Source organism: Astatotilapia calliptera, chromosome 12 (assembly GCF_900246225.1).
Source record: "Astatotilapia calliptera chromosome 12, fAstCal1.2, whole genome shotgun sequence".
Classification (NCBI taxonomy): domain Eukaryota; kingdom Metazoa; phylum Chordata; class Actinopteri; order Cichliformes; family Cichlidae; genus Astatotilapia; species Astatotilapia calliptera.
The window spans coordinates 29,477,915-29,622,093 of NC_039313.1; the positions used below are offsets into that span (position 1 = coordinate 29,477,915).

Sequence of the window (144,179 nt, forward strand, 5' to 3'; positions counted from 1 at the left end):
GGCAGGATCTCTGAAAAAAAAGAAAAGGAAAATTCACAAAAGGTAGGCGAAAATGTAAAAACTGAACAAAATCAAAAATCAAAAAAAAATAAAGATGGATAAAAAATACCACATATCTTAAGACCACAACATCGCAAAAGCCTGCTAACCTTTGTTTGTTATTAGCCGAGAACTCGGAATAAAAAGTCACTGATGACAGTAAACACCCAGGCACGCAGGGGTGTCCTTCATGGACTCTTGAGCAAAGTCATTTAATGTTTTAACAGTGATTACCAAAATTTTGAAATCAATATGGAACTTAACAGGCAGCCAGTGTCAGTTTGCCAGTACTGCAGTAATGTGCTCATATTTCTTGGTGCCAGTTAAAATCCGGGCAGCAGGGCTGTGAAGCGAGCTCTAAATGATGCCTGTATAAAAAGCACTGAGACAGTCGAAGTGAGAAAAAAGACCTATAAATTACGTCCATCTTTCATATACAGTTTGTCTAAAGACAAAATAAAGCTCTGAAGCTCGTTCTGTAAAACGCTTTATTCTCTTACACAAAAGCTGAATTGCAAAAACAGCAAACTGGCAGATCTGTTGCACTTAAATAGACATGTTACCTGGTTTATATTTTAATGCTAAGCTGAGCTAAAAAGTAACCATCTGCTTCTTCTTCTTCTCATTTAACTCTTGGCAAGAAGATAAACAGGCATGCATCTAAGAACCCCTTGGCAGTTCCTGGGCAACAATTTGAGAATCACTTGCATAGGCTGCTGCAATAATCATTACAAACCCCATGAAACTTTACACTCCAGATTGAAGATCTTCCCCTAGGCTCTTCCACAGGACATAGCTCTCCTTGTCTGTAAACTAAAACGTGTGGTAACAAAAGCTCACATCCGGCGATGCTGAGACAGGTACATGGGAAGTGCTCTTTCAAGGTGGTGAGCTCCCTTCCTTCCTGGTCATGAGAGGATGAACTGTGTGGGGACTCTGTGCGAGGAGAAGAGATCCAGTTGCAGACGGCTGAATTGGTGCTCTGTTGGGTCTCCCCTGGACACTGTCATAGCGTGTTTGTTGAAGGCGGGTCAATGAGGACTTTATTTGGCAGAGGAATTTCGCAGCACACGACAGTACGCATGCACATACACACATACATGCACAAATTGGAATCAGTGCAGCCCTGCAACCCTGTTATAATGGTGAGAACGGAAGTAAACAGTGAAGAGGCAGGGGGTTAAAGGGGGCTGTCACAAAAAGCTGGTTTAATGGTTTAAATTTCACTTGATTAAATTAATTGTTCATTTGTCAAAGCGGAAATGTGTTCCTCGCTTTTGCTGGGGTTCGGTTGGAGTTTGATGGAACTTGACACAGACAGAGTAGTTGTGAAGCACAAACAGCAGGAGTGTTTACACTGCAAATTTTCAAATGTCAGACAGATTACTCTGAAAAAGTTCAGTCACACGTTTCACAAGAAGTTAAATATTTTCATAGAGCGCAAGTGGATTGGGGGTGAGTCCACAAAAGTACTTTCATGTGGTTTTGCTTCACCTCAACTGATTATGTAGATGGAAAAAACCCTAATTCAAATTCCTGGGGGTTTCTGACTCTAAAAATGTGTAAATTGCAACAGTTTCAGGTTTTTGTGACATGCAGGTTTGGCCAATAATATTATTTGCTGACATAAATGAACAGAGGTATACTTTCAATATCAGCAGAAGTGCAGAACAACTGAGAACGCACACACAGAAAGGTGCAGAGCAGTTTTAGTAGTTTTTGCAGTTCATCAGTGTTGCTTTTGCTGGAATTTGGCAAATTAATAACTAGAAAGTAGCTGGAGGACCTGTTGTCATGTTGGCATTTTTGAAGCAAAGACTGACCCAACATGGTAGAGTTCTGGGTTATCACTAAATGCTTGAAAGCACGACTAGTAAGTTGCACAGATGTTTGCTATTTAGTAGGCTAGCAGTAACAGACTAATAAAAAACTGAAATTCACTGATAGCAAGCATTGTCATTTGTGAGATCAAAACCTGTGTGCCTGTGTTGGCACACTTATAACATGGCCACACCCTGCACATCTGGTAGAAACTACCTACAGAGACAATTCTGCTATAAAGTTGGACATTTTAACATGAGAATCTGTGGAGATTGCTGAGCCAACCTTAACCACAAGAGGAAGTGCAGTAGTTGAACTTCTGCTTGTTCTTCATTTCTCAGCCCCACAGTTGCCATGAAGTAGTAAAGCGGTGAGGTCGCTATGCCAAAACTGCAAAAACAGTTTAGAAGTAGATCAAGTTCTGGAGGGGTGAATGCACATCCACCACCTTTAGCATGCAGCTGACTTGTTGTGGATGCTATGTGATTAGTTAGATTTCTAAACAAAAATACTCCAGGTTGTTAGTTGCTTTATATCCCTGTACTCTTAGCAGATTTGTGGCAAACTGATGTTGTAGGAGCATGGTGAGTATAACTGGAGCTTCCAGGTGCTAAAAAAAACCCTTTACTAATCAAATCTTTCTGATAATAAACCCACAGAATCTTTTCGCTAAGTAACAGTGCTTAGATCAGAATGAATTAACCTTTATTATTAACATTTACAACGCTCCTTTAACTCCAGCAAGATATGACAGTGAGCACCATTATCCACGTCATAAGTGGAAACATCTCAATCATCAATTATCCTTAACTGATCAAAGCCAAAACTAACAAGCAGGATCTGTTTTAGAGCTTTGTTTTTATGTCTGGTCACCATATTTCTACAGAGGGCTGACCATCTGTTTCTAAAATGGTTGCTATGGCCCAGCAGATGCTGCAGATGTGATTGTTTCTAGCACATCCTGAAAACTACACGATTTTCAGTGATTTGATCGGCAGTACACAGACACACGTGCACACTGACAGGCTGCTGCTTTCTGAAATGACACACCTTTTGCTGAAGGAGCGCCTGAAAACCGCGTGTAGCTCCAGATTTGCTTCTCTTGGATTTCAGCTGAGGGCGACAGAGGGAGGTGTTGTCCCCCCTCTCCCGCTTCTCAAGATTTCCCTCAGTCCACAATAAACTTTCATTTTGGGAAGTCGACACACACATACACACACCGCTGGGCTTCTACATCTTGTCCTGCATTGATTCCCCGGAAAAGCTGGACGAGACTCTAACGGAAAGACGGAAAGAAATATCGGAAGCGCACAGGTGAAGCTCTGTGGAGCGTCTTTTCTTTTCCTTAAAAAAATCACATTGCTGTTATCTTCTGGAAGGAGACTCAAAGAATTAGAGGCAAGACAATGGCAAAAAGAAGCTTTTTCACTGCTGGTTAATCCCGCATCGTTTCACTGTTTTATTTTTGCTGTCTTGCACTTTTTTACTCTACGCGCGACTCTTCAAGGAACACCTGGGATGGAAAAACTTTATCTGCCTCCTCTGGACTGTAGAAAAAACCCCCAAGAAAGAATGAAGTAACCGCTATGGAGCCGGATAATGCCCCGTACTCCAAACTGAAAACCACTGGAGTCGGGGGGTGAGTCGACATATTCAGAAGTGCATAAATGAGCACTTTTCTTTCTCACTTTTCTGAATTAAAGAGGGATTTCTTTTTTTTTTTTCGGGTTCCCCCGAATCCATGTCCTTTCGAGAAAGATGTTGATGTCTAGCAGCACTGATACAAGCAGTATGTTTTACAGTAGTTGTTTGAAAAAACTTGTGACAGCATTTCTTGGGTTACTAAGACAAATGACTTGAGCTTTTAGAGGTATTTGTTTAAGAAATCGTGCAGAACAGGTGGTGTAATTAATGGCTTGCAGAGATAAGCATGTGGAAACTATTTTCTCTGCTCTTAAAATCAGTTCAGTGAAAGCCAGTGTAGTCTGCTGTGCTGTTCTACAAGTTCTGCCTTTGCAGCTTGTATCTGAATGAGCTGCCAAACGATCTGGGACTGATTTAAGGGAAATGTATGAGAGGAGGAGACACTCCTCCTCTTCCTCCTCCTCCTTTTCTCTCCTCCCTGCTGTGCATCTTACTCAGCTGGTTGGCCTGGCTGACACAATGGGAGGAGATGTCCTATAAAAGTCCAGATGTTGCATCACATAAAATCTGCAGGACATACAGGAGGCTTGGTCACAAGTGGCACATACAGTTTCTGCTGCTGCTGTCAGTTTAGTGAGATTACAGTGAAGGTGGAAGGACTAAAACTTTCTGAAGCTCAAACCAGCATTCATTGTGCCAGTGGCTGACCAGTGGTTTTGTGGATCTTTGGAGAAGAACCGCAAATGTAAGAATTCCTGAAAATGCTTTAATTATAGCACTTGTCACTAAGTGTGTGCCACTTCAAGCAGCACTTGTACCACATTCACCCAGATTCGTCTGCTGCATTTAAAGCCCAAATGATGTGATGCGTGAAAACCTGATATTATCATAGAGACAGCTGAAATTCACACCCATTTGAGATAATTCAGCACCTTTAGAGCAGCTCCATATGAGTAATCAGCATCTCTTTTATCACTTGTCTTGACATATAAATGTCACAGAAAAATCAATGGTGTAAAATTTGCCGTGTGCTGCTTGATGTTGGATATTAAGTGGCACTGTTGGCCTGTGAAAACAGAATTGATCTAAATCTAGTTGAATGATTACACGTCCCTGTGTAGGCTGAGAAAAGCAGCTTTTTCTCACTGCTGGGTTTAGATGAAACCCCTTTTAAAACCCACAGTCCAAAAGTGCTCGGCTAGGCTGCAGTTTGCCTCAGATAAAAGTCAGATGTTAGCGATAAAACACTGACATGTGAAACACTTTTTTTCCCCAAAGCATTTGTCTATCTTTCGCTTGGCATTGTGGGTTTTAAGGTGATGTGGTGCATCTTTTTTAAAGATTGTCAGAGGTGGCCTTATGGGAGCACTTACCTGCCTCTGCTGGGCAGTAGCTTATCTGGTCAGGCAGCAAGATAAGCCAGAGCTTGCTCTCTTGAAGCAGATGTTAGACTGTTTGAAAAAGCAAGGGCTGCTGCTGCTGATGCTGCAGCAGCACCTAACATGACTGTGCCAGATGGCTCTCCAGCTAACTTAGTATGTCACTTTGCTTACTTAAACTGGTAATGTATCCTGCAAATTATTTCACATAACATTTTGCATTAAATTGGACTAAGCAAGAATGTGAAAGAGATACATTAAGGGCTCAGATGACATTTTTAAGGAATTTATAAGTTTTTTTTATGAAATGTGATTGAAGTGCACCTGAAAGCTGAGTTAATTGTAAAGCACAAAAATTACACAAACCTCTAACATCTGACATGTTTCCTTTTGTCTTTGTATTTAGGAGAGTTCTGATTCTTTGGACTTTACTCTGTTGTACCTGCTCTCTAAGGCTAACACAAGCACAAGGTAAGAAACTTTAAAGCAAAGGTGGGTAAATGTCTGTTATACATTTTCATTCAATGTATTTCTGAGCATGTGGTGTCACAAATATGCCATAAAACCACTGAGAAAAAGAAAATTGAAATAAACTAATGAGCTGTAGAAGGCTGGGTAAGTATGTGGCCCTAACATGGACTTGTTATTGTGCAAACATTTGTCAGTTTACCACTGTTTATTTGTGAATAGCATAAATCCTGCTCAGCTTTACCTTTATGAGCAGTGCAGTCTGCCAACTACACAGACTGATTCATTGTGTTTACTCTTCGCTGGAAACCATATTAAGTTGTGGTCGAATGTGGGACAGCCACATCTTCTAATATATGTTCATAGAAGCAGGAGGTTTAAATACTTATAACTTGCTGAATTTACTAAACCAATTTTAAAGTGGTTTGGTTTCATTGCTAACGTCTCTGTTACAGCGAAAACTGAACTGGTAACTCAAATGTCGCACACAAAAACAGGTATTCTAATAATGTGCAATCAGATGTGGTTCAGACATTTATTTTGTTGGAAAAAAGATGAACCTGTGGACCTCTTTCATTCTGCAGGAGTTCATTTTTTTGTTTCTAAGCCTCTAAAGCTCAGCAAACCTCATACCCCCTCTTTGATAACTTAATTAAAGTGTTACCTGACCTATCAGCCACACTTTGCAGAGTCTTGTCTGCTTGAAGTACTTTCGCACTTTCATATTGTGACTCACACTCAGCTGTGCATCGATGTCTGCTGCAGTTAGCTTGCTGTTACACATCTGAGAGGCCATTATCAGCTTGTTGTCTGAGTCTGCTGTCAATCAAAAATCCGCCAGATTTTTATTCAATCGGCACTCTTCCCAGTTTCTCGATGTCATTTGATAACGTAAGCCACTGTGTTCCCTGATAGCAGTTTCTGGCAGTTTTATCTGAAACTCTGCATGCATCAGATGATATTTCCCTCCTGTGATGACTGAGTGTCTAGAGACCTAGTATTTTATATGTGTTAATTTGCACACTGTCAGATCCTAACAAAGCACAATTTTGTGCTTGCAAAAGGCTAAAATAGAAAAATAGTTTTGCTGTTACACAACCCGGCAGATTGTTTGGATCATTTGCAAATAGATCACATGGAGCAGTCCTGCAGATATGAAATGTCTATGCATGTTTGGATGTTGTTGCCTGTACTTCACAGTCCAGATTTTGTTATTCTACAGCTTTTAGTCTGCATTGTTTTCTACATTTTGACATCAAACACCAGAAGAAATCTTCACTGTCAGTGTGCACAGGCCTTGAAGTTTAGTTCCTACAGTTACACATATATCAGCAGCCTGTGTGTTTTTTTCAGAAGTGTTCCCGATTGAGGTCAGCCAGAGTGCAGTAATCCCAGAGTAGATATGGGAGTTCGTTATGTATGTGTTGATGTAATACCAACCATCTTCTAGATGACAGCCAATCTGTCAGTGCCAGACACTGAACCAGCAAACCTTAGTGAAACTGACTGAGCAACTACATGTACTTCTGTTATGAAGTCAGTTAGGAAAGAAGCCTAAGACTGTTTTCAATAATAATCATGATAGTAAATAAAAAAGCATACATTCTGGGTGCAGAACCTCCCACAGTTTTTAATATGGAATAGTAAAAGTTTAGCCATGGCCAGCTAAACCACTGGTAATATACACTGCCCAGTAGATGGATTATTGTGCCTCATCAAAGGCCAACAAGCTTCTCTCAGATGAGAAATTTAGTGAAAACAAAACCCTTCTTGTACTTGAAGTTCTTAAAACACATTAATTTTTAGCTCATATGACCAAAAGGATTGTTGGCCTCATGCGTTAACGAGGCATCCATGCCCATCTGACCATTCACGCACAAATTAGTCCTCTTACAGTACTGCATGGCAATAGACATATTTGTCTTTAAGGATACTTTACCATTTTTGCAAGGATCACTTTTTCTCTTACTAAGCATCAGATTTTAGTGAGACTTCCACAAATCGTCTTGCACGTATTCACCAAAACTGTACCCAAGGTTGTGGTCGTGGTCACATGCGTCAATTTCTGAACAATGACCTGTGAACTGTGATGGATTGTAAGCATGTTGAGCTACTACGTCACTGACGTTCTGGTTCTTCAAAAACAGGCTATGGTTTTTGTTTTTTTTGTAGTCATCCTACAAGTTTTGACCAAAAGGTTCTGAGAACTGTCTTACCATATTTGTGTTTGGTAATTCTCACATCAAAAGACATCTTCTCTTGCACACATGGACAGTTTTTAGTGACTGCTGTGTTTAGCCACCAGCCAGAAAGAGCCTTTCTGTGAGGAGTTTTTAAAGCTTGCATGGGTTCTCCAGGTATTCCGGCCTCTTCCCACTGTCCAAAGACATGTGTGGGTTAGGTAATTAGAAATTCTAAACTGGCTATAAGTATGAATATGAATGGTTGTCTGTTTCCGTACAGCCTGTGCAGTGTACCCTGTCTGTCACGCGATGACAGCTGGGATAGGCTCCAACCCCCAATGGATCTCCTCCAGTGTGTCGAAATGGCAAACCACTAGCCTGACTGTTATTTTTAGAAAATGGACAAAGATCCATGAAGGGAAATCTGGTGAGTGGTTGAGGACTTGAGCAAAGATTGTTTATGTCACGAAAAAACTCCTCCGTTTTCAAAGTGCTCTGAGCAGGCGCCAGATGCTACACTGGCATGTGTCACAATTAGGACGGTTTCCTATAAACGCTCCCTCGGATGCCTCAGGATGTTACTGTAGCACTCCCTGTTGACACTCTCACCCCGAGTAATTAATTTTCTGTGCGTAAACTGAAAAATGTTGAGAGAAATGCAGAACATTTCACACATGACACGCTACCTCTGGGCTTGGAAACTGTGGACTCTTCAATGGAAAACTGCTCGTAGCTGGAGACCCAGATCTCATCACAAACAATAGTCATGTGAAATTTAGGTAAGGTTTAAACAGAAGTTGATGTTGCCTCTCAATGCAGGCTTTAGGTCTTTGGTGAAAACGTACAGCACACAGTATAAGTGGTCAGAGCACCACTTCCTGAGAATGATCTAAAAATAGCAGTCGTGGTGAAAACCATCTGGTGATGGCAGAGAAGATGACCTTGAGCTGGAGATTGTCTAAATTGAAATAATGTAAGGATTTTTACGTACCTGTTCTCAGAACTTCTTGATCACATCACATAAATGTAAAGAGACATGATTTGTTATTCAGTGTTGTTGCTTTTCTTGATGGTATCTATAAAATAGACATTTTTTGTCTCTGCTAGAATATTTTTGCTGTCAAGCTGTTGCAGAAAATACAGAATCTACATTAGCAGCATACTAATAGTGGAAACGTATTAATCTTCCCCTGCTTTCTGTGAAAAGTTTTTGTTGTCTGATACACTTGTACTTTAACTATGCGTGTCTCCAGGATGTGTCAGACTCAGTTCTCAGTTATTATTTTTTCAGCTCATCAGGAGGCCACAAAAAGCCAGAGGCAGCCCGCCTACCCGCTTAGATTTAAATATGCAGTGTAAGCCCTGAAAGTACATCACACAATGAAAGAACAATTTTGCTTTCCTCATACCATATTAACAATTCAAATCAGTTCTATATAAGAAATTTGACTGAAGAAGGCTTTTGTTCTTGTTTCACTTACTGTTTGATGTGTCTTTTCCATGTGTGAATTTTTCAGTCGAGCTGACCTCCCGCTGCCTGCACATACTGAGCTGGATTTCCCACCTCCTAGCGGGACTCGTGTCTATACTTGTTTTTCTTCTGCTGAGCCAGAATTGATCACTTAGCGATTTATATTTGCTAAGTGAAAAAGAATGGGTATTTACAATTTCTATGTGAGCTTTTAGTCTAAGAAGATGGGGAAACGTACAGAGAAGATTAATACATAATATATATTTAGCATGCGCTGATTGGTTTGAGATTTTTCAGCCCTACTAATTTAAACAGAAAAAAAAAACCTATATTTAGAATCACTGATTACCTAAATTTATGGCTAATAATAGAAAATAATATAATAATGTGAAGTGAGTCTGTTTTGATTTGAAGAGTTCAGTCCATTATATTTATAGTCAAAAGAAAAGGCTAATCCATGAAGTCAGGCCTGGCATGAAACAGGTAAGTTGGGATTGACATAGTTTAAATAGTGTAGCTGAGATTTGCCAGTTTAATGTGTAGAATGGTGTGAGCTGAGCTATAATGTGGGTATTGAGATCCAAATCTACTCAGTTTTGTTCATCACACCCTGGTTTATATCATAAAGATCCTGCAGTATTATGGTCTGATCATATAAACAAGCACTTGATGATAATGGGGAGGAAGAACTAATGATAAGAGACCCGTTGATGTGCTGAGATTGTGAGCTGACTTTAATGTCTTGACCTGACTGCCCGAAGTAACGATGTGCTTGATGTTTGACTTCTAAAGATGAGTAAATGTTATTTTTTCAAATGCAACATCGAAGTTAAAAGAATAAATAACTGAGACAACCTTGATGCTGTTACTTTAATGGGTCTCGGTTTGTGGTTTGGGACAAGCAGTGTTACTAAATGTATAATATTTCAGCTTTTTCTCTATTTAAATTTTGGTTAAATATAGGTTATAATGGTATTGGTTCATTGAAAGAATGTTTCTGACTCGATATTCTATTCTAATAGGTGGTAAATGGACTGGTTTTTATGTAGCGCTTTTCTACTTGAGCACTCAAAGTGCTTTGTACTGGTTGCATCATTCACACATCTAACACAGTCTTCTAACACTCCAATACATTGGCGTTAGTTTCTTGCCCAGGGATATTTGGGATGCAGACAGGAGCAGCCATCGATTGAACCACCAACCTTCCGATCAGTAGATGAGGTCATCTAGTAATCGGAAGGTTGGTAGCTCTGCCTCCTGGTCACAAGAGAAATGGGACACTTTCCCAAGAGTGTACGTTTATCGCAAAGAGTTCTTTAGAAAAAAAGCACCCGTCTCTTGCTACAATGAAATGTGGATTTAATTAAACTTTAGCACAAAGGTGTGGATCCAATTAGGTGCAATATACAGAATACACAGTGCTGTAATGGATCACTGTTACCCACATTTTCCTCCCTTGAGAAGCAAGTAGCAATTAAAACCCGCAGAAAATACAGCAGTGTGTTTTCATGAGCTTGGGCCCCTGTCAGAGCGATCATCTTTAATCAGCAGACATTTCCAGATAAAGCGAGATAGCATTTCCGTTTCTAATGCACCTCTTAAAAACCCACCACTTTCCTTTCCAGGGACTCGTTCAGCCTCCTTACCCTGAAATTGTTCCAATTAAGCCTGATGTAACGATCACACAATTTCCAGCAATCCCCAAAAGCAAATATGGAAGTGTGACCATATATTGGAAATTTTATGCAGTCTTTTAAAATTGTCTTTGCCTCAGGTTTTTCCATTAGTTGGACTTTAAACTTACGATGCCATGACGGGAATTCACATCTTAATAGATGATCATTTATATTATTGCACTTTTGTTTTTACTTGAATACAGATTGCATTTGAGTAGGATGCTAATAATCAGATTCTTGTGTAAATTTAATTAGCTTATTAATTGCACACAGAATTAGCTGTCCGCTAATGTTTCTTTCTTGTTTCCTTAAAGATGTAGATGTCTTGCAGCAGCTTGGACTTACTGGGCGAAGGACTGGCAGCTCCCCATCTTCAAGCTCTCGATCCATCCATCATGGCATCATCCCCTTCAAGTCAGGCGTTATCCTCACTGAGAGGGCACGCATCCAGGCACCTCTGCACACTGTTATACCCTCTTCTTACAACCCCTCCAATCTCTCCCTTATCCTTAGCCTATCTGTTCATCGCATCAACAACGCTTTCCTTTTCTCAGCTCTGTCAAAGAAAAGAAAAGTTCAGCTCGGAGTGCAGTTTGTACCAGGGAAGATCCTTGTACACGTAGGACAGCAGAGCTCTGTAAGTTTTGACTACGATGTCTACAATGGCCAGTGGCACAGTCTGGCTTTGGATATTCGAGGCCAACAAGTGTTCTTACACACATCTTGTGGTAAGAAAAGCATACATGCAGATTTGCATACTAGAAAACAGGAGACTCTGGATCCAGAGGGCTCCTTCCTGCTGGGCAGAATGGACCACAGCTCGGTGCCATTTGAAGGTGCCATCTGTCAGTTTGACATTTATCCCTCAGCCGAGGCAGCTCATAACTATTGTGATTACATTAAGAAACAATGCAGAGAAGCTGACACTTATCGGCCTGTATTTCCACCACTGCTACCTCTATTTTCCACAGACCCAAACGTTACTGTCACTCACATAACTCCTCTCTCTTTGACGGAGATATCCAAAAAGGCTCGGACACCTAATTTGGCCTTCACTGAGGAAAACATGAGGACTACAGTTCTTCCTTCAACCAACTCCGTGATGTCTGTGTATATGGCAATGAGTACTCCAAAACCTGGTGCTGTGTCCGTTTCTCCAACAGTTCACCCAGGGCTTGAAAGCCCATCTAGATTTCCAACTCAGTCTGTTACAACATCTCCTGGGATCAACATGACTCCACCGAACCCCAAACCAACCTCACACGCCATAAAAAACACAAAGCAGGCAGATACCAACTCACCGCAACCTTCTGGAAAAAGTATACACTTACCTGTTTTTACCAGATCATCAGAGATGAAGCCGGCTCTCCAAAGTACAGCTGCTTCCACGCAGGGGTCTCCTTCAAACGCCTACTTTTATAATAAAAAGCAGCTAACCACAGTAGCTCCAAAGAAACCCGAGCCAAAGGTGACCAGCGTGCTGGATGTCAAGCCCACCTCGCTCACTCCAGTCACTCCAGCTGCAACAGATGGCTTTCAAACATTTGACCTGGAACCGACCCAATTCTCTGCACTTGCTGGATCACCTGGACTAAAGGGCGAACCAGGACCGCCGGTAAGTGTGTCAGCTCTAAACAAACACAACACAAACATTTTGCTGAAATCCGTGAATGTCTGTGTTGAAATAACTGTAAAACGATTAGATGAGTACATTTCTGGTGTTGCTGTGTTTGAATTCAAGCATTATTTTTTTATCTTTGTATTGTTATATTTTAGCTTAGTCTATTAACCCTTTGTTGAACCACAGTGACACATAAGTTCAACAGGTTGTTGCTTCAATAATGGCTTATTTGCTGGTTCACTCTGTGATCTCCAGACCTGCTCTGATGTAAAAACTGATGCTGCTCTTTATTGTGTGGTTTTGTGAATCAGGCAGTGACCCAGCGTGTACTGTTCTGATTGTAGAAGTGCTGGTTGTGTTAATGATGGGGAGTTTTTAAAAATCCACTAAATCGTTTTATTTCATGACTTTGATAAAGTACTTGCAAGCAGTGCTAATAATTTTCAAACCTCATTTTTATTTTCAAAGCTATGGTGAAAACAGTCAGGTTCACAGTCGGCATTTGCCAGTCAGTGTTTGTCTTGGTGGAAGGGCCGGCAGTGAGGTGTTAGATTCCTTTGGGAGGGAGTGGGACTGCTCAGAGAACGAATACTTTTAAAGCAGGGTCAAAGGTAAAAAGGGATAAAGCACTTGTGCCCAGTTACCTATTGGGACTAAATATTTGAAGGCCTTATAATATAATATAAATGTTACACTTGCATACAGGGCAATAATAAATACAATTGTATTGTTGTGTTTCTTACTAGTTATGTTGTCTGAACAAGTTGCTGAGTTTGGCTTATAGTCCAATTTAACTTATCTTATGTGCCATTTATTATTATTTTTAAATTCTGATGCCACTCTGCTGGGATACAGCTGACGTAAGTGGGCTGCTCACAAGAGTTTCACGAACTTTGTTTTGAAAATGTGGTTATGATAGGCTCAAATATAAAGTATAAATCTAATCTGAAGTGATGATTAGATGATAAAAGAAGGTTTTAATTTTGAAGAACCAGAGTCTATTTGGATCTTGAAGCTTTTGGAGCATTGAGATACATATTGTTTGTTCACATGAATCAGATAAATATACATATATTTCAGAAAAAAATAGACAATACAGAGAATACCGATGTCATTGTAAAGTTCAGTGTTTCAGTTAGATAAGTGATCTTTTTTTCATGTTACCCTGTATGAAATTATTTCAACACCGATGTATACAATAATATCATAATTTATTTCATCGTGTAATATTCTCAGGTAAAGACATCCATCCATCGATCTAACGAAAAGTTCTTGATGCCTAACCAAACCAGTGGTTGTAAGCAAAATAAAAAAATTAAGTGCAAACGAAATTAATCGGCTAATGAAAACAAAGCCCTGGATTGATAACAGAGTCGGATCTCCTGGCTGGAAAACTTGTCATCTACACTCCTCCGACCTAAATATGTAGACTTTGTCTCTCTAAAATATAACAGTAGTATAACTCTTGAAGTCTGCTATTGCCTCATCAGCGCACTGATGGCAAGGGTTTCACTCTGGTATGACAGCGCTATCTGATGGAATGGCAGTATCTGTCACCCTGGGAGCACATTAAGAATGGCTATCAATTAATATTCTAATTATATAACGGAATATAAATTAGATTGGATATTCAATTGTCAAATGATTAATTGATTGTGAGGGGGAAAAAAATTCTACAGCGCCAGCAGCAGTCTCTCTCTCGAGTGGCATAGAATGCGAGGGTGGCCGGGGGAGTTAATGACATGCGCTGCTCCAAGTGTAAGAGATAAATAATTTTGCTTAATCGAGGAACATATGATAGCGATTAGGGAACGTGAGTGAATGGGTCATAATATTTGTCTGATGTTGTAAATAACGATTCAGTTGCTAGCCATGAGCTAAGCTGGATGTTTAGGAGGAAGTTGGAGACATTTGGATAGTTTATTATTGTTTGGTATTGTTTGTTTTGTTTTGGGGGTTTTTAAACAAATTATTATGTGGTTTTTGGAGAATGCTGACACCACTTTTAAGATACATACACTAATGGTGACAAATGTTACATGATGTAATTTTGTTCTCAGAAGGTCAAATTGGTGGTGACTGTTTGGCCCTTCTGTGCTGCCATGTTTTAGGATTTTTTGCTTCTTTGCGGTGATATTATACTTGAAGCACTGCTTACTGTCATATTTGCTGCTTACCTTTCTACACCAATCAGCTTTTTGACAGATTGAATTAATGTGATACTTTATCAAATTCCCCCCTTTCTGCAAACTGCAGTTTGACTGGTTGGTGGAGCTGTACAACTAAAATTTTAGTCATGTTTCAATCTAATGACCTCTGAAAACATGAGCTCCAGTACTGCCTTGGCACTGACCCTAGCAGCGACTACAGCTGAGTCTACTTATCATGTGTGGACAGCCTGATGGTTGCAATCTAAAGAATCTAAAAGTTGTTGAAAGACATTTGGATTTCCAGAGTGTACGGAGGCTGAAATAGTATAATTATAGCTTGTGGTCTTGGCTGAGACAGACCAAAGTGCTCCATACATCTGACATTATTACAGTAGCCCAATTTCAGCAGGACTGCCTCGGGCTGTTTTAGGTCTATTTTTTCTTTTCCACTTTAAACTGCTTGAACAATGGGAAAATAAGTAACAATCCTAACATTTCAAGCAAACTCAGGTTCCTCAGATTGACCCCTCATTAAGTTTGACCTTTCAGGACTTTGCTAATCCATGTATGAAATTGTTTCAAAGCTAGCTGATGCTTATAATTAATGTGATCGGCTGTGACTGGAACCAGCGCCGACCTCCCAACCAGTGCAATGACTCAGAGTTACAGTGTATGCACTTTAGTGGTTTTGGGCTGAAATAACATTGGCTGCTGAGGGAGAGTGCGACATTAGTTTCTAACAAGATATCCTCATGCCTGCCAGCGTCTCAGTGCCCGAGTGCTTTGCAACTTATAGCTAACTTCACCAAGGGACAAAAAAACTCAACATGTTTTTACGAATTGACTCTTGAGCTTGAGTGGCTTTTAAAGGTTTTTCTTTACTTTGAAAACTCCAAACTTGCTGTCTTTTATTATTCAAGAGTATTCAAGACTCTCTTAAAATAACACAAAAAAGGCAGCAGCTTCTATTTCCTCCTCTGTATTTCACTCGGACACTGACAACTTCTATATTTTGCTTTTAGGGTCTTCCAGGACTTCCAGGGTTGCCAGGAAAGCCGGGCAAGAGGGGCCCACGGGTGAGCGTTTCCCAGTCAATCCAACCAGTGACAAGTTTAACCACAAATACCCACAATTCTTCTTTCTTCCCCCTCTGTGCAAAAATGAAGGTTGCAGCACATTAACAGTACTTAAATTAGGCATGGGTCCTAAGTTAATGTCAGTGAATAGTTCTATTGTATTCCAATGAGTATAAGTCTTCTGGTGCCATGTCTTTAATTTCTAGACTCAGTGTAGCTCGAGAACTGATGGAATCAAATAGAGAAGGTGGAGATGTTATTTTAAGCTCATGTTTTCAGAAGAAATTTAAGAAGTGAAAGAACACCGGGGCATAATTTGTCCTAAGGGAAGGTTTATTGTTATAATTTCTCTCAAAGACATTGTCATTGATGGGTGTTTGTGTAGTTTCTGACCTGTGAACTACTTCTTCACCACCCATGGATAGAATGAAAGAGGAAACATTTTCAGTGGTGTGATACTGGTCTTTTTGTTGACCTGCCACTAAAGTGTACCTGCAGAGCACTTGTGCATCTAAAGACTTTGCATATCAGCTACCTACTGGAGCCTATGAGACTGCACCCTGCAGTTGGGCCTCAGGGGTGGGTTGTGGAACCCAATCTCTTTAAACAAGGAAGAAAGAGGGCTTTGTCCCCATCTTATTAAAGGCATTTAAGACCCTGTCTGGAGCTCAGTAGCTCTCTCCAGTTGTACTCCATACCCTCTATAGAGCTCATTCATCATCAAGCTCTCGAGACCCAACTATAGGCCACGCTGACTCAGATTGCGAGGGTGCAGTTCAGGTTTTTCAACGTTTCCATGAACCGTCCTGGTTTACACGATTAGAGAGGGAATACCAAACGGCTACACGCATGACCTGCAGAAAGCTAACAAGTGGACTCTGATCTAGTAAATCCGTTATAAACATTTGGATTAAAACTGACGTTTGCTGTATTTTTTATTTGGTGTTCATTTCCATGTAATTCAAAACGTAGTTGCTTTTTTTGGCCCCATTTTGTGCCCATTTGTCAAAAAAGTTTAAACTTAAAACAACAATGTTTAGTAGAAAAACGAATGACTCAGTGTGGAAACAAGGCCAAGTGTGACTGGGAAGCCTAGTGACTTTGTTTTGGTTGAATTCAAACTCACCAGAGCAGAATCCAATTTAAACGAATGAGTCTCTACACTGTGTACGGCTAAATTTACAGAATTATCATACAGTTGCCACAGTTAGTCCATTTTTCAAGAATTTTCTGTCTGAAACATTTTCATCACTAATTCAAGAGTTATATCTTTCATGCAAGAGATATTTGGAAAAGGCAGGATGTAAGCAACTGCAGATTCAGTTGGCTGTATAAGATGCTGGTCACCTATGGGAAATTAAAAGGCATGGGGAAATAGAGAATGTGTAAAAGTATTTTCTCAAGTTAAAAGAGCAATCCAATCTTTTGCAGATCAAATTTCACCTTCTTTCTGGTCAGATATAAACCAAATGTTCCAGGGAGACACAATATTAAAGAAGCTGCTCTGCTATTGCAGAAAATATGTGAACAGTGTAGCATTTCCGGGAAAGTGTAGTTCTTTTTCCCATCATAAACTTTACAACGTTTGGAATATCCCTGCACTATTAAGGCTTTACCTCTCTGACATCGAGGTGCCATGTCTGACCGAGCAGACAGTCTCACCGCTGCTACCACCTTAAAGCACCTCTTGACACGTGAAAACATCCATGTTCCTTGACACAGCCGTAAACCTGGCAGGGTGCCGAAGATCACCTGGCACTGAATGTGAGGCTTGAGAGAAGATCAAAGAGGGCTTTGTGCAAACAAACTGACCTGCCAGCGTATAATCAGTATGCAATGCTGGGTTATTGTGAAACTGAGAATATTTGCACAATTGCCTGAAGAATGCTTGATACATTCTGACACAAATTGCAGGGTCAGCAATGGAACTGATTAATTCAATTCAATTCAATTTTATTTATATAGCGCCAAATCACAACAAAATCGACTATGATTATGCAGGGTACATGCTCCGTATGTAGCCATGACTAAGAGCTAGATTACATTTGCTATTTTTCACACATTCAAGTTAAGAGACACTGACATTCTGAACAGTTTGTTGATCACCAATGAAATGATCCTGAACATCAACAGAAACACTGACCATATGCCAGTGTCACATCAAGAGAATTCAGTCCTAACCACAGACATGTCAAGAAAATGCCAACTCCACACAGACAGGCTCAGTCGGTCACCATTGTTTTCAATGTGAAACAAGAACCCTGTTTGATGATTGCAAATTAAGTTGTTGGGGCCAGATTAGTCATTGCACAACACCAGCTGTACTGATGACCGTGCCACTGATCTTGGGGAAACAATTAGTGCTCAGTTAGGACCCGAGCTCATAGCTCAATAAAATTAATAAGCTAAGATCTTTTAATGTACATTATATTGCATAAGCATCATATAAAAGCTAGTAATTCCGTCCCTGTGCTCCAGAGAAGGCGTTAGCAGGTCTGTTCTGGGTTAATGGCCTATAAAACTGCAGCACTCCACGCGCCACTCCTGTAAAAACCTTGCCCCACATCATAAACCTGGTCACAGTGCTGGCACATAGGTACCCTTCATCTGCAGACCTCAGGTGTGTTTGTGTGCTTCTATATCTTATTAGTATTCATTATCTTGCGGTTATGTGCTGGTGGTCTCTAAATGACCACTTGTCAGGGCTCATTTTAATAATTAATAATGTGAAGGCACTTTGACAAATGTATGCATTCTACTTATTATTCTTTTCCCTGCTGGGATATCACCCAAACAGCTTGTCATCATTATTAGGCCTCCTTACCTTATGTACTGTGAGAATGTAATTTGTAATACACTATCCTGACCTCTCTTTTTCTCAGTTTCTCTTTCGTCCTTGCTTCCTATCTGAAGCTAATGACTTCCATACGTTTTCATATTGAGCTGAAAGGCAGAATGGTCTGACTAGAAGAGGAGAAGGAAATCTGTAGATGAGCTTCTGTTAAGTGTCTCCATATGTCCAGCAGCAAGCGTCTGCTTGGGGAGAGGTCTGGCCAGTTTGAGGGGAACTGTCCAGGCTGTGGACTCTCCACAGTGTGATAATACAGCACGATAAATAACAGAGACAGAAACTGGCTGGATCACCCAACCGTACACTTACACCTTTTGGCCCCTGTCTATTTTACTCAGAGTAATTCAATCCCTCACTTTCACCTCCAGCTTGGGGGGGAATGTGTCTCTTCACAACTCATGGAAACTCTTTGCAACTCAAAGAACTGGTTGAAGTTACAGTAGCTTCCCGTTCAGGGCCTTTTCAACATGTTTCATTGCTTTCAACTTTGCTGGAGAAGATTTTCCAATGCTCAGCATTTCATCCCCACCGCACAAGGTGTGGTGCAGATGAACTGAAGACTCTTCACTTGAAAGCCTCAGGAAGTCGTGGCTTTAATTTTCCAAACATTCTCTTTTTGCAGACTGCTTGAATTTTTAATAAGTTCAACTTGAAAAATAAAACTTGTATCCTCGTTCTTTTTTCCTTTACCATCCCCTGCTTTGTAGGAGATGGCGCATTTGATAAAATATTTGGCAGAGATAGGTCTTAATACTCCTACAGTTTGTGGCACAAAGTTACCACGCAATATGATGTGGGACTGCAGAAAACAGCGGAAAAGTGTAAAGGTGAGGAAAATCACAATCATATCTGGACAAGCAGGCACAGGGCACCCATACTCAAGCAGAGAGGACCTCATGTCTCACAACACATTGAAATTGTGAACTGCACATCTGTGAATAGCACACATGTAGGACTTCTTTCTTTTGCTGCTTCTTTAATGACTACATTTCCTCTGTGTCCTCTTTCATCACACGAATCTCTGATTTTTAGGGTCCTCCTGGCCCCCATGGAAATCCGGGTCGTCCTGGACTGCCTGGAATGAAGGTACATCTACATTTTAAATAGTAGTGACTGCCATGACTTATGCTAGAAGATTATTCATGTTAGTCTATCTAATAAAACAACATTAAAAGAGTAAGACTTTTTTATTTAATTCCTCTGCTCTGGGTGTCATGTTTCCATCCACCACATTGAACATTGGCACTGTTGTTTCATTTTTATACAAGCTACACTTTTGGCACCAACAATTACATTGTTAATAGCTAATAAACAATACTGGAATGAAATAGAAGGTTTTACAAAAAAATGATATTTACAACTATTGAAGTGTACCGTGCTATATTAGTCGGATGAGAAACTTGAGTGTTTTTGAGTATTTGGTGTGACCATCAGTTGGCCTTGCTAGCGCTGAATAAAGTATAATTATCCTTCGGCAAAACTGTAACGAGAACCCCTCATCGATACAAGTACTTGCAGTCAGGCAGGATAGTATAATATAACTGAAATGAAATGAATGGCAAAACTTTTTATGTGGCATAAAACATTTCCTTCATTCTCCATATTCTAACTGAGGACATTTCTTTCTTTTTTTTCCTTGTCATCCAATGCTTGTTTGGGATTTTACTTAGTTTGCATGTCGGAGGTCAGATCCTTTTGGCTCCTTCTACCACTTTGAAAAGCCATTTGTTTCCCTTCAAAAGAGAACAGCAGTTTTAAGCTTCTCTGTCTCAATCATTTGCATGTACTTGACACCAGCCTGCTCTTCAGCTGATTTCAATTGTCAGGCTGCTATCATAAAAGGATCTCCTTGTTTAACTTTGTTGGAATAAAACGGAAATTGCCCATACTTCACGTCCGTACCTAATCCATTTGAATGCATCCAATTACAGCGTTTTCCAAAACTCATATCTTGGTTTGGCCTGCTATAACTGTGAGAAAAAAAAGTCCTATTATATTTTTGTTAGGTCTTATTTAGTAAATATGCGTTATCTGGAACAGAAAACCTGAGCTGGTTCATTTTGACTCATTTGCACTTAACCGTCAAACTGCAGACTGTCTGATTTGGCCCCGTTCGCTGCACTTAGAAAAACCGAGCCAGTCAAATGAAAGCACGCTATGCTGTTTTTTTGTTTGTTTGTATATTTAGATGTAATTATGATAAATTGAATCAAAAATATTTTCACTTACTCGCTACTGTAAGTACCTGACCATTAGGCTTAAAAAATGAAAAGGAAGGAATAGAAAATGGATAAATCAGCAGAAGGTAAAAGTGCTTATTAAGGTCTTGAGCTTGCAGAAGTTATTAACTAATTCCACATCTTTTTCCAACCCTTAAACCCTTCAGATAATCTAGTTCAAGGAGAGTGAAAAGACAGTGTTTGTATATGCGTGTTGCTCCCTGCACTATAAAGAAATCAGTCTGGAGAAACTGCAAGAGGTTATTCAGTGCCAAGTGGTAACTGACACAAACATGCAAGTTTAAATGGGCCGATATGCTGTGAAGGGGGGAATTATCCAGTACAAAAATGAAAAGTGTTCTTTTAAAACTATGCATGACTTTCCATCTATGCTCATATGCTAATGTGCTGTTGCTATTTGCTATAAGAAGTTTACTTTCTTTGAAAACAGGCTTTGGTTGCAAGCTGCAATGTGCGTCATAAAAGAGGATGATTTATTTCCACACTTTCCACACTTGGAGTCAAATGTAATGTGTTACAGCATTTTCAATCACCTCGTTGATTATAGCTGTACCGTTTGGGTGCTTTATCACATCACCTGATTACCACTATGATAACCACTAACACAGGAAATGCTATACTGTGCTTCCACTTGGACATGGTTGCACAAATTACATGGCAGTTCTTTCACTATTAAAATTGAACACTGAATGCTGACCCAGGCCGCACTGACAGGATTCCCACTGCCCGAAAAGGGAGAAGAATGTACACAGTCACTCCCCATTGCTTCTCCCTAGCTTGATGTAAACTGAGTCACAGGAGGGCATAAATGGACTGCACAGTTGCGTAAATACAACCACCAATAATTTAATGAACTTGTTACTCTTTGATTATATAAACCAAAAAATAAAATTCAAAGTTCTCTGCACCTTGTGAGGATCAGTGTTGAAATTTGTGCAATAAAAAGCTCTGGCAGACTAGAACATGTTGTACTCGTCATGAAAAATTAATGCTTTCTCTTTTTTATGTTCTAGGGACAAAAAGGAGATCCTGGACTGTCCCCTGGTCAATCCCCAAAAGGACAAAAAGTATACACATTATCACATTTCCTTCCTTAAATCTGTTGGATTATCCGCAGACATAGGCATGTAAATATGTCGATAAACTGAATGTGTCCTCATTTGCCATTTTAGGGAGAACCTGGTGTCACGGGCCCCCCTGGGCTGCCTGGCCAAGACGGACGAAAGGTAAAACGGCTGCTTTGGCTCACAAACTGAAACTGTGTATGTATTTGTTTGTAAATCTGCCAGGAAGTAATTAATTGCCATCACAGTTTGCTGATTCTCTTCCATGAAAGTTCAAATTCTTGGTTTCTGTCCATTCTTTCTCCTTTCTGACAGTGTTTTCACACATAAATCAGACACATCAAGAATGAAGGACTGACTCAGTCCTGTATAACGAGGATCCGTAAATCAAATGAACGCTCTTTAGCTCTCTTGCCTTTGAAGGTGGAATCTGTCGGTCTGTGTGGGGCTTTCAGCCAAACATGAATGTTTGAGTTCTTGTTTGGAAAACAGCCTAACATAATGCAGAAGTCAAGGAGCACACCTGTGTTCTAGCTCCCCACTGGTTTGGAAAATGAAATATTTGAATACCAGGCCTGTTACATCATCTGTGTCGCAGGCCTAAAATATAATGAAGGCATCTGAGGGGAAAATAAAGATTGCCGGGTGAAAAGTTTTACATGGTTTCCTCGGTTGTTATGTCATTCACTCTGGAGAGCAGTACTTCTAAAAAAGTAGGACAACTTATGAATGTGGGTTAGCGCTGTGATCTGGTCTTGTTCGCAATCAGCATTATTTAACGTTCTTTGGATACCACTGCGCTGGGTTATCCTGACAGAGAGTGACGGTTAGCAGAGTGTTTTCTCAGTGGCCTTGTTCATTTTATCTTTGGCCTTTTCCCAAGCCCCTCACAGTAATTGCACATCTCAAGTGGTCTGGCACTTGTCTGGATTTCTTACTATGCACAGTGTACAAATAAAATGGTAAATCTGATCGTACTTTTGCATAGAATTTGTTTTACAATAATAGTTTTACATAACTGCAGCACTGTAGGAATGAAGCCTGTCTACGCGACTTCTAGCTAAGTCTTTTCATTGAGTTTCTTAATATTAAGAAAAACGTAGAATGTCACTAGCCTCGCTCTTTAATGATTAAAGAGCCTGAAATCTTTGGAAATGTGTCAATGAGAAATGTTGATTAGGTTTGGAGGTTGTCCTTGCCAGGGTTTCACCTAATTCTTCATTCCTAACAACAGCAGCTAATGTTAGAAAAATGTTTACTTGCCTTCTCCAGCTATGGCTCATTCCAGTAACCAGCAGACCTCACAGACACTTCTTCCCTCTAATTTCCAAAGCTTCCTCCAGATTCAGTAAGAATAAATCTCAGAAACACTGTAGGATCCACAGACTGAAATCCAGATGTATTATATTCATATGGAATTTTTCAATGAGGCGACCTGCACTGCCTACTTAGCAGCAGTGAATCTAAATAAAGAATTGAATTAATATGGTGTTGAAATAGTTTGAAGTGTTTACAGGTTACACACAGCTTTCAGTCTGGATAAAATGAGACAGAAGAAAGGAAACTTGGCAGAGAGCGTTAGAGATGAGTTACCCGATGGGCTGCTGCAGCAGTAAACAAAGTCATAAAAGCTTATGGAAGAAAATCCACAGACAAAGCTTCTTTTAAATTGCACTTGACAGTATATGATCACACTGCTCCTCTTGTGGGCAGCTCTCAAATTTATACTCTGGTGAAGATAGAAAGAAGTAAAAGCTACATCGGTACAGTAAAAGGTCAGAGAAAGGTCAGGAATCGGATGCCTGAAGAATGCTAATTAAAAATGGCTGTTACACAATCTGAGAAACCCCTTATAAGCAACTTTTGTTCTCATTGAGACGCATGCACATACACACAGCCGTGTTCTCACTTGGGACCCAATAATATGAGTGCAATAATGCTTTGGCGGGAGCGCCAGCAGTTTGTTATGCAATCAGACAGGGCTGACTGTGAAAAACCATCTGGTGTGCTCAGTTTCCCTCAATTCAGTTTAGTAGTGGGGAAGGCTCCAACTGGAAAAAAAAAGGAAGGCCTCTCCTCGTCTTCTGAGTCATGGAACATGGAGTCATGGGAAAAGCTGATATTCTTTCAGCTGAGTTATGGTAATTGTGGATCTTTGGTAGGCTGAAAGCAGCATCCTTGCGGAGGTTAAATAGCTGTAACAGATCCTCTGTTCTTGTTCTGGTTATAAGGTCAGGTGAGATTCCGGTAACACAAGTTCACGTTAAACTTAAAAGGCCCGTGTCTGTGCAAGAAACTGCTGACAGCCCTAAAAAGTATTAAAATGCAGTTTGTATCCAGCTAATAAAAACAAAGCAATCAGCTTGGCTCCTCTGAAAGCCACGAGACACCTCATTGCTTGCAGCTGTTCTTGACTTAGACTTTTTTTTTGATTGTACTAAGTAAGGCAAAACTCCCTATAGTGCACTTTTGTATTACAATTACGCTGAAATTCCATCACCTGCCTCTGATGAACCTCGAGGGTTGTTCCTTTGTCTGTCTAACCAGCCTGCAAAGCTATGACCTGTCACCGCTTCATGGACGGTTTTCGCTGAGTTTTCTTCTCAGTCCCTTGGCTTTCTGCCAGAAACAGCCTTTCTCGCTGTGGGAAATGTGTAAAGATGTAATGGGAAGGTTGCCTGGGAGTCAATCAGTGGTTTGCGCTGTAAAATAAGAAGAGACTCATGCATGTGTGTGTGTCAAACCAAAACTCTGCAAAGAGTACTACCGGTTCTGAACCTGTGTTCCATTTACACAGCCAGCTCTGATGATGGCACACTGCAACAACACTCAAATTTTTTATTAGGTGTGCACTCCTCCACATTTTTTACTTCCTGCTCTGCAGCTCCGTATAAAAATATTCTCTTACCTTTATTTGCTGATTTGTCCAAGAAAGAAGCCCAAGGCTTGCCAGGTGGGATTAGGTTTTTGTTATAATAAAATTAAAAATCTATGGAAAGAACAATGTATTTTTTGTCTGCCAAGTACAATCTGTTACTTATTCTTCACGCAGCGGAGACGGTGCTGCTGCTTCGCTTCGCCTGTTGGCTGTAGGGTTGATCTGGTGTGAGTTACACTAATTAAAACTGTTTGCTCTTCATGAACAAGAAGAACTAATGAAGATAATGATACCTTGCCATCTTTTTTTCTCGCACAATGGATTCTGCCATTTTGTGTCACACAATGGATTTACAGAGCCGTGAAAGTGGTCCGATTTTTGTTTAGCCCACATACGACACGCATGCACAGATTTCTTTTCCCTATTTTTACTGTACTCGGCTGTATTGGCTGTGCTGGAAAGCCCAGACACATTCTTTTGTTCTTTTGTGGCTGCATTGCTTTGGCTCCAGCAGGAGACTCATCTACCCTCGAAAATCCTATCAATTATTTCCATCTCTCAGCACTGTGTGGCTTGTCTGCAGATAAATAGACAAATAATCAGGAGTTTCACAAAACGTGAATATAACAGTGTCTGAGAGAATTACTGTGGCCGATCGGCTGACATCTGGCTTTGATCTGTGCAGAAAATATGAATCTCAGAAAGACAGTTGTCCTTGAAAGCGTGCTTATTTCTTTGTGAGGACCTTTTGAACTAAGACACAATCACAGAGTGTTGGTAAAAGTCAGCTCATGAATGTTCATGAACCAAACTTCAATGAATGCATTACTTTGTCTGCTTGTTTAAAGGATGAGTTCTTACGCCACGATGACATAATAAACTTTAGTTTTGTTTAATTGGTTTGTGGGATAGCTCACATTTCTAAGATGTTGCACAAGGCTTTTCTTTTTTTTTTTTTCTTTTTTTATCAGTTCAAGATGTCAACCTGCCAGCCAGATTTTACTTATCGGCTCTGTGGCTGTCAGTGTCAATCTTTCTCAGACTTTCAACCCAGACTCATGCTGTCCATTAATACTTACTATCTTTGGACAGCCAATCATTATGGGAAAAAAAAACAGCCAACCAAACAAATAATTTAAAAAAAAACACACACTTTACTTTAAATTCTAATGAAGACTCTTTCTCCAAAAACACAGAAGACAGCAGAAAACAGAATGTCAGCTCAAAAAAGTCAAATTACAACTTTAAAATGTGCCCAGCTGCATTATTTTTTTATCGAGTGGCATTTTCCTTCACCGAGCCAGCATGAACTAAGTAAAGAAACCTTTAAAGTTGACCCTTTACATCGATACTACCATATACCTCAGAGGATGTTTGTGTAAGGAGAATTTTGATGTCCCTTTTTACACTCTGGTGTTTGGTTCGGGAGTGCTTTGCATTGATCTCTTGATGTCGACTTTATTTACTGTACACACAGTTACTAATTTTTTCAGCCTCTGTCTGACTGTGGTTTATTTGTGCTGCTGCTGTCAGGCCAAAACAGCTTGTGGCTAATGACTTTACACTTCAGATAATCAACTTTTTCTCCCCCCAGAGATGACTTCATGTCTTTATTTATTGCCACAGATCTTGACTGTGAAAAGATTAATACATTTTGTAGCCAGCTGGCAAGCTCATTTGAGATCACAGGGCATGAAGGTGACCATTAATTACCCTTTTGGGTTTTGCGCATTACTGCCTAATTGGTTTATTGGCTTAATTAATGCAAGATGATACTGAATTGTTTTGTCAGGGTGCGGCGGTGGCAATGATTAGACTAACCCAAAGCCAAGTAGCTGTGCCACAACAATAAATAAAATGTCATTGTTCTTGTGTAGAAATGGTAAAGAAATGCCTTATTCAGGGTTCACCAGGCAGTAAGTGGTTTATTAGTTTCACATTTATTACGTTTGCTTGTGCTGTGGAGCCTTTTAAGCTAAGCCTTCCAGGTTTTTATGAAGTCATTTTATTGAACTTTTTTATAGGAAAACAAAGTCAAATTTTCTCTAAGGCAGCTGGAAACTACTAGCATAATTTAAACCCCTGCAATCTTAACTGAGGCACTCTTGAACGCAAGGTGATAAAAAGAAAAGAAAAAATTAATTGAATTTGACGAGTGACCATTTAACTTTTTTCCCTTCCAAGATAAACCGTCTTTTTGCTCCAAGGCACTTAACACTGAACTTCCTTGTGGAATTGTGACTGGAATATTATATGGCACAATCATTTTACTTAGTATTAATTATTAGTATTAACTTTTAACTTGTTGCTTTTTTTGTGTTTTTTTGTCAACAGGGACAAAAAGGATATCCTGGTCCTGCTGGTCTCCCGGGTGAACCTGTGAGTATTTTTTACAGGAGCATGGTAACAGTTTAATGTCATGTACTGAGAAAAGGTTCGGTTTTCTTAGCCTTCACACAGTGTTTACATGGAGGAGCCCGTTTGATCCTTCAGAATGAAACAGGCGCCTCGTTTGATCATAGTGTCAATATCCAAATAAAGGAGATTGTGTCTGTTATTGTGATGTGAAAAAAGAAAGATTTTCACAGGACAGCATAGCATCCTGTGAAAAACTAAATACAAACCATGACCCAGTAGCCTGTAGAAGCACCTTAAGCTGCAATATTTTGAAGCAATGATCTTCTATATCACTTAATCAGTCACTTATTTTCTTGTGGAGGAATTTTGGCCAAGCTTGGCTGTCAGATAGCTGTCTCAGTTTTGACTCATGAATGTTTTGGTATACAGAGGAGTTCATAGTTGACTTAAACACTGCAAAGCGCCCAGGTCCTGTGGCTGTAAAACAGAACCAAACCATTACTCCTCCTCCACTATGTTTGACAGCTGGGGTGAGGCATTTGTGCTGATTTACTGTGTTTGATTTTCACCATATATGACGCTCTGCATTGACACATCTCCACTTTGGTTTCATCTGCCTAAAAGTCTTTGTTCTAGACGTCTTGATTTAGATTTGACATTGCATTTTTGTGATCATTTATATCACTTTTATAAAAAATATGCTTTTATTAAAATATATAATTTTCTAGTAGGAATGTACTGTACTTATTTTTTTATAGAGGTCCATAGAGCCTGTTAAAGGGAGACACAGAGGCTTAACCTATTAACTTAGTACTGGTTTAAATTCAAAGTCCATTTTTTCAAATATTGAGTTTAGTTAAACTGATATATAAATATTTTTCAGAGCCTAGTCCGTTTACTTTTATACTTGTGACATTTATCATAGCATTTCTATAATATATTTTTTGTCATGTATAATATAAAAAATGTTTCTGTCTGATGGCTGCAGCGTGTGTTAGCTGTTTGTCACAGTATGTTTACTTACCAAGTAAAAGAGCCAAGAGTCTACAGAGACAGTTCCCATAACGCTTAAGCATTTCTTTCCATTTATAGTAACAAAACAGGAGAAAGGGAGAGTGACAGAGGAAAAATACTAGTAAAAGAGGCACACCCGGGTTCATTAAAAAAAAAAATAGCAGTGATTATGTCTTTACACATGGTGACTAGAGATGTTAGATATTAGTCATTTGGGAATCTTGGCGGGAAAATAGTGGGAGTTTTTTGGCAGAGGTGCAAGTAGGCTAAATAGTTTGAAGACTCTAGATCATTCCCCTCCCTAGTCCTTTCCCATCTTCATGAATCTAAAACCTGTGAAATATCTCTTAGAAGATTGCATCGTGTCACAATAAAGGAGAAAAAGGTTTAAAGTTCATTTTTTTTCGAGCACTTTTTTCAGATAATGTAAACTGTGTCAAACGTTAAGCTGATAGTGAAATAGTTAACTATATATTTTTCTTAAAACACTTATAAATGATATGTTTTCATAAATGCAACACGTGAATGTGTTTACATGCATATTTTTATTAGCTAGAAACTGCTTATTGACTTATTACTTCCACCTGTGGACAATGGGAAGAGTGAGGATTGTAAGAACGAAATATTTTTTTATGTATTGCCCTCTGGAGTTAAGAATGTGTGTAACATCACTTCTATGGCTGTGTACATGTGCTGTGTGTGTGTGTGTGTGTGTGTGCTGGTGCAATATTTGTAAATAAATTGTAATTAAATATGCCATTTGATAAAGCTTAGTAATTCTGGAAAAATGTCTTGCTCTTCCTTAGCTCAACACTTATTATTTTATCTTAACCCTCTGTTGTGCAATATTTCTTACTTACCAATGGTGTCTGCTTTATTTTGCACCTGCACAGTCTAATGCAAACCAATTAACGGTTAAGCTTTAAAGGGCACCTTTTGAATCTCTGTAATGCACTTTTTGCAGTTTCTGCCATCGAGGAGTTAATTATAGCTTTAGCTCTGATGTTCTGGTTAGTGGTGGCATTTTACTGGACTGCAGTATATTCTAGAGTGTGTGTAATATTAAGGGGAGCTGCAACAATGACTGCTGTTTCTCTGATTATGGTTTTTAATGACATTATCCTTCTAGCCTGTCTTAACATGTTAATCCAGTTTTCCCAGGAATCTGAAAATGCAGAAACCTCAGTTTTAAATGAATATAGTGTATGAAGGGCCTGTAATTTGCATTCCTTCATTAAGTAATTTAGTAATTTTCTTTTCCCATATTTACAGAATTAAATGTTACTCTCTGATTGATGCATTTCATTTGGTCTCACCACAATGAAGGGATGACGCATGCATTATACAGTGTGTCGATAAGGATAAACATACCAATGCAGAGCTGTGCTCACAGTAGTCTTAACAGCATGCAAGCTTGACCACATTATAAAAGCACTTACTGTTGGATTAATTGAGTGGTTAGAGTGGCAATGTCTGTAGTGGCGCCTCTTTCCTTAGGCAACTCGACTAAACAATAGGACTCTATTGAAAAGCTTGGAGGTTTTGAATTCCTCTATAGGACCAACTGACTGTTGTTTATTACGGCATAAATATGTCTGCTTACAGTTTTAATTATTCTGTTTCCTAAGTTTCTAGGACGGCAATCAGCGAGGCTGCAGCAGAAATCATTTGTGCACAAAAGAGGCCCTTATTCTAGGAATATTTCCTTTCCTCATCCTCTTTTCCTTCCTTTTCCTGCTTTTTAGTCTCTCGCATTCTTCTAGCACGTATTTCTCTACTGTCTCTGTCTCCACAGGGTGAGCGGGGAGATGATGGAAGCCCTGGGGCAAAAGGCTATCCTGGCAGGCAGGTGCAGTAAATCTAGAGTTGTGGCACTGGTTGAGCAGGGATACACACACACACACACACACACACACACACACACACACACACACACACACACACAGACACACAGACACACGTGTGGAAATAAAACAATAAATGGAGGCCGGCACATTTTTTCTATTGTGACTTCAACTTTTTGAAAAATTAGGGCTGATTTGGGACTTTTGAACAAATCAGATTCTATCTTGTAATTTTTACTTGCTGTCAGAATGATGAACATACTGAGAACTACAGTGGAGCATTGAATTCTTATGTTTTCTTAAGCAAGGAAATAATTACATGTAATAATCCTGGATGGTAGCAAAACTATAAAAAATCTCTGAAACCGGCGCCTCAACAAAAAAACCTAATTTGATAACTCAGAATGAAAAGTGTGTAGCTGCTGATTGAAAAGAAAAATTACCTGTGGTGGAATTTCAGCGATGGATGCCCCTGGTCTTGTGAGAAAATAAAATGTCAAAAGGGTTTCTATCGTAAGCGATACCCTGAAGAAAGAAAAGGTAATAAAAGTGTGACTAATGCCACATGTCCCCAGGTACACGCACACACACACGCACACACGCACACACACACACACACACACACACACACACACACACACACACACACACACACAATAAAAGCTTCTTCTGTCCTTTAAAACTCTGAGCATTATCCCTTGCTTCACTTCTAGGAGTAGTCTAACTGAAGAAGTCAAAGCTGGGAAGTATTAGAGTTTCTCCACATTAGAAATCTATTTTATCTCAGCTTTAAACTCCAAAAACAACTGGTTGGCTATTCCCTCATTTACAACCCTTGAATGTTTAAGATAACTTAGTGTTCAGGCACAGGTCTCTGTGTTTGCCTCTGTGCTTTACTGCACTGACTATGCCAAAACTCCCTGATCCCCTATATGAACTTAGAGATGTGTGGTGGATTAGGTTTTAGCACCCCCTACCATCTGTAGGCTGGGAATCAGGAGGGCTATATGTTTATGTCAAGACTTTACAATTTGCTGTTGGGAGCTCTCCTGAGCAGAAAGTTGATCTTTATAGTTGCAGAGTCATGTTTTGTGCCGGTGCATTAAACGACAGTTTTTCTGGGAAACAGATGTGAATGCTGCTGAAGCATTAATGTTGCAAATGTCAGGGTTTATGCTAAACAGAATTTTAAAGAGGATACAAAATTTAATATCCAAAAGGTGGATGCTAATTGTTAAGTAGACTAGTCAGCCGATTTAAATATATAAATTTACTTGTATGGCATCTCAGATGAATGCAGCTGTTTGTAACTACTGAAATATGTTTTTTTTTATCTATTACAATTAGGGCTTTCCTGGGCCTGCAGGAAAAATGGGGATAAAAGGGGTGAGGGTAAGTAGATGTTGCAGTTCTTCTTGGTGGTGGTGTTGGGATGTGTGTTTTTGTAAGACTCTCTATGGTACTTTGCAAGTCTTTTGCCATTTCTTAATGTTTCCTGTTTTTGTCATGCTCCCTCATGTAGCAGCTACTGATGGCCACAGGGGAGAGCAGCATGTTTCTTCTCTGTTGGACCTTCGCTTTCCTTAAATGAGCTGTGAAAATCATGCTAATTTAATTACCTAACCAGTGTGGTTGTATAAAACAGCCAGTGTCATAAACACCGCTCATCTTTCCCCGTTAACGCGACGATAATGGTAACAGATGGTTTTCTTCATATAGTTAAAGTATGTTAGAGTCAATACAGTTTTTAGTAATGCTAGCCAGAGATCATAAAACTTTATAGCTGTGCTGCATAATGCATCCAGATGTAAGCTTCTCATTTCATGTCATTGTTATTTCTACTTTTCCACTGAGCAGGTTTGGCACGAAGATCTCCAGAGATCCCTGATGTGAGGGTATGTGCCCTTGGACTACATCGTGGAAGCCAGCACCATGCAGTCCATGGGCATATACACTTGCTTCAAGGTTTGGCTCTTCGAGACCACTCAACTGTAACATAAACCTTGCAGAGCACTGTTGCAGATGGACCCATCACAGCTGAAGGCTTTATAAAGATTTTTAGACACGTGTTAGTGTTATTGACAGTCCTACACAATGCCCAGCATCTTTGCTCAGTCTCATTATGTCCCCTTATCCACCTTTTGCTTTTCCATCTATCTTCGCCTTATCTGTTCCTTTACTCCATCTTTTATTTATCTCTCCAGGGTCACATTGGCATCCCTGGGCTTTTTGGCTTTCCTGGTCCTGATGGCGAGAGAGTGAGTATTAGTGGCTTTGAGAGAGAATACCCACTGGGCTGCATTATGTCCCAAAAATTATGAAATGGAAATGAGACCCAGATTAGATTTACTTGAATAAAACAAGGGCATTAGATCAAAACACTAAGACCACACTAGGCAAACCTATCCATTACTCTTGAGTAAAAACAATGAATGCACAATTTTGTATCCAATAAGTTGAGCTTCAAATGTCTTATCTGATGAAATAACCTCACCTCATGATCCATTTTATAGCTCTTCTGTTTATCAGAAGTTCAGATTTCAACTTTCTCCTGAACACTTCTGAGGATCATGATGTAATAATATAGCAAACTACAGATCAGCTGTTAAATGGACCCTTTGAGATTGTTTTGTCATCTGCTGATACCAAGCTGAAGGATGGAATTTGAATATTTTATCCCCTACCCCCCCCACAGTTGGTAAAGTTTCAAGAAATGGTGTTCTCTGCTTTCAGTCAATAATTTTGTTCTTGTGAGGAGCATCAAAACTACACACCGCCCAATAGATTGAGTCTTATTGCTGAATGTTGTCCAGGTTTTGAAATGATGTACTCTTCTTCTTATCCATTTCTTTCCTGTTCGTAGGGAATTCCTGGTGTTCATGGGAAGAAGGGCAAGATGGGTAGGCCGGTAAAGTTTTCTCTCAACATACTTCTCAGTTATTAATGTAGCCTTATGGCAATGACAGTGTTTGTGATCTATGGGACCTTACTGCAGTGCAGAGCTACTATAAAGCCCATTAAATGACCATTACTCTGACAGAGACTTCAGTTCAGTGTGAAACCCCTCCTGGCCTTACTCGTAAATACATATATGAGGCACAAAAAGCTCAGCCTACTACAGTCTAAGAGGAAGCATAGATTCCTTTAGTACATATCAGAAGATTATAATCATATTCCCACTAAGCTTATTGCTAGTTTAATGTTAAAAAATGCTATCTGTCTATAAATCTCATGATCAGTGCAATTAATTTTCTCTGACTGAAGTTGATTTGGAAACTTTATGTGTTAAACAGTGTGCTTATTACTGTTCTTGTGTTGCGTTAGACTGATAGGCTAATATAATGTGTCAGTTGTGGGTTTGGCCCTCTGGAAGCTCTACCCACAGACGAGAGAGGTCTATTGTCATTGGCGCCTGGAAGCAAATTTCCCGTCCTTCCAAGCTTACATGGAAAATACTAATACTGCACATAACCACTTGTATGAATCACATATTTTTCCCAGGCTTAGTCCGGTTGAACACGATTTTTCAGTCTTATTATGCTGCAATGGTCAGTGACACATGCCAAGGTCTAAGAGTAAGCCCTTCATTGCCAAGTCATGAGCAAGCCATTTCTCTTCCTCTGTGGTGAAAAGTGAGATCAGTTTGTGTAAGAAGTTGGGTTTTTTTTGTTTTCCATCCTGACTCAGCAGCAGTGCAAGAGAACCAGACAAGCAAAAGAGCTGGCACATTCTATCAAATGGGAATATGTGTGATGAAAATTGTCTTTTTGAATTCAGATTTTGAATGACATCAAACTGCTCCCATTTTCTTGTGTCACCCATACAGATAGAATGACTGGCTAGAATTTGCACATAGCTTTGAGAAGAGACTTTCATTGGACAGATCCTATAATTAAATCCTCACTGAGATTTACTGTCGGCACGAGAAAAAAAGAGTTGCATGTGTTTCTGATCAAAACTGAGAGAGTTATTGACAGTTTGGGAGCAGCAAATTTTTCCGTGTTTCTTGTTTTTGCACCAATTACTGTTTATTTCTTGATCCACTTTTGCCTAATTTTCTAAAAAAGGAATGATTGTTTGCCACACAAGCAGCCCCTATCTTTGCCATCTGTTTAAGACTCAAGCCCTTTTTGATCTTTCCCTCTGTAGACACGATAAAAGAGACCTCACCGCAGTTCTGCCATTTATCATTCCCCTAACCCTAACACTTACCTTCTATAGGCAAGTACTGAGGTGTAATGTGCAGTGGGTTGCATGTTGACCTTGGCATACTGACAAGCACACGATGAGCGTGTGGCCTCTTGGCTGCATCACTCCTCTTGTTCTGCCTCTATAATGGAATTACGAGCGCCAAGCAAAAAAAAGAGCACAGTCAGCAATTCCTGGGCCAAGCAGCTTTATTCAGCCATTTAGGCGCGTCCTGGGGGTTTGGTTCGCGGGCTGCTGAGCAATCCCTGCCAGTGCGTGCACACACAGACACTCGTCGCTTGGAAACAATCAGCCATGGAATTTCCTGCCGGTCTCTGGGGAATGAAAATGCTGGGAGCACATCTGATAACTTGGCCTTACTCTGGAAACTTCCGTTTTGGAAAAACACTTTGTTTATCCCCTGTGTTTGCTGTAATAACTTAACTGACATCCCGTGTGATATCTAAATGCATTCAACATCAAAATGGGCATTTTGAGAGAATGAATATAATAAAGACTCTCTCTCTATGGTTACATGACGATGCTGTCTCTTTGTGTGCTCAGGGCTTTCTTGGTGACGTTGGAGAGAGGGGACCACCTGGCCCTGATGGGAACCCAGTAAGTGAAAAGATGTGGATTCCTGCACGATTTACTCATGATTGGTGGAATCCATTTCCTCCCATTTGTCCCTGAAGTCCACAATGTTACACCTGACACAGATTTAATCTGATTTCACATAACGATCACACTGCAGTGTCATTTAGAAGATTACATACAAAATGCTGTAGTGCAACAAACAGGTGCACTTCATACAAATTTTAATGTAGCACTTAAATTTATTTAGTCTACATCAAGTAACCTAGAGGGATAATTCTGAAAAAGTTTTTAACACAGTCAAAACTTAAAGCAGGAACATTTTATACTTACTCAGGACTAACCACGAGTCAGATCTTGGCATTCTCCCTCACTCATCATTATCCATACTGATATGAGGGCACCATCAGCAGTTTCATTCGCCACTCATCTTTCTTTAGCTTGACACTCACCACTTGTGATTGACTGGGTCAGTGTTAGATTGTGATTGGCTGACCTCTGAGAGCATCCCCCTGGCTTCATTTCCTCTCTCTCCAGAGAGAAGAGGGGATGTTCCATTTGGCTAAATCCACCTCCTTTCATTCATAGAGAAAGAAAGGAAGCGACAGGAAGGCCACACTGGGCTGTGTGTCATCCATCTCTGTATTGGATGCGTGGCTTGGAGAGGATGTAGGCATAGCATGTGGCTGTGGGGTAGATCATTTGGGCAACAATCTGCTCTGTGTGTTAAGTGCCAAGTCGCTTACTCAGTGCTAAACTGAGATAGAGTAGAGGAAAACATTTTCTCAGGATAAGGAAAATACTAATCAACAAAACAAATATAGAAACATGCCGCATTCAATCGCATCTCGTACTGACAGCTCTATGCTCCTGAGTGTGCACATGTATCTCTTCTTTCTCTTCTTCTTTCCCATTCCTCCTAGGGTGAGCTGGGAGCTCCTGGCCCATGTGGAGTCCCTGGTCTTATTGTGAGTGTTGCGCAGTCCTTGTAACTGATTTCATAAAGTTATATTTGTGGTTTATGCACTTTGATTCGTTGTCTGTTGCTCTCTGCTTTTTCATTTTTCTTCCTTCTAAAATTAGTTCGAAACAACTTTTTTGTGGAGTATTATTTATTTTCTTTCTTTATGAGCATCTGCTATGAATTTAAAACAACACTTGTTTTGCTATTGAACAAAATTCCTCCAAAGGACATTGTTTTAAGGCTGTTGGTGTGATTGTTTGCAGGGAGACATGGGCCCTGTTGGCATTATGGGATTACCTGGACCACCAGGACTCAAGGTAAATGTTCCAGTTTCACTGTTTTGCCTCTGTCTGTTTTTGAGGATTTTTAACTGTAAGTTGTATGCATTTTGGTATTTTAGCGATTGGCCTTCAAAACTTCCTCCAATAGAGGCTAAGCTTGCATTGGTCAGACATGGTTAGTCTTGGGATTAATTATGCTACAGAATAGATGTTCCTCAAGCGGCAATCGCTGGGCTGAAAATGATGCCAAGTGGAAGTGCCAAAAATCTCCATTTCTACTAACAGCCAAAAGGGAGTCATGTAAAGATGTATGTAAATGATGGACTGAGCCACCATAACGCCAGTTGGTTTTGGATTGTATTTTGAATCCTCAGTGTTAGTGTTTTGGTCATTACTGTTTTATCTTTGTGGAGGCAGAAACAACCCTGTTTAGTCAAGGGTATCAGGTTGTTTTAAGTTAGCTGACACTAGCAATCTAGGTTAGCAAGTTGCATGCATAAGCTCTACCAGTTCAAGACACAGACGCCCATTAATACAGACTAATAAAATAGCAGACTTAGTGTTGGGGGAAGCCTCGAGTGACCATTAAAGGAACTGGTGGTCAATCCCGATACACTACCATATTAGAAAGGCAAACTAAACTGCATTGGAAAGCATACAGCCTCAAACCAAAACAGTTTTCCCTGTGTAGCTGTGTATGTGTCTGTTTGTTGCACTTGTGCCGTTTATGAATACAGCTTGCTAACTACGTTTGCTTGCTTTTACTTACTTAGCATTTTGCACTCTTAGCAAATGCAGTAACGTTTAGCACCAAAAAAATCACTTGGTGACTGTTGTTGAGGCTTCAGAGCACAGAGATCATGACTTATCTTTCAGGTCTGGCTGTGTCCATCTTTAATACACCCTTGTGAACAGGGAAACATGACAGCGCTTTTTTTCTTTGCTTCTAAGGGAGTACCTGGAAATACAGGGGAACAAGGACTGAAAGGTGATAAGGTGATCTGCATATGTCTTTCTCAAACTACTACCTTTCTCTACAAAAGAATGGTTAATGTGACAAATCACAAAATTGTATCTCTCTCCTGAGAAAGCTAACATTTAAGGCAAAGCTATAAAGCATGTGCTAATCATAGCTCCTTGTTGATAGAATTTTTCTCTTATTAGCATTCACACTATTTTCTATGTTTATTTCTGTTTCCAGGGGGATGTTGGCCTGCCAGGAGAGCCGGGAGAATGTGGATTCCAAGGGGACAAGGTAGGTGTATTTTTGTATGTGCTCAGGTGATGGCGCAGATCATCCATTAATAAGATTATGGATTTAATGGCTGGCTTCTCGTAAATGCATCTGTTTGGGTCCGTGTCAGATTCCCCTCAGCAAGATGATTCACTCCAGATTGCTACCAATTAGACCAGCACAGAGTGTGTCATCTTTGCAACCATCTGTGTGTGCATGGATTAATGGGACTTGTTGTAAAGTCTCTTGTACTGCTCTCTTAAAGGGAAGTACAAACCATTTACTATAGCCGTGTACCAGGTTTAGGCACTAAAAGGTAAACAGTCTTTCACAAATGCCTCCAATGTATCAAATAGGCTTTGCACAGTACTTTTTGTTTTGATGCATTTGATGCCCCTTTTTGTCTTGTTAACTGGCATTTATGTTACAGGGCAGCCGTGGCTCACGTGGGTTGCCCGGTCCTTGTGGAAAACCTGGACAACAGGTATTTTACCTTCCACATGCTTACTGATTTACAATTATCCATTGTGGATAGTTTCATGCAGGAAAACTCCATTCAGTATAGTTGAAACCTCATTTAGTTAACATCTAACTGGATTGCAGTAATGGCTCCCCCAGAGCCAGTGCAGTGAATTGGAATTTATTTGATTAAAATTATTTAATTAGTGATGTTGCAGTGATCTCTAGACTGAACATTATAACCTTATTTAGAAATAACAGATATTTCTTTTCTCAAGCAAGAAAACATTTGCTTTGCCTGCTTTGCAATTAAATTATGATGTGAAGGCAGTTTCTCCTTTTTAAACTCCGGATGAGAATTTTGTTCTGAAAGCATAGTGGTGCACTCAAAGGATCCAGTGAGTCTTAAGATGCTCTCAAGAAAAAAAGGCTGGTCTTCTTGAAGAAAGATGAGCAGAAATCTTCAAACGTATACAAAAGCAAACTTTATGCCCTTATGTGTGTGTGAGAATTTTGGTCTAATCAGGCACATATAGCTCAACTCTTCAAAGAGTAGGGCACAGGCAAATTCCCAGTGTGAACGCTCTCCGAGCTTTGGCACTTATGCAATCTAAAAGTTTCCTTAATGTTTTCAGTGCTCTCTGATCTGATTTGAGGTTCTTGCATAGAAAACTAAGCCTCATGCTTGCTTGATCTGCTATGTGATTTATGCATCTTTCAGCAATGATAACAGCCATTCCAAGGAGCTAAACTCATTCTTCATATCAGGATCTTATCTGATTTTCCCTTGTTTGAGGGATTTGTTGTCTGGTGCAATGAAAATTAAATTTCCTTTATTCTGCATTGACGTAACCTTGAATTGCATAACATGTTTACAGGTGCTAAAGGGCAGGTTTATTATAACTGAAAAAAATGAAGATGTATTGGATTGTTTCATTAAAATGCCACATTATGTTGGTTCCACAATCTAGTAAATGTGCAAATTTTAGCTTTGTTGTTGTTGTTTTTACATTTTTAATTCTAATCTTGGTGATAATTGTGTGACATTTTTAAGGGCAAACCTGGTGAGAAGGGTCCTGTTGGTTTACCTGGTCCTCCTGGCCTAGAGGTAGGAATTATAGATACATATAGATTATAGTCACATACAAACATTTTATCTAAATACAGGAATTTGAAATGGTCCTGAGCCAAACCTCATTTCTTTATATTTGCTAGGAAAAGGGGTGCAGTGATTTACCGAAACCTGCAAACATAGAAATACACTCAAAAATGGTGTTGAAAGTCAATGTTTTGTATGACCACCTACTCTTTAACACAGCCTGAACTCTCTTGGGCAAGCTTTCTTTTAAATCCTTTAAGTAGCCTTCGGGGATAGTTCTTCAGGCTTCTTGAAGGACATTCAAAGCTCTTCTTTGAATGTTGGCTGCCTTTTGTTCCATTCTCAAGTTTTCATCTAGTAGCTCTTTGGGAATCAACTTTTTGGCTTTTTCTTGTAGATTCAACTACAGAAACGGGTGTGAATTATGTATTTTTGCAACAGACTGCTGGCAACAAAGTGCCTGAAGATAAAATTTAGAATTGATTCTTGCTAAGTTGCTAAACACAACAATGGTTCATCTCTTGAGTTAGGTGTTTCATAGGTCAGTGTTAAGTCACTTAACAAATAAAAACATTCCTCTGAAAATGGTCAGGTATAAGAATTGGACTGAAAATGAGCAAAAAAGTAGCCAATGTCCACAGAAAACTCTAAAAAGTCTTCAGAAAGCCTGGCTAACTATTGATAAATGGACTGGTTCTTGTGGAGTGTTTTTCCACACAAGCACTCAAAGTGCTTTACACAATATGCTTCATTCACACACATTGATATAAGCTTTTTCTTTCTATGTATAAGTGCTTTCAATCTAACATTCACACTTGGAGAGAAACTTGGGGTTCAGGATCTTGCCCGAGGATATTTTAGCCTGCAGACAAGAGCAACCAGGGGTCAAATCACTAACCTTCCAATTAGTAGATGACCTGCTCTACCTCCCGAGTTTTAGCTTTCTCATGACAACTCAGGAATTGCACAATGCTTCCTGGAAACAAAATCTGAAGAAATGAGGAGTTGCTCAAGACTTTTGCTCAGTGCTGTTTATCATTTTAACAGTTTAGAGTAGCATAAACCATTCTACCATATGGTGATATAACTGGGGTTCATTTCTTGTTATTTCTGCAGGGCTTTCCAGGTGACATTGGCCCACCAGGACAAAATGGCCCTGAAGGTCCCAAGGTTAGTAGAACCACATCAGCTCAATTAGAACCACAGAAATTAACTGAACCCTGAACCTCAATGTCTCATTAATAGGGAAAACAAGGAGCAAGAGGTTTGCCAGGTCCAAGTGGAACTTCAGGACTTCAGGTGTGGTTACATTTAAAAGTTCATTTAAGCTGAAATAAATGTTTCTTTATGTAATGTTGACTTTTTTTTATTTGTTTTTTTTGGTCAGGGTGATGAGGGGCCAGTTGGGCCAGCTGGACCCGCTGGACCCGAGGTGAGTACAACCTAAGACCAGACACAACAATAACAAAGTTGTCATTTAAAACCTCAGCACTTACTACGCTCATGTGTCTCTGCCTAAATTAGCATTGGAGGAGTAACTTTGACCAATTATGGATAGTAAGTCCTTTGGCTGACTGATCTCCTATTGTTTTCCAGATGTTTTCAAAGACTTCCTATTGGACACTCTGTACTCATATTACCAGATTGGTCAGCAAATTGCTGCCTCCTGTCTATCATAAAAAGAACGTGAAAGCAAACAAGAGTGTTGTAAACAAAAGAAATTCTTTAAAAAGTATCTAATGATTGAGTTATTTTTTAAGATAAATGCACAAGAAAGATAATTATAAAGATAATTAGATAATTTATTAAATCTATTTAAGAGTGGAGTCAAACAAGTTCCCGTTATTGTTTGTTTATCAATTGACTTCAACAGATGTAGATTTTTTATATCTGAATTGTGACCATTGTTGATAAAGATGCTATTCAAGCCAAATGTGACTTTATAAAAGACGAATAGGATGACTTTGAACTGCTCCACAGTATAAAAAAGTCCACAGTGACCGTCTCTGTCCAAAAATGTGTTTGTTTGGAGTCATCCCAGGCTAAACAATAGAGAAGCCTTTTCCAATAAAACAATCTATTTTTGCAGTGGTAGACTTCAGTCTGCCATCTCCCAAAAGTAAAACCCACAAGTGAATATGAAAATACAAACACAAATGACCCAAAGAGTTTTGTGAGTAATAATAAGCCTTTGATGCTAGAAATACCTCTTTATTTTTTGAATCATTAGCTGTCTTAAAGGGGTGCCTTTGTTTTGGCATCAAATGTTGGTTTGTTTTGTGTCGCAGCCTCTTGAGGGAAGCAACACCTTTTTACTGGAGATACAGAGTTTATTGTTTGTTGTGTGGAGCTTCAGTACACTTCTCTCTGTCATTTCTGCTTTCTGTTCAGGGCAGGCCGGGGAGGCAGGGATTCCCTGGACTGACGGGCACAGATGGACTCAAGGTCAGACTTAATTGTCATACGTTCACAGACGAACCGTTGTCACCGTAACTGAACACTCTCTCCCTGGTTTTCTTTTATGATAATGTATCATCTGAATATGTATAAATTAGATGTTAATTCCCTGCTACCACAGGGGAACTGGCCTCTAAGCACATTTCAACTGAATTGCACTAAAAACGAAAGGCATGAATAAGTTTGTGATATGCTAATTGGCTGCTTTGCTGTAGGGTGAGACCGGGATAACTGGCGAGGTCGGAAAGCTTGGCGAGAGGGTAAAGACTTTTCTCCCTCTTTTTTGCTCGTTTCTGTTTGATGCTCACAGTGTGTGTCTGTTTTGTCAGTGCCCCAGAGCTGTGCAGCCTATTATGAGAATTACAAGTTCATAAGACTAAGAGAAATAAGACACAGTTAAGACAGCATTTTTTCTCTCCCTCAGGGACTGCCTGGTTTTATTGGGCCTGTCGGAGAGATGGGTATCGCGGGAGAAAAGGTTAGCGCGGTCTAAATGTGTCATTCTTTGCTACTGTCACAATTTGTAGTCTCGTTTTGACCTTTTGAAATCTTTTCTGTAGTGCTGTATGGAGTGGGCCAGCAAATGCACAAAAATATATTGAACACAGTTTTTCAAATAAGTTGTCATGCAAGTAAAATTGCTGTCTTGTGGTTGTACGCGTGCACCAGCCGATCACCAGTTATAGTTTGAGTAAGATTTGTAATATTTTTCATGTTTCTGTATAAATATGACCTAATTCATCATCAGATATTAACACAAGTCCCAAAAGTAGATGAATTCAACTGAGATAAACATATACAATTTAATTATTATCAATTTATTTTTTGATGGAAATGATCCAATCATACATTGACCTTTGACTAGCCACATCTAATCAGTTCTCACTGAGTCCAACTGAACTTGGAATAAATAGTAATGAAATTCTAGATCACAGTAAGCTTGACCAAAATTTAATCTGCTCAACTGAATGATAGTTTTAAAGATGTTCCAGAAATATTGCACTCATAAGAACTGGATGTACAACCTAAAAAAGTGATCCCACCTGCAATGACCGTTGCCCACATGGAGACATTAAAATTTGCATATTTGCTAACTTTCTCCATATAATGTAATTGTACATTTCTGATAAAACAAAAGCAACAATTTGAGAGCATTACTTTATTATGTTGTTACTGGGTATAATTAAATGTTTTGACATATATTTGACTGTTGGATCGGTTGCAATCCTACTTCCGTTTCCCTAATCGTGGCTTTTGGTACTTCAGGGTGATCGAGGGAACACAGGCGTCCCCGGGCCACCAGGTGAACAGGGGCCGATGGTAAGGAGTAAGTCTGGACCCCATCTCTCATACCAGGGGGCATTCTGTTGTAAAGGGTTGGGGTGTGATAACAGATTTGATTTATCATGTCACATCTGAGGACTTATTTATGCTTTCTTTGAAAGATTGTATAGATATCATTCAAGTAACGTTGTTTCATCAGGGTCACCCTGGAATACCTGGTGAGATGGGGCCACCTGGACTGCAAGGGATTCCAGTAAGTTTACCATTATTACTATCTGTATCATAGCTGTAGAGAAGGTAAACTGTCTTGGTGTGTGTGCATGTGTATGGTGTGGCTATACTAACCTATTGTGCCATCTACACTAACAGACCTTATCTAATCCATGAAAACGGTGCCTGTATGCAGTCTCAGATTGCACTTCTCACCGCACCCAACTACACTGGTGCTATGTTGCATTTCTCTTGCTTCTGTAGAGATACTTTCAATTTAGTTTTATTTATAAACTGAGATTTCCTAGAAGATGAAAAAACAAACCCTACAATATTAGAGAGAGAGAACTCCAACGATCAGACGATCTTATACGAATAAGCGCCTGGCAACAGTGGGAAGGAAAAACTCCCGTACAACAGGAAGACATCTCTGGTAGAACCAGGCTCAGGGAGGTACAGTACTGTACTGCAACCGTTTGGGGGGTAAGGAGAAAGTGAAGATCAAAATAGAGAGTTTAGGCCTAAACACAAATTACAGGAGAGAGCAGACAAAAGCTAGTTTCATGCAGCAGTGGCATGCAAATGCATCAAGAGTAAAAAGAGGGGAGTGGAGAAAGAAATGCTCAGTGCATTATGGAAAGTCCCCCAACAGCCTGATCTGATAGCATCTTCACAAGATGGTTTAGAGTGACCTGATCTAGCACTAATTCTAAGCTTTATTGAAAATAAAGTTCTTAAGCAAAATTTTAAATGTAGGTTCCAAACTCGGAGCTGGTTCCACAGGAAAGAGGCCCAATAGCTGAAGACTCTGCCTCCTGTAGTGGCTACTTTCGGCTGCTGCCATGTCACAAAGGGTTGCCACAGAAGGTATTTCCACATGTTTGATTTGGCAGTTTTACACCGGATGCCCTTCCCGACACAACCCCAAAGGGCAGCTAAAGTTTCTGCCTCTTATTCTTTTTTTTGCGTTATTTTTTTTTATAGATTGATTTTCAAAAAGACAAAATGCTGATGGACACTTTGGGACAAACTACAAAACAAGACAACACAGAGTTGATACAGAGATTAGAAGAGATGTGTGTGGTTAAGTGTGAGAATGTGCTTTTCGGTTTAGCTTGACATCAATGTGATAGAAAGGGAGCAGAAAAAAAGTCACACAGTAATAGTTCAATATGATTATATGGTGTTGTGTTTTTTTAGCAGCCTTTGATGGTTGACAACATATCAAAAAAAGTGAGGTAGTTGCATCTAAGTCTCCATTTTCAAACTCAAAGAATATTTTTTCATACACATGCAGGGGCCTCCAGGTTCCCGGGGATCTGTTGGTATCAGAGGACCCAAAGGCAGGAGGGTAAGCAAATGGAAGCTATAGTAAACGATGATATCTCCATTATGTGACTCTTAATTACTGTCTGTTAATAAATAATACACCATAATTATGTTTGCACCCAGCAAATGAAATTAGCATCATGATCCATGTCCAGTAACCTGCTAAAAGGCACCATGGCTGCTAAACACTAGTGTCACTATTTCTGTTGAAATGCTAGCTTACACTTCTACAGTCTTACTCAGCCTCTGCCATTACTGTGACTGCTTAAAGCCCTGATTTATTGTAATTGTAATTTTACATCCCCAGTTGCAGTAACAATAGTTGTTTTTTCTTTTTTTTCCACAATAATGAGAAGATGAACTGTGTAACATTACCTCAGCTCTAATTGTCTCCAAAAGATCCAGACATAATGACGTCTCTTAAAGTACTTTTCTATAATGCAAAACCACAGATCATTTTAGAAGATAACCTCAGTGAGCCTCCATCTGTATATCTTTCTATATAGAAGATGTAGCAGCTTATCTCAGAATCTTGCTGCATCTGCAGGTTTAAATCTGTCACTGGTGCTTCATTGTTTTCCAGCTTTGCATAATATAATTAAGGAGTTATAGACTTTAATGGAAGAGTGCAAAATTTTGGACAAAATAAATAATTGATCTAATATGTCATTTTAGCCACATTTTTACCCCTCAGCCGTTAAAGGCTAATGGGGTATAGTTGTCACCCAGGTGGGCATGGTGGGCGCGTGATGTGGACACCCAAGTTTGTGAATGCAGTAACTTGAGAATAAGGTAATGTAAGATTTTGAATTTGATACCAAAGGCGTAGCTACTAAAAATCTCAGTTGAGTTTGAATCTCAGTGACCTCAACCTCAAGATCAAGGGTCAGAGGTCAAGCTTGCTGAAAAACCTTTGACTATGATAACTCGCGAATGAAGCGGTGTAGGAGTTTTAAATGGATACCATAGGTGTATCATAGTTTGAATCTGTGACCTTGACCTCTTGGTTGAGGTCAAGGGGTCAAATTTTCTGAAAATCCTGTATATGCGAATAACTTGGCTAACTTTGAAATAACTTTGAAACCGATACCTCAGGTGCATACATAGGAGGCTGAGGGCTACCACGGGTCGCTGCCAGTATTTTTGTTTTGTTTTTTCCAGGTACTCACCCACTTGGTGGAAAGACTTAATTTGTCCCTAATGATTCATCTCACATGCAAAATATATCCATATGTGACTGCTATACATTTGTGTCTGTTATAGAAATAATTTTTATAAGTACCTACACACATACAAACATTAAAGTTTTCACAAGCCTGCAGCATCCTGTGAAAACCTGCATATATATCATATCATATATCATGATTCAGTAGCTTGTAGAAAAGCTTTTAGCATCAGTAAACTGAAGTAATCTTTTTCTATATTATTTTATCAGACTGTCAGTTTTTGAGGGACTTTTGTTACGGAAGCGTTTATGGTCTGAAAAGTTTCCTCGTCCTGTGACTATAAAATAAGTCCAAGCCATCATCCTTCCACCACCATTCTCGATAATTCGTATGAGATGTTGACACGTTGTATTTGACTTTCACCAGAAGTGACGCTGGCATTACGACCAAACATCTCCCACAAGGTCTTGTCTGACCAAAGTATATTGTTCCAAAGGTCTTGTGGATTGTTCAGATGCAACTTTGTAGACCTAAGCTGTGCTGCCATGTTCTTTTTACAGAGAAGAGGCTTTCTCTTGGCAGCTCTTCCAAATAAGCCAAAATTCTGTCTTTATGTATTGGTACTGTCGTGAACTTTAACTTTTGTTGTGCTGACTGAGGCCTGTTCAGTTTGACATGTAGGGTTTTTTTGGGTTTTTTTTGCAATTTCTATAAGAATTAGACAGTCTGAATCAGATATGAGTTTGCTGAAATGTCCACTCCTGGGAATATTGTGGCATTATGTCAACATGTGGTCACTTGCTGATCATTTAGTGAAGGGTAATTTGCAGCACCTGGTGGATACTTTCCTTCTTAATTCCTATGGAAGCAGTAAAGGTGTACCTAGTGTTTCATAGGGCTCTGAAAGAGTGCAGTGAAAACTTCCTTTTTTACATGACTGTAATAAACAGGACTTTTATATGTTTTTGTTTGCCCTTGTTATGTTGTACTTCTACAGGGTCACAGAGCTCAATGCTTTTATCCTGCCTAATTACTATAAATAGAACTAAATTTTCAGTCATCACATTAGGCATTTTAGGTATTTGCAGGTTATTCATTAAAATAATTTTCTTTCTAGTGATTTGACTGCACCATTCATTTCTTTTTTCTTTTTTTTAAGAAATAAAGAAAGACTGAGTGCGAGTGAACTTCAAACTAATGTTCCTGTCCCAGTTAAAAGGATGTGAAAAATGATTATCAGTGGAAGGATGGATGGATGCTAAATGTTTGCACTTTAGATGTTCAGTCTGAATAAATAACATAGTCAACCTTGTCTTTTGTGCTAAATAAGTGAAAAAAAATGATTGTAGGTGAAGTTAGATTAGAAATCTAATGAAATTGTATGAATCTGTTTAAAGATTTGTTGGAAACAAGTCAGAGTATCTTGAATTATGATCACTTACTCTCCTATTATGCATCAAGAAAGTGAGACGTGATTTAAAAAATTATTTAAACAGGAAACAGTTAAAATGATCCTACTGACGTGTAAATATTTCTCATTATCAGACAAAACATTATATTTAAGGAAACAGACTTTTTGAGTGAATCTATTAATCTCAATTTCAGTTTCTTATTAAATTAAATGTATATTTTACAACCTGTTTAACACAAGTTTTGAACACAAGCTGAACACAGTTACTACCTCAAAAGGTTTCTCACTCCTAACACTGCTGAGTTTCTGAACAACAGAAAGCATAATTTTATTCTGACAGCTTAATGGAAATAGCATTAAATTAGCGCTCTGTATATATTCTACTCTGTCTGTTTGCATTATTTAGGATACTTAGAAAAGGAAAAAGAACTAGAATCACACAGAATCAGTTCTTAAGTATTGACTAAACAGTTTTGTTCATTTTAAAAGCAAGTATGAATCAGCTAAAGGATTTTTAGCCTTTCCCAAGGCTTCTTCAAAATTACTTTAGTGTGAAGGCAGCACTGCTGTGCGTAGTCTTGGAAAAATGAGGACAAAGTGTTCACAGTGTGGGCACTGTGTGGAGCTAATATCCAGATGCAAACTATTTGCTAAATAGCCACAATCTTTGATGATGTCTCTCCAGTGTGGGCTAAACCATAGTATGCAATCAAACCAGAAGCACTGCCTCCCAGGCTCTGCTAAATGGGAATGACAAAAATGGAGATTAATTGCCCAAAATCATTAACTTTATTTGTTAAACAACATCCCCTTTAGGTCTGTTAAAGGCCAGTGTTTCTCAAACTATTCCTCAGCTTTTATTTCTTTGCATAGGGTCCAAGAGGTCCAGATGGCCCAGTGGGGGAGAAAGGATCTACAGGAATAAAGGTGAGCACATGGTCAAAAAAATCAAAGGTGATGTTAGTTACAAGATACGCAGAGTGTGATGTTCAGTTAACGCGCAGGGATTCATTGCTGGTCATATTATTCTGCAGCTGCCTTTGAGGAATGTTTGTCATTAGGTTTCCTGATTACGCACATCAAATATGCTCCATGAAAAACAAATGGCTCAAATTTCTGCAGAGAAAACGACAAATCATGAGAATCTTTACAAGAGACTTTGTTCTGAAGACTGTGGTTATTAACTGTTTTTAGCATCTGAAGAATCTTTAGAGGGCACTCTTGTTAAAAACAAATTTAACAACTGAGTCTTAAATCAAAGAGCATTAAAATATTGATGGTGCTGGTAGTGCTTGTCAGTGAGAAACACTTAAACTCTGGGGGATTTGAAAAAGCTCAGTTAACCGATGGTTTTTTTTTTTTCTTTGCAGGGCCCTGATGGTCCACGAGGAAAATTGGGCCTCCCTGGAGACATGGTGACGAAATTTCTTCTAACAGTAATTTTTTGCATTAGCACAAATCCTGGTTGCATTTGATCATTTAGCCTTCCAGCTTTCTCAGAAATAGCATTTCAGATAAACGGGCACTGTTGATACTGTAGAAGTTCAGTATTTAATGTTGCATGTATATGATGATCATCAGGTTTGGTTCCACTGTGATGGAAGCATTACTCCAGCTGTAATGTCCTCAGCTGGTTCACAGTGTTCTGCAGATTCTTAAATGAACAAATAATTCATTTTATTACACTTTTGTAATGTATTAACCATTATTAGTTGAGCAGTGAGCGTTGCAAAAGTTACATAAATAACCTTCCTGTCATTTTCGGGTCAAATCGCCTCAATTTACAACTTAAAACACTCAGAAATATTGTGTTTTACATCTGATTGCCTCAAGGCCTTATGGCATCCTCCACACTATGCACTTGAAAATATAAAAGTGATGACCCTGGCCCCTGACCCCCTGAATGGCCCACTGAACGACTCATTGAACTGAATTTGGTGGTGAAAAATGTCTGTTATGCTAATTTAAGAGCTGCTAAAACTGACTAGTCAATTTTGACCAGAAACGCTAAAGTAAGAGGGTGGGTGTGCACAAAACTGGAGGGATAAAAGTAAAAATACAGTAATGTAAAAATGGTCAATTAAAGGTAAACACATTTCTTCAAATATAAATCTAAAGTAACTGACAGCAAAGATCGTTTACACTTGCAGCAATTTATTTTAGTACATGCAGCAACAGGTAGGTCCAGCAGTTCAGCGGTGCAAAATCACAATTTGATCTTATCGTGTTAAAAGCATTGGCACTGTGATGGGAGAAATGCATTTTTTTCTTACTGAGGCACCCCCACTCTGGTGGTAGAGACTAAGATAAGAGGAAAAGGAATTGAGGATGTGCGGTTTGGAAAATGAGAAAGGGGCCAAGTTTGGTGTGAATATATACAACAGTTGGTGAGATATGATCTCAGGTTCTGTTTAATATCAGTTGGCTGTAACAGTCTTAAAGCTCCATTAGATCATTTTTGTTCTGGGTTTGAACACAATCAGGTCTGAATTAGGTTAATTTTTTTTAAACTTATTGATACATTTCAAAATGACTGTCACTTCAATTATTTGACATGAACGCTTGGCAGTTCTTACTCTTGGCACCTCCTGGTTATTTGGCAAATACATCAGCAGTTATTAGGCATAAGAAAATAATGAAAGCAAAATGCACTCACACAAATTTGGGTCCAGATTCCATTTACCAAACTTGACTTTGATGGATAGAAACTTTACCAAGATAATTTCCTGTTTGTCAGGAAATGGTTGTGGTTCTAGTGGCTATCAGAGATTTCAATGCAAAACGTAGCTGTAACGTTAAACCTAATCGAGGATAGAGAGAAAGTGAACCAAGCCCTATCCAAATTTTAACACATGGAAACAACACAATTATATCTAACTGGCTACTCACATTTCAAAACCTATTTTTCTGTGTGTGTCATTGTCTGCAGGGAAGACTTGGTGAGCCAGGTGAATCTGGGCCTAAAGGATTTCAAGTAAGTTATTGGGGCTAACAAAGCTTTCTTTTAGGTCAGTGTTGAATTTGTTGTAAGCAATAGTAGTGGATAAGACATAGGTGTGCGTTGTTTATGTTTATCTCGTGGGGGTTATAGCATTTCAAAATATTTATGAGTACCTGGAGTGTGGGTGTAACAAATGGCTATTATTTTCAGGGTATCCAAGGCCACTCTGGACCTCCAGGAGCCAAAGGACTTGCAGGAGAGCCAGTGAGTTTTAGTACTTTTTTGAAGCTTTAACAATAGCTGCTTTTGTTGGTCACATTTTTTCTCTGGTGTTCACTCCATGTGGTTTAGTTATGCAAAATCTAGCTGTTGCAGAATTTCTTAGAAGATACGTCATAAATCAGTATCTCATTGTCTACTATAACTCAGAGCTCTGTAGCAGCTACTATGCACCCTACGTGCCCCTGCATATTTAGACTGATTTTCTTCATTTTTGACCCTACTTAGGAACTTCTATCCTGTTTGAAAAAGCCTTAGACAGCCTAATCCTCTTTCTCTCATGCTTCCCAAATCTCACAAACACAAGCAGAAAAGTAGTGAGTTGGAGACAAGTTGATTTACACCATCTCCTTCCTCCTTCCCTGGCAGCCTTATTGTAGCCTCACTGTGTCTCTATGACAGCAGCCCAGTTTTTACATCTTTTAGGAGTTTTGGCTCTGTGTTGTGATGGCTGCAGATTAACTTATATTCACAAATCCAAACTTTCTGCCTATTACTTGTTTCTTTTCACCTGTTCTTTTTACTCTTTTAATGTCACTTTCAGAGGTTTGTCCAAGATTAGAAAATGCTCTTAACCTTTTTATTGAGGCTCCTGTTTTATTGCCACAGGGACCAGCAGGGCCACCAGGAACGACTGGGCCACTTGGGGAGATTGGGCCGAGTGTAAGTTGATCACACAGTCTGTGTAAAGCCTCCAACTGACTTTTACATTTGGATAGAATAATAAAGCTGTGACTGTTCCTAACAGGGGCTACCAGGGAAGACCGGAGAGAGAGGACCGCCTGGTGATCTTGGAGAGAAGGTGACGAGGATGATATGTTGTCAGAATTGCACTTTTTTTTTTATTGAATTATAATATCAAAACTGCCTTTGATGATTTAATCATGTCATTTGTGTCTCCAGAAAGGTCACATTGTTTTAGGTCTACTCTGGGATCATTGAGAAATTGTGATTTATTTGCTTTATGCTTTACAGAAATATATAGTACTGAATACATTCAGACTCATTTTCCCCAAATTATCGGTAGCATAAAATGTAAAGAAAATCAGAATACAGTACAGCAATGGTACAAGACTATTTATTATTATTATTTTAAAGCCTGTATGTATCGATCAGCATTAATGGCACCTATGTGTCCATATTACTTGCGCTAAAGCAGCCCAATACAATCAGGGATGTCAGACGATTCCGCTCCTCTTTAAACCAGAGGATGCGGTTTCCAGGATTTCCAAAAAGAATTTCAAATCAGGCCACAGGATTTTCCTGTCTTTTTTCCATGCATAGTGAGCTCAAGCCCAGGAGGCAGCAGCAGTGTTTCTGGATCTCGTTTATATGGTTATTCTTTTGCCTAATACTTTTAATTTGCATTTGTACATGTAGAGATGAACAGGGCTCAATGGCAGCGGGTTTCAAAAGTGTTCCTGAGCCCATGCAGGGCTCTGCGCTACAAAATCATGCCTGCTTTTATTGCTGTGCCGCCTGAGAGTCTGAGGCCTTTCATTTCGGAGGCCTTTCAATTCTGGCTTGTTCCTTGCATGCATAGATTTCCATTCATTCTTTGAATATTTTAATGATACTATATATAATAGATCAATTCAGTTTTAGTTATACGGTGCCAATTCACAACAACAGTTGCTTTATATTGTATTCCAACAATATTGGAGAGAAAATCTCCACAATCAGATGGTTTAGTGAAATCAACAAACACACTAAATCAAGTTTAGTGTGTTTGTTCTATACACGGCAATTTCTTAAACACGCAAAACAGATCTCAAACTTGTAGTAAAGATAAAACTTGTATAACAAAAAATAGTTCTCCAGTTTCCACAGGGTCTCATTTTTCTTGAAAATAGTTTTGTACACAGCCAGAAAACACTGTAGATACTTTAGAAAGGAAATGTCATGTGAAATTATATGTCATATAGTCGAGGTGCAATGCTGAAGTTAAGAGGGCATCATCATAGTTGAGGGCATACCCAACTATGATGGGTAAGGCTGTGTCTGTCTGTTTAGACTTCTGCTACAGGTCATTCTGTGATGCTATGGATATATATAGCTGAGATTATTTGACCCTGTAGTGCTTCTATGACAAATGTTTTTCCATACATCATATGAGTTCAGAAGGTCTACAACAATTTTTATTTGAGAGGTATCTGTCAGACTAAACTCCACATGAAATCCGAGACTCAAGGTTTTTCATTACAATATTGCACTGTAATGGGATAGGTGTTACTCCCTTGACCCGTCAGTGGGTTTAATATTGATGCACAGGAATAACCTACTGGATTTGGACTTATCTACTAAGATAGGTATCGACCTGTGAATACAGTGTAACTGCTCAAAGTTCAAGTTTTAAAAAAGTAACATTAATTCCAAAGCTGTATGAACTGCTTTTTATATATATGTGACTGTTGTGTTCCTGTATGCTTTTTATCCACTCAGGTTGCTGTCTTTGTCTTTGCTGCCATTGTTAATAATTTCATTACTTTTCAGCACAAAAAGTACCGGTAGTAGTTTTGTGCTGGCAGATTAAGTTAAGCTATTAGTTAGTTAAGCTTTTGTAAAAAGTCAGTTTTTACTCCCATGATTTACATCGTAGTACCCTTCATAACAGGTGGCACTGATTAAATTTATCCTGTTGATATCAAAGATTGCATGTTAGACATTTAACACATTGATGGTAGCTTAACGGTCACGCTTCACTGTTTGACAGGGTGACATTGGTCTACCTGGTAGCATCGGCGAACAAGGCTTGATTGGCGAGAGAGTGAGTTTCCCAAGTTTTCTTTCTGTGATGTCTTAATGATTATGATGTACTTGATTTATTTAGTCTGCACCAAAATCGACACAAAGTGCTAAATGTTTGAGTGTGCAATTACATCTGTTTTTGCTTCCATTTCATTACCGTCTTTGTCATCAGGAAGAAATACAACTATAATGTTTTTGTGATTTGTCTGTCAGGGTGAGCCAGGCATTGATGCGGAGGCTGGGCCAAGTGGACCTGATGGTGCCAAGGCAAGTTTTAAAATACTTTAAAAATATAAAAAAAGAGATGTGTATTAACTGTTTTTAATTGTACAGTCCCGGAGTGATTATAAAAACATTTATCAATTATTCAGCTAGTAGTTAAATAATTGTTATTAACTTCGACGCTGATTAATTTTATCCTGAAGCTGTCGGTGAACTTTGCAAACTTTCCTGTTTACGGTAGCAGCTTACTGTAATTAGAACAAGTCAAGTATTGTTTGTGAGATATTGGCCTTTGTACAATTGGAGTACATTGTGTTGATGCTCAGTGAAAACAGATAGCAAGCTATTTTAGGAGCTCTGCTGTCTGGCAGATAGTGTGACAGAAAAAAGAGGAAAAGCATAAAAAGTGTGCCTATTCAGCAAAGCCAAAATGTTGGAAGTACGGCTGATGGACCCACAAAGCGCTTTTTGCTCTGTCAACGTGCTAAAATGTGAGCTGAGAACACTGAGGATTAGAAGAATCAACCTGAGATTCTTTTCAGCTTCATGCTGTACAGGACTTTTTCTTCTGTTCAGCGGAGTAAACTACTTTGAGAGGTTTCTGGCCACAGTGCAGCTACCAGAAGAGATTAGCAGCTTTTGCTGTTGTTTGAGGAATGAAAGGGGAGTGAAAATCGGTGCATTGTAGTGGTTTATTGCACAAATATTATGTAAACCATCAGCAGAAAATCACAAGATTAAACTTTTAGAAACAATGTTTACCAAACTATGTAATTACGATACTTTGACATGGTATGAACCCCATTATATTTGTTTTCACTGAAATGTCTTGCAGTCTTGTCTCGTCAGAGCTACCAGCCAGTATTCTATTTGAGAAGGTGGCAAAATGTCCCTGACTTTGCCAAATAAATGCTTCTCCTGTATTAAAGTGTTATTAGCTCATTTGGCTAAAGTAACAAACTACCAGTCAGAAACTAATCAAACTTACGGACGATGATTGCTGAATGTGTCTTCACCCAAAATCGTTCTCAAGGTTCTGGTCATGCTGTACAGGCAGTAACCTGTGAATTGTGATGGATCATGGGCCGATGACTTACACATAAAAATCCTGTAACAGATAACGGAAATACTAAACAGCCTGCATTTAGATTAAAAATAAGGATCACAGCATTTGATTGTTGTTTCACCATTAGTCAGCATTAGTTCACAATTACATCTTAGAATATGAACATGGTTGTCCTGTGATAAACGAGGAGCAATATATTGGGGAGTCAGACCATACTCTGTAAGTAATTTAAATAATCTTAAAATTGATTCTAAAATGTCCTGGAACCTAATGTAAAAGGGCTAGATCAGGAGTAATGAAGGTCACTCTTCATTCCCTGCTAATAAATGTTGACTGATGACTTAATAACAAAGTGTTAATTAAGGGTAAGGGGTAGTGGGGTTGGAGATTTAAACATGTGTTGATGTTTTAGATGAAGAACATTTTTTGAATTGTTCTAATTTTATTTTTAAAGAACTTCATGATGTCAGTGCTAGTTAGCACTAATGCAGCCACTCTGGATCAACAGGGGTTGAAGATCGTGGCACGGCTAAGATTATAGTGACTATGATCGTGTTGCCTTTGAAATGGTTGCTTTGAAGGCAGGGACCAGATCTGTGACTACACACAGTTAACTTAATTACATTCATAGCACAGCCAGAACCTCGTAGATTTGAAACAGTAATTGAAAAATGTCTCCAAGAATACAGCGAGTGCAACACAGTTGGTGCAAAACAATGACATAGATGCTCTGCATCCTTGATTTTATATAGAAATAGAACCAGAATAGAACCAGTTAAGTCATGCAAACAACATGACATGCATGCACTGAGTTGCAGTAATTGTTCCAGGCTGCCTCAGATTGATTGCAAAATTGAAACTGTGTCTACATTTATAGACAACAATTAATGCAAACCTTTACCAATTTCTCTCAGTCTCTTTTTCCTAGTCACAAGGAGGTTGCATTTTATTTTTGCTCTGTGACTGAACCACAAAGGACCATGAAACCTGACAGAACTGTCAGCCTGACTACAGTGCTGGAAAAAAAACTGAAGTTGTTCTCATTTTCCTCTGTTAATAATGGCATAATAATAATATGCCGTGTTCTCTAAAGTCTAAGTGCGTTTCTTGGGACACCTCAGTTCAGTCTTGCATTCTAATGAGATACTCATTTGGGATAGTCTGTTTTATTTCTCGTTACTTTACATGAAGAAGGTCCACTATGCCTTTTCCTAAAAAGTACTGTCAGACAGCAAGACGGGTAGACTTTCTTAGAAGACGACATTTCGGCTGTAAAAAGTTAGACGGCCAAGAAATTGTCAGTGAAACAAATCTGTCCTCATGATAATTTCTGATGATGTAACATCATATTTACAGCCAAACTTTGCCCTACTTTCTTATGATACTTGATACTCTGGGAGCACAAACACCTTAAAGAATATGTCAAGTCAAAATGACACTTTTATTTATTTATTTTTTATCTCTGAAATATTTCCAGTACGGTGCCTGTTTGGTCTAATAAATTAGTCATGCTTTTGTGTCATCCTGGCTTAACGGCTGTAGCTCTATTTACAAGCTTGGAAACTGCAGCTAGCTCAGAGTGCTGGAGTAAGACTTTTAGATACAGTTAGCTGTACCGCTTGCCTTTTCTGCGCTTAGACGTCTGTTACTGTACAGAAATGCTGAATACCATTAAAGATTTTATATATAACCTGAAGCTCTCCTCGGAATCAAACTCCTCCGGCTGGTAGATATTAACTCCTTACACTACCAGCAGGCATCTCCATCCGCTGTTGTGCAGGCCTCTCAGTGGGCAGTATCATTAATGGCTTATAAAACACTGTAACATATTTATTTTGGGCTTGTAAAATACTTTATTGGATATAAATAATGATACTTTGTTCAAATATAGGAAGCTATGAATGTTTGTAATTATTGTTACAGTAATCCAGTTTATTCTCACTCAACTGTTAGATCATGGTTTTCTTCTTTTTATTTGACTCGTTCCACTCTTCCCAGGGTGAAAAGGGGGATGCTGGTCCTGAGGGCACCACAGGAGACAGGGGTGAATTTGGCCTGAAAGGAAAGGAAGGACCCCCTGGGCCTCCTGGGCTTGTGGGCGTGAGGGTGAGTGTTTTGGTAGCCAGCTCCAAATTTCATTCAGTTCCAATAAAAAGACAGCTCTTTTGGTCCACTAGAACCCTGTTTGATTTTCTGTTATCAGGGTCAGGAGGGTAAACCTGGCAAAATTGGGGAAAGAGGAAGGCCAGGAGAAAAGGTTTGTCAGTTCACTTGCTTGAAGCTAAATACATCTTTCAATCTTGGATGTCTGTCAATTTACTCTCTTGCACTGGGAGTTAAAACGTTCTCTGCTGTAGTAGTAAACAAACAGAAAGGTCTGTAACCTCAATAAGCACAACACTGAAGGTGCTTGTCAAGTAGAGTTTTAGCATTAGATGTTTGATTTTGACAAACTAACTGCACAACTACTTAGGGCTATTTGTATGCTCAGTGAATAGCTGCTCATTGATGGCCTTTCTCCAGGGGAGCAAAGGTCAACAAGGTCATCTGGGTGAGACTGGGCCAGCCGGTGTGCCGGGAGAGCTAGGATTTTTTGGGCAGAAGGGAGCAAGAGGAACCATCGGACCAGTGGTAAATTCTTTACAGTAGGACTAAAAGACTTCATTAGTGTGTTTGTATATATGGGCTAAATATATATATTTCCCTAGGGTGCTCCAGGGAGAATGGGCCAACAAGGAGACCCGGGCATATCAGGTTACCAGGTAAGCCTTTGTTTAATACAAGCATCTAATTGTGGGGTGTTATGAAAAATGAGAGACCCGAGGGGAATATTCAAACAGCCAGGTTTTCATCTTCAGGCTCTGTACAGACTCACATAAAAAGGGATGTTTTTTCACGGGTCATTGCGATGATTCTTGCGTACAAAACGATCCCTATGAGTGGCACCTACTCCAGTCAGAGAATATATGAGACGACGATCTATAAAAAATATAACAGTAAAATGCAACACTATTACTGCATATAAGACGGAATAATATCATTAACCTGGGGATTCATCTTATCAAGTAGTAAAATAAACATTTTCATTCAAGTTAATTATTTTATGACTGTATGCACGCTATTGAAGTAAAGGCCAGTGACACTATTGGATGCAGTCGGATGTTTTTTCTGCTCTTCTTCTGTCTTACAAACACGTCACACTGTGAAGCTTAAGCTCAGAGCTTGCTGTTCTGAAATGAGGTTGGGTCATAATCGTATTTTCTTGTCATAGGGTCACGCTGGACCACCAGGCCCACTGGGACCACCTGGGCCAAAAGGTGAAAAGGTACATTCCCAGTCTTATTTACTGCCTCTAATAGGCAGTTGCTCTTTGTGTCTAATGAGCTCTTCCTAACAATGTATGTAGCACATTGTCTTTGAGTGCATGGTCAGGAGTGTTTTTTGGGGATACACTTGAACTTCAGTTGTGTCTCTAATTAGTGCTTCCTGTGTCTATCTTGTTGTCCTTGCAATATCCCCAAAGTCATCTCTAATTTGATCAGTGATATGAACTAGGACACACCCAATTAACTCAGTGTATCAAGTGTATATAATTAGCCAAGCACCTGGACTCTTCTGCACATGATTTTGGCGAGATTAGCCACATAATTTGTGTTTATTTGACAGGAGCAGCATAGAATGTAACTCACTGCACCACAGTTTTAGTGAGATGCTAATTTGCAATTTTTTTAGTCCCTTGGCAGAAGCCATCTGGATGTGGATATTTGTCATTTTCCCTTTGCCAATATCCTAGATATGATGGCTATGCTTGTGCTCTAATTAAATCAATATCATCCAATCACATGGATGATTGCAAAATTTATGACTGTCAATAAAAAATAGTGCAGATAAATACAGATCTGTCACAGTTCTGTTTTTATCATTTTTGCTACAGTACATTTTCGTTCATTTACTTGGCCCCTGCTCAGCCCTAATTATACTTCAGCTTTTTATTTTCCTTTCTGGGCTCTTCAATTATTTATTTCACTTGATACATGCACAGCACATACCTATTAAAATTATACACATATCTGTGGCTATTGTTTAATGAATCTCATAAAGACCCTGGAACAAATATTGGCTCCATTTATGTAAAATGAAATCATTGTGGGTAATAGTGCATGTAATGATTTGCCATCCATATAAAGAGAGCAAGCCATGTGTTTCAAACAAAGCATGCATTGATTTTGCAAAGACTGCTGGATTTAAGGGAAAATCTACTGATTGCAGTTGTTTTTTTTCTATGTTGCTCAATTAGGGTGAACAGGGGGATGACAGCAAATTAGAAGGTCTCCCAGGTCCTGAAGGTGACAGAGTGAGTTTCCGAGATTTAGCAGTTTTTCAAGTGCTGGTTCTCTGTGTGCTCTTCCTGATTGTTTATTATGTTTTCCAATCTTAATCCAGGGCCGTCCTGGAGACAGAGGAGAGAGAGGAGAACCAGGTGACCCAGGGCAGACTGTAAGTAAAGTTTTAAAAAAAAGTGATATGCTCCTCTTTTTACATTATTTTTGGTGCAAACGGGGTTAAAATCAGCATTGAAATGAAGAAAATAAACATTTTCAGGGTCAAATAGGTTTTGATGGAGCAAGAGGGGATCCTGGTGCCCCTGGCCTTCCTGTAAGTATACTTTTTCTTGTAAACTGTAAAACTCAGTTGTATGAATATTGTGTAAAATTGTCCATAAAAAAAACTGCAATCTTTAAATCAAACACTAATAATCATTTCAGGGGAAACCTGGACCAAAGGGACAACCAGGACTGAAAGGATCCAAAGGTGACCAAGTAAGGACATAAATAGTTGCAAGATTTTACATTTATGAGTAACTTAATCACCTCTTCCAATATTACTGGGATATTATTATTACTGTATTTTCTTTTATGTACCCATGTCTGAACCTTGACATGAATTCTTTGTGTTTCAGGGTCAGAAAGGAAAATCAGGGGCAAGAGGTGCATCTGGTACCAAAGGGCCACCAGTGAGTTGGACAAACTCCTTGTCTGCTTATATAATGAAACCTTAACTTAAACATTAACATAAAGTTTTCTGATCGTCCAAGGGTCCCGAGGGCTCCACTGGTCCACGTGGGGTTGTTGGGAGGGAGGGATTTGAGGGTCCACCTGGTATGGATGGCCAGCCTGGCATAGATGGAAGTAAAGGCGTTAAGGTGAAGACACTGTCAGTGGTGCCTGTTTCATTGAATGAAAAGAAAATATTGCTCATTGATTGCCTCCTGTATTTAGGGGGAGCAAGGAGAAGATGGAAACGTGGGCTTTCCTGGAAAACCTGGGCAGCAGGGTGAAAAGGGTGTAACAGGGCTTCCTGGAAATCAAGGATCCTTTGGTCCAAAGGTGATGATGATGAAATGATGCTTGACAGCTTGCCTGGCTTTGATCATATTCATAAGGAACATGTTAACAGCATAAGAATCTTTATAGACTGCAGTGCAGGCAAAATTGTTGCTGATATTACTCGTAATTGCCAGAAAGCTTTTAATCTGCTATAAATGCCTCCCTCAGCAACATAATGCTGCCTTTATATGTGGAGCCTTATGTAATTTCAAAGGCTGAATGCTGCATAAAGTCTTTATACTGTTTCTCAGAAGACCTACTATGCATTGCAATAATGTCGGGAAGTTTGTGTTGGAAAGTATCAATGAATTGCCACAGTTTTTGTTTGCATGTCCTTGCAAATATTATATAAGATGCAAATATGCAAGACAAACAGAGAGGCTGTATTTATGAGATCTGAAGCATTGGACAGTTTTCACCTCGCTGCCCCACTCAGGGCATCAAGTTGCATTCTAATTTTGTTATATGTGATGATCTAAACATAAACATGCCAAGTTTTGATGAACTGTAGCTTGGTTCTTCTGCATCTAAATCTAAACCGATTTAAGGGGCACCCAAATGAGAAAGCAACAGGCCAGCACAACTGTATTTTAGGTTAAGTTTTGCTACTGATACTTGCTACATGATTAGGGACCACACTAAATGCAATTAGCAGTGCCTTATCACAGAAAACATGAAGTAGGTGCTCGCTGAACTATAGTGACTTCTTCACCTCTATATATAACACCTCGTTGTCCTGTTCACTGGTACCATCCTGTTTCAAAGCAGCAACCATCGTTCCCATCCCAAAACAGTCAAATGTCACATGCCTGAACGATTTCAGACCTGTGGCACTCACCCCCATTCCCGCCAAATGCCTGGAGAGACTGGTCATTAAACACATCAGAGCTGCTTTTCCACCATCCCTGGACTCGCACCAGTTTGCATACAGGGAGAACCGGTCAACCGAGGATGCGATCGCCACAGTGCTGCACACATTACTGAAGCACTTGGAACACAGGAACACCTATGCACGGCTCCTCTTTGTAGACTACAGCTCGGCTTTTAATACCATCCGGCCATACAAACTCCGTCCCAAACTCCACCAACTGGGACTTAACTCCTCTCTGTGCAACTGGATTGTGGACTTCCTCACTAACCGTAGACAGAGTGTCAGAGTGGGTAAGAACACCTCTTCCACCCTTGTGGTCAACACCGGTGCCCCTCAGGGGTGTGTTCTGAGCCCTCTGCTATACACTCTCTTCACCCATGACTGTATTTCCTCCTGCGCGTCCAATCTCATTGTTAAGTTTGCAGATGACACTACAGTGCTCGGACTTATATCCAACAATGATGAGACAAACTATAGGACAGAGGTGCAACAACTAGAGTCATGGTGCCACGACAATAACTTGGTCTTAAACACCAAAAAGACCAAGGAGATCATTGTAGATTTCCGGAAGAGGGGTCATAACAACCATCTGCCTCTCTTCATTGGCAGTGAGGCGGTGGAGAGGGTGAGCAGTTTTAAATTCTTGGGGGTAACTGTGACCGAGGACCTGTCCTGGGGCAACCATATCACCTCAGTTGTACGGAAGGCCCAACAGCGCCTCTACTACCTGAGGAGACTGCGGAGCGCACACATTCCCAGATCTCTGATGTTGAACTTCTACAACTGTGCCATCAGCAGCGTTCTGACGTATGGATTTCTAGTGTGGTTCCCCAGCTGCACCAAGGCCGATCAGCAAGCACTCCAGCGGGTGGTGAAAGAAGCTGGCAGAATTATTGGAACAAGTCTGCCAGAGATCAGTAATATCTTCCCCACTCGCTGTCTGAGGAGGGTGCACAGTATCCTGCGGGACCAACATCACCCTGCGCGCCACCTTTTCCATCTGCTGCCCTCAGGGAGAAGGTACAGGTCTATACAGGCCAGAACATCCAGACTGGCCAACAGCCTGTATCCACAGGCTGTGAGGCTCCTGAACTCTCTGCCCCCCTCTCACGGACAATAACCATATCCAACTTCTTAATAGCAATGAACTGGTCTGCATTGGTGCATCATATCTTTGCCCCCCCCCCCCCCTCTTTCTTAAATAGATAACTATCATATCTGATATCATATCTCACAGTACAATAATATTGAATGGGTTGCATTGTTGTATTTTGTCATGTTTCTCAGGTCTTTGTCTGAATTTCTACGAACATTATTGCTAAGGATTGTCTTATTGCATTGGAGTCACACTGGGTTAAATATGTACACTTGGGTTTTAAGGGGTATTTATTATTTTCTTCTTTTTTGGGGGTTGTATGGAAGCCCCAAACGCAATTTCATTGTTCTTGACAATGACAATAAATAAATAAATACTAAATACTAAATACTACTAAATACTTCTGTATTTTTGTTAAAGTATCTATATAGAGGTTATGGCATGGATGTAAAAACGATTCTCGTGTGATTGCATTTCTTCTATAGGGCGAGAAGGGGCTCCCAGGACAAATTGGTCCAGCAGGGAAGAGAGGATCCATTGGCGGGATGGGATTACCAGGAAAACAAGGAGATCAGGGAGTTAAAGGGCAACTGGTGAGGGCTGACAACTCAAATTCCTTTATAGGACAGCATTCTTTTGCTAGGGAATAAAATCCATACTTTCCCTTCCTTCTTTTTTATTAGGGGGATACTGGTGAACAAGGATTTCCGGGGGTGTTTGGTCTCTTTGGACCAAAGGTAAGCTTCTACGCATTCTCCATTTAGAAGTGATGACCTCAGGCCAACATTTTTAGACTGAATAAAGTTTTTAACCTTTAGAATAGGCTTATTAAAGTAATTTGTGGGTTTAAGTCACCTTAAGGCTGAAAAACTTTTTTAGTCTTAAGTTGTCGAGAGCTGCATAATATTATATGATTTTTGGAAATATTAGACATGAAAGCTGTTTGGTATTACTGTAACATGCCTCAGGATGACATCTGCTACACCATAAGTTTTACTTACAGCATTGCTGAAGTATATATCATTACAAGCTGAAGAAACAGAATAGGCTTTATTGGAGTCTGAGTCTTTAATTTAAAACCCTGAGAGTGATGTTGGATATTTTCCTGCAGTGGGGAGTTGAACAGGAGTGTCGAGCGCATGAGCTTTGTGCCGGTGCTCGGTAGAGTTTATAATGGTCGTTCTTACTCAGAAGAAATGGGCAAGAATAGTTAATAGTTACGTTCTGTTAACAATATTGATAACTGTAATAAGTGTAAAATGTAGTGTTTTTGTAATGGCACTTTTTATGGTCAGGGCTTCTGTAAAACACTGTGCTTCAAACCATTTACTCCTTTTTTATATACATATTTAAAAGGAAAACTGTCAGCGCATGTGCTGTTCACCTGTTGGATAAATGTTTGAAATAGCACATCTGTAACAGCACCTCCATGTTTGTGAAACCAAACTTTAGATTTATAAGAATATTCTGCGCTGCTGTGTTCTGTGCTTGTAAACCGCTTAGCTTTAGATTCCAGACTGCTCGTTTAAAAAAGTAATTTTTAACAACTTACATACTTGAAGAATAACTGTTTATTAATTTAAAAAGCTGCCTAATTGATGTAGTGTTTGTTTGTACTCTTACCTCTGCAAAAAAAGAGATGCTAACACCTTGAAGCTAAGTTGCTTTTTACACAATCTAAGGTAAATCCACACAAAATTTCTAAAGCAACTTTTTAAACCTGATATTAAAAACATCGTTTTGCTTGTTTGAGAAAATAATCTGCTGATCTGTATAGTGCGGTAAAACATTATTTTACTGTATTAATATTATAAAATGACTATTATAATAGTAGATGTATAAATTTAATGCACATGGGGCTTTGACACAGACACAATCTTAGACCTGCTTCTTAATGAATTGCAGCTAGAGACATTTCTTCAGCAGCTTTAATGGTGATGGAGGACAGTTTAAAACTGGCATATAGCTGTTTAAACATATCAACATCAGACAATATCATGAGAATCAGGGTTTCCCATCATCCAGTTTCCCACATGTAGCACACAGCTTTGGATGTGTTCTCACTACTTTAAATAGCATGTTTGGTTTAGACAAAGAAATACAAATACTATTGTCTTTTTTTTCTTGGGCTTGTTTCTAGGGACCTCCAGGAGACACTGGCCCAGCAGGAATACAGGGACCAAAAGGACCACGTGGTTTGATGGTAAGATGAAGATTAACGGTAGTTTGGCAACTTGGTGCAGTATTTCAGCCAATTTCTGTGCACTGAACTCTCACAAACTGCACACTTGGCATGAAAATTAAGTACCGCTTCATCAGATGCTACATCATCCGTCCTCAGTCACTTACATGCTTCTGCTTTCCAGGGTATGGAGGGTGCTTTGGGCCCCGTTGGCATCATTGGCCCCAGCGGTCATCCTGTATGTACCTCGTATGTCATCCCATGTGCCAAGCTTTATGTGACTTCTCCCTGGTTTTTTGGCAATGATGGAGTGATCCTTTGTCTTGTTTCTCTCCATCAGGGACCCCAGGGTGACAAAGGAAGTCGAGGGGAGACGGTGCGTGGCGCTGTTTTGATGAATCCTTTTCTGTCTTTACTGTGAGCACAGAATAGGATACTTAGTATGGAGACAGCACACCGCTCAGCCTCCTTTGCCCTCAGGACTTTTCATTTCCTATTGTGTTCCACTGTTTGTTGTTACACTCACAGTGACACTTAGCTGCTGTGGAAATCCTGTCAGGGTGATAAATGTTGGCTGCTTGCTCCTCTCAAGCTTTTTAAGAGGTTTGTTGAGTGCTCATACACAGGGATAATTCGCAACCTCACTCTTAAAACGCCAACAACATTCATGTATGGGTTTGCTGTGTGGAAATAGGATTTGCTGTGTGGAAATAAGATTTCTGAGTGTAGGCTTGCAAAGAAGCAAGAGGGCAATTCAAAATACAGTAGATAAAGACTGTCTGTTGAATTGGTAGCACTAAGATGCCATTACACTGTACAAGATAATATAAAGTCGTCTCTGCACTTATATTGATTGTATTGCTTTCATCTCTCTAACAGGGGACGCAGGGACCTAGAGTGAGTAGTTAATCATATCTGTAGCTTTTACATTACTTTTTTAAAGCATGAAAAGAAATAAATGACCTTAATCACTTTTTATAAAAGCCAAGTTATAAATATTTTGAAGCCTAATGTGTGAATGGAACTTTTTAGGGATCTCCTGGTCCTCGTGGACCACCTGGACCAACCGTGAGTTCTTCTTTTTCTAAGGCAGATTTCTGTTTCAGACAATCTGGGGTTGATTTTGATGTTTCATGCGTGTGGGGGGAAATGCCAGGGGAAATTATGTTTAGTTGAAATGGATGACTTGTATTTTCCAGAAAATATAAATAAATTAATTGATCTCTGGCAAAGACAGGATGATTTAGTGGGAGAACAGACTGAGACACGCTGAGAGTAAAAAGTAGGAAAACGTGGGATTCCCTTTAAGTCTGCTGGAAAATAATTTGAAGAGTAAAAAGTCATTTGTACATGTACACTTTAAACTATAAACATACGGTGCTATTTACAGGATAATCTAACTAGTTACACCTGCTTTTCCCCCCACTGTGATCTAATACAAATAGCTTTTGGCTAGCAGCTTTTCTTTTCTGCATTTGATACGCTTTATTTCCTGCTTTTTCATGCCTCATTTCCTCTGCATTCATGATTGTGTCTTATCTGCACGTTGGGAGAAAATTAAACACCACCACCGACAGGGTAGATCAGGATTTACAGAACTGTTTCATGAACACAAATGCACTAAACGGCTGTTGTTACATAAATGCAGATAAGACAAAATAAGTTGTAATATAACAGGTTTTTTTCTGTTGTTTTCTAGGGGCGTCCCAGTTCTGCCCTTTCACTTGTAAGTGTGTTTCACCTGTTTTGTTAAACTGGATTTTTCTGGGATTAATCACATAATGCAAGTTACCTTCATGCCTTGCTACTTTTTTTTTTCTGGCAGAGAAATGAAGCCCTCGGTGCTGCTTTTCAAGTCATTATTGATTCTCATGCTGCACTGAGACAAGAGGTTTGTATTGATGGAAACTATGCAGCTAAAGTTAATTGGGTCACTGCAGCAGTACAGAATATAGTCATGACTATCACAGTTTTCAAGAATAGCTACAAATAAACCAACAGTTAACAATGAAATGAAGTTTCATGTACTTAAAGACAAATTTCAAAACCTCAAGTGATTTATTTATGTGCAAATTAGAATTATCCGAGCATGGACCTGCCCATGTTAGACCAGGGCAATGAGATATTTAAGATGCTGCAGCATCTCAGCACTCTGATCCAGAGTCTTAAGAACCCGCTGGGAACCCGCGACAATCCTGCCCGAATCTGCAGAGATCTCTACAACTGTGAGCAGAAGATGTATGACGGTGAGGAAATATTTAAACAGGACCATCATTTCTGCGCACATATGGTCTCTGTTTATGTAGTTAAGGGTTGTTCTCCCATCCTTCCTTCATGTTGAAAGGCACTTACTGGATTGATCCAAACCTCGGATGCGTAGCTGACATGATTGAGGTGACTTGCAACTTCACTGGTGGAGGACAAACTTGCCTGAAGCCTCTCACAGTTTCCAAGGTTAGGTTATCTATTTGTATCCATTTGCCTCAGCTAGATACAATATCCTGTAAAATGTAAATACATGTCACTTAGATACAGACAAGATTGCTTTGAATACTATGCAGACGGTGGGTAAATATCAAATCCACTTGTGTCCTTGTGGAAAATGTTTTCCTCGTGTTGGCTTCAGAAAGATTTCTGAAAAAGTAGAGAGGCTTGGGGTTTAAGATGGGCCATGTGTGTGCATAATGACACTCGTGCAATAAATAAAGGAGCACAGCTGTTCAATTTCTGGCTCTGCACAATAAACTCTAGGACTATTTGGAAAGATCACAGTCGTAGTGAATCTTAAGGCATCACATTTGGTCTTCAGACTTGGCCAAGTCATCATCAAACACACACTGAGTTGGCAAGTAAATCCTCAGACTCTGAAAATACCCTTTATCCACTGATTCTTTTGTCATTTCAGCTTGAAGATATTGCAACAAAACACCGAATGGCACACAATAACACAAATATGGACTGATCTATTTCCTTGGTAAACTGTGAATATAATAACAGGGTTAGATAGTCATAATTAAGGTACAATCTGTGATCCAGATGTACCTCATTCAGATTCATAGCAGAGCTGCAGTCTGTTATCAACATCCAAACAGATTGTGCTCAAGTCTGTCCATTAGAAAGACTAACAATTGGTTATTTTTAATTGTAAATTAACAATTGTTAGGGGTTGCTATCATTTATCTTAGTTTAACTGCTTTTCTGAACGTACTATAGTACATTTACTTCAAAAATCATGGTCAAAAAGAGTAAATGATGTAAGATGAAGCCAATACACTCAGTATACAGCAAATTAGTTTGTCATAACACCACGTCGTCCAGATTCTGAACTTGACCTTTTCACATTTAAATGCATTGAGAAAAATCTACTTACTTTATAGTTGGACACCGGGGTCGGTCGCATCCAGATGAACTTCATCCACCTTTTGAGCACTGAGGCTGTGCAGCACATCATCATTCACTGCCTCAACATGTCTGTGTGGGCAGCAGGGCCTTCGCTGCAACGTTCATCCACAGCTGTAAGCTTCAAGGCCTGGACAGGGGAGAGGATTGGAGCAGGAGACCTCCTGCAGCCGCTCATACCCAGAGATGACTGCTGGGTATGCGTCGTTACCGTTATGGCACTGAAGTCAATGCAATACTCAGTACTTTGGTCTTAATTGTATTATTAATGTATGTTGGGGTTTTTTGTACAAAGCAAAAAATGTTTTTTTTTTCCTTTTAGGGCAGCGGTCCCCAACCTTTTTTGCACCACGGGCCGGTTTATGTCCGACAATATTGTCACGGACCGGCCTTTAAGGTGTCGCGGATAAATACAACAAAATAAAACCAGCACCGGTACCAAAAAAAGAAGATTCATTCATAAGACAGGAAAAGACCCAGGGAAACCGAGTTAATGATAAAAACACTAAAAAAAATAACGTTGAAAACCATAAATTTCACACCCGAGCCTCAACTCTTGCGGTCCGGTTCCAAATGACTCACAGACCGGTACCGGTCCGTGGGCCGGAGGTTGGCGACCGCTGTTATAGAGCATCACGTGCTTTAAAGACTTTATGACAAGTTCCTCTAAAAACATAACTTAATGTTTTAACAGCCAGTTGGCTGTTTCATCAGTTATACAGAGATACTGGTTAACCAAGTTTTTTGTTTAGTTTTTTTCTTTAAGCCTTCATGCTTCACAAAGCTAATCACCTTCTCACCCCAGCTCCATTCTTCAATATTCAACCTAATATTTTGTGGGTTAATGCAGTTTGGTTTGATGTGCTCAAAAAAAGGAATGCAGCATTAGCCTTCTTTCCATAAATCCTGTCCCGGTTACTTTGGATAATCCACAAAACTCTTTGTCAGTAGTTTCTGGAAGGAGCATTTCTTTGGTAGAAAGTCATTCCAATTAAAATTATTCCCAGTGACGTCTGAGGATTATCGAGAATAGACTGCTTTTTCAGTGAGGGGCCCAGTTAAATTCCATTTACCTCTTTTTGCACTGGTTTTGAAGACAGTGATGGATATCTGAAAATGAGCTGATAAAATTGTGTCAATATAGAAATGACGCCAGGCGACGGAGAACTGATTCTTTCATGCAATTTTGTGATTATATCCCATAACACTATGCAAATCTGGCTTTCAGATCAAGGATGGGCGCTGGCATCAGACGGATTTTATCTTCCAGAGCCAGGATCCAAACTTACTCCCCATAGTGGATGTGCACAACCTCCCAACTGCAGAGCCCGGGGCACACTATCACCTAGAGGTTGGACCTGTGTGCTTCTTATAAATGACTGTGGCACGCTCCTAAAAGCAGTGACTTCATGGAAGATTTTGAATTAGGGAGAACAGCACTTCAGTGATTTGCAAAAAAAAAAAAAACACAAAAAAACCAACCTCCCATTTTTTTTCTCCCCAAAATATGCTTGGACTGCAGAAACAGGAGGGGCGCCAGATAAAGAAGGCCCGTTGGAATCGCAGAGATAAGACTTCTGGCACTAATCAGCATATGCAACACAATAAGCTCCTTTTGTTAGAGACTTGTTTGTGTGACACAAGACCTGGATGCCCCTTTTGGAAGGAAGTATTATGAACGTCTCATTTCTGTCATCTCTCAGACCACGGTGTATCATAGTTTCTTCACGGTCTGACTTGTATGGAAATACAGAACAGTTCAAATTCAGTTACTCCTTCTTTCAACGTTTAAGTATTATTTAAACATGTATATGTACTGTATATTGTAAGATAAAGTGCAATAGTTATTGTTACACAGCCTTTAAGGATACACCGTGTCAATGTCATATCACTCATTCAGGTATAGTGTGCTTCAAGCACACACACACAGTCTCCAGGTAAGTCTTTTTGAGCCTCTATTAACTGTCCAGTGCTACGAGACACCACATTTATGCGGATATCTTCACACAAATAACTGCTGTGGGGTGCCTTAAATGTCAAGGTGGAGCAAAGATTTCTCGTGTGAACTGAAAAAAAAAGTGTCAAGATGCTACCTCGTTCTGTTCCTCCCATCCCGCAGCAAAACAAGTCGTTGCCTGATATGATCTGGGATGACACAGAGGTGACACCTGGTGCTGCCGCAGTCGACACGCGTATGATAAACTCTTGTCAGCAAAGCTAGGTCTGTGCTTTTAAAGGGAAGACTGTTACGTATACATACAGGCCAAATTTCTTAAATTATATTTTCAAGGTATTACCGTTTTCAATATTCTTTGTATGATTCTGACAAAATAATTTCAGTTTGTCAAAATGTAAATGTATAGCTATGCAACATTTATTATCAGTGGATTCTATTTAAAGATTATTTAAAATCTTCAAACTAGGCACCGTTTTAGGATTGTATTTTATTTTTTTGTCATTCGGAGGTTTAAAGGTTCTTACTGAAATATGCAATAATGATAACGACTCAGAGGATATTTTTTTTGTTTTTACACTATACAACTCTTAACTACCATGGTACACAAGCTAACATTGTTTTGGTCTGCACAGACGTTTAAGTCTAACGCCTCGATAGGTAATTCGATAAAAAGTCTGAAAGCTTTGTTGATAAGTAGCTTTCCGAGTTTTTCTTCAAAGGAAAATTTTCAAACGCAACAAAATAAATGCATTTAAACTGCCTGTTTGTGACACTTTACTTTCCTTTTGTTCATTTCACACCTGGAAATTTGATGTCGTGCCAGCCACTACTACCATTGTACAGATGAAGGTAAATGGTGTCTGTGATGTCTTTTTTCTCTAGCAGCTTTCATCATCATTTAAATTTTAATGCCATTAGGGGCAATGATACTGCAGTCTTACGCAATTCAAAAACACAGACAGACTCCAGGTTTAAAAGTGTTATATTAGCAGAGTGCTGTATGGGTGTTGATAAGACCAGTTAAGACCATGTTTGTACAGGATGCTGTACATACACGGTCTTATCTCGGGCACATGGCATGACGGCCGCCATCAATTGGCAGGTTGACTCCAGTAATGAAGCTGGCAGCATCAGATGCCAGGAAAGCAATGCTGTGGGCCACTTCTTCCACCTCGCCTGGTCGACCGAGGGCATGGGTCTGCTTACACTTATCAAGAAACTGGTGGTAAAAACATAAAACAATAAGAAAATAATGCTACACTTTTGGTTCTGTTGCTAAAAAAAGTTAAAGAAATAGATCCTCACATTTGAGATGACTTGAGTTGCATGACTGAGATTCTATACATATTTATTCAGCTGAATACAGTAAATATTACCTGGGTATACTGTTCGTCATTTAGTCCCGCTCTCTTGTGGACATCGGTGATGATCACACCAGGACTGAACAAATAAAATCAGAAATGAATTTTTTCTCCCCATCAGAGTTTTGGACAGTCAAACAGCACAGAATTGAAAGCAGTTTTCACACATGGACTCTTGAAAAAGTTTGGAGAACCAGTTCAGGAGTTTGAAGTTGCCCCTTCTTTGTAGCACACAGCAGCAGGTAAATGGACTGATACTTATACAACACCTTTCTATTCAGTTGAGCACTCAAAGCACTTTCTACTGCAAGTTCCATCCACCCAATCGCACACAAAATCACACAGTGCTTTCTAAGCACTTTGTAACAGTGGCGCGCACACTCGCACTCCGATGGATGCATCAGGGGTGCCTAAGAACACTTCGGCACGAGGCTGGATGAGTCAGAGATTGATCCACTGACCGTTCCAATTGGGAAATGACTTGCTGTGCCACCTGAGCCACAGCCGCCCACGGGAGTTGCTTGAGATGTCAAATTCTTTGTTTGGTTTAAACCAGGGTGCTGCATCGTTAGAGCAGGCAGGAGGCATATGATGCCCACTTTGCTTGTGCTATTTTCACTATTTTCACTTTTATCAGCACTATCCGCTGAAAATCTGAAAATGTGAAGGGCCGCACTGCACGTTTGAAAAACTTCTTATTAAAAGAAGAATGAGAAATGAATGTGATCATAAATCTGAACCTGTGCAACGATAACATGTTTATTGCACTTACCAGACAGAGTTCACTCTAACCTGCTTTGATGCCAGCTCTGAAATTTAAAAAAGTAGTTATATGATGGGCCATTCTTATATGCCAATGCAAACTTTTATATTGCTGTCCACATGAAGGTAATAAAGAGCTCACCAAGTGCTATGCAACGTGTAAACTGATCAATAGCAGCCTTGGACATGCAATAGGCCAACACACCAGGGAACTACAGAGAGAAAAATTACACGTCTTTGAAGATGCTTTATAACACATAAGTTCATAAAGATATATGGATGGTGCTGTTTAAATATTGCGTCTACATGCAGAGTACCCACTGATCTCTGTCCGTTCACACTGGATACATTGACGATGGAGCCTTTGGTCTTGATCAGGTGCGGTACACAAAGTTGGGTCAGGTGGTATATAGATCTGTAATATATGAACTAAAATTACTTTTAAAAGTCTTTGAACATTAAATATGCAGTTATGACTCCGTATAATAACCAGTGCTTGGTCAGTTAACATCCTGACATCTGTGATTGGCTTCACCATTGTAGTAAAAGCAGTATCTCACCAAGGCCTACATTAATCAGGCTACATCCAGTCTAGACAGCTGATGAATGGTTCTACTGAGATAATGTTCCTGTCGATAATGGCAGTGTTAAATCTGTATTTGCACAGAATTCACTTTCTGCTTGTGAATTCCAACCTGTTTTTACAGCACAATAGAATTAATGTAGGACTAAATGGATCCTACATTAGAAGGATTGGCCATCCTAAGTATGTAAAAAAATCGACTTCAAAAGGATACTGTGTTCTTATCAATTGTTTAACATTTTATATTTTAACAGCCTCACATTTTCATACATGCAGCTTCATTGTGTCCATGGTGTGGAAAAATGGTTAAACATGCTTAATTCTACTTTTCAAGCACGCATGCACACGTTAAAGAGAAAGCACTGCTAAACTGCTCACAAAATAATAAAATATTAACTGTTAAACGTCACGTACAGTTTAGAATATTTAAATAAAATAAATATCATATTCAGTTGTATTCAAATGCAGCATCTTAAGAAATACCCTCACAGGTTGACAAGTATCATTATTATAAAGATATTCTTAATATATGAAGAGTGCCATGTAATAAATGATTTCTCTTTCCCAGTTTTATATTTAACCTCTTCTTTAATCAACAACTATATGGCTTTGTGAAACTGACACCAATACATCTCCTACATAAAGCCAGGTCTCCTACCTCACATTAACGTTCATGACCTTGTCATACTGAGCCAGGTCTGTTGTCTCGATGCTGCCCATTGCCAGTATGCCAGCACTGTTGACCAGCACATCCAGCCGGCCGAAGTGAGCGATAGTTTTCTCCACCGTGCTTTTTACAATCTCCTCATCAGTCAGGTCTCCAGGAACGAGTAGAGGCTGCATGCACACACAACCTTTCATTAAGAACTGGTTTTTAAATTAGTTATAAAGTTGACAAAAATGTATGCCTTCAACACTAAAGTAACAGTAAATACAGAACAAACTGTTTTGTTAATGGCACAAATAATGGTCAAGTAATAACAATAGTGGCACCAGCCTTAAAAACTGCTTCTTTACACTCACCAGTCACTTTGTTAGTTACAATGCAAATATCTAATTAGTCAGTCTCTGAGTATTTAGAGTATTACTAAATGCAACACATTAAACCTTGAAATAGATGGACTACCACAGCAGAAGACCACACAGGGTACCACAGCAGGTGCCATTCCTGCTGCTTTGGATGGTAGGCTCAGAATTTGGCGTAAACAACATGAAAGCACAGATCCATCCTGCATAGCATCAAAGGTTCAGGCTGCTGCTGAAGGTGTAATAGTGTTTTCTTGACACACTTTGAACATGAAAATGACTTTGCACTTTGTTCAAATGCCCTCCAAAATGACCAGAGTCCAACAGATGAGCTCTGGCATTGTGGTGAAATGGGAGATTTGTAAAATAGACATGCAGGAGACAAACCTGCAGCAGCTGTCTGACACTATCAAGTCAATATGGACCAAAATCTCCAAAATGTTTCCTGTATGTTCTTGCATCTATGCCGTGAAGATTTAAGGCAGTTGTGAAGGCAAAAAAGCTACTAGTAAGGTGTAACTTACAAAGTATACAGTAAGTAGGTATATGCATCTCTATGCTTGTTTTTGTAATTCTGATGTAGTTACAAACACTAAAATTGTTTAATAACTTAGTTCTGCTCATTAAATTGACCTGCTGTTGGTCATTAAATTGACCACCAGGAGGTCACAGGAGGTTGTACCAACCGCTAGAAAATGTATAAAAGTATAATATTTTTATTACAGCATCCAACTTGTGTTTATTCAACTACATTATGGAAGTGTGTGCATATATATATGAAGCATACTACGTTATGTACCTCGTCGGCTCCACAGTCTGTGCATTCTTTGGCTACTTTGTTGAGGTTTTCCACATCGCGGCCGTTCAGAGCCAGCAGAGCTCCGAGTTTAGCGAACAGGACGCTCGTACCGGCTCCAATTCCCGAGCTGGCGCCTGTTATCAGGGCCACTTTCCCCTTCAGAGATGACACCTACAATGCACAGCAAAAACACTTCCAAGTCTTTCTCCAAGGTATCTTAACTTGCAGAAATAAGCCAGGATTTCGTTCATTTTTGTTGCCCTTATTAGCCAGGTCCCTCTTGGAAGTTAAATGTAACTCTCAATGAGTTTTCGCCTGGATAAAATAAATGAATAATAATAAATACATGACCAAACTCATAAATGAGCAACCATGAAGGACTGTAAACCCACGCAAGGCAATAAACTTACTTTAAACGCATCACCTGTAGCCATGATTTCTACCAGGGTCCGCGTGACAGTTGTCCACTACTGATGACGCAATGTGACGCAATAAGTCATTTGTAGTTCAAACTAGTTCTTAGGACTACAAGATGTTAAGCGGACTCTCACGGAAAAGATGCTGCATGTAAAACATATTCTGAAAACATGCTAAAATCAAAAATGTTTTTATTATAAAAGTTTTTTTGTTTTTTTTTTAAACACGCAACATTGGCAATTTATTACATTCCCCTTTAGAGTACTTGAATAAATGGAAAGGAACCTGTTAAGGACAAAAATAATTTCAAAACTGATTTAAAGCACAGACAGTGTAAAATACGGATACATCTTCGTCTGAAAGGTGAAACGAACTTCAACCTGTATATCTTTTTAACGACCAGCAGGAGGCGACTCTTAAAGTTCCAAAAAGACTTGCGTTTACAAAGAAGTCTATGGGGAAACAATCCTCAGCTCCTTTATTATGTAACCTCAGCAAACACTTTCCTGATAACTTTGGGTTCAACTGCTAGTTTCAGGTTAACTAAGTAAATCATAATCAGTTTGTAAAATATAGTAATTTTTACAACCAGAAACTAAGAAATTTCCACGCTATTTTCACTGGTTAACAACATATCATTCATGTGTCAGTAAGAAGTGTGTGGCCTCCTCTGGTCTCCTGTTTAGATCCACCTCCATCTTGTGACAGTCAGCTTCAAAAAACAACTTTGAAACACTTCAGAATGAGACTTCACTAACCAATGGGTGACATCATGGTGGTTACATCCATATTTTATTTTTTGTTTACAAAGTTTATTGTCTAAAGGAAACAAGACATCCCCCTGATTTATATATACTTTTTACATGAAGTTGCAAAATGAGGAACTACACCGTATAAAAGTTAAGACAATTTAACACTTTGTAGCTTTGAAGTCAGCACTCTGCCCACTGTCTGGGCATGTGAGTGCACTCTCCAGTTCTACCATTTGAAAAGTATTTCAACTTTAGCAAGGCAACAAGCATTGTATCATATGAAAGTGAAAATCTGCTATCCAGCAAAAGGATTAGCATGAATGGTGACATCCTTTATCCGAGTTTCAGTCAGTGGCCGGAACGTCTTTTCATTCACAGGCAGCTTCTCCAGCTCATCCAGTGTTTCCAAGCCGTCTATGATCCTAAATTTTAGAGGGTAAGCAGTCAGCAAATGTTTCAATTTTACCTGAGGTAACAAAGCCAGTAGGTGGTCACACAATCATAAACCTGTTTTGTTGGCTTGCATAAGATGCTTACTTTCCAAACACTGTGTACTTCATGTCCAGGTGAGGCTGTTTGGCATAAGTGAAGAAAAACTGGGAGCCATTCGTGTTGGGACCATTGTTTGCCATGGAGACCACTCCTCTTACATTATGCTGAAATCAGAAGAACGAAAAACATTCCCACAGAATGACACTTGGGTAAAACCAGCTTAAACCAACTAGCTATAGGATTTACTCACTTTTAAGTGTTCACTGAACTCATCCTCAAATTTACGCCCCCACATGCTTGTTCCTCCTTTACCTGTACCTGGAGGTTTTAATAAGAAAACAAAGATGCAATGAACAGGAAGTTCATTTTATATATTTTTTTGCCACTTCAAAAACAACAATAACATCTGTACCTGTAGGATCTCCAGTCTGAACCATGAAGCCCTTTATATTTCGGTGGAAGACGCAACCATTGTAGAAGCCGCTGGCACACAAAGCAAGAAAGTTCTGCAAAAAAACACCAGCAAAATTAAATGCAAATTCTTGTATTTGTCATGTTTTTAAATTACACTTACAAATGTTATTATTACATTTAAAAAAAAAAAATGCAATCTTAAACACCTTCATCGCCCTTAAGAATTGACTATCTTTATTTACCTGACAGAATACGATCATTTCTGAGTCTAGATTGTAAAGAACTTTATCTGCCAGAGGTGACCACATCACCCCTCTTCCATCTTCATTACAGACAGTATATCTTAGAACTGAGTTTTTAAATTGAGTTTTTAATGCTCTTTGTAGTCTTGTGCCATGCTGGAAAGTAATTCCGACACATCAGGTGCACACAAATCTGAATAAAGTCTGAAATCGGGTCAGTAACCTCTTAGAAATGTCCTACATCAGTCCAATCATTCATTTGATTTGATTTATCAATAATCATCATCATCATTTACACCTGCATTCAATTCAGAACTGGCACGCCTTTGGACTGTGGGAGGAATCCGATAGACCCATGCACACACACAGGACCAACATGCAAACTTCATACAGAAAGCCCCCAAATTGCATTTTAGCGTACTTTCGTACTACAACAACACAAGATCCAAGTGGGTTAGGATAAACGCCATCCCACCTACGACCCTGAATTAGTGGAAGAAAATAAATCGAGTGCTGGATCGTCTTACTTTTTCACGTAAAGGTCCATAAAATGTAAGAGTTTTAAAATAAAAGGCTTGATTGCTAGGGAGAGTTAGGGTGAGAAATACATTTACCTCACATGCCCTCGGTGTGCGCTCACAGAACAATTCAATTTTAATGTCTCCTAGATCTGTGTGAAGTGTAACAGCCTGCAAAATAGACAAGAACATCAAAAACATCACGAAGACAAGGAAATTCTCCCGAACTTCAACTTCCACTACTTGACTAGCTTAGCCTGCTATCGCAAAGAACTACATTATTACACAATGCTTTAAGTGACTCGTAGCCTGTTTAGAACCGTTATAACGTAATATTAGGAAACAACCTCAATTTGACAAATAGCGACTGTAAATGCGACAATGAAACTCACCATTTCAAATGTTGCGTCTGTGAATAAGTGTGTCGAAGAAACATGTCCGTGTGGGGATGGGTATCCAGCGGTGAATGGTTCCGCAAGGAATTTTCACAAACAAAACGAGAGGCGCAGACAATTGAAAAATTAAAGAAAAAAAAAAAGAGTCACTGGCACTAACAGTGAGAGGAGGGACATTTTGCTGACATGGTTTGGGCGTGGTTGTCCAGTTTCTGGAAATGGCCCTTGTAAAAAATTGTTAATGAGTGATCTCCTTTATCCTATGATGAAGGATTTTTGTAAAGGTGGGAGTGGTATCTTCCTGCATGACAATAGCTTTGCCCATGAGGGCATAATGGGTCAGTCACTAATGGCTCAGTCACACTAGAGTACAAATAGGATAGCCTAGTCATTGTGACAAGGAAATTTCAATTTGTAGGTTTGGTCATGCCACTATCTCCAACCTCTGTTTGAACGTGTGTGACTGTAGCATGATATGGGTCTTTGCAGCCAGTTGAACACCTACAGTATGAGAGATGTTATACTGGTATATATCAACCAGTGCCAGGGGTTCCATAGTGTGGTGGTTTACACATTTGCACACTGGTCAGTATCTGTATCTGCACACTTGCACATCAAGCTAAACCTTTATGTAATTGTTTAACCCTTCTTGTGCAAAAAGCCCAACACACACCAAGACAAATGTGGCTTACTTCATTTTTTTATTTTACTGGAGTCAGTGGTGTACAAGAAATGAAGAGAAACATGTTCAAACACACTCAACGTCAGTACTGATGCATTGATGATGTTCCTTTGGCAAAAAACAAAACAAAACTGCACAAAACCAAGTGTGTCAAAATAACACGTCTGAGAGAAACAGAGAAAGATGCAAAATTATTTTGTACCCAAATTAAACATTTTAAGAGGAAAAAAGACAAATTAAAAATAGAAAACAGAAACCAAAGGGTAAAGAAGTCCCATTAATCAGACAAACTACTTGGGCTTTATCTATTGCTCACAATAAAGACAATTCAGACATGAGATGTTTGACAAAAACACAAGAAAGGTCAAATAAAGTGGTTTCTCCTTGAAAATACAGATACACTTAGTTTCAATTCAGCAGTTAATATTAAATACACAAAACTAAAAAATAATGTATAGAAATTTGATATAAAAATGTTATCACAACCGTTTAAATTATTAAAAGAAATAATAATAAAAAAATAATACCGTAATAATAATAATAATAATAATAATAGGCAATCAACTAAAAAAAAAAGTGAGTACTGGCTGCTTTCCTGAGAAATTTAGTTCTACAATAATCCTAACAGATATCAAAATTAAAATAATAAAATTAGTCTAATAATAAAAATGAAAAAAAGAAAGATTAACAGTGACTAAGACAAAAACATGTTTATTTAATGTTACTACACTATGCACTGACCACTTATTTACAGTACTGATTGCAACAAATCACTCAGAGGTGATGACATGATGTCTCTTTTAAATGGAATAGTCGATTGTCTTACTAAATAGGTGTATTGCTAATGTGTTTGTGGGTGTCATTCAAAATGCTCCACTAAAGACCAAAATTCATCTCTTTTTTTCCTTTTTAATATTTCTATGTAAAAGCGTAAACTTAAATTTAATCTCGTGGCTGGCAGTCATTCAGGTAAACCTTCCCACACTGGAAAATGCCCAAAACAGGTTTTTCTATGTGCATACAATAACTTGTACACTATTGTTTGCAACACCTAAAAGTAAGTTCTGAGAGAAGTGCTATAGTGCAAAAGCATCCTTTAAGCACAACGATCTCTAATCTACTTAATGTGAAAATCTCACCATGTCTTTAGTAAAACCAATGTGACAAAATGAATACAAATGCACATTAGAAATCTACGGTATATCGTTACTAACAATACAGCTTAAATAAATGTAATACTGCACAACATAGCATAGTCAAACATGTCACGGTTATAGATGCGCATAGCTGAAATGTTTTCTATTATGTATATTGCTTCAGTCAATCTTTATTAGAACAGGAATTGTATTTTTCTTGGGGTAAATACGAGAATTCCTGTTGTGTGTTGTGCTGCATCAGAACTGTGGATCACTAACAAATTCCAAATTTTTAGCTTTGTCTTGGTCACTGTGTCAAAACAAAAATACAGAACAGTCACTCTCAATTGAGCAAAAACAAGTAAACCTTTACCTAAAAAATCTCTCTTTCTTAATTAAAAACTAGTGAAGGTTAAATATGCTTTTAACTGTGAGAAATAAAGTTCATATTTTGAGAAAAAGAATGCACTGGTTACTTCCAATTAAGTCTGATTATTGATTTAAAAAACAAAACAAAAAAACATATCTTTTCTTTTTCTTACATCTGGTACTAAAACAAAGACGGGTATAAAAACAAACAAATAAAACCCTTCCCCAAAACCCAGAACGTCAATGACAAAGTAGCTTATCTGACACCCGATCCATCACAACTCAGAGGTTATTGCCCATAAAACAACAAATGACCTTGATCTTGAGCATAATTTAGATGATGATTCATTGGGTTATTGTGTGTGCAAGCTTGATTATATTGTGACTAATACTGTCTTTTGAATGAACAATGCACCATGGATGCCTGGCATAAGCTCAATGGTCTTTTGGACAGATGAGCTTTAAAAAAAAAAAAAAAAAATCAAATCAAATAAATAAATAATAATAAAACATTAATAATAAACTACACTTTGTGCATCTTCAGTAACCAAAATCTAAACTCAACAGCTAGGTACAGCCTTGTAGAAGTTTTACCGGACAGCTTAAATTAAGGAAACTATGACAACAAAAGCTCCATCACTATCTGGGGCTTATTATTATGGTGCACTTTGAAAAACTAACAATTTTCATCTGACCAGACAACAGAAATATAACAATCAATGCATGACAACGAGAGGAGAAAATAAGGCAACTAATCTGATCAACTTGTAAGATTTACTTCATTTTCTTTTCATTTAATTGGAATGCAGGTTGATTCTGTAGCAGTAAAATTTCAAATTTCTTTACTACTAGCTTTTTAATATCAGCAGAAAACAGTAAAAGAGACTTTTATCCTCACCTCAGTGAGTAATATGTAACATTTCCAACATTTAACATTTAGGATGTGTGTTTTCTCACACATAGGTGAGCAGCTTCTTCACTGAACATTGCACACTAATGCAGTCCAGTAATAATAAAGTAACAGAATTTGAGTATAGTAACAAACTAAAATGAACATGAGGCTAGGTGCTTAAAAATACATTTAAAGACATGATGACATGTCTGGTCTTTCTTATTTGTAGCTATTGAGCTATCATTGCTTATCACCAGTGATTCTTTTTACATCTGTTACAAAAAAACGAAGCCCCAATCTCATTTAAGCCTCTACGTTTGACAGACATATTACAAATACTTTCAGGCTCCATTTGAATTTCACCACTGTCATTCTGTATAAACTTAATCTGAATTCCTGTGAGGCAGACACGACTCATCTCATTCAAAATCTTTAAGCATTCCCCCGCATTTTATTTTGTTATGTGCAAGTTATTGCAAACATATCATATACTTTTTTTGCGAAAATGTTATTTTCCATTAAAGATATACTAGCAGTAAGGTTAGGGTATTCTGATAAGCTTCACTAATGCCATTTTAATGCTAGTGCAATAAGTGATATGCAGCAGAATAATTGCTTTTCCTTTAGCACTAGGTCAAACACACATCTTTCCATAGAAAGAGGGAACCGAACCCTACATTCTGCCAAATTGTCCATTCTAGTATCAAAAGATGATCAGCCAACCAACCAACAAAAAGCCCTTTAGCGCTACAATACTAACAGTGTCCTCAATGGCCTTCTTCTTCCCACTTTGTAAACCACCTTTAGGTACAAGGCTCTCAGTATAATCATATTCCACTCATCTATAGTTATTACTGTTTTGTTAAGTCATACTATCATATCACTCTTAATAGTGTCTTTGTAACTCAAAACAAGTGATTATCGTCTATATACAGAAATAAAGATGTCTTGGAAGTAATTTTGCCATCTCATTGTGCCTTCAAACCGGAACACCTGACAAAATATTTTAATGTATTAAACCTTATTTTTTTAGTATTGATCAGTGGCATACACTGTCTTCTATACCATAATCGAGAGGCATAAAAATGTAAACACAAGATTCAAACTATATTATTGCTAAAAAAAAAGCATCATTACTGAATTATAATGTAAAGGCCTGAGAAGTTTTTTGTGAAGGAATTAATAAATCAAATAGACTAAGAAGACAGCCAGAAACTGCCAGGATTTTGGTTCTACCTGGCACTGGTTCTTGATGCCCAAACTTAGAAACGGCACAATGCAGCAGGAATACTGCCTGTTATGGCAAGCCTCTGGGACCAACTTGTAGGTCCAGAGCCAGTAGATCAGTATCTGTACTTGCAGAAGCAAACCTGTTTTTTAAACTTGTTCTTTGTCCGCTTTCCACAACTGCTCCTTGACCTCTGTGGGCAGTGTGTTGAACAAGTCCTCTTCCACCACAAGACCAGTTCTCTTCAGCTGTCGGCACTCTCCAAGTTCCACCGGTAGACACTCTAGGCGATTTCCTCTAAGCTCTAGTTGTGTCAATGCAGTCAACTCTCCAAATCGTGATGGTAGAGACTGCAGGCAATTGTTTCCCAAGTTCAAAGTGCGAAGCTTCTTGCACTGGAACAGTTCATTAGGCAGGTTCTCAATCTGTATTTTAAAGAACAAGGAATTTTGCATTGGGAAAAAAAAGGAAAGAAATTATGACTTGTAAGTTCATTTATTGTTTTATCAGCAAATAAACAATACAAATAAAGCATTATGGATAAACTCCAATCTATAATTAGGATAATATTAAAATGGTTGGAAACTATGCTTATTACATCACTTACCCTATTGGCTGTCACTGCCAGGTATTGAAGATTTTGGAGGAAGCCAATATCTGTTGGGATATAGGTTAGGTTGTTATGGCTCAAATCCAAGATGCGCAGCTTGCGGCAATAGAACAGCTGACTGGGGATCTTCTCAATCTTGTTTCTGTTCAGGTACAGCTTCTCCAGGTTGTTCAGGGTGCCAATCTGAATAGGAATGTAGGCAATCTGGTTGTACCAGAGCTTAAGGCAGACCAACCGATGAAGATGCTGGAAGCTGATGATCTCCTCAATGGTTTTCAGGTTGTTATCCTTCAGGTCAATCTCTTGCAAGTTGTGTAAACTGAAGATTGAGTGTGGTATGCGTTCAAGATCACAGCGAATAAGCTCTAGTTCTGTCAGATTTACCATCTTTTTTAGACTATTGAGCACCATGAGCTTGGTTCCTTCATTATTGATGGACAACTTCTGGAGGTGCATGCCCACATCAGTGACCACTTGAGGTAGCTTGGTGAGATTGCTCTTCAGCCGAAGCACTTTGAGTCTCTTGAGCTCACGGAGCCCATCAATGACGATGTAAGGGTTGTTCTCAGCACTGAGATTCCCTGTCAGATGAAGCTCACTGAGATTCTTCAAACTGTAGATCCATAAGGGGATTTCTTTGATGTCGGTGAACTTGATATGCAGAGACTTTAAATTTTCACGCAAAAAAGCCAAAGCTGGAGCTTCTATTTTGGCTGGGGTGTGATAAAGCCACATCTCTCGCAGGTTAACCAGCTGAGCAATGATTGGGGGAATGGTCACATCTGGGATTAGCTCCAGTTTAAGAACCTCCAACTCCATCAGATCGAACACTGTATCTGGAATGCCACTAAGCATGAAAAGGTGCAACTCCAACTTCTCCTGAGAATTCTTAGTTATCCTCTGCCTGAGTTTGTCCAGTGTCCACTCGTTGTTGAGGTTGAGTTGCCTCAGCTTATTTTCGCTTACTTCTGAGAGGAACACGGCAAAGCGTTTTGAGTACAGAGGATCATACTGATCGATCATGTGCAACATGAATGCAAAGTCATTCTTCACATCAGGTATGTCACTGTAGCTGCTCTCTTCCCGGATTGACTCAAAGGAGTACTTCTTTAGGGAGCGCCGAAGCATCCAGCAAAGCGTGTACATGCAGATCAAACCATACACCACCACTAAACTAATGTAGAAACATGCTAAGATTTTAAAAAGTGTAGCGAGTGGGTGAGCACAACGGTACACGCTGTAACCAGTCAGGCTCTCTATATTTACAGAACAGTCAACACTAAATTGAATATCATGCACATAATACCCTGTGTAGCAGATTATCAAAATAAACTTGATGACTTTGATAATAGTCTGGCGTATGTACAGTCTGTACACAATGTCTCCTTCTTCCACGTGTATGCGGAACTTCTTCACTTTTTCAAACAGAGCTTTTGCCTGTTCACCCTCCTTCTTGTCCAAAACTCCTGTTTCCGTTCTATCTACAATGCCCTGCTCAAAGCGTGATTTTGTCCTTTGAAGCATAGGAACACTTGCTTCAACATCCTCACTTATTACAGATTCTTTGTGGTCCATCGAGCCATTCATTTTCATTGGTTTTGGGTCACTTTCTTCAACCACTGTCTCTGATAGTGCCCTTGTTGTCCATGGAGAATCGAAGCATTTTAGCAAGATAGATACAAAGTGTTCTAGTTTGGAGCTAGTCCGTGGAAACTTGAACCAAAAGTTGCTGCAAGCTAGAAAAATAAGGGTGTGGAGTAATACTAGGTAGGGGAAATACTTGGCAAACCAGTGCAATGTATTTTCATAGCAGACAGCGTCAACATAATTGTACTGGTGGCGGTCCAAATCATACTGGATCCCTTTGGGCACTGATGATGTGATGCTTGAATTGAAGTTCCTCTTGCAGGTTTCATTGACCACCCATTTGCAGGGCAAGCAGATCATCTTGTCCTGGGTGACCTGCAGTGTTCCCCCAAAAACAGAAATCATGAGCATGACAATGGAGATATAGTCGGTGAAGACATCCCACCAAGGTTTCAGGATGCGGTATGCTGGCTGTGTGTCCACAAAGTACCGCAGCTCGGTGATGGGGATCATGGTTTATCTGTGGGAACATAGAAAATGTAGACAGTGATGTATTGAATTAAAGACCCCTGTCAAACATCAGAACAATACAGAAATGTCTGTTTACAAATTAAACGCTCCTTCCCTGTAATGCTTAAGCAACCTTTGCCTAAACGACGACACAAAACCTAGCAGAGAAATCAATGCTATAATTCTAACTAACAAGGGCACACATCAGAACACTGACCATGGTTAATTTGAAGGCTGTCAGGAGTAATGAATAGCGATTGTGACAAAGACTTTGGTGTTTAACTTTACTTAACTTTATGTTATTGATTTTCCTATTGTTAAGTAGGCTCAATTAATCTTGCTTTGAAAGGACTTTCATACCACACAAGTCATTTCAAATGTTAGGGTTAAATGTCAATCAATAAAATATAAAGTAAATTTATCTGTGTTTTAAATTACTCCTACAAGATTAAGGTAAAGTGTTAATGGGCTGCCTATGTTAAGAAAAAAAAAACCCATACAGGCAAAGAAACAGCTGCCTTCAATATGTATGCAGGGTGTAAACGTGATAAATGACTAAGTTAGGTAGGCAGTAATTTCACACTTGTTAATCGTTAGAGGTTGTATTATTACTGTTCATCAGCAGTAATAACACATAAATTCCACTTCTCTATTCTGATGCTGATAATAACACAAAATCTGAATACCAAAACTAAAACAGGCACAACAACAGCCACCTCAAGGCACTTTACATTGTAAGATAAAGACCCTACAATAATACAGTGATGAGACAACATGAGATTCATCCATCTGTTTAACATGGGGTTTTCGGCCTATACAAGTAATGGAGCCAATTAATGAGGCAGGGTTTTCAATGCATATTAAAAGATTTTGGCACTCAAGTTCAGAAACATTTGAATCTGAGTGTTCAAATTGAGTAGAAAAGCACTATATAAGTACCAGTTCATTTATCATTCAAATGTGTAGACAACCTCAAAAAGTGAATTTTGAACAGTTACCCACAGATTTAAATTGTTCTTATGGTGGGGTGGCCATGAATACATTCACTGAACAAAGCACATACACATGTTAATGTAATAACCATTGCTAAATCTGTTTTTTGTCAGATTTGAAATAGCCGAAATACCTCCACACTACGGAACTTCTATGGCACTTCCGTTCGACAATCTCTCCAGCATTGGAACCATCATCTGTTTTCTCTTCGGTAACCTTCGGTCACGCTCTCGGTTGATTTTTCTGTAGTTGGCACACTCGGGCGGCACGGTGGCTGGCTGCTTCCCAAACCAATACACATGTGCGGCTTGGCACTTGTGCTGTACGTAACAAGTGACGTGAAGCTGCGGCTGTGATTGGTTTGGCTCTGCGCTACTTAATTTGAATTGGCTGTTCTTTTTAAGAGGACAAGAGAGATGAGGCCTATCGCAATAGTAAACTATTGTTTAGTAAACTAACCTTTTCTATCGAGAAAAGGTTATTTCGCAATACATATCGTTATCGTTCTATAGCCCAGCTCTATAATCCAGCATGTGAGACAATTTCACACTGGATGGAAGATACACGCAGACAGCCTTACTAAGCTGCTGAGGACACAGTCATCAAAATTAAAAATGAATTCATTTTGTTACATATTTACTCACTGAAGAAAGGAATTCCTTACACTGCTCATTATATAACTTTTGCATTATTAACAAGGTGGTATGACATAATGTACGCTGTCACATTACCATGAGTTAACAACATAAACCTTATGCTACAGTCCCACAAAATGACACAAACCCATACTCTATCAAGGGCACACTCAAGATGTTTCTTTTAGCATGTAGGTATTAACACAAAGGTGACAGTAAAGATAATTAAACCAGCCCAAGGAGGATCCAAAGAGAAAAATGCTGTAGCCAAAGCAATGCTACTTTGGAGGCTATAGCGTTATAAACCCGACTGCTAATTACTAGTAACTTGTGAGCATATGAAAATGCCAAAACAGGTAATCCAACACTTTTTTTATTAAACCCTTTGAATCATCGTTTAACATCGTTCTGATTTTGTCCCATCTTTGTCCCACACGCCATCAGACTGTTTAACTCCTCTCTGGAGGGGAGAGGGAGGGGAAACAGGAGGACAAAGGAGGGGGGAACAACTAAGCTGTAGTGCCTCTTCACCTCACTGTGCAATACCTTTTGTGCAATACTTTTGTAAATAGTCAACAGTGCAATAGACCTCAATACTTGAAATCTGCAATTCACTTGTATTTTTAATTTTTTATTCCTATTTATTCTATTTATCCCCTTCGTATATTTTATTTATATTGTCTCTGTATTTTATATATATATATATATATATATATATATATATATATATATATATATATATATGTATGTATGTATGTATGTGTGTGTGTGTGTGTGTGTGTGTATATATATATATATAATATTCTGTAACTTCTGTCGGTGCTGTGCTTTTTTGGAAATCGAATTTCCCAGAGGAACCCACCCGAGGGATTAATAAAGTTCTATCTAATCTAATCTAATCTAATTTCTTTGTATTGGTTGTACTAATACTAATACCAATATTTGGTGATTCAAAAAAATCTGATCCGATTCCAATATGCTGTCTGATACAATTTGTCCTTCAGAAAGAAGAAACATGAATAGATTAGTCAAACTCCAATAAAAAGTAATATCTCCTCAAAAATTTTAGATCACACAAAGTGAAGTCAGCTGATTAACACAAAATCAATTCATCATCCAAATATAACTGACAAACTTATGAAACACAAGTAATGACATACCAGACATGATTACTCAGACATGTATGTCTGAGTAAATACATGTATGTATGTATGTATGTATGTATGTATGTATCTATGTATGTATTTGCAATTAGAACAAAAAAGCATTGCAGGAAATTTTTGTCCCAATACTAGGATATATCACCTTCCTTATGATGAATGTTTAAGAAAAGTGAAGAACAGACACAAACATACAGAGACTCTTTCCTTTAGTAGGTAGGTAATGCATTATCTGGGGGATATTGCTGGACCAGCCAAAGTCATGCACTGCCTTAAAAAATCCAAAATAAAAAAAAGGCACATAATACATAGCTTATATAAAATGATAGGTTAACAATGTCCTATTAGGTATGAAAATGTGTTTTACTTACAGATTCTAATTGTAAAGCACAAGTCCTCCATACATAAACAGCCAAGAGCAATCCACAACTAATCTCCCTTTCCTCTGCTGTACATCAGAGCCAGATAAAGCCCTCTAAATTGCCACACCCAGCATGAAAGCTCGAGAAGTCACTCTTCTTAAGAAGATGTTCCGTTTTGGCTTGTTTAACCCAAACAACGTGACCGCCAGAGGAGCCACCTTGCTCCCCTGCTCTCTATTCTTAGTGGTTTCCGTTAATAATACCCAGAGTATTGTCTGTGGGGGCCTTGAGAAGTACCTCCCTCGACCTTCAGGAAGAGATCCTGTTTACCTTATAGAAGCTGCTGTCTCCAACAAGTGTCTCTCTGGAATACTCTACCGTCAGCTTTTGCAACCTCCCATAAACATAAACACACACACACACACACACACACACACACACAAGAATCAAGACCTGGCATTCATCACAGAGCTTGTACTTTGGTAGGAAACTGTAATGACAAACAGTCGAGACGCCTAGTCTGATTCTTGGCCAAATAAGCATATTTAGACTGGCCAGTGTTCAGAGAATTTTTTTTTCGTCACACAGCTAGCAGCTGTTGTATTGCGACCGCCTGTATGGATGGATGATGAAGCAGCAAAAAGTACTCTTAGTCAATAAACTCACAAGTTTGGAGGTGTTATCTGTGCTCCAGTGCCTGATGATGTCCCTGGCGGACTAGCCACTCACTGAGTATCCAGAACTCTTCATGAAGCATTGCCTGTTTTATCAGAACGCAGTTGAATCTGAAAGAGAAAAAAACAACAACCCACTTGGTATGAAAATGCAGTCTTCTAGACTTTCTGAAAAAGGCAATTAAAGTTACGCAAGCGTGCATTAAGTGATGTTTTAAGCTGATGCTTCTTAAACGAGTGATTATTTATTATAATAATAATAAAAATAAGCTAGTTTGAATTTGTTTTTGTCACCGCTCATAACCATAACATGGGATGCCTTTGTCATCTAGCTAGCTGAGCAAGCTACTCAACATAAAGTTAAACCCGGGTGCTTTTTTTCTTTACATGTGCCCTTAAATAACATGAAAGGCTGTTTTTAAGGGCGTGAACTAGAATCTGACAACAACCAGCTTATTTGTCAATACCGACCACGAATAAAGGCATTTTGTTGTTAAGACATGTTCGCAAACTAAGCTATACTGTTCAGCTAGTGAGCTAAGCTAGCTACATGCAGACCAGGGGTTCTTGTTATCGTTACATCCTCGGCAAAAGCCGCACCTAAAACGACACTAGTACACTACTTACAAACACTGAAAATGTTGTGAGGTGCTCAGCTTACTTCAATTGGTGTGCTGTGTCCAAAACTAAGGATACTTTATCAATAGTTCCTTACAAATTGCGTTTGCTGTTGCCAGCTAGCTGTTGGTTTTCCATCGAGAACTCGAAACCCACCGAGCGGCGGCAGTGTGGCAGCATTACAAAACGTAGAAGAAGAACGCTCTTCTTCCTTTGTTTTTCCGGGAAGAGATGTGTTTTGGCAGCGAACATTTCGTGTATTTATTGAGTGCACGACAGCGAGTAGTGCATTTTAATTCCAGAAATGTTGTCTGTCAACTCTTTGAGGATTGTTGGCTCATCCCGGGCTGTACTGCACTCAAGCTGGCTAACCACCAACCGAGTGCTTGTTTCTAAAGCTGTTACATGTACAGCTTACTGTATGTCTACCAACCTCCACAGGAAGGGCACATGGCACAGCAACATGAACTTCAGAGCACTCAGAAAGGGGAGAGAGCTGTTTTACTTCACTAATCAATCCGCTTCACCCAGGAATTGCTGCACAAGTCAAATTAAATTGAACTGTTGGAATTGTAAGCATCTTCTTGACAAAAGACCTGCATTTTTCTGCGTGTCATGCAAAGCAGTGCAGCCCCCAGTAGAAGGGACATCCTACTTCAAGATCATGGATTGGTGAGTTTCTTGTTTACCTTAACATATGCCACCATCTTTAAAAGTTTTCCAAATGAATCCAGTCCATTCATTTTATCACGTGTTACCTTTTTCAGTGACTACACATTCACACTGGACACACAAAAGCTGCAGAAAACATACTTGCAGCTCCAGCGGTCTCTTCATCCAGACAACTTCAGCCAGAAATCTGTGGTAGGCAGGGGCAATGTAAGGGGGAAAGAGATCTGCTGAGTGAGATGGTCTGTGAGTCAGAGAACACTTTCCTTTCTATTAGTCGCCCTGTGACACAGGAAATTGGGTCTGACCCCTTCTCCCCATTTGTCCACTTGTGTGTGCATTTTTGTTTTGTCGTGATAATTCATTGTGACTTGGCCATGGGAGTAACTCTGGGCAAAGTAAGAAAGATGGGCTTGTTAAAAGACACTGACAAATGTAGGGCCTGGTTAGGGAACTTGGTCTGTTTTAAGCTACCAAGCAAGCTCAATTCATAGGAAGCAAGTTTAAGGAATTGTAGATGTGTAGACGAACAAGCATTTGTTTCTCAGGGAAAAGAAAAAAGGGGTATAAAATTGGGAAAAATGGACAAATCTAGTAATATAAACAGCTTTACATGTTGAATTGCATCAGTGTAGCTGAAGGGATTCTTGGCTGCTTATTTCAGCTATGAAAACCAGGAGGCAACTCCAGTAAGCCAACATGACTTTATGTTATTTATGCTGATAATTAAACTAGTGCTTTTCCTGCTGTGAAATGTAAAAGTGCCTACTAGGACCTGCGTTCCAAAACATTTTATATTATAACTGCAAAATCCAAAATGAGAAAAACAGAGGTATATTAAATATATTAAATATTTATACAGGTTAAGAAAGCAAAAGTTAACTTTGGTTTAGAAAGTTTTCATTCAATTACTCATCTTGCCTTATGAATGGACACTTTGTAACTCCTACCAGGATAAAAGGTTTCATCACAAGCTGCTAAATTGTGACTCAGGAGTCTATTTGGATAGATTAGGGAAAGTAAGTAGCTGAGATTGTTCCCCTGAAAATAATAGAGTGAAAATAGGGGGTAAGATGTTGTGACTATTAAGATGTTTTATATGCGGATTATTTTCTTTATTAGTCAAATAAATTTGGACGGTTTGGCTTAATAAGATCACTGAAACAATTACTTCATTGTCAAGACAGTCCTGATTGTGTTTGTGTATATTGACCCATTATGTAAACTCTAATTACACTAAGGAAGGTCCATGTCACCGTCTTTTTAATTTGGCCTCTGTACACCACCAAGGTAGATTTAAGATGTTTAAAACTGTAAAAATTACACTGAAATGCAAACTTTTAAATTTGATTCAATGGGTTTAATACAAAGTATTGTATTACCTGCTTTGGCATTTTCAGATCCTCCTAATTGGACAGTTGATTGACAATCACAGTCGTGGTGAGGCTGAGGTTGATTCCTTGTGTATTTTATGAAACTTTATGTAGATATAATATCTGACATTCATTCAAAGTTTTGAACTAATATCTAGTGGATTTTCACTGAAGTTCTTAATATGATGTCAGATTGCTGCGAGTAAATAGGGTCACCATAATACTGAAAAAAGAAAAGGAAAAATTAGGAAAGCACTGGCCAGCTGAATAACACCAAAAGCCTTGATGGACCATTATAAGGCAACTCTAGTAGATGGTTTACAACAAGACAACACCAACAAAACACTGGTTACACTCAAGAACAAGGAAGTCATAATAGGAAGAGATGGCTCATCATCTGCCAATCATGGTAGATGCAGTGTTATGGGAGGGACATAATATGCCCCACAAGTGTTTACTGATCAAGCGACCGCTACCAGAAGTAGCAGGATCTATTCTCAAGTGCAGTTTCTTCTCACGTTCACCCAAATACAGCAAATCAGACAGCACATAACAGATAAGCATACTGCAAACGCAACCCAAGAACTTCTCAAGGCAAAAGAATGGGATAATCTTCAATGGCCAAGTGAGTCACCTGATCTCAACATAGAAGAGCATGCTTTTCAGTAAATGAAGATAAAACGGAAAGGAGAGACATACAAACAAGCAGGAAGTGAGTAGTTAAGACTAGCAGAGGGTCTCAATGGGAGAAACGGCATTTGGTGATGTCCATGTTTTCTGGACTTCAGGCAGTCATCAGAAGAGAATTTTTGTCCACGTATTAAAAATCATTCTCATATTTAAAGTTATATCATCAGTTTTCCAAATTTTTTTGTGCCTTTGTTTAATCTAAAATCCACTGCAGTGGTGTACAGTAGCACGGCAGTATTTTTGTTTTGTTTGTTTCCCCCCCCCCCAGCTACAAATAGGATGATATTGTCTATTGCTCTGGAAGAGTTTTGACAAGTTGAAGAAAAATGACACAATTTTGCTGTGATGTCATCAGGGGTATTTCAGCTTGTGCTGAGAGATGGCAAATTTAGAGTTTGAAAGATAAAGATATGTACCAAGGGGAGAGGATATCTTGGAAAAACCTATCACTTGCATTATTTTGCATTATGTCACTCTGTGACATACTTTTTTTTTTTTTTTTGTTCATCAAAAATTAATAAGGAGCAGTATGTAGGACTAAGGCTGGGATTCTGTTCCCTTTAGACGAGCACACAGAATGCAGCTAACTTTAAGGTTATATAATTATATAGCTTTGGTTGTTCATTTGTTTACATTTTTTTGCTTTAAAATCCAATTAGCTTTCATTTAGTTTCTATATTTTTGTTTTCTAAATTTCAGAATATTTAGTTGTAATTAAGTAATTAAGTTGCATATATTCAAAGGATATTTAACAGGTAGCAAATTTCTGATGTAATTAAGTTATGTAAATATCCCAGACTCAGCAAATATACAAACCAGTGCCTTCTCATGCTTGATGTTTTGACAAACTCAGCCAAATTGAGTCTGACAATGACAAATGTACAGGTAAAATCGCATAGTGGCTGGGCAGAGAAGTTCCACAGGCAAAATAAATGGTAGGTTATGTAACTGCAGAAGGTAGAACACCCATATTAGTGTCATCGAGCACAGAGGGTGTCGTTTGCAACAATATGACTACCCCTCACCTTACTGTTTGTTTGTTTGTTTTTTATGGGGGGGGTTGCATCATATTTTTAGCTGAGCATACACCAGTGTGCAAACACTAATTTAATACTGAATGTTCTTTTCTTACAATAAATCCTGTACAATGGACATTTAAGAGTTCCATAACTTTGTGAGGTAAATACTAAACCACTAGAGATCTTTTTTCCATGAAATAGACAATAAAAGGAAAGAAGTTTAATTTAGGAAAGAAGTCTGATGTTTTCTTAATCTTTGCATTTGTAAATTGTCACTTCCTTTAGTTCAAAAAAGAATTTTGTGTCAGGTTTGAGGTTCCTGCCAAATCTTATTGAGCCCACAGCTCATTTACGGTGAGACTGTAAGGGTGATCACTTGCCTAACAATTTCACATAAGGAAATAAGGCTTGTCCCAGTGCATCAGTTTTAATGTGTTAGATGTTATTTTACAATGTGGTAAATAGTGTTAAAACTCCCCATTTTCCATTTCCCCCCTTGTAGATCATTAAGAAAAATGCATGGCAGTTTACGAGAATAAACATTATGAATGCAAGATGGAGAGGAGATGTATTGCTTTGGGTGTAATTTATTCTGTACACTCAGGTGGAAAAGCGAAAGGCAGAATGTTGTCATGATATGATATGAAAGCTAAACTCATATTCAGCAGAATGTGAGAGGGGAGAGGTAGCCTAAATTGTTTCTTTATACACAACCTGTCCAATATTGTACTGAATCTGTTTTATTTATCACCACCTCTGGCCATTTTTTTCTTAATTAGACATCTTCCACCCTCAGGGGTTTGCATCATATATAGAAAAGTCATTACTTATATGAGGCAGCCACCTACTGCATTGGTTGTTATTAGAGAAACAGCCTCACACGATGGGCCCATGGGTCAGAGCTTCCGACTATTGATTTTCACCAGAGCCGACAGACCTGATAGCTGCAAAATGTTCTCAGATCTGCCAACCATTTCGGAGCTCTCACCCCCGCTCCCACCCAAACCTCACATCTTGTTTCCGCACATTTGTCATGTCAAACTCACACCTGCATCTCCTGAAGGGTCCCAAACTGCTTGACTGCAAGAGTTGATGCATGTCATACAGATAATTATCAGTATCATAAAGGTTTTTGACAATGCTATAGATTGCGATTGCAAAGTGTAAAATCACTCACATTTTCTGTGAATATTGTAAAGGTTCATTCTTTCAAATCCATAGCAATACAAATAAAAACAAAACATTATAATACAGCCTTGCTTTTCCTTTTTAATAAATGATTTTGGATTGAACTTGCTATGCTTAGAAATAATCCTAACACAACACATCCCTCTTTTGCAGAAAGAACAGGAGTATTCAGAAAGCCAGTCTGCTCTCGTTAACAAAGCATACGGCACTCTGCTTAAGCCTTTGAGTCGTGGTCTTTATATGGTGAGTTTCAAATCTCTGATTTAACTTGTAGCAAAATTCGTAATTACAAGGTCTGTCTGTGTGATCACGTTCGTCACCATTTGGCAGTCAAGACTGGTGTCTTACATCTAAAGGAGCAACCTTTGACAGATTCCCATCATATGTTTCAGCTGGAACTAGAGGGAATGAATATAGAAGAGGGCACAGACTCTGGAGCTGATTCAAATTTTCTAATGAAGCTGATGGAGATTAATGAGGCCCTCGATGAAGCACAGGCTCCAGAAGAGGCCATTATGATTGGCCGAGATATAAAAGGTAAACAAGTTGTTATTTTAACTTTACTTAAGTAGATTTCTAGCAAGTCGTTTGCCTAATGTAGCAAAAGTGGATGTGTAATGTACATTTTTCTGCATGTCAGATGTATCTACTTCAGTCTAAATCGTCAGTTATTAAAGTGTGAGATGAGAATCACTTAATGGCTGAACTACACACATGCTTGATTTTAAGGGTCAAGGTTGCAATCCCTTAGATTTCAGCTCTGGTCTATCTGGAAACACCTGTGGTTACCATAGTAACCTCAAGTGCAGTGTAGCACTACATCTAACACTCCTCAAGGAGCTACTCTTGTCAGAAATACAACAGAGAAGCAAGGGATTTACCCATTTTCACAGCAACCAAACAGACCAGCACTGGTGGAGTGCATATGTAGGCAGATTGAATCCAAGGTGAGAATGACATGAACAATGAAATATAGTAAATGAAAAGGTCATTAAACACTGAATACACAGTAATTACTCAGAATCATTAATGCAGAATAAATACTAAAAATGAACAGGATAAAAAAAAAAAAACTGGATTATGGAAGAATGTACTCGTGTCCCAGGAAATGCAGTGTGAGCAGCTTTGAATTTCTCATTGTGATTCAAAACTGCTCACGCTGAAGGTGTCACAAGAAAAACATTTTTAAATGTCAATTGTAGTGCAAAACGCTCAGCATAATGTATGTCTGTTTGCTACTGCAAGGGGCTTTATACATGGCAGACAGCAGTCTCCACACGCCGCTATCTATTAGTCCTTAAAGACAATGTCCCTATACAATTGTTTTGGATTTTTCAAACAGAGCCAGTTGCTGGTTGATGGAGCAGATACAATTGTGTGCCTTCAGATTCAATTCAGTATAGCTCACATCATGCCGCATGTGGCAGAACTTGCAGATTTTGATGAGTTTTTATTGAGCTTAAGGATGATTAAAATTTAACCTTGTCTCTGAAGAGGACAAATCATAGGATATTAGGAAATGTGCTTGTCCAATGGGAACAGTTTCACTGACTACAGTAGTTTTTAATTTGCCCCCAATTTTACATAACAAATGACCCATTACATTACAGAAACAGTCATAATTGCCTCCCAGTAAAGTCAGTACGTGACAGACTTGCCTATGTGTATAGAATCTGTACAGTTTCTAAGTAGATCTCTTCACTGTGAATAAACAGCACCACGTGTGGGGTATGTTGTAAACACGTGCAGATATAGAACTTGCCTTTTCCTTACCTGCAGGAAAACTGGCAGACTTGACAGCGCATATAGATGCTGCTCTTCGTAAAGGTAATAATATTCAGATGCTGCTTTGAAACAGTGTCTATTCCTCCCACTCATTCTTCTTTGTGTGTTTTGTAATCTAGTTGAAGCTTCCCTTTAAGTCACTGAGTGAGTCATTGATTAAACCTCCTTTTTCACCCTCTTTCTTTCTTTTTCAGGAGAGCTACAGGCCGCAAAAGCAATACTTGTCCAAATGAAATACTATGCAAACATTGAAGAGAAAGTAAAGGAAAAACTTTCAGAATTCCTGTAGTTTTCTCACTATTTAAACCACTTTATGAAACATTTTTGACACTTTAAAATGTTCTGTATAGAATTGCACAATCTATTGTACATTTATCTTGGGAGCATGTAATGGTATTTTTAAAGCTGAATAATAAAACTTTACTTGTAATGCATTATCTACAGTTGCATTAATGGTAATAATTGCTTTTTTTCCCAATGAAAAACTATAGATATATATCTGTAATTGGATGAGTACAATATCTCCCTTGAATTCCACTAATTTCACAAGGCTAATCGTATCAACTTGTACCTAATGTGTCATTAAATATGACAGAGATCTATAATTGGCTCTGATTAAAATGCTGCTCTGAGTGTTTATATGATTATCCTGCCTATCAGTTCAGCTTTTTGTCATGTGGGGCTCACACATAGATGAACGATCCCCACACAGTTCCTCGGAGTACCTTTAGGTGGAGACATAACACCTTAACAATCATAAAGAAAACCAATACTTGGTGTACAAGCCAGATATAAGACCAGAAGGAAGCCCTTAATTGAGGCGGACAACCTTATGAATTATTAATGGTTGTTTCATATGTCGCTTTAATGCTATGATAATCAGGATGACCCCCACTGAATGACGATTATTTGATAAATCTAAGATTCCTGCTCTGTCATTTATAGCTCATAAAATGAATGTAAATAGCCCCTGCACACCTGTGCCAGCAGCGTACTGGTGCATGCATCAGAATGCAAATTCATGCACCTTCACATACACATGCTTTCATTTTTCATTTTTTTTTAATGTAATAGAGAAAAATCCTCATAATTTTGTAATTACAAATTGGAATTCAAATCACATGTAGAAAGATACTGATAGAGGTGTAACTACTCTGACATATGTGGTGAGGCACTTCATCTGAGAGAGCCATTAGCTCACATATCCTGTAAAAAATATCATTTGTATATACTAGGATCACACACTAAACTGTATGTGTATGAATAGTTTTACTCTTTTTTTTTTTTCTGTGTGTGACAGTCCTCCGGAACATCCTACTGTAACACATCCTGACTGGTGGTTTATCAAGTCTGGAACAACAGTGTCATACGTCTGAGGCTGTTTGGGTTTTTTAAACTATGGCGAAGCAGTTTCCTTAATGCACATGGATAGACAATGAATTAAACAGCAACTACAGTGCCTTTAAATTAATGAGAAAATGTGATCGACTAACAGTGAGGCCACTGCTGTCTCCCAGAAGTTGCTGAAATTGAGTTTGAAAGAGAAGAAAGAAGGGAAAAAACTCACTACAGGCGAGCTGTGAAATTGACTTGGATGGGATGGCTTGGCAAAGGACCTAGGTACATGTGACCACTGTGCAGCTTCTGGAATGAGTTAGGTCAGCTTCAGGCGCACTACATAATGTGCTGCTGCTGATGGAGTGTTTACTAGTTATGCTGCACTGGTTTAATCCAACAGTTATATTGAGGTCTACATGACCCAGGACATAGAATTCCCCTTAGTTACTGTAATGGTTGTACATCTGGCAAAATAAGCTTTTTTGATTTCAAGATTTCGATGACATGGGAAGATACCGCTGTTATGTGTGGTCACTAAATATGAAGTTCCAGCCTGTAGCTGGTCAGCTTAACTAAAGGTTTTCAAGAAAAAAGTAGTGCAAACTTGGCATCTCCCAGTTATTTGTCTGCTCAATTTTTTAAAGCAATTTTTTAAGCATTGTTCAGTTATCTAATCTAGAATCACCAGTCACATCGGACACAGTTTTTTATATATATTTTTTAAATTCAGACTTGTGAATTCTACCTTTTTTGTTTTTGTGAAATTCTCTCACATTCAAAATTTTAAGACCCATGTCTCTTTTTTCATATCTCTGGATTTGCATATAGGGGTAAAAGAAGAATAGCTATCCTGGTTTTGTCCCAAAGAAATAAAATTAGCTCGCCATCGCCTTTTACTTTGTCTCTCAGTGTTTTAATCGTCAGAAATACCAGTGTACAGTTTAACTAGATGATATGTTCTGGATATGTACTTGCACAGTGACAGCACATAGACTGTTACTTTGATTCGATTCCAAAGCAACCGAAGGCAATGTGTCTCTTTTCTCCCCCAAATTTATGCAAGCAAAGTTAACTAGCTCCTGGCTATAGTTTAATACTTAAAGGATCCACATAAGAGTGATATAAATCTTCTTGTCAAACTCTTAGCAAGAAAGCAGATGTGTACGTCCCAAAATTTCAAAATATTCTTTAAATTCTGTTGCAGTAATAATGAGATGCGTACTAAAAAGTAATACTTTTGCTGATCTAAAGTCAAATGATAGACGATGCTTATTTTGTACTCCAGGCAAGTGTTTCACTTGATTTTAGAATATCAAAAGCCTCTAAAATTGTGACTAATAATGGTTGTAGTCAGAGCGTAATTCATCTCCGTATTAGCTTAGCATAAATATCACAACAAGATTAATATATCACAATGTTGTCATAATCCCATTAAACTGCAAAGGTAGTGAGCCATTGCAGCACTTTTGACTAAAACCTACTGGAAAAATCCCTCATTACATCATCTTTGGCTTGCAACGAAGGAGTATAAACACCCAAGGATTCCATATAGACCTTCAGCTATGGATGTAAACAGTCAGCAGATAAAGGTCTGAGTGACAAAGGTCAAAACCAGTAGAGGATGACTCAATGGAGCAACGCTCTTTTCTGCTCACAGCTGAGCAGAAGTCTTTATGATCCTCACCCCTCTGCTTAGCTTGTGTGTGACTCATCCGCTGAGTGTCAGTCCCATCATCCCACAGACACCTCAAGCCTGCTGCGTGTATCCTACTTGTGTCTCACAAAGTAGTAATACCATTATAATCTACCACCATTAGGCTTTCTTCCCACTCTCAATTTAGTGTGTTTTCTGTTGTTTGCCTCATTCTTTTAATAACTGGAGTCTCTGTGTCATAAAAGAGAGTCTCTAAGCTATAGCTTACTTAAAACATGCTGCTCTATAAAATGTTCTCTTTGAATATTTGGATCGGGACTGTCCACACTTACTGGCCACTTCATTAGGTACATCTGCACAACTGCTTGTTCATGCAAATATCTAATCAGCGATGGAAGAAGATATACAGATGTCTCTGAATACTTCGCCTATTGAACCTTCAAGCAGATGGGTTATGTCAGTTAAGAACAGGAAACCGAGGATACAGTTTGCATGAGCTCACCAAAGCTGGACAAGTGCAGATTGGAAAAATGTTGCCTAATCTGATTAGTCCACTGCGACATTTGGTGGAAGGGTCAGAATTTGGCATAAACAACATGAAAACATGGATCCATCCTGCCTAGTATCAGTAGTTCAGGCTACTACTAGTGGTGTAATAGTGTGAGAGAATGGCCACTTTGAACATTTTGGGCCACTTAGTAGCAATTGAGCATCATTTAAAAGCCATAGCCAACTGTATTGTTGTTGCCCATGTCTATCCATTTGTGACCACGGGGTATCCGTCTTGTAATGGCTGCTTTCAGCAGGGTAACACGCCACGTCACAAAGCTCAAAATCATCTCAAACTGGTTTCAAGCTGGTGAATCTGACATTAAGTTCTCTGTAGTCAAATGGCCCCACAAGCAGCAGATCTCAATCTACCAGAGCACCTTTGGGATGTGGTGAAAAGGGAGATTCACATCATCGATGCTATCATGTCAATATGGATCCAAATCTATGCGGAAATATTTCCAGAAACGTATTGAGCCTGTGCCAAAAATGGGTCTAACCCAAACAAGCAAGGTGTATGCAATAAAGTAGGTGTCAAGTGTAAATTAATTATATAATCATTATGTTATAACTTTCATATTGCTTACTTGCACACACACATTACCCTTTCAGAATACTCATTTAAATGTACGAAGAATGTTATTTATTTTGAGTGGATGGAAACCGTCATTGGTGACAAGTAGATATAATTTCTTTTTTCTGTAGTACAGAGTAAGTCCTTTCCCTATGTACTGCTAAATGGGAGGGAGGAGGAAATCAATGAGATCAGAATCATAAGGGCATTCATACAATGTAAATCACCTTTCAACATATATCATGAAAAAGTCCGTTCAAATGCCAAAAGCACACTGCAGTGAATCAGCACTGATGATACCTGTTCTGCCTGCCAGTGTTATCCAATGCTCTGTATGTTTGCCAATGTTTGTCTCCATCAAGAGACCACACATAGCTAAAATAAAAACAATACTAATACTCTTTGTCATAGAGTATATCAGCAAAACTGTTAACTCTCCTGGCTTTAAACTAACAAAGGAAGGTGGATATGCTGCACTTATTATGTCATATATGTCATATATATGTCATTACGTCTTCTGTATTATTAAACAAAGACAAGCAATACATCATATAGTATGGCCAATACTATATTACATTAATTTTAAACTGTTCTTTCCTGGAAGACAGACCTCTGTTATGATGACATGAGGTGATGCATGAATTGATGACTGACATTTTTATTTAACTTCTTCAATCACAACAGTATATTTGAACATACACAATAGTTTATTTTTAGCTTACAAACATCTGAGCATAAAGTGCTGACAAGGAACCCTGGTGTAAACATTAAAATGAAAGTCAGTACAATGTGCAGATTGCAGAAATATACATAAAAAAAATCAGTGGCTTTACCACACTCAGTTTTTCGACATCTGTGAACTACTAGACTGTCATTCAATTAAAAAATAATATTAAATAAATAAAACTAATAAATAAAAAATACACACATCTTACTGATCTCTGCAGTCAGTAACATTACACATAAAGTGCAAACATAATAGCAATTGTATAAACACACACACAAACACGCCTTTAAAATTTAAAGGCGTGAAATTGGACGGTCTAGTTCTGATTAGCGTCACCGCTGTCTCGGTGGAGTTTAATAAACTCGGCCGTCTGCTTCTTGCTATCTAAAATATAACCAGACACTGGTGTAAATTCTCGACTGTCTCATACTTCTGTTTAATAAGTTTTCTGTTTGACGTTTAGTCAGCTGTGTGAAAACCAAGGAGGAACCCACCCGGGGAATTAATAAAGTTTTATTTTATCTAATCTAATAACTTTAATCTCAGCCAAACCGATTTACTCACGAACAAACAAAACACTGAAAAAAGCCCAACAATAACATTTTTAGGTTGTCTAAGTGACATATATATTACGTTTAACCCGAGCAGCGAAACTCCGCGGTGATCTGAAAATGATGTGCCGGGAGTTGTGCCGTTCTCGGCCGCATCAGTAACCCTCGAGCTCCCGGCTAGCTGTCGAGCTGGTGGGTAGCAGACGCCTCTGAAAACGTCGAAGCACTTTTGCAAATATGGGATATCTTGATAAACCGAGCAGATATTTGATGTTTACACAACTACTTTCTCGCTTGAAAATATGTTAAAAGTTTATTTTGTGACCCAGAAAGATTAGTATGAGTAATTTTAAAACTTAGTAGCGGCCGCCATTGCTGGAAACTGGAGTTTGGCTGGGCCGCGCTATGAATTCTGGGATATGGTAGTAATTTGGACAGCCTTCGGCGCGTCGCTGTGACGTAATCGGTCTACAAATGCGGCCTCAGGAGGATGCAGCCCATGAATTTGGACATGTCCAGAGTATAATCGCAGCCTTTGCGGTTAGAAAATTGCACTTGATCATGTCGCGATATTATCGCAAATGCGATATATCGTTCAGCCCTACATATAATGTGATGTGTATACATCAGTCAGGTATAATGCTAATTGTGAGGCTAAGATGGTCTATTTTTTTAAACACACTGTTAATAACATGAGAGTTTTTTTTATTGTACATAGTATAAAATGGCTAGTTTCTGTATTCAAGCTTGGATCAAGTGAGAGACTTGTAATACCAATTGCAGAGACCCTGTTGGTGGGTTAAACACTGATAATAAGTTTTCACACTCTGTGGTGTATGAAATTCTAATTTCAAATGTCCTTTGTTAAAAAGGTACTTTATGATTCCAATCTCATCTTTCATCCTTTCAAACTCTGTTTAAAATTCATGCAAAGACATGCAAAGACTGAGAAAAGATTTGTGCCTGTCACCACCGACTTAGGTTCCACTGATTGCATTGAAGTTTTCTGTATAATTGTTGTGTTTTTGGTTTTGTTATTTTCTTTCTAAAATTTTCTTTTTTTGTTGTTATCGGTGCATTTTGCATGTCAGAGCCCGTCTGCGACCCTGAACTGAATAAGTAGTTACAAGGATGTATGAATGGACAAAGAGCTGTAGAATTTTTCTGAGGCAATGTAAAAAGTTGAAACACAACAGCTCAAGAAATGAAATTCCTGAAGTCAGTATTTTACACAAAAGTACCCACGAATTATGAAGCACAGCAGTAATGTTCTGTTTTATCTGAACTTGCACCAGCATTTTATATTAAACATGAGCAACAGAAGTTTGTAGCACGATACGAATACTGTAATAATATTTTTTCCCTCTGCTTTTTAAATATGTGGGAAGCTTGCATCACCTTCCTCATTGATTGTCTCAGTTTTCTGCTCCTTGTTTCATTTTATCTTCAGCTTTTATGGCAAATCGGTTCATTGAATCTTTGGATGTGATATCTCACACAGCCTAGATTGCCTTGCTTTTCCTCATTGAATGTAATTATAAGTTAAATCAGAACACACTTTGACAATAACTGCCTTTGTTCTCAGCTACGTGTTTGTGGGGAGAATTCCCAGAGGTGTGATCCTTGCTGCAGCAGACTAAGCTTTTGATATAGGCCCTGCCGGGAGATTTCTGGTGGGATCTGTGCTCTCCTCAGCAATATGAGGGAAAAGCTCGAGCATTTAGACACAGTGTTTTTGTGTGTTTGTGCACACATGGTTGTATGTGTATCTTCAAATCCCTCTGACTTCTAAGAATGGGGTATTGGCTTGCCAAAAAGCACCAGTCAAGTAATCCCCTTATCAACTGCCCTGTGAAGGACCTCTTGTCACACGTATTCCTTCAAATGATTTTTGGTTTGATGGGGTGCATTGCACCTGTCAAATACACGTGCTTCTTCTCATTGCAATTTCTTTTTTAAATGATTCACACAACTTATATTAGCCTAGTCTCCCACTGGTGCATATTAGGTTTGTCTTGTTAATTAGCTACACAATTTGTGAACCAGTCAACATGGTCTGTAGAAAACTTAGTAATTGGGTCACCATAACCTAGCTGAAATGGAAAGGTGTGATCTTTCTAGTAAAGTGCTTATACAGGAAGCTTGTTTCAAACTGCACATTCGTCATATCCCATATGTTACAGCTGCATTTTCTTACCCCTAAACGTGTGGGTATGCCAAAACAGAAGAAGAAGACACAATGCATTTACGTCAAATAAGCCAATAAAAACAAATATCAAATATCTGCTATGTTTACAACATTTCTCCCACTCAGATGAGAAATCTCAGTGGAAAAAGTGGGATCCGCTTTTAATTAAACATCTGTGAAGCAGGAGGCTGCATGTGGATCTGCAAGTTAAGAGAAATTTTTAGGCGCACGGCTGTCCCATTGAAACACCAGGAGATATTCCTTCAGAAGGCTCCTTTGTGGCTTTTGAGTTTGCAAAGCCTTTGAAGGAAAAGAACCAGGGGTTTTAAACAAGGTGTATGCATGTGGATGCACAGATCAGCCATTCACTTTCAGCTGAGTGCAGAGCAAAACACTTGCCTCTGGTGAGATCGCTCTCCTCACCTTATCTCCTGTCGTACACTGCAGACACTTCCTGCTGCCTATCTTACAGCAATCACATTGTCCTCGGTTCAGATCTAGCCTGTTAGTTTCTCATCTCATCTGAATACCATAGGCAGTATTGTGTTTCGTTGCCTAACCGAGCTCTGGATTCCCTTCTGAAAACTCAAGTGGCTTAAAATTTTGACCGAGCTGTGTAAACTAAGAAATGCACTCTTTGAACTGATTTTATGTGGTACACGGCACTCAAAAATCTGTCAAAAAATGTTTTAGTGCAACTTTGGTAAGCTACAAAGCCGCACTGCTCGATGGATTGTTTTGAGCATTATGGCTACCATAGTCAGGAGCCTCGCAGAGGAATCCGGGTGCAAAACTCTTTCCGCTTCAGGTCGCAAAGTCAAACGAACACTGCAGCATCACTGAGAGTTAAAAACTGTCTAATTCTTTCATCTTTAATAAAATGATCAATGTTGCTGCTTTAACAGGTGTAACAATGAAGTTTAACATCCAAGCATCCATGAAAACAGAATGTATTAAATTTAACGGAGTTAGAAGTTAGCAAAAAGTTAGCTCACTAGTTTCTACCTAAACATGATATACCATGTTCTGAAAGAGAGATTTGTGAAAAAATTTAAATGTACAGCTTTGCTATCACTTCCAACATAAATGAAGACAGGAAACTAAACAGCAGTGACGTCTGTAGGGTTACTGAAGTTGGGCTACCTTGGTATATAATGATGTGCTTTGTGATCGCTAGCAACACAGCTATGTTAGCATAACATAAACAGTGAAGCTGGAGAATGAATGCTAACTTTTTTCAGTGTTGCCAACTCCTCAGTAAGGAAAATCACTGTTGGCTATCCTAAAAGTCGCTAGAAGTCGCTAAATGACGTCCTCACCTAATTTGCATAATTTGTCCTGCATATGTAATTGTATCAGTAGCTGTAGCTGTAGGAGAGAGACATAACATCGTGGAAGAGACAAAGTGATTAAAAAAAAACACACACACTAAAAGCATTTAGAATATATAGAATATTTTTAGAACTACAAATTAAAATTTTCTTTCTCTTTTCTTATTATTGTTTTCAGTAATTCCAACCCTCCTCCTTTATCCGGACTTGGGACCGGCAAAGTGACCCAAAATAGGCACTCTGGCGGAGTAACTTTTTTTGTGTGTGTCTTTTTAAGTAGTTTTAAACCTTGTCATCCACAAAAAGTAACAGTAAAAGAAGAACATTTTTAACCATTATCAATCAAAATGGACATAGCAGCCAGCCAGCGGCTTCGCTCATGCGGGATTAATTTGCAGTTTGTAGCATAGGGGTGAATATCTCCTACTCTGACATCAGCTGGGGGCGACTGCTGCATGAGGACTACCTGCCGCCTATAGTATTTAGTATTTATTACTTAACTATATAACCATGTTAAGATGAAATGGTGAACTATGACCACAGTTAAATGATCATAATGGCTGTTTGTTACTTCCTTCTAAAACAACATGTTGAAGTTTCCACTTTAAAATGATTTCTTTTCAAACACACTCTATTCACAACATCAAACAGTTGGAGTTAGAAAGCTCCATTTTAAAGTTATCATGCCGCCGACTTTCATCACATTCTTCACACCACATTAGGCCACTGTTACAACTATATACTATAACAATATACGCTGTTTTTACATGGATAAGAAAACTGAGCAGTGTTATGGTTTCTGTTTAAGATAATGGCTCTACACATCATAGAGTCCTCGTTGTCACTTCTTCGTAAAATTGAACTGAAGTGAAAGCATTTATTGTAAATAGCCCAACCTTTTATAGATTGTAAGCTGCATTGGTGAGGCTCGGTAAGCTTCCCCAGACAGTGTGAATGCTAATGTGCAATCTTCAAGTTAAAAGACATCACACTGAGGCTCAGCTTTACTGCGTGTGGGCCAGCCAAGATTCATTTTCGAGGGGAAGGAAGACAAGATGATTGCATTGTAGTGCAGGTACAAACCAATTCTGTGCTTTGAAAACAAAATTCTGTCACTGACTTTTATTACTATGCAGGAATTCAGCCAGATCCCTGCACCTGTGGCAGTATTATTGCCTTGACTCAATATTGCCCCTCCGTCTCAACACATTCTCCTGCTTTTTCATATAGCGGAAGAACATTTGCAGTCACCAGCAAATAATAATTTGTAAGGCTTTGCTTTCTAAGCAAACAAAAGAAGCAACAGTCGCCTCTTCGCTTTTGCTGCTGATATCTCCCATAATGATGACTCTTTTCGCTCCATGCATCCTACCAAGTTCAACAACGAGCTAACCTTTTTCTACTGCAGCTGTTTCTATGACAACGCAAGCCCCTGCTGCAACTTTAAAGCGTGATAAACACAAAAGCCAGATAATGGATTTGATCGATCTCGTTACTCTCCATGGGAGTGATATCAAGACTGATAGGGATATTTCTGCTAACAGGCAAGATCAAAAGGTGATGTTTTGCTCTACTTACCAATTTGCTGCAGTTGATTATTTATGAACAGCCTGTTAGGGTTATCGCAGGATTTCTTTAAACTGTCATTTTGTTTTGAGTGTGAATACATCACGACGTTTAGCAGAATGTTTACAATAATATGCTAATATCCAAGTAGATTTATTTCTCGGGCAGAGATGCAGCCCTGCCTGTCCACGGTAGGAAAACATAACTGCATTAGTGCCAGCAGCAGTTATTGAATTGTGTGCTATATGAAGCTCTGGTCACTGGAAGAAAACCTTGGGCTTTTCACTGACTTGCTTTCTTCATTGCATTTGACAGGACAGTGTCCACATAAATCAATCCTGTTGCCAGCTCAAATACCTTTGAGAAAGTATTGTGTCATTGACCCTTGGGCTTCAGTGCCCCTTCGGTTAAAAACTGAAGAATATGTTGTCCACTTTACTGGTGCCGTAAGCTGTAAAATACGGATTGCTGTTGTAATCCAGACTCTGGGAAAAAAAAGTGCAACACGTGATGATGTGTGGCACAACGATGATGCACGCTCCTCAGTTTGAGTCTCTTGCCAATCACCCGAGTGGAGTGAAATTAATCACTCTCAGGGCTGTCAGTTGGCGTCAGCCAGGAGACATTTATCTTTGAACCCATGTCAGTAATTTGGCAATAACGGTTCCTTTGATTAATTCACTGCCTGAATCTCTGCCAGGAGAGCAGGAGTTCACAGACAGTGACAGATTGATGATGCTTGTATCCTGTAATTCTGTGGCCCTCAAACTTTACAGTGATTAGGCTTGCGTAAAAAAAAAAAGACAATACAGATAAATGTCGTATACTAAACTACACTTATTATGATTTACTGTATATGAAACACTGCCTGAGTGCAGACACATCTTCTAAGGTGGGTTGTCAGTGTGGATGTTTGTGTTGTTAGACAGTTTCAGCTGATTTCAGGCTAGTTATAGAGCAGTGCTGCGGATTGCTTTCCAGCACTGGCTGACTGTGTCCCCAGATCAGCTTTAGTCATGCTGCTTAAGCAAAAGTGTTGACACATCTCAAGCTAACAAAGTTCATTTGAGCATGCACCGAAAAAATTCCTCTAGGAAGGGAAGACACAATACTTTGTCAAACCTGAAAGAGAAAGCGCTCATTCAGCAGGTGTCGTTGCACATATTGCCACCATCTCTTGATTTGTCATTTGGACAAACTTGATGTTCACTTCAATGGCTCTCAAGGGGTTTGCCTGAGAGGTAAACAACGCTCTAAGGATATCTTATTCTTTTTCATTTGACAGCTCAGAATGCAATCCCAGGTTTCCCAGGCATTATTTATTTATTTATTTTCAGATTTCCACACAACCTTTCTTTAACAGGCTAAATGGAAATTAATGACTGTTATCTTCCACACTGTTAAATCTATTAGTGGGAAACACTGAGCATCACGTGTGTTATTATTTTAATTCATCTAAATGTCAAGATGAAAAATTGCCATCTTTACTGAATTTAATTGGTATTCTGAATTTAAAAAATGTTTTTAGTGTCAAATTGGAATTATTCATAAGAAAATAATACATAAAATACATAAAAAGTAAACCCTCCATGGACCACTTGTCAAAATGACTAATGCAATAAAGCCAGTGTTTTAGAACAAAACAGCTCTCAAAGAACAATGAGCCAAAGTTGTTTGGTAACTGGACAGACACATACCGATGAATGGAAGTCTTGTGGCAAAGACTGCAGGAAATAAAGCCAGTCTCGATTTAACAAGTACAGTAGCCGGCTATATCTGACTTGTTTGTCAGATAGAGACAGCTACTGTTTCCAAAGTGAGTTCATAGCTGCATTTTTGACAGTGTAGGTCGTGGGAAATTGTTTCTTTGCCAGCTGGTGGTCTCATCTGGCTTATCAATTTCTCCCCTCTCCATGGATCTTTCTTCATCTCTCGCTTCTTGCAGTCATCTTTCCTCCAGAACATCTCAATAAAATGTGTGCTTATTTCTTTTGTCTCACCTGTTCATTTTCTGCTTGACTGTTTAGACAAATATAATCTTCTACCTATCCATCATTTACACGAACTCCTGCTGCGGGGTTGACTAGTGTGACTCCGTGTGTTTTCTAGGCCTGACAAATACTTGCCAGTTGATTTGGGGGGGGGGGGGGGGGGGGGGGGGGGGGGATTTTTTGAAGTCTTGAAACTATATAGTGTGTGGGTGATATATTTCACTCTATATTTCATTCAAGTGTAGGTTTCTGGCTGTAGCCATGGAAAGACAACCGCACTGTGACCCCTCCCTTGGTAATACCTTATTAAAGTTAAATTCTGTAATTTAATGTAATGGAATAGCTGTAATTGGATTAGTATACTTTACAGCCATTATGCTTATCTTCACAGCTTTCCCTGAAATCTCTTAAATGTTCTTCTTACTGATGTACGTTCTTACACTGGTTAGTCCCCTGGCAGAGCGATTGCAAGAGGTCTAGCAAGCATATCATCCTCACATTCAAGTGTAGATATGCAGTAACCATTAAAATCACAGATAGTGACCTTATATACTGTTCTGGAAAGGGAACACTTTATAAAAAAGAAATGACAAAAAAAGAGGTTCTATTTCAAGACTGGTGACTTTTTCAAAATACATAAAGAGCTCTGAATGGCTGCACAGCTGCTAACTACTACTCCATCTTTGGCATGCCCCCTTGGCTGATTCCAGCTGCCTGCTGAAGGAATTAAGGAGATTTGGAGAGCCTGGGCAGATGTAACAGCTGAGTTGACGTTAGCCTGCATGGGACAACATACTGCTCAGATAGAGAGAAATGCTCTGCACTAGTAACCAGGAGGCTTAAGGATGTCGCTCGCTTCATTATGTCCCAGACAAGCTTTCTGACTTGCAAGCCAAAGTGTATTTTCTGCCCGCTGCCCACGTGGATTTTAAGGCATGGAGATAGAGGACTGGCGTGTGCAGGTGCGAAAACCCGCTAGACCTGCAAAATTTGACCACCTGAGATGACCTCAGGGAAACTAGCTGCCAGCTTAGCAGCATGTAAGTAGGATGCAAATTAGGTGAAGCTCTGGAAAAACAACTTCTCTTTCATGTTACTCATCCCAGAAATAAGCAACAAATTTAAACTGAAGAATTTAATCAACTGTTGGCAGGTTTCAGAACCAGGTTTTACGTTCTATTCACATGTGCTGCCTATCAGGATGCTGTGCAAATGGAATGACTATTTGGTCTCTGTAAGATATGTGATGGGCCCCTAGGCCTCAAGACCCATTTCCTGTTAGGTTGCTTGGCTTTGGGAATGATGCTGAACCCTGGATTGGTGTGACAGCTCACCTACATATAGTCTCTCTTTCTCCCTCTCTCAGTGTGATTGGTTGCTTGCTTTATTTTCTGTTTACTTATACACTGAGTGCATATCTAAATTTGTTTCATTTTTAATAACTAGACTTAATGAAAACGCTATATGCGGTATCCAAATTTTGTCCTGTCCTTTGATCTGTCTTGCTCTTTTATGGACAATTGTTCGATATTCCACGTACCGCACCCTACAAAGTTACTACAAATGCCATAGTAAGTAATTTATTGTGCCCAAAAGTTTTGCAACAAAGTCATAATAGGAAATGATAAATGAAGTCATCTCTCTTAGCAGTCTGTTTTTTTGTTTTTTTTTACCCATGACAGATTTGTTTATTTTCCTTCATTTGTGGCTGTGTGAGAACAACTTGTACTGCATCAGTATATGTGAACAGGAATATTAAATATTAATCAAGGTTAAGGGGCCCTATGTCTGAATGTGAGAATGCAAGAGAATTAAATTTGTTCCAGTTTATGAACTCAAAGTGTTTGCTCTCTGCTCTTTCAGCTCTTCTGGGATAGTGAACAAAATGATGCAAGCTCTCACCTGCTCTCCATAAAAATTTCAGTGATCAAGCACATCTTTAATAATTTCATCCCTGTGGACTTTCATATGTATGGAAAGCATACAAATTAGGAATGTTTCAAGGCTGGCTGGGAGCATCATTTTTATCACACAATTACACATATTCACTTAACCCCCTGTATCCCAAAGCAGTGATGTTTCCATGTGTCTTCTATTTGTATTATCTTTACTTATGATGCTAAATACACTATAATCAACAGGATTTATGAAGAGTTTATTGACTCTTCTGTATCTACATTATGTTCAATCCAGTTTATTTTCGCCACTTACAACTTTGTTATAGAACTGTAATGTTACATTTGTTGGAATTTCTGCTTTCATGTTGGTCAGATCTCTTTACCTTGATAAATAACATATAAATTAAAGTCACTTTGCCAAAAACTAATTGCAGCTTCTGCCTTGGGATAAAAATGATCTAACTGGCTTAGAGAGACTTGATAACATTCATGACAGATATGTTTGAGATATTCAACAAGTCATATTAAACAGTTCAAACACCTACAATTATTTTTTGGCATATAACGGAAATCACTTCATCACACAAAACTGGAATCTTCTGTTTCACCACAATGACCACAGCTAAAAATCACAAATAAAAAAACATATGTAACAATTAAATATATTGCAATATTTTATGTTTTTACGTGAGTCGCCTGTAGGCTTTCAGATCACTGGTATTATGATGCATTCAATGAGTCAGTGAAGCTCATCCTCGTTATTGAGGATTTCCAAAACTTTTCCATGGGTGTTAATGAAACACGGGTTAGAAAGACATGATGAAAACATAAATCTTAAATTGTCTTATATAATTTTAAACACATATTTGCAATATTTTAATTAAAAATGCTTTATCATTGACACTTTATAGGTGTTTTTAAACTATACGTTTGAGCTATTTAGAGTGTTTATCAGATTTTCCATTTCTTTCAGAGTTCTCAGAAATCTGAATGTTTGATCTTGTGTTCTATAACAATTAACATTATAGACTGCAACAGCTGCAGTAGCCTGACTAATGACTGACCAGCAGATCTGTACGTCTCTTGTTCAAGTGGTTGTTTTTAAAAGTGAAATTACAAAAACAGTTGGTATAAAGATCTGCAGGTGGTGATGAATTCAACATTTTGTCACACAACAGTTAATGAGCTCTCTGCAAAAAGGATTGCATGTATAACAAACTATTTCCATCTGTGCTCGCTGTGCTACTGTTACTGATACTGATTGCATCTTGATTAAGCATTGATTGGCTTATTTCCCTGTTCCATACATGATTCAAATTCATCAGACCTCCAAAGCTGCTTAATGTTGCATCTAGCAGTAGATAACTTAAATCCACCTCTGAAGAAGGAATTACAACATCACTGACAAATCTCTTTACTACACCGCACCCTAAACCCGTCTCAAACTCTACAGGGATTGCCGACTCAAAAAGTCAAATGATGCGGTTTTCGCATTAGAGATATATAATCAAGTAATTAAAACAAAAATTGACTATATGATCATATGAATGTGATCATATAAATTTAATTTAAAATGCTTTAATAACAAATAAAAATATTCTGAGTTTAGCCTTCTGTATAGTAAACCTCATGAGAGGGATGCCTTCAAATATAGATGCTAGAATTTCTATTTTTATTTTAAAACAAAGTTTCAAGCAGTAAAAGAGAGTTTTTAAAGCATAGTCCTCTGCAGATATATTATGGTTGTTTTCTGCTATAGTAGCAGTAAAGACATACTTATTGCTACCTTCAAGGGATAGTTCGGGTCTCTAATAAGTTTGTTTGTTTTGCTGTGGACTGGAAGTCTTTTCTCTTGCTCTAAAACTCAGCTCAGTATTAATAACTCATTGTTAATAAATAAAATTAACGTATTAGGGCTATTTTCACAGTTTCTAGTTTCACTTGCCTTTCTAACAAGAACTTGAAGCACTTTAATATTCAGAAACTTAAGTGCTATTGAGCTGGAATCCAAGGACTTTTGCGATTGATCAGAATAGTGCTCTTAATTTTTGTTATCCGCCTAAAATTACCCATCAATTCCTTTGATGCACAAATTAAACAAACAGAACTGCAAAAGCTAATTAAAAATCAAATGCTGCATTTCAACATGAGACCTTGTATGATGAGATAAAGGCAAAAAAAAAAATCTGAGACTGCAGTTGTTGCATAATTATTGCTGGTGAGATCCCTGCAGGCTGAAATGTTTAATCATACAAACAAAACATCTGCTTTCCTTTCACATTCTTCTCTCGGCTCTAACACCTCTTGCTCTAACACTGTTTTATTTCATATATTCACAATTATTTTAGCCCGCTTCACGGACCAGGCGATTACCACGGTATCGTGCCGGTGTCCCTGGATGCAGTGCTGACCTTAACTTCCATGTCTGGTGGATTAATCTGCCAGCAGGTCATGTTTCTGCCTTCCCTTTTGCTCCAGCTACACAGTGTTAACAGTGCATCAGACTGGGCAGCACTGTCACCATTTCTTTAGGCTATATTGTGATGATTCACATGAGTGAGCCATTGGGAAATGGCTCATGTTCCATGACCCTGTGAGGAGAAGAGCGAGTGGGTTGAAAGTGCAGGCTTTCTGAAAGACAGGTGCCCTAAAAGCCCACATAGCATCTCTAGATGTGTGAGGCAGATAAATTTTAAAAACGATTTGACAGAGCCATCTTTATAATTGTCTTTAGGCTCCGCGTGTCTATAGTATGACTTGTAAAAATAGAATCTACTTAATATAAATAAAACAACAAGAGCTGTTAGGCTGTGTTTTCATGAGTAAAACCTCCAACGATGATCCAGTTCTCCATCTCTTGTTTGGATAGCCCTGTTAGGCATTCAGGTTGTTAAGAGCACTGTGAAAACATGAGAAACACTTAGTCCTTGTGAGCAAGGATATGCTGTTTACAAAATGCCTGTGCTTTTAAGGATGCTACGTGTTTTTCTTCCTTTGACTTAGAAAAGCTTTGGGGAAAAAAGGTCCAAGGAGCCAAGAGCAACACGCTGATCTTCTGCATTTAAATCCTTAAAAGGGCACCTTTGCTCAATGTGTTTATTACGCCTCTTTTTATGTTTGACTTTATGAACATATTCAACTCTTTTCTCCTGCTATGGCTCTAGTTGGCTGGGCAGGCAGCCACAACACAGCCAACGAATTCACAGTCAGGACCACATCACTAGGCTGGTATCCCTCCCACTGAGAGCCTGAGGTTTGCCATGAGCCTGACCCATCACACACTCAAGAAGAAGCGGCAGTGCCAAAGAGTTTATAGAAGTCCACATGGGAGATGCCTGAGGAGAAATTACCAGTCCTACTCCTCCTCTGTGCGTTTGTACATGCTGCCTATCTTCTCTTTCCCTGCACTCTCCTACACTGTACAGGCGTGGCTGGGGCCCCCACAGGGACCCATTTGCCTTCTATAAAGCCTATTGCTATGGAAATTGTGTGTAATTTCAGGGGCCGTTAACAGTGTGAGTGCGGGCGTGCATATAGAGCACTACTATCATCACACTGGAGCCGAAGATCACCCAGGGCAGAATCTCATATTTGTTGCTCCTTTGCTAGTCTTTGCCCCGCCAACATGACATGCATCGCTTGATGCTAGCAGAATAAGGAATGGATAGACTGGGGAGTGAGCAGCTGGGGAAGGGAGATGAGAGGTGGATTGACTGAGAGGGAAATTTGAGGAAGAGACGGCAGTTCTGAGCATCTGTGTCACAGAGAAAAAGAGAGTGTTTAGAAACAGAGAAGATTGGAATATTATATGAGAGATGGAAGAATCAAAAGAAAGAGTGAAAGGGATAGTGGAATGGGATTTGAAGAGAGAGGAGCCTAAATCAATATTTATACTGTGAGGCGAGACAATTCTGAAGCAGTAATTAAATTGGCGTGTCATATTTCATTTCATTACTAGGCAAGCTTGCATGCAAATGATCCAAAAGGCCTCGTTTTCAAGTGGATTTCATTTCTTTTATGACAGCAAATAGAATTGTGCAGCCAGAGAAAAATAAAATACTAAAATACTACTTCAGTATTCATGAGCCTATTGTTGGGAACTTGGGGACCATTCAGCTGCAATTCAGTAGGGGGTGGGGGTGCAGTCACTGTAAAGCGTTTACACTAAAACGAGGGACTAGGTGGGGGAAGCAAATCAATTTGAATGATGATTAGTGAAATGAGGCAATGCTGTCGGTGATTGGAAACACGGTCTGATTCCCAACATCGCCTCCCCTCCTCCCTTCTCTGGAGTCAGGAAAAATGAATAAAACATATCAAAGTAAATGTTGCACTGACGCACTGCTTGTGCAGATATTTTGGGTCAGACGCAGCCGCCTTTAATCATTCAGTAGCTACATACCCCTTGTCAATTAGACAAATATGATAGTTTACAATTTGAATTATCTACTTCCTGACTGAATTAGCTAGTTATCTTATCCGGGAAATTGGAAGCATGACTGCTGAAGGTGACCAGACTTCTATAAACCCCGGTACCAGTATTTACAGTATGTATTAGTTTCAGGTGCCTGCCTCCCTATTGCAGTGCTCTGCACTTTTGACAAATGGAATTTTGGGGGCAACAACAAAACACAGCTGTGCTCTGTGTAGCCAATTAAAAGTTTCCCTTCCACCTCTTTGCCTCTCAGTATTGGCTATTCTTTTTCAGTTTCAACTCTATGGTGCAAGAAAAGGGATCAAAAGATAGAAGAGGACATCCAAAGCACAGCATCAGTGATTTTTTTTAACTAACCAAAATTGCTTTTCTGTACCTTTTTCAATTCTTACCCCAGTCTATTCAGCCTCCCGTGAGGGGGGAAAAACAAAATCACCCTGACCTATGTGTACTTGCAGAGGCATTAAATGGCAAGGGATGGAAAGCCTCTGGAGTGGTGCCATGTTCAGAGCACAGGTTCTGCCAATGGCATCTGAAGTGCTGCCAATGGGAAACACAACATTAACGTCTATAGCGGTGGAAAGAGCAACAGCTGCTTATGTTGTGTATTCCTTTGCCAGCGCCCATAGGGGAAAAAAAGGATGGCAGATATGAAGGTGCTTGTGAAAACTTCTGGAATTTTTGTGTTTGTGTCTGCTCCCTTACATGCAAGAGGTGCATGTAGGAAACACAGTATTAACAGTCACAGAAAATAACAATCCATAAGGCAGTGGTAGAGAATTTATTTACAATTTTGGAATAAGGACAAGCAAAAGACATGCATTTATGCATTTTTTTAAATCTTGAAATTAAATTTATTGGAGTATTACTGACAAACGGAATACTCTTTAAAACTATTACATGGTCATATTACTCCATGTGTTATATTAGTGGACTGTTATTACATTTAAAATATAATGAAACTTTTTGTACTGTATCTTGTCAAAGTACAGAAAAAAACTATATGGTTTAGTGATAGAAATACACACTATTCTAATACTAGATATTTCAATACAATACAATAATATTTAATCTGAAAACTTAATTAGATAACATTTTAAGAACAAGAAGATAGATGATAGACAATTTAGACACGTTTTTCGGCAGACAAGTTTAGAGAGCTAGAAAGTAACAGGAACCCTAATAACCAAGGCCAGTTGATGCTGGTGGAAGTTAACATACTCGAAAAATGAGGGAAAAAAGTTAATCCTTGTAACAACACCAATACCCTGAGGGATAATCACTCTGCTGGTGTTTCGACAAGCTGATAACACTTCATGCATGGCTTGTTGCTTTGTCAGGAGCGGCCAGCCGGAAGAGTGACACATCTTCTCATTAATGTGAAGAACATATGTGAAAGCACACAGCTGCTAGACACGAGGTCTGGTGCGTGGTCGCCCTCGGCAAAACGCTCCGCTGTTTGTTAGTACAGCTGAGACTGAGCAAGAAGCTTGAGCACTCACTGTGACACTGCAGGGTGAAACACAGAAGTCTTAATTTCTCCATAAAAAGCTGTAAAGACATGCAGAAAAAAAAATTAATTAAAATAAATAAATAAATCATTAAATTTTTCTACTAGCCTCCTTTTTTGTACTCACGAAGGGCTGCTGCTTTACTGAGTGGCACACAAAAACAACTGACTGTCATTCATATTCATTTATTCGTGTGAGTGATCGTTGCTTAATGGCAATCGTATGTCTTTGAACAGTGGGAGGAAATAGTGTGAACATGAGCGTACAATCTCCCATACCCTCGTTTTTTGAGCCACCATGACAACGAAACTCCTAAAAACCATAATTGTAATATTAGCATTTTTCACTCACATTCGGGCAGTCAAACTCTAGATGGCACTGGAGACCCAGTGGAGTGTTTCCCCCCTGTGTTTACGTGTGTGTGCATAGCATGTGTGCGTGTAAATGTGTGTGCATGAAAGCACGTCTGTGTCTGCATCTGTGAGTATGCCTCCCAGATTCAATTATTCATCATTTCCAGTGCAAATATGGTTTGGCTTTTCTATGTCTCTTCTTTTTTTTTCTTTCTTCCAGTTTTGTTTATTATTTATTATGCCGAGACTCACAATGTTTGGGTAGAATAGAAAGCCGGATAGCAATAATGTCACTGCGTGGGTGTTATAATTATGTTCAGATGCAAATACAGGAAAAGGTACTGGCCGAGTGTTGCAGAGTACCCGGTGCTGGCTAGTCGGACACATTTGTTTGCCTTGCGTCGCACAGATAGCCAGCATCTGCAGACTGCATTACTCCACCAATAATCGGCAGACATGATTCTCAAATACCGCATCTGTGTCTATGTTGAAATCTGCCAATATATCACGCAGCATGTTCCCACACTACACCATGGTAGCGACTCATTTTGCTCTCTCCATTCATGTTTTTTCTTTCTGTGAAGGGGGTTTCGCATGTAAAGAATTATTCATAATGACATATTGACTTTGGAAAGAGGCTTCCTATCTATGTAAAATTCATGAGTCACTCAGCACCCATGGTAAATACATTTATTGATCGTCATGCCTTGCCATGGATCTTGAGGACACACTGAGCGATTTATGGTGCCTTCCAGCCACAACATGAAAAATGTTGTGGTTGTCCCACTGTTATGAAAATGACTTAGGTTTTTGAGCTGATATTCATAAACATTATACTAATATTTGCAGTGAGCTTTCCAAATTTCTTCAAAATTGTAGCAGGATGTAGGATAGGAGTAATTTAAAAAAAAAAAAAAAAAAAAAACGTTCACAGAGAAGAAAGATGCAAAACACTCAAGAGGTCTCAGCAAGCACCGTTCAGCAATGCTGGAATTTGCACATGAATCCACTGTAACATAATTTAGTCCATATTAAATTATTTTGTGAGTCTCTCACAAATGAAAATCCATCTTCATTAAATATTTAGAACGATTAAACATTTGAAATGTTGTGAACATGGCTGTTTCCTATGGTGAAAAAAAGGTTATATAAACAGGGTTATTAAATAAAAGCAGTCCAGCAATGATGAAAACATGCTTCACAATTGACACCCACGAGCCAACAGCAGGGTGTCAATTAATACTAATCTGTTAGCTTATGAAACTGAGGCTGAAACAGCATTAATAATTAAGCCAGTTATAGTCACAAAGTAACCCTGGATTCACCTTGAATGTTGTTGCTTAAGAATTTTGGAGGTTGGAGGATAGGTTCCCAGTCTAATACAGACAAACAGAAATTCACACTAATATTCACACCTATGACCAGCTTGCTATTGCAAGTTAACCTAACTGTGGGAGGAGTATCCGGAGAGATCCCACAGAAAGGCCCCAGTCAACCGGTGGGTAGCTCTGAGGCAACAGCGCTAACCACTGCACCACTGTGCTACACTTTATGGTTTTACTCTGATATTAATTCAAGTGTGCAACATCGAGTTTTCTGCTTGGTCAAAATTGAAGTTACAGTTACAGTCATGGAGACTGAAACCCAAACTTTCCCAAACATGACTTCTACTTGGGAAATTCTATGAAAATCAGTTGATTCAGTTTTATTTTGGTCCACCACATGGTTCTAATCTAAGCAATGATATTTAGATTCAGATATTTAGATATATAGTCCCTACACATCACACCCGATACTAACCTTGATCTCCACATTTTTTCTCTCAGCTACCATGATGTTATGCTTTTTGGTTTTTAAGTGGGGAAATATCTTCAAATGCTCATAAAATAAATCTGCTAGCAAACTTTAAGGGTCAAGCACAGTGTTACTGTTGCAGCAGTTGAAAAATGGGGCCACTTCACTTGATTGCTTGGTGAATTGTTGGAACTGGGTGGTGTGAATGTGTGAGTGAATGATTGTCTGCCTTCCTGCTTTAGCTTTGTGAATGAAAGCCAACCTGTCCAAGGTGCACTGCATCTCTTTGCCAATGTCAGCTGGGATACGTTCCATCTAAAACCCACATGCCTTCAAAATAAATGGATTTGGGAGATTTGCAATGATTTCTTCCAAAAATCCAAACATAAGAGCTATTTATTGGTTGACATGCTGTACAAAAAAGCTCATTTTATGCAAACCATACTGTGGTAGATAGGGTTAGGATGATTCAAAGCACCCCAATACTGGCTACTCTCTTTATTAATCAGCTTGTACATATACTTATTATGAACTTATTCTGGATATATGGATGTCATTTATAGCGAAAAGAGAAACACTTTCCTTAGTCCAAGCCCTGGATTTTGATTTGTTCACATTTAAAAGTTTCTATTTCTTGTAAAGTTTTTGTGCTATTTTGGAAACTCTTAAGGGCAACATAAAATACTTCTTTTGGAATCTGTCCTCAGGTGCCTGAAAAACTTGAGTTATCCCTTTTTATAAAATTCTTTAACAGGCTGTGTATAGACACATACACAAGCATGATAACTAAGTCGACTGCTGAATCGTCTGAAGAGATAAGGTGTCAAAGGTTCTAATCTGCCAACTCAAGGCAAAGTAAAGCAAACCCTTTGCTGTTTTTTTTTTTTCGATCGCTCATGCAACTCTCTGCTTGCTGGCAGGCAGATACATGACCCGGCCAAAGCCGTGGGGAAGGAGAGAGGCAGAGAAGATGGCAACCAGCCAAGGAAATGTAAGTTCCTGTTTTTTTTGGTCATGGTTGGCATTGCTACATGGAGGCTTGAGATAAGATGGGAGCCAGGATTTTTGCTTAAGACTAGAAGAGGGAGGGATTGCGAGAGACATATACTGGAGAGGCAGAGTTAAAGGAAAAGGGGAGGAGACAGAGGAAGATAAGAGAAGAAGAAACAGAAGAAGGGGAAGAGAGCCCATGCTTAAGCAACAAAACAAGACGGGAGAGATAGATTTAGAGGGAAGAGCAGATAAAGCGGAGGGATGGGACTGTTGGGATGTAGAAAGAGGCCGAGTGAGAGGAAAGAAAAAAATCCAAACGCAGAATGTTTAAGCTGACTGCTTTGTTCAAAAACAGAAGGATTTTGACGAAAGATGTGATCCCCCTGCACTTTCAGATCTTCTGCTATTTTCACTTACATCAAGTTCATATATTTGCACCTTACACTATCAGGTAATGATAAATATTTATCAAAAATAATTCCAGTTTTAGTAGAATTTGGAAAAAACAAAAATCGATATGTCTGGATGTATATCAGTTTATCAATCAAACCACCCTCCTTTAGAATTAATTTTTAAATAGACCAATGGAAATTAATGTGCATTTTCTTTACTAATGCATCTTGTTTATGGAATGACAATAAAGAAAATTAAGAGAGAGCTGAGGACAAGGTTCCACTCCTGGCAGACTCTATGAAGCCAGTGGGACAGATAATTGCAGTGACGATTAGATGCAATGTCTTACTGTGGAAGCTCCCAGTGAGGCTCTCTGGGAAGGAAGGTTTACTTTGAATGATGCTCATTAGAAAATCATGCAAAGAGAAAAAAATTCAAGCACTAACCAGATTTTTTCCCCCTTGGAAATCTCAGTTTTGTTCTCGGAATAACTAAATTCTAGAGAAAAAGTATTAAAGCCTCAGAGGTGGTTGGAATACAAAGAAGAGAACCATTGTATTGAGGTTTGAAATATGTCATCTTGTTGTCCTAAGAGAGTTCAGCCTGTATTGGTAACTGTGAGTGCTGTCTGCCAGAGACTGAAACAAGAGAAAAGAGTTTGTTCCTCCCTGTTATCATAGTTAATGGAGCAGCTCCAGGCTGTACATCGATGTGACAATGCAGATTAGAGTTTCAGCACTCTGGTTTTGAAGCTTTGGAGGAAAGTTTTTCTACAACTCTGCATGAACTTTCCAGGGCCAATAGAATAACACACATGAATTTTCAAAATGAGTCTCTCTTCCATTTCAGAAGGCTCCAGCGTGGGGTGAAAAAAAATCTTTATAATGTTATCTGGGTGTGCGAAGTAACAACGCTGCTGAAGAAGATTGAGAAATCCCTTGACAGTATTTTGCAGTTCCTCTGACAGTCATCAGTGTACCCTGAGACTATAGTAATGCTGTTGACATCCTATACTGACACTGTCACATGAGTTGCAGTGCTGACAGGAAATGTCATTTGCTCCTGCCGAGCCTCTCTTTGGGTCAGGGCATCTTTAGTATGTCTGTCACAAGAGGAAAATTACAGTGGCCAATTGGCATAGAAGAGATACGTTTTCTGCACATGTTTGCTATTTTTTTTACTCACATCAAGATTTTCGGGGGTTGCAGGATTGGAGCCTGAATGTTGACTCTGAGATTAAATAAAAGCCAACCCTTTATTATAGCTTGTACAAAATCCACAGAATGCAGAAGTCTATAGAAAAATTAAAACAGTATACAAAGCAGCCTTCAACACATTACGAGGAAAACAGTGGAAAAGGACAACAGATACTGGAACAAGGAACACAAGCAAACTATGGCTTTAACTACACTCAGACACAGAGGGCAATCAGGCACAGATGGAAACATATTGGTAACACAAGTGAACATAGTCCAGATAATGAGACATGGAAGGAAGTAAAGGTGAACACGAAACATAAGCGACAAGATAACTACGAAAATAAAACAGGAAACCCAGAACAAGAGAACATGTAACACAGACACGGAGACAGTAAGACATAGGGAACACAGAGGAGACACGATAAACTGAAACTCGAGGAATCAAATATAAATAAAACTATATCCACGAACAGAAACTAGGTTGTAAACGGTGGCAAAACCAAGATGAAGAAAACCTGAGAGTAACATCGTCACAAACAGGAAGTGTCTGCTAGGTGTAAAAGAATGCAAGCTCAAAAATCCAAAAACAATTAAAAAACAGAAAAGATAAAGGCCAAACTCAAAATGTTGGGCTGAAAACCCAGAACCACAATAATGATTAATGTCAAAATGATGACTTTAATAGGAGTGGTTTCACAGGTGAACAAGACACTCTGTCTGGACTGCCTTTTAAAAATCATATCTATCCTATTCAGTTTAATCAGTCTACTGTTATTTGCCTTTATCCTTTATTTGTATCCTCATATAATCTAATTTATTTTTAGATTATTGATAAGAGCAGTCAAAGCTAATAAAAATCAAAGTAATCAGCTAAGGCAACCAGGTCCACTTATTGAAATTGACTACTGTCTGTTGCGGCTGATTCTAATCTCGACTGTCAACAACAAATGCCCTGCCCGTCTCCATCTTGAGTGCTTAAATTAAGTGACTAAACCTTTCTGTGGCTGTAGTAACACGATGTTATCGTCCTCTTTCCTTTCAGATGGGATGAATGGAGCATAATCTTGTTTTTGCCTTATTAGGGGAAAAAAGTGTCAGTTTCTACTCCATAACTCCATATTTGTTACTCACAGAGCAAATAATATCACGGATTGAAACGTTGTTAACTTTGCCTGTGATTTATCATTTACGACACACTTGTCAGGCATTGTGCTGTCGTGTGTTTTTTTGTATGTCAGTGTGGACAAGCACAGATTGATGCTTAGGTAAGAGCCCCAGGCAAACTGAAGCTTCCATTGAACATCGTGTCATGTCTGCCCATCTTTCCTTCCCCACCTGTCTATCCATCCCGCGTCATCCTCATTTCTTCTTAATTTGCATAATTGCTGGAAAAAACTGTAAAATACTGCATTGTGTTGCATTATTATAAGTAATGTGATATCACTGTAACACACCCAGCCCTAATATCCTGCAAATACTGAATGTTATTCAGTTTAACATTATAATAGATGATTTAATTGATCACTGACTACAATTACATACACACAATAATGACTATTATCAACCCTGGAAAGCAATAGTATAATTAAGCTGTTAACATAATCCTCCACACTGACAGCTGCCTGTAATAATCCTGTGCATGTGAGTGAAGTGTGTAGCTTGTGAGAGAGCGGCAGGAATTCGAGTTTTGTGAAATAGAAAGGACACAAATGGGTTCTGATCCTGCCGCTATCAAATTTTACCCCCAAAATAATTACGGGGATGACTTGCAGGAGAACAAAGGCTTCTATTTTCTGTGACTTTCTATCAGAGCTGTTCTGACACCATGTCTACCTTCCTTACTTCTGGTTAACTTCCACCTGCACTGCATTTACACTTGTCCAAATTGAACCACAGCCACATTTTTTTGTTGCAACATCTGCAATATATGCCATGTGACTCTGCTAACCATCTGGACCTGCCTAGCAACATGGGAATGAACACCTGTACAACATCATGAAATTCAGCTCTCACAGTGTTTTTGCTGAGACTGTTAGAGAGCTATTAGCTTGATTCAACTCAAAGTTGGGCTAAAGTAGATTTCTTCACATTAAAACATGCATTTGTAATTTTGCATTAACACAACAAGAAATTAAAGAACACGTTTATCAAGCGTATGCACCATTCCTCATCTTATTATTCATTTGTAAGCTGTATGTGAACTGTAAAAGGAGCTACACAGTCCTGACTCAAATGACAATTATCCTCCAATTCTGTAACTCTACTCTGTTAGTGTCTTTGTTTTTTGGCTTGTCCTTACATTACCTTTTTGTGCACGCCAGCTGTCTTCTTATTACCTTCATTCTGATTCTTTGAAGTCCCTTGCATGAACACTCAGCACCTGGTTTAAGCTGCATGAGCAGGGGGCTAGGGGGCAAGGAGGTCTGCAGTCTGGAGGCCTGTCACGGACCTTTCTGGCAGTGTGGAGAGGGAGCAAAGTGAGTGAGTGCCATGCAGCTGCTTCCAGGATCACTGACTCTATGACTGTTGGCGTAGAGTGAACAGCCTGTTGTGGGAGTAGATTTCCTCTGTGTCTGGGGGTTTTCTCTGTCTCTGCTTTTCTTTCTTTCTTTTGTCTGAGCTGGGTAATGAGCACTGCTGGCGAGAGAGACAGTCAATGCAATTGTGTGCGTGCATGTGTCTCTCTGAGCGATTGGTGATTGCCTGAATATAAATTGGATGTGCTCATTCACCTAAATCAAGGCCACATGCTTGGACCCACAGTCAAGTGCTATGGGTGCAATGAAGCGTTGTACTGTATCTGCCACTCAGCTTAGGAAATAAAGCCAGCCACTTTCCCTGGCCTACATGAAATACTCGGGGTAACCTTCAAAGACTGTTGTTGTAAACTGACTTCATGACTGACCTGATTCTTAAAGGTTTTGTTATTTTCATGTGGACTTTATTTTTCTCATGAAAGGAAAGCTGGCATTTTTCTTACAGTTGGCCTAATTTCCTGCACATATACAATTAAATATAAGGTTATTCACGAGGTTTTATGATTTTGCTTGTAAGTGTAATTGTTGGTGCAGCTTTGTGCACTATATGTGTATGTGTGGGTGTGTGTGTGTGTGTCAGAGAGAGAGAGAAAGAGTGAAAGCCTGGGTTAACAAAGACAAAGCTAATTCAAAGAAAGCTTGGATATGCTGAGCTTGCTTTGTAGTACACACCTCAAGTGGGTTTCTAAGGCTTGACGAAGTCTAGGACTAAGCCCAAACCATCTGGGGCTGAGGGCAGGGCGTGCAAATGTAGGCCAAGAAAAAGAAAGCCACTTTCATTTTAAGTCAGCATTAATTTTGATCCCATGCTCATATTGGTACTGAGGTTTTTCACAGCACATTTTGAGCACATTGCTCAAGAGCTGTCCACCATATCAGACCTGATACAACCACTGATTGCTGTTTTAAGATGTGTATTCCCTGACTAGTTAGTTCCTGGAGGTTGTTGTTTCTCACGCTGTAAACTCTGATGTAAAGACAGTGATGCACCAAAAGCCTGATGATTACTTCGGCTTCTAGCAAATTGCACACTTGCTAACTACATGGCTGAGCGGTAGTAAAAGTTTATAAAGTGCAAAGAAAATTGGAAATGGAGAAGGGCTACCTTCAAAGAAAAAATGTGCGTCAGTATTGCAGTTAAAATGCTTCAAAATATGTGCACGTTTTACTCTGAAGTCACGGTTTGGATATTCAGTTTATTCAGTACAGAGTAGCTGGCCAGTAATTGTAGACAAGTCTGTCACTTCCTTTCTAACTATGAGAACTGCTTTTGACGACAGGTTGGGGAATACACATTGTTCCCCAGGTGGTTCCTGAATGGCTGCAGATTAATCTATTGGTCTATGTGACTGGGACCTTATTTACCAGATTTCTAACTGTCACTGTGATTTTCATATGTCTAAAAATGGTGGACAAGTTTATGTCACATGATTAATAGACATGTGTCTGCAAAGCCTCAGTAGTTTAACAACTGTATCTTGCTGCCCACATCCAGACATAAATATAACAAGCAAACTCCACCAAGGAAGCTCACAGTCTGGGGAGTATTTACTTTTGAGGGAATAGTGTTGTATTTTGTATATATTCATTTTGTTTTCTTTCTTAATTCATTGCAGAATTAAAATAAATGAAAAACATTCATTTTGAGTATAACAATTATGTATTTATTAATATAGTAGACATTAGCAATAATTTCACTATTTAGTAAATTTGTTTAAATGCTTAATAGTAAAGTGAAAAATGTTCAGAAGTTTATTTTGTATTCAGATATATTTACATCTTTATAACCTTCTACTGCAATGTACATAAAGTCATAATAAAGTGAAGCAATAGCAATAAGAAACATTGTTTTAAATAGCTCTGTCTGGCATTATTATCACTTTGATCTTCAGAATAATCTATTGACCTTAAAGGAGAGGTCAGAGGTCAAATAAAATTTTTAATCTTTATACTGTACTCTGTATATTTTCAACATATACACCACACTTGTAAGAATCATAGTTTTTAAATTTACATTTTTTGTCCATTTTAAAACCAATAAATTATTAAGTTGACCTTGAGAACCTCGTTGGACATATGCCAAAATTAAATGGATTGTTTATATCACTGCACTCTATAATCTTACAAAGTTTTATCAGAATTCTTTCAAAACTTTTTGAGCTACTGTGTTTACAGTCCCAATGACACGCACACACGCAAACGCTACTGAAAGCAAAACCTCCGTGGCAAAGGTAATAAATGCCTGTCAAGATCACTTCTCTTGGTAGTTCCTGATGTCTCCAGGAACATATGATGACACATAAACAAGCATATATTTCACAGGGTGAAAACAGCACTAACCCCGCTGTCCAGTGAAGTATGCATGGCTTTCCAGTCGACAGTCTCTGCCAACTTCCTGCTGACCCTCAATCGATCCATTTATTGGAGAAAATCTGATTTCACTCCTTTGCTAGTTTTAATATAAAACATGATGTGGAACTTGTCAGCAATTATGAAATACAGAAAAAGGGCCAGGAAACATTGCAAGACTAAGTAATTTGACACTGACTTTAAAATCATGTATTGAGAAGCTGTGTAACCATTTGCTCTTCTGTGTCAAACCGAATCAGCTTCTGTAAATGGCGATGGTATGGTTACTTTGAATAATACATTACTACATGTTCTGTTTACTAATAATGTGCAGTGACTACAAAGTGGTGCCAAAATGATAAAAGATAAGAAGATCTCCACAACAGCAGCACTGTAACCATTTTGCATAAAAATAGCATTTTATTTCTTATGTCTCCTCTGAACATTTCTTTTGAAATAAATCATGTCAGAAATATTAAAAGCCGTGTAGGAGTTTTTGCATATCTCAGCACATTTGAGCTTTTTGTGGCATGGTTAAATATTGGACTGAATGCATAATACAGGCACAAAGTGGGGAAAGATATGAATCCATCGTGTCTTTCTGTCCCTCCTTCAGTTTTTTATTTTTCATTCTTTATTTTTTTAACCTCTGGCCAACTGGTGTTGGCGCGATATGGCAGCCTCGCTTCTGTCAGTCTGCCCCAGGGCAGCTGTGGCCACAACTGTAGCTGCCTCCACCAGTGTATGAATGTGAGAGTGAATGAATAGTGGTATTGTAAAGCGCTTTGGGTGCCTTGAAAAGCGCTATACAAATCCAATCCATTATTATTATTATCATTAACTGATATATTATGTACCAGTGGAGCTGAAGAAAGACAATGATAATTCATGTATATTATCAGTTATAGTGTCATTTTAGGGTATATTTTAGCTTATATTTATTAAAAGCTTGAACTAATCAATGTCAAGACAGTGATCAGTGTTTAATAGTAACTTCTATTATGGAAAATGTATGAAATCTACACTGATCAGACTAAAACAAAGACTAAAAATACACAAACATATGTGGAAATGCTAAAACAATCTATTTAAGGTGTACACATCATCTACTCTGTACAAAAAAGACACTTATTCCACTTAATATATGCTCATTTAGCTTTTAAAATCAGATTTGTTTAAACTACATGCAAAGTGGCAAAATGTAAGGCAAAAAAGCCAACTACTGCTTAGTCATACATATATATTCATGTCACTGATGTAAAACAAATCACAATAATTACTTTAATCTTAATAATTTATTAATCACTAAGACATATAAGGTAAAACGACTCTTTGATACTTTATTACCTTTTTATTTAATAGTTCTGACTGATTGATCACAAGATAGGGAGCGTTCGGATGCAGCCACTGAAATACTGTCTCAGGTTCACGGCTTTGAAACAGCTCAAATGACACTCTGAACTTGTGTTCTGTCTTTCATTACTCTTTGCATTGTGGCCTGGTGTACCATTTTCAAAAGGGCAAAGAGAGAAGGAGTGAGAGCTGACCTATGCTGTAGGCCAGCTGCTTGTAAATAGACACACTGCTGTTGTCCTTCAGTAGAGAGACTTTCTCACTAGTGTAATTCATCTACGCTGTTCTCTGATTTACGAAGTGTCGCTTGCAGACAGTCAGGGTGGTGCCTTTATCTCTACCTTGTCTGGGTAAATGAATTCCAAATGGCACGCTGCCCAGTTATTTGTCAGTGCATTTGTTATCGCTGACAACCACAACCCCCCTTTAAACAAATATAAATCTGTGGAAAACAATTGCTGAGCAAGATGCAGCGTAACCTTTTGAAATATCACGCTGGCCATCAGTTTCCGTAGCAGATCATTTCCCCCCCTACACACGAAACATGAAAGTAATGGCTGCACGAGTTGTCTTAGGAACTATTCTCCGCTGCTTTGTTTTCTAAAGTCAGTAACTGGAATTATGACAGGATAAGTATGCTAGTATCGTTAGACCGCGGGAGCTGCTCAGGGGTCCAATGACAAGTAGTGTAGCTACAGCAATAACAGTAGTACATCTGAGATGCCGCTTCCATACAACACATGCAGACATGTGATGGAAGAACATTTGTTATGCAGAAGATTGAAGTTGAAACTAGTCTGTGGAAAAGCACATTTTATTTAGAGGCTGTGAAAAAGAGAAGAAATGACAAGTGAATTTTCATACGCACTCTTGAGTATAGTTACACGGGGGTTGGCAGGGGGATGAGCTGCCTGCATGTCTGTAATTGCTTGCTGGTTCATAGCGAGGACGTAATAAAGTGAAAAATGCTCGCAGGGTGTAAAACAAAACAAGAAAATCTCTTACAGCTAGCTGAGACTTCCACTGACAGACTAACACGAGTCTGATTCTTTACAAAAGAATCCCCAAACATTTCATAATTGATGCCAAAGCGATCCCATAAATTCAGAGATTGAATCTCACTGACTTGGCTAATACCTTCACTTTTTCTAGTTTTACAAAGGTTCCATACATTATTATAACATTTGCTGCAGCATCCTGGTTTACATTAAATACTGAAACTAGCATTGGAGACCATGAACCCATGAAGAAAGTGTTTACTGAGGTAATAAATTTGAGTGAGAAGTTGTCTGAGTTACTTTGCAAACCAAAGGAATCATAGCCTGCTTATCATTTACTTCACTTTTCAGACACAGTGGCTAATTCTATCTTTTATATATCATCTGTTGTATCATCGGCCCTCTCTCATTCATAAGTTAAGCTTTATTGCTAGTGGTATGAACATTTACAGTGGGGCAAAAAAGTATTTAGTCAGCCACCGATTGTGCAAGTTCCCCCACCTAAAATGATGACAGAGGTCAGTAATTTGCACCAGAGGTACACTTCAACTGTGAGAGACAGAATGTGAAAAGAAAAATCCATGAATTCACATGGTAGGATTTGTAAAGAATTTATTCGTAAATCAGGGTGGAAAATAAGTATTTGGTCAATAACAAAAATACAACTCAATACTTTGTAACATAACCTTTGTTGGCAATAACAGAGGTCAAACGTTTACTATAGGTCTTTACCAGGTTTGCACACACAGTAGCTGGTATTTTGGCCCATTCCTCCATGCAGATCTTCTCGAGAGCAGTGATGTTTTGGGGCTGTCGCCGAGCAACACGGACTTTCAACTCCCGCCACAGATTTTCTATGGGGTTGAGGTCTGGAGACTGGCTAGGCCACTCCAGGACTTTCAAATGCTTCTTACGGAGCCACTCCTTTGTTGCCCGGGCGGTGTGTTTTGGATCATTGTCATGTTGGAAGACCCAGCCTCGTTTCATCTTCAAAGTTCTCACTGATGGAAGGAGGTTTTGGCTCAAACTCTCACGATACATGGCCCCATTCATTCTGTCCTTTTCCCTTGGCAGAAAAACAGCCCCATAGCATGATGTTTCCACCCCCATGCTTCACAGTAGGTATGGTGTTCTTGTGATGCAACTCAGTATTCTTCTTCCTCCAAACACGACGAGTTGAGTTTATACCAAAAAGTTCTACTTTGGTTTCATCTGACCACATGACATTCTCCCAATCCTCTGCTGTATCATCCATGTGCTCTCTGGCAAACTTCAGACGGGCCTGGACATGCACTGGCTTCAGCAGCGGAACACGTCTGGCACTGCAGGATTTGATTCCCTGCCGTTGTAGTGTGTTACTGATGGTGACCTTTGTTACTTTGGTCCCAGCTCTCTGCAGGTCATTCACCAGGTCCCCCCGTGTGGTTCTGGGATCTTTGCTCACCGTTCTCATGATCATTTTGACCCCACGGGATGAGATCTTGCGTGGAGCCCCAGATCGAGGGAGATTATCAGTGGTCTTGTATGTCTTCCATTTTCTGATGATTGCTCCCACAGTTGATTTTTTCACACCAAGCTGCTTGCCTATTGTAGATTCACTCTTCCCAGTCTGGTGCAGGTCTACAATACTTTTCCTGGTGTCCTTCGAAAGCTCTTTGGTCTTGGCCATGGCGGAGTTTGGAGTCTGACTGTTTGAGGCTGTGGACAGGTGTCTTTTATACAGATGATGAGTTCAAACAGGTGCCATTCATACAGGTAACGAGTGGGGGACAGAAAAGCTTCTTACAAAAGACGTTACAGGTCTGTGAGAGCCAGAGATTTTCCATGTTTGAGGTGACCAAATACTTATTTTCCACCCTAATTTACAAATAAATTCTTTACAAATCCTACCATGTGGATTCATGGATTTTTTTTTCACATTCTGTCTCTCACAGTTGAAGTGTACCTCTGGTGCAAATTACTGACCTCTGTCATCATTTTAAGTGGGGGAACTTGCACAATCGGTGGCTGACAATACTTTTTTGCCCCACTGTAGATGCTGTGTTTGTCATCGTGGATTGTTATCTTGCTCAGATACCCCTGCATAACATGTTGTGTTTACTTGAAAATATCTAGATGAGTCATCCTGGAAAATAGTTATGGTTAAAATAGGCTGAGGTTAGAGGTTTAAGTTAATGTCAAGGTTAGTGTTCACCTCTGCACAAATATTAACAAACAGTAAGCAGAGACATGCCTTAAAATATTATGTGAAAAACAAAACAGAAAATGCAAAGTATTAACATGTAAGATGACTCGAACCTGGTGTGTTACTTTTGTGCCACACCATGATACAGAATATTTTTTTCTCACCAAGCTTCAGGTCTCTGTTAAAATGACTACATTCAGCCTCTGCAACACTGGAAAATCATGTAGAATAAAAGTCCTACTTGCAACGGATTTTCAATTTATTAGTGCCACTTTAGCGACCATTTGTTGTTGATCCGTCATCAAGAATGACAATATGCTGGATATTCTTGAAATGAGCAGCTGCAGGATTTAATAACAAATGCTGACAGGTCAGCACACCCCACGTTCTCACAAATATATCCAGGTAAATATAAACAGAGAGGAGATAAAGCAGCCTAAGCCCTTAAGAAGAACACTTCAGGGGGTGAGAGGAGGTGGAACTAATCTTACGGTGAGGGTGGGCTGGGGGAGCTGAGTGCAAGGGAACATCATTCATGGGTGGACACAGATGACACAGAGATGTGAGGACAGCAGAGGCCGTGAGACAGGTTTGCAGATAACAGTGCGGCGGCAGATGCCGCTATGTTTGCTTTTGCTATCATGCCACTCTTTAAAGCCATATGCTGCAGCGTTGTGCTTTCTTGGTTGTTGCATCATACCAAATCCTAGAGATGGAAGTTAGTGATCAAACACAACAACATCAATGGCACATTCACCCAAAGCTAGGACTGCCTTGATGTGCGGAGTATAAGCTGTAACATCTTATATAAGCAACAATTCTCTCCCCCCCATCCACTCATCATTATCAAAGAATCTGAATTCTGTCTATTTAAAAATGCAAAAGAACAGAAAATAGCTCAGACTGATTGATGGGACCTCACTGAAACAGACACAATTAGACGTAATTAAATCTCGCAAAGCCTATGCTGTTTGCCAATTGCTCATTGGGAGATGACTCTGTTTGCCAAGGGGCTTTGGTAATGTTGCACAAAACTCTTAGTCAAACAAAAGAAAGCCCTAATCCCTCTCTTCTTATATAGTGGGCTATTCATCCGAATTCCATTTCTGACTCAAACAGATTTTATTTACAGCAAAACCAAATGGCAGAAACAAACTGACTGCAGAGCAGGGATGATAAATAATTCAGCAACTTCTTGATAGGCATTTATCAGTTTTTTTCAACAGCCCCCATTCTCCTTGGGTCATCTCCAGCCTTATTAGTGCTATTGTTGAATTTCAGGATTCATTCTGCCCCGTGAGGATACACCTTGACCTTGCCTAATGTGCAAAAAAACAGAGCTGACTTCCAGCATTTTTTGACCGGGGTATTTGGACATTCATGTATTCATCTCCAGAGGAGTCCAGATGCTGAGATACTGTTTTTTTCTTCTTCTTTTTTGTGAAAACGGCCTCATGCCGGGAACAGACAGTGACTGGCTGGTGCTCAGTCTAATCCAAGGCAACTAAAAAGAGTAAACAAGCTGAGACATGGGGTACTTCTAGCAATACCACTCAAAATACAACAGGCGGCAAAGCTGAAACTAAGAGCTGAACTGAGAGGTTCAAAGCTTTTTTGAGGTCTCCTTAGGTCAAGCTTTTCTCTAAAACTGTGATGTTTTGCCTCAATATATCAAATGTTTACACTTTAGCTATGGTGCTGTAACCCAATGCTCTTCAACCCGAGGGATGTTCATGTGGCGGTGGGGAGCGGGGATGTGAGTTTTGAAATTGCTCACCGTCTTTTACTGCCATTAGTTCTACTTCATCCTTTATTTCTTGTCAGTTTTAAGCAAAGCCTGTGTTCAATTATCCAATTACTCAACGGGTACCTTTACTCCACTGCTTCCATTTGTGCCTTTGTACTTTTTGTTTAGCATTCTAGCTGTTTCTTGTATCTCCTGTGTATGACCTTCAAAATTTTTGACTGTTGCTTTTACTGATCCATGTAAATTTCAGCATCATTGGAGTTTTGGACTGCTTTGAATCTGCCTTATTATCATGATATCTTGTGGACCAAGCTGTTAAGATTGAGAAAAATAAAATAAAATAATATAAATAGAAAATAATGAGTTTAAAGAGTGTGTGAAAACACTAGGTGTCAAATGAACAGAGAAGTCTTAAATTAACAAAAATAACCCTACGTAATGTAGTATTTGATGAAAACTATTTATTAAAAATATTGATTATAATGGATACCAAGTGACAGCTGTAACGTGTCTGGCTTGAAATAAAGGTAAAGACAAATAACTGCTATGATTTGCCTGCCTCACTGACAATTAAAATGTGGATTCTTATACCAGTGAGGTCATCCTTGTCTCCCATGCACTTGAGACTTGAGGCAATGATCTAAATCTCTTCTGTCAATGAAGATCAAACTCACTCTGAGAATATTTGTGGCTCTCTGGATTGGTTTTTAACCTCTGGTCCTGGAGAGGAGCATTTATTCCAAACAAACCCTCCAAGCTGTCTTCTCTGGCACTCCCGGAAACTGCCACCACTAATCAGAATGTAAGTACTGTGTGGATGGGCACACTTCCTACCGAGCCTGTTGATGCAGACCAAGTGGCCGGATGTGATATAGAGACGTGGACAAAGTCTGCCTACATGTCCTTGACTGTCAGCACGTGCTGTCTCTGTGAAATCACATTTTTCTTTGTGGCCACTATAAAAAAGCAAAAAAAAAAAAAAAAAAAAAACCCCAAACCCCCAGGTTTTTAATAGATGTAAATAAGGCAACATAGACAGAGGCAACACTGAACAATCTCCATATTTAAAACATGTCTGGTAATTATCCAGCTATCCCTCAGGCTATAATCAATCAAACAGGCTCATTGAATTGCAAGTGAACGCTAGACTTATTCCTCTTCCCCTGCAAGAATGCAATTCTTGTTTCATGTATTAAGGAAGACTATATTTACCATATGAAACTTAAACATTCACACTTAGCTCATTTCAAAGCTGGCCCAGAGTACCTCAGACCTGTTTAGAACGCAAACTATAGTTGATGCCAATTTTGTGGGAGAAAATTAAAGCAAGCCTTTCGCACAAATTAAAGTTAGGTTCCAATGTTGATTGTATTTTAACTTAACAAGGCCAAGGCTTTCAGATAGCCAGGCAATTTCATTAAGTCTGTTTTTGAACAGAATGGAAATGGAGGAGCCGGTCTTTAACACTCGGCCCTCATAATTGACTGAAATAGAGCTGAACGTTTAAGAATTGTCCCTTGGCCCCCACAGACCAAATATCGCTGTGCAATGCCTAGTAATTAAGAAACACTGATTGCCGTTTTAATGACTTCCTTCCAGTGCTCAATATATTGGCACTGAGCAAGGGACGCCGTGTCTCTCTCAGTGTGTGTGCGTGCATGAATGCGTGTGCAGGTCCGAGTATAAAACGGCTATTTTGACAGACTCTCTGGGGAGTCGAGGTGTCATTCTCAACCCATTATCAAACCGGATCCTTTTCATTCCCAGTGTCCACACCTCTCACTCACGGCACACACACACACACAACCACACACACAGTGATCCACAGATGTAAAGTGAAACCATTTTACCAAGGCTATTACGATGACCGGTTATTGATAAAAACATTAAGAATGAACAAGTGTCTTACCGGCGTATGGTAATCACTCTCAGTCTTCTCAATTACTGTGCTTACTTTTATTTGACACAACTTGTGTAAAATCTGAAACCTGAAAATATGTGACTCTCCAACTTAGACACCCCTGGGTGCTGAGCCAGTGCAACTTTCAGATGCAACACCAGCGTGTCTGATAATTGCTGTCAGACTGGCAACATCACTTTTCTAAGGTAGCAGGAAACTAATAGTGTTACTCCTAGAAACTGAGAGAGGTAACCTAAATTCAGCACTTTGCTTTAGCTTTGTTGGGTATTTTTTCTTTTACATTCGGGCACTTAGTTTCAACAATTTGCAACAAAAGTTCTTTGTACTTGGTATTACACAAAATAGTCCAAGAAAGCCTCTTAGTTTAAAATAGCTGGGGTACAGAAGAAAAAAAAAAGAGGTATCAGCAAACAGACTTTGTTTGCAGTGCTGTCTACTGGCAAAACCAATGATGCCATGCATGAACAGAAAAAAGTGCAAACAATACAGAAAATCTGACTATACTCACCAAAAATCAGTCTACAGCATATCACAAAAAAAAAAATCACATAAATTCCATTTGTTTTTCAAAGAAATCAGTATGTTTAGATGTTTTAACTCAACAACACCATTTAATATAAACTGGACGAACATAGACACATTAAAAGCTAAAAGAAACGCCTGAATAACTGGAGTTTTGTTTGCAATTCACAGTTACAAGTCTTAGATCACAGTGGCACAAGAGAAATGCAGTAAAGTGTGCTACTAGCACAAACCCATCAGATTAAATGACCATAAAATGTACTGATGGGGGTGTTTATGCAGACAGAAATGTTATTTTCGCTTTGATTAATGCTTAAGATATGCAATCTGAGTTTCCCACCATTGTCAGGCACTTCTGTTGACATGTAACATATGAAAAATGTAAAGTACTTTCTCCCCTCTCGAGCTGACCCATCTGTGCGCTGGAATATTCAAATGTGACATTTTGGTTGCTAAATATAATGCTGTGCTGATGTTTAACCACGCTTTGCTAGAAATTGTGTTAATTGCCTCAAATCAATACCTTTCCAATGCCCTTGCAAGACTTTTTACCTTTTTACTCACTTTCCTCACACATTTGAAAAAGGATGTTTTTGCGATGAAATCATTAGACACCCACCGTGAATTTTAAAAGAAAAAAAAGATGATCTAAAAACACGCACATAGTCTGAGTGGAGACTTAATGGGGCTTTAAATAACTACTGTACTTCTTTGCTTTCCAACATCTGGTAACACAGAGGTGGAACATTGCACCTCTCTTGTTGTAACCGTGCTGTCAACAGAGCAGCTGCGCCTCAAACCTCACCAGTTTCAAGTGATATTTACTCATACTGCAGAAAACTGTGCCAACAGTCCTGAGACAGATTGTGTTCTTCTTTGCTTGGTACATTACATTAGCCTTGATGAGCGAGTTAGTGGGGAGCTTTAGTGGAGTAGGCACCGGTGGGATCAGGAGCAATTCGCAAGAATTATCAACCACTGTTTTACTTTCATTATCACACCTCTGTCGCTAGTGTATTGCGTGCTGCTCAGTGGTCCTGGCTTATTCAAATAAATATGCAGCTGAGGTAGATGATGCTGGAGCTCTGCTGAAAATTAACTGCCTCCCGTAGTCTGCAGTCTAACCTAATCACAGAGTATAATGCAGTGTGCCGTGTCGTTCGTCAACTCCCCAATGGGGGTCGTTCTTAGTGGAGAATAGTTTGGATTTCTAATACAGGGTTTAGGAGCGAGAGTGTATTATAGGCCTCAATATTTGAAATTATGTTAAACAGCTACAGAAAAAAGTGTTAAGATAAAATAGAATTAAATATTTGAGAGGTCAGAATATCTAAACATCTATCCATACTGTTGTATTAATCACTATTGCAAATGCTCACAAATAGGCAAGGCAAGGCAAGTTTATTTATATAGCACAATTCAACAACAAGGTGATTCAAAGTGCTTTATAGAGACATTAAAAAACAAAAACAATATCCATCCATCCATCCATCCTCATCCGCTTTATCCGAGGCCGGGTCGCGGGGGCAGCAGCCTAAGCAAAGAGGCCCAGACCTCCCTCTCCCCAGCCACCTCCTCCAGCTTATCCGGGGGAATGCCAAGGCGTTCCCAGGCCAGCCGAGAGATATTTCATTGTACTACTGTACTATGTATGACTGTGCAATGACAATAAAGAGTTATCTCTTATCTTATATAATCTCTCCAGCGTGTCCTGGGTCTGCCCCGGGGCCTCCTCCCGGTGGGACATGCCTGGAACACCTCACCCAGGAGGCGCCCAGGGGGCATCCTTGTCAGATGCCCGAACCACCTCAGCTGGCTCCTTTCGATGTGGAGCAGCAGCTGCTCTACTCTGAGCCCCTCCCGGATGGCCGAACTTCTCACCCTATCTCTAAGGGAGAGGCCAGCCACCCTTCGGAGGAAGCTCATTTCTGCCGCTTGTATCCGCGATCTCGTTCTTTCGGTCACTACCCACAGCTCGTGGCCATAGGTGAGGGTAGGGACGTAGATCGACCGGTAAATTGAGAGCTTCGCTTTTACACTCAGCTCCCTCTTCACCACGATGGACCGGTGCAGCATCTGCATTACTGCAGCTGCAGCCCCAATCCGTCTGTCGATCTCCGGCTCCCTTCTCCCATCACTCGCAAACAAGACCCCGAGATACTTGAACTCCTCCACTTGGGGCAGGAACTCATCCCCGACCCGGAGTGGGCACTCCACCCTTTTCCGGCTGAGAACCATGGCCTCAGATTTGGAGGCCATGGTTCCCGCAGGCCCACCACCCGCAGGAGGCAGGTGTGCCGGGTGGCGGCCAGGAGCGGAGGCCCTGGCGGACTGACCCCCGGCTGCCAAGACTGGCAATATGGACATGGAATGTCACCTCTCTGGTGGGGAAGGAGCCTGAGTTAGTGCGTGAGGTTGGAGTTAGTGCTGGAAGGTGCTCCACCTGGAGACTCTGTTGTCCTGCTGGGAGACTTCAATGCTCACGTGGGTAACGACAGCGAGACCTGCAGGGGCGTGATTGGGAGGAACGGCCTCCCTGATCTGAACCCGAGCGGTGCTTTGTTATTGGACTTCTGTGCACAGTTTGGCCATAACGAACACCCTGTTCGAACATAAGAGTGTCCATAAGTGCACGTGGCACCAGGACGCTCTAGGCCGTAGGTCGATGATCGATTTTGTAATCGTATCACCAGACCTGCGACCATATGTTCTGGACACTCGGGTAAAGAGAGGGGCTGAGCTGTCAACTGATCACCACCTGGTGGTGAGTTGGATCAGGTGGCGGGGGAGGACGCTGGACAGACCTGGTGCACCTAAAGGCGTAGTGAGGGTGTGCTGGGAACGTCTAGCAGAGGCCCCAGTCCGCGAGATCTTCAACGCACAAAAACAATAAAAAGCATGATTTAAAATTGATAAAAAAACAGTAGATAAAATCAGTAGTTAAAATATAAGTTTTGAAATTTAATCTTAAAAGTGTGGATTTGGTGCTTTATTCAAATGCAGCTGAGAATAGGTGAGTCTTCAACCTGGATTTAAATAAACTGAGTGTTTCAGCTGATCTGAGGCTTTCTGGGAGTTTGTTCCAGATATAAGGAGCATAAAAGCTGAATGCAGCTTCTCCGTGTCTGGTTCTGACTCTGGGAACTGATAAAAGACCGGATCCAGATGACCTGAGAGATCTGGAAGGTTCATACTAGAAGACTAATGTTTCCTACTACTGAATTTAAACAGAAAATATAGTAAACGTAAACATTTGTTCAGGAAATGATTTAGACTTACTAAAAGCAAAGTAAATAAGAGAAGTCTGACAGTTCTGCAGAGGTCAGGGCTACTAAACCTGAGGATCTCTACTGTATGTAGATAATTTAACTCTGTGTGTGACAGCTCACCCATCTCAGTGGAAGAGGTAAATTGTGATTAATGGTTTGTCCCTGAACCATCTCCTCTGTGTAAGAAATAATGGACTAAATAATTAACAAAGTAACCACTGTTGTGACACATGCCTAAAGCACACACAGCAGCAGGAGGATCCTAGAAAGCTGTAGTGATTCTGTAACGTAGATCCTCAGTGGAAAGTGAAATAAAGTTGGAATGAAAATGGCACAGTTAAGATATTTCAAAAATGTGGAAAACAAGCAGGAAAACACACTGAGCAGTTACACAAAATGTTGTCTTTATTGCACAATAGCATTCTTGGGTTTCAAAAATGAACTTGCTTTAGAAGATTTATTCATTTATTATATTCTTAATAAATTAAGAAAGCTTTGAGAAGACTTCAGTCACTGAAGAAACGTGTGCTTGTTTTTTATGCAGTAAATGAATATATAACAAATACAGACGCCACATAATTTGAAAAGTCTACATTTTGAGTTTTTTTCTGAGACAGGCAGGTGTAACAAACAGTTTTCGAATTCAGTCAGAGATTTGGTCGCCGAGTCAGAACTATGATCAAACAGTAGGAGTTTGGGTACACAGATGAGGAGATGACTTACTTGCACCATTTCTTTTGTAGTCTTGCAGTAATATCATCATTAGTGTTAGAGGTTATTTGCCCCCGAGTCAAACAAAGGCAAACTCCTTAAGAACACTCTCTTCGCTTCACATAACAGCAAACTAAGATGACAGAACAACATACCCGACTGCTGGAGTGTTGCTTCCCTTAAGCAAAGTTTGCACTGAACTCCATTCATCTGAGTTGCATGCTTGAAAGGATTCCTTGCAATGAGATCTATTAGGACAGGTTAGCATCACAGTCAAAGTACTTTTCAGTCCCCTGGAGTGAGAGTCATTATGCTGTATCGCCACTAATTCAAGTATCCTCGATCAGTGCTAAGAAAGACGTTGCTTATTTTGGAGCAGCACATTCCTCGAGGCTAGCTCAAAGTGTAATTTGCCAGGATCTTAACAGGATTCTCCTCGGCTATCTGTGAATTCTCAGGGGAGCCAGACATCTTTTGAGCCTGATCTATTTCTTTATAATGTCTGCATTTTTCTTAGTGGCCATGACTCACTGGAATTAAACAAGACCAACCTCTGCAACACTTGTGCGCCATTTATCTGGGTCACACTGATAAGCTCAATCTGCTCTTCATTTCAGAATGGAGAAACTGGAAATTAGTTATGTGCTGTGAACACAGCAAATGAAAATATACAATGAATCCGACAGCTTATGCCGACTAGTGGTAAAGCGAGCACATGACAAATCATGAACACCTAGTCTTTGCTTTAGTTTTCTTACCGTTTTAAGATTCCATTCACTCCTGTAATGCACCACATGGAGGAAAAGCTCACAACTGCACTGGCTGATGTGAGTGCCCTTTCAGGGGAAGCCTCTAGAGGTATTCATTTTTCACACCAGCATTACGCTGCTACCTAATCCAATATTAGCAAATTGGATGACTAATGATTCATATTGGAAGTAATTGAAAATCAGTACTTTCTTGCACCTTTTTCTCAAAATCTAATTAGCAAACCTTTCATATCAAGAACTGAACAAATATCTCCCCCTCTCCCAACTCTCCCCCCAAAAAAGGAAAAAAAAAAACCCTCAGTCTTAGTGGGCAGTTTTTAAATATTCCATCTTCTCCAACTTTGGAACACATATGCACTAAAAATCACACATTTTCAACACTGCATGCATCGGGACAACGTGAATACAAGCAGAGTGGGAGAAAGGATAAAAGGAAAGGGAGGATAAAGGGAGGTAAAGGAAGAGACGGAGAAAAGGAGAGCAAAGCAAGAACAAACACCAGGGTAGAGACTGCGGCACAAGATTCTCCTGAGGGAGCCACAGAGATGGGTTGGAAGACAAATCAGGGCCACAGAGGTGATTTTGCAGCTGCACTTCTTCTTTCTCTGCCTTACCTTGTTCTGCCATCTCTCCTTTAGAATGCTATATTCCAGCTAGACTGGTTGTGACTGGAATTACCAGAACCTGCTTGTTTATCTACACAATCACTATTCATGGCATACCTAGAACCCTGGGTGTGCGGCAACTTTATTCCTGTATATCTTGATGAAGGGCAGAGTCACTCAGCCTTGATGCATTTGTCACAAAGCTGATCGAACAATGACATCAAGCTGTGCTGGATAAATTGGAATCCTACTGGGTCTAAGCTGGAGACCAGCTCACACACTGTCTGGAAAAAAATACTCAACCTCACAACTAGGCTGATATCTCATTAAGTTATGTCCATCATGAGCCTATTCTGAGAGCAATAGTTAGACTCACTTTCTACTAAAAATACACATTATTACCTCGGGGAATAGGGAATGTGGTGCCTCACAGAATTTAAAAAAAAAATGTAAAAATGTGCTTGAGAAGTGAATTTGATTAAAGGTGAACTCCTACTAGTTAATCTATCCTGATGCCACCACAAGAGGAATTAAATGGTTCACTCTAAGGTGTCCTCTCAGACTGCAGAGCATGATATGCTGCAGTTGTCAGTAATCAGAACAGAAGCTGGTGATGCAGGGGAAAAAAAGGGAATGGAGGGAAACAATAAGATGGAAGACGCTGTTAGAAAAAGCTTATTGACCTTGAGTAATGTTGATCAGGTCATTTTTAAAAACTGGCGTGGCGCACCTCAGACAGGAGTTTCTTAAATACGATGCTGCCGCCGCTAAGCTCACAGTAACAGTGTTTGTATAAATCTCAGTTTGGATGTCACCGTGAATCTTTGTGGGCGTGTCCCAACGTTGCTTTACGGCTGCTGAATTCTTAATTGCAACTTCTGCCCTCCTTTTTCGCAGGGTATGATACATGACTAGCAAGAAGCAGAGCTGAGGCGTCCGCATCAACAACAAAGGCGACATCGAGTCAAAGAAGTTGCATCATTTTGAAGCCTTTGTTTAAAAACCAGTCTGATCATATGTGCTGTGGTTTTTTTGTTTTTTTGTTTACTGGGAGGGGGGGTTAAAGCGTGGGAGGGCCTTAGCTCCCAGCACAAGTTAAAAGGGTGAGGAAGGCATGGAAAAGACGAGAGAGCAGGCATAGCGAAGAAAAGGCTTTCACTGGTGCAGAATCAGGGAAGGATACCGGCCCTTAGGGAGATATGGTAGTGCCGCAATGACATTTTTAGGGCAGCTGCAAGAGTTGCAGATGAGTATCAGATGTTATCCATTACTGCCTGGGAAACATTATTAAAAAACCAAAACATACAACAACAACAAAGGGCTATGTATAAATAAGAAGGAGAAAAACAAAGCAAAGATTTTTGAATAATAAAATACTGGATATAAATACACGCAAATAACTTGCTTTTACGAGGCTGTTTACTGTGTATCAGGATGCAGTATGCAGACCGCCCTGCAATGATGTTTATGATGCACATTTATGACTGAAAATACATTTGTTAATAAGAATCGGGCAGTATTTAAAAGTACATATTTATCACTTAATGTTAATGCAGTGTAAGATGTTTCTTTTTCTTGTCTCGTTGCTTTTATGACCCCCTCAATATTCCCGAGGCATGCTTTCTTGCATGAATAAACTATAGAGGTGAATGAGCAAAGATTTTCGTTGCACCGTGCTGTTAAAAGTTGAAAATGAATGCACTGCCAGAAAGCCTGTCTTGTTTATGTGATGCATGCTCTTTTACCCTCAAAATCACACTACCTCCTTTGCTGCTTTCACCTCTGTGCAGCATGAACTGATTTTGTACTCTCATCTGTGCTATCATTTATATGTTTTTCTGGACTGTGAGTCCTATTTCCACATTTTTATATGCACAAGTGCTAAGTGTTGACCTGCTAATCACTGGAAATTCAGGCGAACTTATCACAAAAATGGCATATGTGTGAGTTACACAGATTAATATTTTCCATCCCTCTGACTGAGGCGGCTCAAATAGTTTCATACTCAGTCACCAATACAGAGATTTGGCATAGGAGTATCAGTGTAATATTCATGCTCAAACATGAACTTTAATGAAGTCAAAAACCTTGTGGGAGAGGGAAAAAAAGTACCGTTTCTGTTAAGAAAGGCAACTAATTCTCTCATCTTCTTCTGACATACTTTGACTTCAATCCCTTGCTTTGTCATTGCAATTTCACTAAATTTCTGACTTTGTTCCGCAGGCAACTGACTCAAACAACTACTTTTACTGTTCAGATGAGCAATAGTTGTGTGAAGTGAGATTGGGCTCCTCAGCATGACCATTTTTTGTCCCTTGGCTCTTGGACCCCTTGTAGGTCGCCAGGAAAAGCAGAAGATATGAGCACGGTGACGATGGACAGTTTTAATACACCAGCACATGCCCTTTGGGGAGTCAAGTGGTTGCCCCTGCAGATATTATGGGTGGCGAAATGAAGCACATCCATTTCCTACAGCCTGAAGGATGACATGTGGCAACTGGGGCCTCTGATGGGATTTAGTTGTTGCCCTTTTTGTTGTACAAATTCCCAGTGATTAACAGAACAAAATGAATGTGCGAATCCCAATCCCCTTCGTGCTCGTGAGCTGTGAGTATCAATTTCATCCTTACAGTCACTGTGACTTTGATTATTCTTGCTTACAGCACATCGGATGATACAATAACGAGAGAGTGCTGCTATTAAACTGAAATAATGGTTGCTATAGGAGAGTCGTTATGACTGCAACTGTTTGTCATTTCAGATTGCTGCTCAACAGAGAGGACTGCGAGTTGGGCAGGTAACTGATAAAAATGATTAGCTAGAGGACTGGCAGCAAACATCAGCGGAAATGCAGAGAGTGCACTTCACATTCATAATGTGATTTTCTCAAAACTGCTTCCCCGTCCAAAGGCTGATCCTTGTCAGGCTTAGAAGAAAAATGTGAACGCACACATGTTGCCATGCAAAAAACCCAATGCCACACACACTCACACACGCACGCATATAAAACTCGTTGGGACTGCATTTAGAGCATTTGGTTAAATACAGCCTTTTCCTATTGCAGCGGCTGTCTCCCCCAGGATAAGATGATGCATAATCAACGCCCTGCTGTGGTTCACAGCCATCACATTGCAACTGCTCCTCCTGCGGCAGTGGTTTCCTTGCTCCAACACTCAAGAGGCAGAAGAAACAGTACACAGATGTATCCAATTAACACCTGCTCCAGTGGTTCACCGCCTTTATTTTGGTTTGCATATTCCATCTCGAAGTCTCGTCTGCAAATTGCCAACACCTCTTCTAGTTCTGCAGACTCACCGCTGAAGAGTTCTTGGATCTCAGCAGATTTGGGTTAGACATGGGAGGAAAGAGTGCTGTGTTGCATCATGGGTCCACGTGGGCTTTAGAATAAATACAGAAGGTGAATAGAGACCTTTATTGTGGACTCTCCTAGGTGTTAATTTTAGTATAATCTTTGTGATATAATGTTTTTTATTTGTAATATGCTGTTCCGACTACACTGAAATGTACCTGCATGTATTCGATGTGGTCCATTTTGAATCAAGCTACTTATTCGTAAAGATCAAACTTGTTTCTCACTGTTGTCTGCTTCTCTTTACATCAACCTTCTCCTTTAATAAGAGAAATCAATAACATTCACCTCATTAGTGCACTTCATAAAAACGGCATCACATTCTCAGTAGACTGTTTGCCTTCGCAGTTCTTGTTAGATTAAAAAAAATATTCTCACATCAAACTAAAAGAAGGCAATTTTTTCTTTGAATGCGTCTCAGGTGAACAGACAAGTAAGTAAATGATGCAGGCTTTGTAGCTACATCGGGGATCATTTGCATCACGTTGCCCCTCGTGCCCCGCTATGTCACAGTGGCTTTGGCGCATTGGTGGATGCAGTGCCTTTAATAACAGCAAACCTTTTAGCACAGCAGTCTTATGTAACTGTAACAAAGGGCTATGTTCCGCTTTTGTTGTTATCTTGGATCACTGACAATGTCAAGACACATCTTCTTAATGAAGTAGTGAAAAGCGCAGTTTTGTTGGTCTTTGGTTTTAACAAAAGACTCTGAAAGTGTGCACATCTGTTTGGTGTACAACTCTTATCTCAAAATTGCAGGGAAGGCCAAAGTTATGATATCGTGATTATTATAATTTTCAATATTTAATATGACCCCAAGTCAAAGTGGCACCATAAACGCATTAGACTGAAAATACTGCTACATTAATGTTTAATGTGCCCATATTTTTTTGATCACTAAAGTAATCTATTCATCAATAATTAGCTAATTCAAATTTCAGGTTGTGAAAAACATGAATAAATATAAATGAGATCATCTATTCATCATTTTCAAAACCAAATTTAAAGCCCAATTCTCACAATTCATATTTTTTTCTTCCATAAAGCAAAGTTTCGGTTTCTCCACTCACTGGTTTGGCATTCATAGGTACTAAATTATAACACAAAAATACAATATTTAAGAAGTTGTAATCTGTGTTTTCTATTTTCTATTTTTCTATTGTAGAAAAAGGCATAGTTTCATTCTAGAGGTTTGGCATCTTGTGGTTTTATTCTCTCCTTTCATTTTGGCTTTCATTTTATTATTTGATAGTCATGATTTGAATGGAAGAAATGAAAAACAGCATCACTGAGAGCACAGAACTGTGAATTCACATGCTGCCTTTGCCCTGTCATTTTCCCTCATGCTGGTTTTCAATTAAGAACTGTCAATGACTCATATCAGCAGTAATCCCTTTAACATGCAGTTGACTGAATGTGCCCAGTCGATACCTTCATTCTTAGTCATCTTGGCTATTCTAAGGACAGCAGAAGTCTCTTGTGTTTACCTCTCACAGAAGATTGGCCTCTGATCTTCAAATCCCTTGTTTAGCTAAAGTGGCCCTCTCGGGACTGCGGCAAGCAGGGGATGAAGCGACACAGAGTGATGGAGCGACAGACAAATTCAGAGAGGGTAGCCGACCGAGAGAATTGTGAGGTTGTAAAGAAGAAGAATGATAGATAAATGAGTGATAGGGATGGGAAGATGAGAAAAAGAGATATTCAGAGAGAGAAATGGGAGAGGTAGGAGGGAGAAAACCTTTTAGGGTGAGGCAGTCTTTCCTCCCACCACTCCTTCCTCTCCTTCTCGTCTTGCAGGCCTGATTGAACCTCCGTGGTTGAACTCATCAGGTATTCACAAAGCCCCTTCTCTGACGCCCACCATCCCAGTGCTTTCTGTCATGGATGCAATGAGAGGCTTAGGTCCTTTGTGGATCACTATCCCTGTCATATTTTTTGATGACACCACCTTCCACTTTAGCTGGGGGTGGTTGGAATCAACTAGGAGGGAAAAAGAGGGGGCTTGGTTTTGATAGATGTTGTGTTTTTCCGTACCACAATGTGTATTCTTGTGGCAAGGTTAAGTCAGCTGGATTCACACCTGAGTTTTAGTGATGTGGGAAAACGACATTGGAGTGACAAAGATTTGAGGTTTGGTTGTGAGCAAACAAGCGAATGCACAGAGCGAGGTGCAGTGAGATTTGACAACATTTCTTCTTATTTTTCAAAAGGATGAATACTGTTTTTATTTGTATTTTACCTGCTTATCTGCTGAG

General features: G+C 39.3%; 5 protein-coding genes and 1 long non-coding RNA gene across 10 annotated transcripts; 3 read left to right on the forward strand and 3 right to left on the reverse strand.

Annotated features, from left to right (window-relative positions):
• Positions 1 to 2,951: 2,951 nt before the first annotated feature.
• On the forward strand, positions 2,952 to 69,362 carry col27a1b (collagen, type XXVII, alpha 1b). Of its 2 annotated transcripts, none has more exons than XM_026188457.1 (61): positions 2,952 to 3,499; positions 5,290 to 5,354; positions 10,996 to 12,296; positions 15,475 to 15,528; positions 19,412 to 19,465; positions 21,633 to 21,686; positions 21,792 to 21,845; positions 26,896 to 26,940; positions 29,729 to 29,782; positions 31,125 to 31,169; positions 31,982 to 32,035; positions 32,641 to 32,685; positions 34,530 to 34,583; positions 35,483 to 35,527; positions 35,787 to 35,840; positions 36,756 to 36,800; positions 37,006 to 37,059; positions 37,469 to 37,522; positions 38,552 to 38,605; positions 39,713 to 39,766; positions 39,842 to 39,895; positions 39,984 to 40,028; positions 40,988 to 41,041; positions 41,269 to 41,313; positions 41,478 to 41,531; positions 42,320 to 42,373; positions 42,537 to 42,590; positions 43,845 to 43,898; positions 47,327 to 47,380; positions 47,824 to 47,868; positions 49,383 to 49,427; positions 49,605 to 49,658; positions 50,283 to 50,336; positions 50,422 to 50,475; positions 52,387 to 52,440; positions 52,635 to 52,688; positions 55,708 to 55,815; positions 55,913 to 55,966; positions 56,233 to 56,340; positions 56,418 to 56,471; positions 56,981 to 57,034; positions 58,007 to 58,063; positions 58,153 to 58,206; positions 58,312 to 58,365; positions 58,476 to 58,529; positions 58,670 to 58,723; positions 58,805 to 58,912; positions 58,989 to 59,096; positions 61,549 to 61,656; positions 61,747 to 61,800; positions 63,204 to 63,266; positions 63,430 to 63,483; positions 63,586 to 63,621; positions 64,125 to 64,142; positions 64,278 to 64,313; positions 64,945 to 64,971; positions 65,071 to 65,136; positions 65,323 to 65,491; positions 65,590 to 65,699; positions 66,623 to 66,841; positions 67,873 to 69,362. In XM_026188457.1, exons 1-61 carry the CDS (start codon positions 3,447 to 3,449, stop codon positions 68,017 to 68,019), a joined length of 5,094 nt encoding a protein of 1,697 aa, XP_026044242.1. In that variant the 5' UTR covers positions 2,952 to 3,446; the 3' UTR covers positions 68,020 to 69,362. The 2 variants fall into 2 exon arrangements, with proteins under 2 accessions (XP_026044242.1, XP_026044241.1); XM_026188456.1 differs by having other exon boundaries at positions 2,952 to 3,174; positions 3,368 to 3,499; positions 63,430 to 63,621.
• A 203-nt stretch (positions 69,363 to 69,565) lies between these two features.
• Positions 69,566 to 73,627, reverse strand: LOC113034119 (3-oxoacyl-[acyl-carrier-protein] reductase FabG). Its single transcript, XM_026188463.1, has 8 exons — positions 73,543 to 73,627; positions 73,133 to 73,303; positions 71,966 to 72,144; positions 71,046 to 71,139; positions 70,867 to 70,936; positions 70,735 to 70,771; positions 69,978 to 70,041; positions 69,566 to 69,820 (listed from the first exon to the last, which is right to left on the reverse strand). Exons 1-8 carry the CDS (start codon positions 73,564 to 73,566, stop codon positions 69,662 to 69,664), a joined length of 798 nt encoding a protein of 265 aa, XP_026044248.1. The 5' UTR covers positions 73,567 to 73,627; the 3' UTR covers positions 69,566 to 69,661.
• A 687-nt stretch (positions 73,628 to 74,314) lies between these two features.
• On the reverse strand, positions 74,315 to 77,251 carry ppil3 (peptidylprolyl isomerase (cyclophilin)-like 3). 2 transcript variants are annotated; one of them, XM_026188464.1, is made up of 6 exons: positions 76,360 to 77,251; positions 76,064 to 76,138; positions 75,206 to 75,299; positions 75,044 to 75,111; positions 74,839 to 74,957; positions 74,315 to 74,723 (listed from the first exon to the last, which is right to left on the reverse strand). In XM_026188464.1, the coding sequence occupies exons 1-6, from the start codon at positions 76,360 to 76,362 to the stop codon at positions 74,597 to 74,599; spliced, it is 486 nt and encodes a 161-aa protein (XP_026044249.1). In that variant the 5' UTR covers positions 76,363 to 77,251; the 3' UTR covers positions 74,315 to 74,596. The 2 variants fall into 2 exon arrangements, with proteins under 2 accessions (XP_026044249.1, XP_026044250.1); XM_026188465.1 differs by lacking the exons at positions 76,064 to 76,138; positions 76,360 to 77,251 and adding an exon at positions 75,450 to 76,033.
• A 470-nt stretch (positions 77,252 to 77,721) lies between these two features.
• Positions 77,722 to 88,002, reverse strand: lrrc8ab (leucine rich repeat containing 8 VRAC subunit Ab). 3 transcript variants are annotated; one of them, XM_026188458.1, is made up of 4 exons: positions 87,862 to 88,002; positions 87,193 to 87,311; positions 81,277 to 83,386; positions 77,722 to 81,094 (listed from the first exon to the last, which is right to left on the reverse strand). In XM_026188458.1, exons 3-4 carry the CDS (start codon positions 83,377 to 83,379, stop codon positions 80,819 to 80,821), a joined length of 2,379 nt encoding a protein of 792 aa, XP_026044243.1. In that variant the 5' UTR covers positions 83,380 to 83,386; positions 87,193 to 87,311; positions 87,862 to 88,002; the 3' UTR covers positions 77,722 to 80,818. The 3 variants fall into 3 exon arrangements, with proteins under 3 accessions (XP_026044243.1, XP_026044244.1, XP_026044245.1); XM_026188459.1 differs by having other exon boundaries at positions 87,828 to 88,002; XM_026188460.1 differs by having other exon boundaries at positions 87,916 to 87,986.
• A 36-nt stretch (positions 88,003 to 88,038) lies between these two features.
• Positions 88,039 to 94,979, forward strand: hscb (HscB mitochondrial iron-sulfur cluster cochaperone). The gene is made up of 6 exons (XM_026188462.1): positions 88,039 to 88,490; positions 88,586 to 88,682; positions 92,911 to 93,000; positions 93,150 to 93,294; positions 94,537 to 94,584; positions 94,737 to 94,979. The coding sequence occupies exons 1-6, from the start codon at positions 88,123 to 88,125 to the stop codon at positions 94,829 to 94,831; spliced, it is 843 nt and encodes a 280-aa protein (XP_026044247.1). The 5' UTR covers positions 88,039 to 88,122; the 3' UTR covers positions 94,832 to 94,979.
• A 45,712-nt stretch (positions 94,980 to 140,691) lies between these two features.
• Positions 140,692 to 142,150, forward strand: LOC113034095 (uncharacterized). The gene is made up of 2 exons (XR_003274117.1): positions 140,692 to 141,351; positions 141,619 to 142,150. It is a non-coding gene; the product is annotated as an uncharacterized LOC113034095 (long non-coding RNA).
• The last annotated feature ends 2,029 nt before the right edge of the window (positions 142,151 to 144,179 follow it).

Excerpts from the sequence above, each read along its gene's own strand:
- col27a1b (XM_026188456.1), top strand. The coding sequence starts at position 3,447 with ATGGAGCCGGATAATGCCCCGTACTCCAAACTGAAAACCACTGGAGTC. Across the intron at positions 5,355-10,995 it reads AAGGCTAACACAAGCACAAG|ATGTAGATGTCTTGCAGCAG; the intron begins GTAAGAAACTTT and ends GTTTCCTTAAAG. Across the intron at positions 58,207-58,311 it reads CAGGTGACCCAGGGCAGACT|GGTCAAATAGGTTTTGATGG; the intron begins GTAAGTAAAGTT and ends AAACATTTTCAG.
- LOC113034119 (XM_026188463.1), bottom strand. The coding sequence starts at position 73,566 with ATGGCTACAGGTGATGCGTTTAAA. Across the intron at positions 70,042-70,734 it reads GTTAGAGTGAACTCTGTCTG|TCCTGGTGTGATCATCACCG; the intron begins GTAAGTGCAATA and ends TTATTTGTTCAG. Across the intron at positions 69,821-69,977 it reads ATGACGAACAGTATACCCAG|TTTCTTGATAAGTGTAAGCA; the intron begins GTAATATTTACT and ends TTTTACCACCAG.
- ppil3 (XM_026188464.1), bottom strand. Across the intron at positions 74,958-75,043 it reads AGTTCAGTGAACACTTAAAA|CATAATGTAAGAGGAGTGGT; the intron begins GTGAGTAAATCC and ends TTCTGATTTCAG. Across the intron at positions 74,724-74,838 it reads AAGTACACAGTGTTTGGAAA|GATCATAGACGGCTTGGAAA; the intron begins GTAAGCATCTTA and ends TCTAAAATTTAG.
- lrrc8ab (XM_026188458.1), bottom strand. The coding sequence starts at position 83,379 with ATGATCCCCATCACCGAGCTGCGGTACTTTGTGGACACACAGCCAGCA. Across the intron at positions 81,095-81,276 it reads TGGCAGTGACAGCCAATAGG|ATTGAGAACCTGCCTAATGA; the intron begins GTAAGTGATGTA and ends TTTAAAATACAG.
- hscb (XM_026188462.1), top strand. The coding sequence starts at position 88,123 with ATGTTGTCTGTCAACTCTTTGAGGATTGTTGGCTCATCCCGGGCTGTA. Across the intron at positions 88,491-88,585 it reads TACTTCAAGATCATGGATTG|TGACTACACATTCACACTGG; the intron begins GTGAGTTTCTTG and ends TACCTTTTTCAG. Across the intron at positions 94,585-94,736 it reads AGATGCTGCTCTTCGTAAAG|GAGAGCTACAGGCCGCAAAA; the intron begins GTAATAATATTC and ends TTTCTTTTTCAG.